Source organism: Ostrea edulis, chromosome 3, assembly GCF_947568905.1.
Source record: "Ostrea edulis chromosome 3, xbOstEdul1.1, whole genome shotgun sequence".
NCBI lineage: Eukaryota > Metazoa > Mollusca > Bivalvia > Ostreida > Ostreidae > Ostrea > Ostrea edulis.
In genome coordinates this window covers 23,845,041-23,989,219 of record NC_079166.1, presented here as the reverse complement: position 1 = coordinate 23,989,219, position 144,179 = coordinate 23,845,041, and the positions used below count along the sequence as shown (strand labels likewise).

The 144,179-nt window shown below is 35.7% G+C and overlaps 5 protein-coding genes across 15 annotated transcripts; 3 read left to right on the top strand and 2 right to left on the bottom strand.

The window, feature by feature from the left end:
* Nucleotides 1–21,990: 21,990 nt before the first annotated feature.
* LOC125676613 (uncharacterized) lies at nucleotides 21,991–26,707 on the top strand (the record flags this gene model as incomplete). The annotated part of the gene is made up of 5 exons (XM_056160822.1): nucleotides 21,991–22,256; nucleotides 23,558–23,664; nucleotides 24,935–25,039; nucleotides 25,272–25,380; nucleotides 26,485–26,707. Coding segments are annotated over 5 exons (810 nt in total), but the record flags the coding sequence as incomplete, so codon positions are not given.
* Nucleotides 26,708–34,577: 7,870 nt separating this feature from the next.
* LOC125676946 (uncharacterized) lies at nucleotides 34,578–42,316 on the top strand. Of its 3 annotated transcripts, none has more exons than XM_048914822.2 (3): nucleotides 34,578–34,748; nucleotides 35,922–36,015; nucleotides 41,049–42,316. In XM_048914822.2, the coding sequence occupies exons 1-3, from the start codon at nucleotides 34,731–34,733 to the stop codon at nucleotides 41,591–41,593; spliced, it is 657 nt and encodes a 218-aa protein (XP_048770779.1). In that variant the 5' UTR covers nucleotides 34,578–34,730; the 3' UTR covers nucleotides 41,594–42,316. The 3 variants fall into 3 exon arrangements, with proteins under 3 accessions (XP_048770779.1, XP_048770778.1, XP_048770780.1); XM_048914821.2 differs by lacking the exon at nucleotides 34,578–34,748 and adding an exon at nucleotides 35,375–35,416; XM_048914823.2 differs by lacking the exons at nucleotides 34,578–34,748; nucleotides 35,922–36,015 and adding an exon at nucleotides 38,300–39,274.
* Nucleotides 42,317–44,916: 2,600 nt separating this feature from the next.
* Nucleotides 44,917–85,039, top strand: LOC125674960 (EF-hand calcium-binding domain-containing protein 6-like). Of its 9 annotated transcripts, none has more exons than XM_048912360.2 (24): nucleotides 44,930–45,332; nucleotides 48,397–48,621; nucleotides 52,103–52,176; nucleotides 54,881–54,978; nucleotides 56,600–56,674; nucleotides 58,727–58,793; nucleotides 63,423–63,583; nucleotides 64,328–64,462; nucleotides 65,543–65,915; nucleotides 69,888–70,036; nucleotides 70,393–70,500; nucleotides 70,633–70,752; nucleotides 71,166–71,342; nucleotides 71,762–71,939; nucleotides 72,209–72,223; nucleotides 73,861–73,914; nucleotides 75,580–75,650; nucleotides 76,425–76,573; nucleotides 77,279–77,556; nucleotides 78,493–78,579; nucleotides 79,172–79,257; nucleotides 79,576–79,675; nucleotides 82,184–82,240; nucleotides 84,205–85,039. In XM_048912360.2, the coding sequence occupies exons 1-24, from the start codon at nucleotides 45,083–45,085 to the stop codon at nucleotides 84,421–84,423; spliced, it is 3,306 nt and encodes a 1,101-aa protein (XP_048768317.2). In that variant the 5' UTR covers nucleotides 44,930–45,082; the 3' UTR covers nucleotides 84,424–85,039. The 9 variants fall into 9 exon arrangements, with proteins under 9 accessions (XP_056013596.1, XP_048768321.2, XP_048768317.2 ...); XM_048912363.2 differs by lacking the exon at nucleotides 82,184–82,240 and adding an exon at nucleotides 81,580–81,661; XM_048912365.2 differs by lacking the exon at nucleotides 82,184–82,240 and adding an exon at nucleotides 80,806–80,819 and having other exon boundaries at nucleotides 84,205–84,341.
* Nucleotides 85,040–86,357: 1,318 nt separating this feature from the next.
* On the bottom strand, nucleotides 86,358–90,924 carry LOC125675720 (complement C1q-like protein 4). The gene is made up of 2 exons (XM_056160821.1): nucleotides 90,756–90,924; nucleotides 86,358–86,828 (listed from the first exon to the last, which is right to left on the bottom strand). Exons 1-2 carry the CDS (start codon nucleotides 90,922–90,924, stop codon nucleotides 86,428–86,430), a joined length of 570 nt encoding a protein of 189 aa, XP_056016796.1. The 3' UTR covers nucleotides 86,358–86,427.
* Nucleotides 90,925–101,952: 11,028 nt separating this feature from the next.
* Nucleotides 101,953–143,927, bottom strand: LOC125675414 (uncharacterized). Its single transcript, XM_048913045.2, has 20 exons — nucleotides 143,852–143,927; nucleotides 141,148–141,261; nucleotides 135,869–136,839; nucleotides 134,821–134,959; nucleotides 133,714–133,832; nucleotides 131,481–131,676; nucleotides 130,937–131,079; nucleotides 128,458–128,611; nucleotides 126,775–126,969; nucleotides 124,529–124,657; nucleotides 124,305–124,402; nucleotides 122,241–122,425; nucleotides 120,958–121,065; nucleotides 119,908–120,153; nucleotides 115,793–115,929; nucleotides 110,995–111,141; nucleotides 109,205–109,369; nucleotides 105,525–105,683; nucleotides 102,962–103,062; nucleotides 101,953–102,533 (listed from the first exon to the last, which is right to left on the bottom strand). Exons 2-20 carry the CDS (start codon nucleotides 141,159–141,161, stop codon nucleotides 102,247–102,249), a joined length of 3,693 nt encoding a protein of 1,230 aa, XP_048769002.2. The 5' UTR covers nucleotides 141,162–141,261; nucleotides 143,852–143,927; the 3' UTR covers nucleotides 101,953–102,246.
* Between the last annotated feature and the right edge of the window lie 252 nt (nucleotides 143,928–144,179).

The window sequence follows — 144,179 nt, the reverse complement described above, 5'->3', positions numbered from 1 at the left end:
AATTTTTTTGAAGTATTATATAATACAAATTGGTCAGAATGTGACTCTAAACAATATGTCATCTTTAAGGTTTGTCTTACATTCCCATTTAAGGAATTCATTGGATGATCCTTAAAACAAGTCCTTTTCAACCGTATCACGTTTTAAGAGCCAGGGGAGCGTTTTACAAAAGAACTTATGACTTACGACCAATTTTACATAATGAACTTTTCAAGTTTATTTTAAGATCATTCACTCCAAATGCAAAATACTTTTGAAAAACAAAATGTTAAAAATTAAGCCTCAGAATAGTTTTACTTCATTCGCTCAAACTAATAACAGTCTAATACAATTTAAGACTTGCGACTTTGTCGTAAGTTGTTTTCTAAAACGGACCTCTGAAATAAAGGTGCGAGAGCTATTAAAAGTATTTTCTAATTTTATCAAAAATTAAAAAGACTTTGTTAAGCGTTATTGAAGAAAAGTTGTTTCTTTTCAAGTGTTTAGAATACTGATGTCAGCAAACTGATCATTGATTACCTATGCGAAATAAGGGAAATAATGTGGAAAATTTAAATTTGATATTTTTTAAAGCCTTATGTAATATTAACTGATCCGAATGTGACCCTAAAGAACATGCCGTCTTTAGATTTTGTCTTATGTTTCCTTTTTAGGGAATTTAGGAGATGTATATCTTGAAAACTAAACACATTTCTTTGTACATTTTGATAATACCTTTTCGAGCATATCAAGTTTCAAGGGCCAGACCCTCGAACAAAGGGCTGAAATGGGTCAAAAGTATTATCTGAATATGTCAAAATCTAAAAAGAATTTATGCGTATATTGAAGCGAAGTTGTTTGGTTTGACGTTTTGCAATCGCTGATGTCAGCAAAATGAGCATTGATTACGTAACAAGGGATTTTAAAAGGAATATACGAAACTTTGATATCTTCTTTCTACATGTATGAGTATCAAACGAAAATATTTTGTAAAGCATTATATAATGTAAAACTTATACGGTACGAATTTTGATGCACCAGATGCGCATTTCGACAAATAATGTCTCTTCAGGGATGCTCAACTGAAATTTTTGAAATCCGAAATAACAGTAAATTTGTAGGCCCTAAGAGCTATATTGGGGGAAAACAGAGTGCCAAAAAGTGGAGTCAAATTCGTCTAAGGATAAGAGCTTTACATGAGGGAGATAATCCTTAATTTTGAAACGATTTTCTAAATTTTATCACGGCAATTAAATATACATCCGTATTTTCAAGCTAGTAACGAAGTACTTAGCTACTGGGCTGTAGAGACCCTCGGGAACTAACAGTCCACCAGCAGAGGTAAAACGTTATAGAACAAAAGTTGTAAATTATGACGAAACCTATTCAACCATTTCGGGTTTTAGGGGCCAGTCACTCGTGTAATTGACCGAGAGGGGTCAATTTTTTCTTCTTCTAAATATCTCAAAAACGAAAAAGAATTTGTTAAGCGTTATTGAAGCAAAGTTGTTTGATATGGTTTTTGCAAATGCTAATGTCAGCAAAATGATCCTTGATTATGTAATGAGGAACTTCAGGGGAATAATGTACGAAACTGTAGTGCCTTCTATCTCTAAAACGAATTTTTTGTCAAGCATTATAATTGTCACAAATTTGACTCGAGATAGGAAAAACTCGTCGTCTTCATACTGAACATTAACATGTGAAAAAGAAACACAAACTAGAAATAACTTTATTCACACAGAAAAGACACAAACAAAACCATTCACACTCTACACGCTCACCTGCACGCACACAAAACTCACACTCAAATTACATAACATATGACAATAAAACAATGTACTTTGCTTTAAGATAGACAGTTTATTTCATAAAAACCCTGACCAGTATACAGGTAATTAGAACATTCAATGGTTCATTGGTTCACAATACGATGTGCACATATGGCAAGGCACATGTTTATGTCACCACTTGGTATCCGTAGTTGTAACACGCATTTCAGAGATTTCTCATTATGCCTCATCCAGATATAATACGCTGGTACATGTAGTAGAGTTTGGCAATGCTAGTAGTACAGGAACACTCACATTCAATACAAGCAGACAGAACCAGTACATGGATTACGTGAATCGCTTCAATGAGTACACATCAGAGGTCACCTACATGTATAATAGAAGTTCATGGTTGGGTTATAGTCGGGACTCCTACATATGCAAATGCATCTTAAATCTATAACAGCATTGAAATAACGAAAAGAATACATGTAATTGTGCATATATTCAGATAGTCTACACATAGTAAAATATCGCAAAAACACACTCATTCCACACATGATTTCACACAGAAAAAATGGCACCATCAACATCCGGAATAGCACCACCACACAGGATAGTTCTATGACCACGCAGGTTTTCACACAGAATAAGCGGCGCCACCAACACGCAGAACGGTACCACCACACAGGACAGTTTTTTTACCACACGGGTCATTTATATGACTACACAGGTCATAACTTGAGCGCTCTCTGTTTGAAGAACACACCTTCTCGACAACTCGTGCTGAACTGACGCACCCTATAGAAAGGGCAGAGAGAGGTCAAACTTATTTCTAAATTATCTGAAAAAATAAAATTAACTTGAAGCAAAGTTGTTTGTTTTGAAGTTTTTAAAATTCTCATGTCAACACACTGTTCATTGATTACGTAATAAGGGCCTTTTAAGGGAATAATGTACGAAACTTTGATGCCTTCTATCTCTTAACATAAAATATTTGTAAAGCATTGCATAATATAAATTGGTGAGAATGTGACTCTAAACAATACGCCATCTTTGAATTTTGTCTTAGGTTCGCTTTTAAGAAATTCAGGAGATGACCCCTAAAAGAGAATATTCTCCAGATCGTCAAAATTAAAAACATTTCGATAAACGTTATAAAAGAAAAGTTAATGACGAGACCTATCTAACCCTGTCACGTTTTATGAGCCAGCCCCCCTCACATAAAGTGCTGATATGGATCAAAAGCATTTTCTAAATAGCTCAAAAACTAAAAATAATTTGTTAAAGACCCCCAAAAATACCGTACGGTTTCTCCACGGATCACTGGTTGTGGGCGGAGCTTATGTATGGGCATTGTTATTTACCTGGACTTTACAAGGACAAGCAAGCAGGGTATTGTTTATAGTTTTGATATACACTGGACATGACTTAGGGGTGTCTGCAGAGTTTTTGTGGTCATAGTGATTGTATAATGTTGTATTCCTAATGGTAGCTGACACACAGTCTACACCCACCCCTTTTCAAAATGTGCCTCTAAACACAATGACATCTTTAAATTTTGTCTTACATTCAGGGTATCGTCCCTAAAACAAAATACACTATATATCTTGAAAATTGAAAACATTTTGTTAAAAGTTTTAGAACAAAATTTGTAGATATGAAATACCTATTTTACTACTTCACTACGTACTTCTGTGTTTAGTAATCCAGAAGTGATAAAAGAAGTAGATAGGTTACATGAGGAATATGCTTTGGTTCCAGCTGACAAAGCTAGTAACAACATTGTCTTTGTTTGTAAGGCTCATTATTACAACTGTATTTTCAACGAACTTGGCATTAATTCCACTTTTGGTAATCGTACTTCTACTCCAACTGCCCTTTCAAAAGATGAAATTCTTCAAAACCATGCTTCAGTTTTAGACACATTTGATATCCCAATCAATGGGTCGAATGAATATGAGTTACCGAACCTATACTGGATTCTTAAACTACATAAAAACCCTTACAAACAAAGATACCATTACTGGATCCAGTAAGTCCTCTACCAAACCCCTATCTCTGCTCCTCACGAAAATATCAACTGCTGTGAAGGAGAAACTTCAAACTTACTGTGCGACTACATATGCCAGAAGTGGTGTTAATCAAATGTGGATTCTAAAAAATTCTAAAGAACTTTTAGTAAATTTGAAATCGCAGAATTTTTCCCAAATCAATAACATTAAAAACCTTTGACTTTTCAACACTATACACGATCGTTCCTCACGATAAATTAAAGACTAGACATTTTGACATCATAGACAGTTGCTTCTTCAACAAAAATGGAAAATGGAAATATTCATATCTAGTGATCAGTCATTCAAAAACTTTCTTTGTTAAACACCACTCTTATTTCACGCACAAGTACTCTGAAGTTGGAATAGAAATATGCTAGAGTTCCTCATAGACAATATCTTCGTGGTCTTTGGTGATCAGGTCTACAAACAGTCTGTTGGAATTCCCATGAAAACGAATTGTGCTCCCTTGTTAGCTGACCTGTTTTATTTTCATATGAAGCAGAAATTATTCAAGAACTTCTACTTGAGAAGAAAAACACCTGTTGTCATGGCCTTCAATTCAACATTTAGATATCGACGACGTTTTATCTATTAACAATGCTAACTTTCATTCCTGTGTCGATTCGATATACCAAATGTGAGCTCAAAATAAAAGACACCAGAGAGTCGTCCACTTCTGCTTCATACTTAGATATTTTATTGAAAGTGGATGTTAACGGCAAACTAAGAACCCAGCTTTATGAAAAACAGGGTGATTTCAGCTTTTTCGTCCTCAACTTCCCATGTTTATTTAGCAATATTTCATTATCACATGCAAATGGTGTTAATATATCTCAATTTATTCGATACACAAGAGCTTGTTCTGCTTATGGTCAGTTATGTCAATCAAAGCAGACATGCTGATGGTGAAACCGTCTCGTTTAAAGTCAGCATTTCGCGAATTCTATGGCCGTTATAACGATCTAATTTGCTAATACAACCTATCATTGGCTGAAATGCTGTCTGACATGTTTAATACCGATTGTTAGGCCGTTCTTTGCGCACTGATTTTGACTTTGGATAACTCCGTTTACCTGATCAAGATATAGCGCTCATGACGGGATTGACTCGTCGACAGGGTATGCTTACTTCCCCCTAGGCACCTGATCTTACCTCTGTTATGTCAAGGGGTCCATAATTGACCAACTCTTTATTTTGTATTCCTTGTGGAAGTTATGAGATTGATAAATGGTCGTTGTCTTCGATTTTCATGATAAATACCAGTCACAACAACATCATAATGTATGATATTTTAATGCAATATATAACATTTGATCGATTGTCATTATATTCCATGCGTATTACTGATATAAATATCCTGTTGTAGGAGACAGGCTGCAGTTCCATAACGAAGCTAAGTTCTCTACGCGGGACCGGAATCTAATACATGTTGTCAAAGTCTACCACGGAGCCTGGTGGCACAAAGATGATTTTAGCGATTCAAGCCTGAACGGAAAGTACGGAAACTTTAAGGGTATGGGACCCTTTGCATACAGCAAACATATCTTCTGGACAATCGATAACCCGTTGATGGGGGCATCGATGATGGTCAGGCCCAAGAAATAACCGACTTTATGTTTGTCATTAAAAGATAAAAACATTGAAACTTGTTTGTATTGTTTATGTTTCAAATGCAAACACTTCAGCGCACTTCACTCGTTACTAATGATTTATTTTAGAGGTACTGGTCTGTCTCTGTCAACTTCCTACGATGATGGTTAGGCAAACAAATGTATTTGCGGTCACTCGATCGACCCCATATTTTCGTCCCGACGCTAGGTTGTTTTTTTTTTATAAAAAATATATAATTTTGCGGAAGTTTCGTCTCCTTCCGGAACCGAATCTGCTCTTACTCCACTTTTATAAAAATGGCGACTTAGTGAAAACGTCAAGTGCTTTTTGTCTGACCTTCGAAGAATATGCTCACCTGAAATAGTTGAAAAGTGTTATTGCACCATTCCAAAATTCCGCGGCATTTATAGATGAAAGGTGAAGATAACGAACGATGATCAATCTCAAAACCCCTATAAGGAATACAAAATAGAGAGTTGGGCAAACACGGACCTCTTGATATACCAGAGGTGGGATCAGGTGTCTAAGAGGAGTAAGCATCCCCTGTCGACCGGCTGCACCCGCCTTGAGTCCTATGTTTAAGCAGGTAAATGGAGTAATCCATGGACAAAATCGGTGGGCCAAATTTTTCAGGGATGGAAGATATTTGCGTAAACTAAGAAAAATTCATTTTGATAACGTCACTTATTACGTACGTTTCCATTTTTCAGAGGGTCACTTTATCGTGGGGTGTTCTACAAATTATGAGAGATATCACATTCAAATTTCCAGCGATTGTAGAGGAGATTTGGTAGATTAGACTTGGAGTATTGTGATTTGTCTGTTACAAAAGGCGCCAAAGCTCGCCTGGAGTAAAAAAAAGCCTGGACTCAAACATGCGAAACGATTTTGGACAATTTTTCATACATTTTCGTTAATATCTTTTTATACAAAAATTATTTGTACAGACATATATAACAAAAGTTGTATCAATCCACAAACTGATATGTGGAATGCATCATTATATTTTATCTTCACAACGTCCATATAGCTCTATGTGATTAGAAATTAATGTTAAGTTGCCTACCGTAAAATTAAAGAAAAGGTGAGGATGCTGCAATTTCTGTAGTGATGCACTTGATTTTTCTGAATACTTTCATTTATCTTTTGCATCTCTTCATCTAAGTTTTTCTTTAAGCTTGCCTGCTGTTTCTCTCTGACATTCTTGAATACTGTGTACAGGGTTATTTTCGTCCATGATATTATCGCATTTCTACACTTGCATACAGTTTCGCCCCGCTATAAATTCGTCCAGACATAGTTATGCTAAAAGAGTGATATGAAAGAAAACAGTTTCGCCCACTCTTATATTTGTCCAATGACGAGGGCGAAAGGGGCGAAAATAAATCGAGGGGCGAACATTTCCCTGTATACAGAATTACACAACGCGGCACCAATTGCCAATATCGTTATTGCATAAAATCCACCCTTCTTTCACATCGACATTCAAAAGCATTTGATTGTTGAAATGCTTTGTAGACAATGTAAAGTAGAAAAATATCCAAATGTAGACTACATGCATAAGTGGATTAAACTATGAGATAGATCACTGTTCGTGTTCTTCATTTTTAGCTCACCTGAACCGAAGGTTCAAGTGAGCTATTCTGATCACATTTTGTCCGGCGTCCGTCTGTTTGTCTGTCCGTCTGTCCGTCTGTCTGTAAACTTTTCACATTTTCGACTTCTTCTCCAGAACCACTGGGCCAATTTCACCCTAACTTGGCCAACAGCATCCTTGGGTAAAGGGCTTTCAAGTTTGTTCAAATGAAGGGCCATGTCCCTTTCAAAGGGGAGATAATCACAAAAATGCAAAAATAGGATGGGGTCATTTAAAAATCTTCTTCTCAAGAACCACTGGGCCAGAAGAGCTGAAATTTACCTGAAAGCTTCCTGACATATTGCAAGTTCAAGTTTGTTCAAATCATGGCCCCCGGTGGTAGGATGGGGCCACAAGGGGGGATCAAAGTTTTACATACAAATATATAGGGAAAAACTTTAAAAATCTTCTTCTCAAGAACCACTGAGAAAGAAAACCTGAGATTTACATGAAAGCTTCCTAACATAATGCAGATTCAAGTTTGTTCAAATCATGGCCCCCGGTGGTAGGATGGGGCCCCAAGGGGGGATCAAAGTTTTGCACACAAATATATAGGGAAAAACTTTAAAAATCTTCTTCTCAAGAACCACTAAGCCAGAAAAGCTGAGATTTACATGAAAGCTTCCTGACATAATGCAGATTCAAGTTTGTTCAAATCATGGGCGCCTGGGGTTGGATGGGGCCACAATAGGGGATCAAAGTTTTACATACAAATATATAGGAAAAATCTTTAAAAATCTTCTTCTCAAGAACCACTGAGCCAGAAAAGCTGATTTTTACATGAAAACTTTCTGACATAGTGCAGATTCAAGTTTGTTCAAATCATGGCCCCCGGAGATAAGATGGGGCCCCAAGGGGGGATCAAAGTTTTACACACAAATATATAGGGAAAATCTTTAAAAATCTTCTTCTCAAGAATAGCAAAGCTGTGATTAATCATATTTATATGGAAGCATCTTCAGGTAGTGTAAATTCAAGTTTGTTCAAGTCATGCCCCCAGGGGGTAGGGAGGGGCCACAATAGGGGTTCAAAGTTTGACATTGAAATATTTAAAAAAAATATATGTTCAAAAATCTTCATCTCAAGAAGAGCATAGTAATGATTAGTCATTTTAATGTAAAAGCATTATCAGGTAGTGCAGATTAAAATTTGTGGAATTCATGGTCCCCTGGCGAAGGTTGGGGCCACATAGAAGATCGATTTTTTTTTTTTGATTTCTTTTTTTTTTTACATGGGAATATATAAGGAGGAGTGTTTAAGAAATTTTACATGGGAATATATAGGAAAAAATGTAGATAAATTTTTAATTTTTTCTGCTCTTGTTAATTTTGCATCCAAATAAATCTAGTGATATAATTTCATTTTTGTCTTCATTTATAAATCAAGAAAAAGAAAACTCGCCGTTGATTCCTTTTGAACAACTTGGTGAATACCATTAATCTTGGCACCAAAAATCTTTGACTGAAGGGCATTCAATTGTTATAATTACACACTTAATGCACATATTTACAACGTGTATGACCCCCTATTGATTTTCTGGTCACACCTGCCATGTTGGGTTTAAAACATAAACACTCTTTTCTCAGGTGAGCGATGAGGCCCATGGGCCTCTTGTTTCCGTTGCTTTTGTAGTATGGACTATATTGAATTAATTTTCATAAGTAAATAAATATTAAACTAATGCAAATGATATTGAATATGGATCGCTGTATATTTTATACCGTTTAAAGAACTAATGATAAACAGATGTACGTTGATATCGCACAACACAAATCATACTAAATGCGATCTACGATAAATACCAATCTCAACAACATTATAATGTATATTATTGTAAAGCAATGTATCAAATTTCATCGGTTGTCATTAATGCTCATGTTTATTATTGATTGAATATCCCGTCGTAGGAGAGTTTTAAGTACCATAACGGAATAAAGTTCTCTGCGCAGGACCGGGATAATGACAATGTCATATATATGATATACAACTGTGCCGTAGGTTTTTACGGAGCCTGGTAGTACGGCAATTGTGTATTTTCAAACCTGAATGGGAAGTATGAAAAATACATGTTCTGGTACTAGTGGAAAGGCTTTAAAGGGTTCAAGGAGACATATATGATGGTCCGACCAAAGGACTAACCGACTTTGTGTTTCATTAAAAGAAAAAACCTGATATAATATATCTGGTATTTGTTGAAATGATCAGCGTACCCCCAAAGACTACACATGTGAATTAAGGACATTCGTAAAAATATTTAGAATGATAAAGCTTACTTTACATCCTGAATTATGTATCGATAATACGTATTTTCTAGTATCACCACATACAATAAAGTATTGGACCTCTACTATCGGATCATTTGACCCGATTCTACAAGAGACAGACTAATAATCATATTGATTGATCGACCCGTTACAATATGATGTATCTAAATGAACAAAAAGTTGTCATGAGACAAAGAATCGAGATTTCACAATACAAATCCCTGCATCTGCTTACACATGAGTATGTTAAAAATAATCTGAAAGACGAAGACGTTGATTTCAAGGCAAGTGTAAGGTTATTGAAAATTCTACCGAAAATGTCATTTTCGCAGAAACCACCTATTTGGGGGCAACAGGCCTGAAATGTGATCAGTCTATGCATACAAAATCTTCAGCTTGGCCTGTTGAAAATGTACTAGGGCAGATGCTTGGACGTGTAGCCACGGAAATGAAGAAAAAAGAGATCTAAATATGGGTTACCTCACCCGGCCTCGATAAGATAAATGACACAATTTCATTATCTTTTTGTTTGCAATGTTTACTAAGGAAAATATAAAGGGTATTGCCCTCAATGTAAGGGATTAAATGCTTATGAAAAAAGAAATACATTATATGAATGGTTTAATGATAACAATGTAGATGTAATTTTTCTACAAGAAACGCATTTTTGCGAGAAAAAATCATTTTAAGTATGATGGTTTGGTACATCGATATACTGCGAGCATACTATATGGAGCAATCCAAGAAATGCTGAAAATGTGAATAAGCTTTTTATATTGCAAAAACGAGCTGCAAGGGTAATTCTTAACATCAGAAATTTTGAAACACCATCTAATGTCATGTTTACAGAACTTAACTGGTTGCCTCTATCAGATTACTTTGTCTATAGAAAAGTCATTTTAGTGTATAAAGTTTTACATGGTTTAATGCCAGATTATTTAAATGTTTTTAAATATGTATCAGAAGTCAGTCAGAGGCAAACTAGAAATTCTTATTCAAATATTTTGTATATACCCAAGGCAAAAACAGAATATTATAGAAGATCTTTTAGCATTTCAGGGAGCACAGTGTGGAATGCCTGGAGTCAAAACATAAGAAACTCAACGAGTGTTGCGTGTTTTAAGAGAAATTATCTTAGAGATTATCACCATACTTTTTAAGCTTCATTTTGTATTCTATTTATCTTATATTCATAATTATTTCTTAAGTTTATATGTATTCTACTTCTTTTAATCTGTGTTTATTTTACTAATATCTGTCTGTATGTATGTTATATGCAGGACCATATTGAAAACTAGCGTTATCGCTAAATATGTAATCCTGGTTAAATAAAGGTCTTATTATTATTATTATTATTATATTATTATTACTGCAATATTTGCACTGAATAGAGAAGTATTTATTCGTTTTCATAAAAATCTTAACTTTGAAATGATAAATATACATAAACCTATTGATGGTTATAAATGTTGGTTAATATTAAAGTTATTGACTTAAGCATTACACTCATAAATGTATATGCACCAATGATCATGAAAAAAGAATAGAATCTTTAGCGAAAATTCAAAACGTGGATTTTTAAGATAGCCATGAATGAAAACAATATTATCCTTGTAGGGGATTTTAATATCATTCTTAATAAACATGTTAAACATCAATCAGAGTCAACATATAACGATGGAAGCTTAAAACATTTAGAATATCTGTTATCATATATAAACTTATTTGATACATGGAAGATGCAACATAAAGGAAGACAAGGATTCACATGGTTTCACGGGAATGGAATTCGTAAAACTAAAACAGATTAATATAATAGAGTATATTCATTTTAGGCCAAACCTCAACATACGCACAGTAATAGACGTTCAGAACATTTATTGATCCGATGAAACCTTTTAATGAACAAAGAAAATTGGGTAAAGGTTATTTGAAACTAAATACCTCGCTATTAACAGATTTAAACTATACTATCGAGTTAAAACAATTGTTAAAAGTTAAGCGTTAAGAATTAACAAATGTAGTTGATAATCAAGTAAGATGGGGAAAAGGTCAAATCTAGTATCAGAGATTTTTTAGTTAATTTTTCTAACCTCCCCCCCCCCTCCCCCCAAACTAAATAGAAATCAAAGAATAACAGTGTTAGAAAAGGAAATAGAAAAAAATTGAGATATCACCTCACCATTTAATAGATGAAAAGTAAAGATAATGAACAGTGATCGATCTCATAACTCCTATAATGTAAAACTTATACGGTACCAATTTTGATGCACCAGATGCGCATTTCGACAAATAATGTCTCTTCAGTGATGCTCAAACGAAATGTTTGAAATCCGAAATAACTATGAAGCTTTAGAGCTAAATATAGCCAAAACAGAGTGCCAAAAAAGTGAAGCCAAATTCGTCCAAGGATAAGAGCTATGCATGAGGGAGATAATCCTTAATTTTGAAATGAATTTCTAAATTTTATAAGCAATACAAAATAGATAGTTGGCAAACACGGACCCCTGGATATACCAGAGGTAGGATCAGGTGCCTAGAAGGAGTAAGCATCCCCTTTTGACCGGTCACACCTGCCGTGAGCCCTATATCTTGATTAGGTAAACGGATATATGAAAAGAGAAAAAACTCTTGAATCAGAATTAGACAAAATTTACTCTAAAACCACTAAAGTTGCATTTGTTCGATCCAAAGCAAATGGAATAGAAAAGGGGAAAGAATCACATCCTACTTCTTACGACTAGAAAGAACAATCAATCTGCCAATATAATACACGAAATTAAAACTGACAATAAAATCATAAATACAACTAAAGATATTAATTCACTCTGTAATGTTTTATGAAAACTTGTGTTCAGCATATCATGTTCCAGTTAAAAATATAAAAGAATATTTTGAGGATTGTGAATGTCCTCAGCTAACCAATCAAGAGATATATATGTGATGAACTCCCGATGGTTTCCAAATGCGCACAAACCATAAAACATATGAAAATAACAAATACCCCGAGTCGGATGGTATACCTATCGAGTTCTATAAAATAGCTTGGAATGACATGAAAATATACTTTTATAAATCACTAATTGCAACATTTGGAAAAAGAGGAAATTTCTTTTTCTGAAAAATCATCAATCTCTGATACATAATAAGATTTAAAGAATTAACTATAAATCCATTTATTTTAGCCAGACTTAAATATATTTTATTTCTGAGGATTTTTTCGGAAACACTAGTCCGGAATCCTACCGGAAATAAGTTGGCAAATACAATAGCATTTCCTTTTATGACGAAGCATTTCGGGAGAACGGTTAGATAAAAGTCGAGACAAAATTTTTAATTTTTATAAGATTCAGAAGCTACGGAAAATAAGTTAAATTGTAGAAAAAACATGCCAAAACAAAAATCAACAAGGGCGAAAAAGAAGGGAGCTGAAGTTATGAGAAAGGGGCGAACAAATAAAAATGTGGAAGAACCAGTTGAATTTCAAGAGCAGACGACAGTGGAGACATCAACAAATAATGGATTTGAGAGAGAATTAGATGTATCACCCGAGATGAACCATCGGGATTCCGCATGGAGAATTCCAGGGAAACTATTCGAGGTACACAGGGCATAGATATACCAAATATGATCAACAGTTACAATAATGTCATTGGACTTAATGTTTCACAAGAAATTAAAAACAAAATAGTCAGTGGTCAGTATGTAGAATTGGCAAACACTGTTGATTAATTCTAATGAGCCACAAAAACAAACAATTGTAATGGTGAATGGGGAATTAGAAACATCCGAGAAAAATTCTTTAAAAAAATCAACAACATTGAACAATGGACGGATGCACTTAAAAATTTTTGCAGTATTTATTTAGAAGCACATCAGGCAAAAACATTAGAAATTTTGAAATACATGAATGATGTTAGGTTAGCAGCATCTAGGTCAGGAAATCTTGGATTTAAAGAGTATGATCAACAATTCGGATTAAAAATGGCAAAGAACCCTACAAAACCATGGGGTGAGGTTGATTCAGAATTATGGTTGATGTTTGTTTTACCTGCTGTTAAAACTCGGTCTGTTGCTCCAACTTACCAGAGTCAGAGTAAAAAATGCTACAATTACAACTACCAAGGTTCATGCTTCAGATCACCCTGTGCATATTTACATGTATGTATCAAGTGTGGGGGGTCAACATCCTAGCAACATTTGTCAATCAAAAAACATCAGCACACAAGGGGAAGGTTTTAGTAATTTTCGTGGACAGGTAAATTACAGATTTTCAAGGGGTCAGTACCAAAACACAAGAGGAAAAGGGGGTCTCAATTCAGAGGTCAAAGGGGAACTTTCTAATGTATGGAAGCTTGTGACCACCCCAAAAGATATAAACAATTTAGAATCATTGTTACACAGTTATCCTAAAAAAAATATAGCTTTAGAACTTTTGCAAGGATTTAGATTTGGATTCAGATTAGGGTACAAAGGGCCAAGAATAGGGAGTGAATCAGATAATCTTACATCAGTCAAAAAACACCCTGAGAGAGCAAAAGAAAAAATAGATAATGAAGTGGAAAAGGGAAGGATAGGGGGATCATATTCAAATAAACCAATATCAGATTTAAAAATATCGCCAATAGGCATTGTACCCCAAAACGAGGGAATGTGGCGATTAATTACACATCTATCTTTTCCAGAAAATAATGGTGTTGATCACTACATAGATCCCCAAGAATGTACAGTAGCTTATACATCTTTAGATTTTAGAAACAGTATCTAGATTGGGAACAGGAACATTGCTGGCTAAGATGGATATCAAATCTGCATTTAGACTAATGATAATCCATCCTGGTGATTTTGATTTGCTAGGTTTCAAATTTCAAGGAAACAATTACATTGACAAATGTTTACCAATGGGTTGTGCAATGTCATGTAAGCTGTTTGAAAAGTTTTCAACATTTTTACACTGACAACTCCAGAAACAGACAGGTATTGGCACGATTTATCATTATCTGGATGATTTCTTATTTATCGGAAGAGTAGGTACTCAAGAATGTTCACATTTTATTGCAAAAGTTTCAGAATTTGTGCAGTTTGGTGGGTGTACCGTTAGCAAATGAAAAAAACAGTAGGGCCATCTACAAGCATTATATTTTTAGGTTTAGAAATAAATACGGTTGATATAGTTGTAAATTTTCCTCTAGAAAAGGTAAAACAGTTGAAATCTATGCTAAATATGGCCCTCATTAAAAAGTCATTACAGTTACAAGAAGTACAAAGCATAGCTGGAAGCTTAATTTTTTTCAGCAAAGGTGTGCCAAATGCAAGAGCATTCAACAGGAGGTTTTATGAGGCTACTTGTGGGGTGACAAAAGCTCATCATCATATCACAATCACAAAGGAGTTTAGGGAAGATGTTAAAACTTGGTTACTTTTTTAGAACAGTTCAATGGTGTTAGACTCTTGCATGAAAGTGAATGGCTGAGTAATGAAAATATGGAATTGTTTACAGATACATGTAGTACAGGCAATCCAGATTTGGGATGTGGTGCATACTGGGAAGGTAGATGTGTTTTCTGGCTTTGGCCAACAAAATGGGAATTACGTATTTTTAAAGAAATGTCATTTTTGGAGCTGGTGCCCAATGTATTAGCTATTTACATATGGGGCGAAATGCACTTTAAGAACAAGAGGATCATAATGTACATTGACAACAATGCACTGGTGTCAATTATTAACAAACAAACATCAAAATAAAAAAGAATCATGTTTTTGATAAGAAAGTTGGTCCTTACACTGTTAAAAAACAACATAGTATTCAAGGCAAAACATATAGCAGGTACACAAAATAGTATCGCAGATGCACTGTCACGTAAACAATTTAAAACATTTCAAGCATAGGCTCCACAAGCAAACAAGATACCAGAAAAAATACCAGTAGAATTTCAGCAGTTGATGTTAGAAATGAAGTAAACATCTTGTAAGCTACTGACAAACAAGTTGATGGTACAGGGATTTCAACAGTCTCGATTGAAGTCAGCATTTCACAAATTCTATGGTCGTTATAACGATCTAGTTCGTCAATACAGCCTCGCATTGGGTCAAATGCTGTCTGACGTGTTTCATACCGATTGTTAAGCCGTTCTTGGCACACTGATTTGACTGTGGATAACTCCGTTTACCTGATCAGGATATGGGGCTCACGGCGGGTGTGACCGGTCAACAGGGGATGCTTACTCCTCCTAGGCACCTGATCCCACCTCTGGTGTGTCCAGGGGTCCGTGTTTGCCCAACTATCTATTTTGTATTGCTTGTAGGAGTTATGAGATTGATCACTGTTCGTTATCTTCACCTTGCATCTAGCAACAGCCCAAAATACTCAAGAAACATACAATCAGGGACTAAGGTGCTTTGAGGGTTTCCAGGATTCCCTAAACCTTAGCAAAATATGGCCCCTACGTTAGAGCAAATAGTTCTATTTATAGGTTATATGTCAGTAAAACATCTCTCAGTGGCAACAGCTAGAACTTACATTTCAGCTATTTCCTACAAACTAAAAATTCAAAACGATAGGGATGAAACTCAAAGCTTTCTGGTTAAGAAACTCTTAGAAGTATTCAGAAGAAAGGTCAAGAAAAATGATGCCAGACTGCCAATTACATCAAATATATTAAATCAAATACTACAAAGTTTGCACTTGGTTTGTACAAACTACTATGAATGCAAACTGTTTCAAGTCGCCTACACTTTAGCATTTTTTGGTTTCTTTAGAGTTGGAGAAATGACAGTAAAAAACCAAAAAGATCTGGGACATGTAATTGATTATGAAGACATAACAATGTTTACAGAAGAAAATAAAATGCAAATAAAACTAAAGCATTCCAAAGTGGATCAAATAGGGGAAGGAGATACAATTATTATTCAGAATAGCCAATTTGGGTCTCAAATACAACCAATTAAGATTATTCAAGAATATCTAGCAATACGACCTTCAGTGCAGGCGAAGTTGTTCTGTCATTTTAGTGGACAACCACTAACTAGATACCAATTTACGATAGTTTAACATAAAGTTTTGTCGATAATAGGGTTAGAAAGTAAAAAATACAAGTCTCATTCATTTAGAATTGGGGCAGCAACCAGTGCGGCAATGTTTAGTATGTCAGAGGAAGAAATCTGTAAAGCAGGAAGATGGAAATCTAAAGCATACAAAATTTATGTTAGGATGTAATCATAATATAAATGTGGGTGTAACCATTAAGACTGTCATATGTTTAAATATATATGAAAATGGTTTCAAGTCATATAATTATATAATCTTATCATGTCTCTATATATACACTTTCAGAACAACAGGTATGGGTAGTGGGGTCATCAATAGTCAAAAGAGCATTTTTAGCAGCTAAAATCAGACCAGATGGAGTTAACGTGGGACTAATGGATAGATTAAATGTGTCTATGTGGTGGCAAGGAAAAGGGGGTATGGGCTAGTATGAAATGTACAACAAGATCAAAACATTACTGAAAGTTGCTGACCTTCCTGATTACATTATTCTACATTGTGGTGGTAATAATATTGGGTACATACCAATCAAACAGCTTATACAAGATATGAAAGGTACAATTGATAAAATTTGGAAACTTTTACCCAATACAAAGCTAGTATGGTCACAAATATTGCCTAGAAAGAACTGGTATTCATCAGATTGCATAGGAAAAATGAATAATTCTGCAAAACGAATCAACAGTTCAGTGGCGGCTTATATAGTAAGGAATGGGGGATGTTATATCAAGTATTTGGATATCAAACATATAAACACAAATCTTTTTAGGCAGATGGGGTCCATATATCAAATACAGGCAATGAAATTTTTCTCAACAATATTAGTGCAGGGTTAGAACAATTTATAACTAATGGATGGCAAGTGTATCCAAAATTATACTAGAATTTGGACGGGGTATTTTGTGGCAAGGTCTTGGCTCCAGGAACTAGCCGCTTCAACACACCCCCCCCCCCTTGGTGGCGGTGGCTTCAATGGTTAATATTGTAACAATTTCCGCCATGTGGAAGAATGCGCGTCTGGTTCCTGTGAATGGACATTGAATGATTTGATTGGACAATATTGTATGTAATGAATTATTTGGTGACAATTTGGTCACATCTGCTAAATTTGTTGCTTGATTTTATGATATAACATTAGGCAATGATGTGTTTTTGGCCTGTACCATTTGGGTGTCAATACACAGGTGTAATTTTCATGGTAAAATTTTAATGTAAAACTTTAAAATTTTACTCATTGCCTAGTTGCCAAGACCAACAACAGCCACAATGGGGAGGGGGTGTTGTTTTAAAATACAATAAGTGCAAAAAATAAAACTTGCTTTTAGGTAAACATATTGTTATGTATTTATTTCCATCCCAGGAAAAGGTCAGCTTACAAGTACAATGTACACCACAAACTGCTGTCATTTTTGCAGTTTTGCAAGGCTGGTCTATAATAAAAAGGGAGAAAAGAATGATCTCCGAAATCACAAGCCAATTAGTCGGACAAATTGTTATTATAAAATTTTAACACAGGTTTTCACTATAATATTAAATATGTTATAGATAGACTAATAAACCAAGCTCAATCTGAATACATTAGATGTAGATAAATCGGTGAAAATGCAAGACTTCTACTTGATATATTTGAATACTGTGAAACTAAACAAAAAGGAGCAATCTTACTTCTTGACTTTCAAGAAACTGTAGATTCTGTAGAATTGATCTTCATGTTCAATACGTTAATGTCTTCAACGTTGGAGTACAATTTATAAAATGGATGAAAATCGTATATACCAATCCTGTATATTGCATATTTAATAATGGATGGATGTTTAGAACCTGTAAAATGACAACTTGAAGGATGTCTAACCCCAGCATGACTTTATTCGTTGTAGAAATAATGTTCAACAAATTTGACGTTAACAACTTTAGCAATGACGTTATGTCCACGGAAATAGACAGACGAATCATCACTCTTTTTACATGATATCAATTCTCTAGAAAACGCTATAAAAATAATTGAACACTTTGGTCAGATATCAGAAATTCAACTCTATAAAAATAGATTTAAAGGAATACTATTAGGTCTTTTGAAAAACGGATAATTATGATAGATTATATGAAAGAAATATCACCAATGCACCTGTCAGATGCTTAGGAATATAAATAGGTCAGAGAAGAGAGAGACTTTGGTGTTTTAAGATACGATTATAAGTATAAGTGAAGAATAATTGAATAACAACAGACTACTTATAGGTGTAGAATAACGCTTCAAATTCGGTGTTTCGTTCCGTTCCGCTAAATACTGATATCCACACGGATATTGGTATTTAACGAAACGGAACGGAACGAGATAATGCTTGCATTTATTTATCTTTAAGTTAGTAACCTCGCAAATTTCTAGTCCCCTTTTTTATGGGGCTTTATTTGCCATTATCATTTATCCATACCATTGTACATTGACCCTGATTTTTTTCTTTATTTATCATATTTAATTTTTCTAGATTAGCAACTCCTCCTTCCTTCAGATTAATCAACTAATAAACGGAAGAAAATGAAAGCTTCAACAGAAACAGGGGAAAACATTGTTGCAATAATCAACAAAATTTACGAAAAGCCACCCTCTCTTCCCAACCAAAGAAGAGAGAGAATTCGATGTCTTAACATACGATTAAATTAAATGAAAATAATTGAATAACAACAGACTACTTGCAGGTGTAGAATAACTCTTCGATTTCGATGTGTTTCGTTCCGTTCCGCCAAATACTAATATCCACACGGATATTGGTATTTAGCGGAACGGAACCAGATAATGCTTACAATTATTTCAACTTATTAGTAGCCTGGCAAATTTCCAGTCCCGTTTTTGTAAGGTTTTTATTCGCCACTATCATTTTTGCAGAAAATTGTACATTGACCCCTTTTTTTCATTGAAAACTCCAAGTACTTTCAGAGTGATCAACTAATAAACCGACGAAAAAGAACGCTTCAACAGAAACGGAAAAACAATGTGACATTAATTTACAAGAGAGTAACCATAACAATATCAAAGAAACACAAGTATTCAAAATATTACCCAACACATGGATTTTTTCTTTTAATTTGCGAGCAAATTTCATAGATATCGTGAGGCAGGGAATGAGATAATTACCAAACATAAGAAAAATTCTATGATATATATGTGAAGAAATCTTGAGAGACTACTTGCATATGTAGTATAACACTTCAATTTGTGTGTTTCGTTCCGTTCCGTTAAATACTAATATCCACATGGATATTGGTATTTTGCGGAACGGAACGGAACCAGCGCAGAAAATGTGCATTTTATATCAGTAATAAATGCATATCAAAAATTAAACATAGATTATACAGTAACTACAGATATCAACACTGAAGAAAAGCCCACATGATTGGATACAATTGTATATAAAAACTAAAACTTTAAAGCCCAGTATTTTATTTTACAACCCTCTACTTTTCATAGGCCCACATGAGTATACACAATTATGTATGTAACTAGAACTTTAAAGTCCGGTATTTCATTTTACAAGCCTCTACTTTTTACAGTCGATTTCCCCTTAAGGTACCCCACAATCGGTTCCGTTACGTTCCGCAAAATACCAATAGCCGACGATTTTGACTCCAGTCTTTGGCACTCTGTTTTTCCTTTTAGTTCTTACATGTTTACTGTTATTTCGGATTTCCAATATTCCGGCTTAAGCATCACTTAAGGAGGGTCGATCCTCGTGTGATTTATCAATATTATTGGTTAAAAGTGCAAAATCTGTATTAATTTCCATTCAGTATAATTGAATTTAATCAATAACCAAAGAAAATATGTATGTTGCCACATCTTTAAGGATGTCAGACATTAAAAAAAAAACGGAAGTATATGTTAACATTAGAAAATCACACATTTTCGTTATACAGAATAATTTTTAAAAAATAGATAAAAACTTGTTGACAAATTTTAAATGTCAACAGTTTAAAAAAAAATGTTAATTCATAAATATGTATAAATTAATTGTGGATATTAGGGAAATCATGTATAATAGACATACAGTAGAAGAAATACCAGCCTAGGAGTTATTGCCCTTGACAACATTTTTTAATTACAAAGAATTCATTATCTATGGAAAATATTAACTTTTTCAAAATCAATAGTTTACCAGATTTTTTATTTTATGCAGTGAATAAAATTCCTCTGAGAGATATATTTCTATCATGCGCAAAGTTTAATTTGATAAGGATTTTTGCAAAAACCTATGACATCACATGAGAATCGATTAACCTTAAGAGACATTATTTTTCGGAATGCGCATCTGGTGCATCAAAATTGGTACCGTGTAAGTTTTACATGCAATCAAAAACATATTATTATTTTAAGAATCAATTACATATGTAATTGAAAGTAGCTACTTTGATTTCAACTAATAAAAGTAAGGCAGTTCCACCCTCGTTTGATGTATCAATACTAATGATTGAAAGTGAAATAACTGTTATAATCACAAATGAAAAAGTGTGTGTTGCCACTTTTTTTAAGATGTCAGACATTCAAAAACTGAAGTATGGGTCAACATCAGAAAATCACACATTTTGGTAAAACAGAATACATGTAATAAGAATAGATAAAAAAATGTTATAATGTCATTTTTTTTTAATGTCAGCAGTTTACAAATGCTGCTTATTTCTAAATATAAATTAATTGTGGATATCGGGGTTATGTAAAACAGACATGCAGTAGAGGAAATACCAGCATAGGAGTTATTCCCCTTGACAACATTTCTTTAAATTATCTATCGAAAATGTCAACATTTTCGCTATCAATAATTTACCAGGTTTTTTTTTGTTTTTGTTTTATCCAGTAAACAAAATTCTTCTGAAAGCTATATTTCTATCATGCGCAAAGTTTAACATAATAAAGATTTGCTACACTGTTGATAGGCGTGATCTGTATATTTGTAATTACGATCATTATATAATTTCTCAAAGGCGAAAATTGTGCGCAGGAACATGAAAAGAGAGTGACAGATGGACTTTTCTGCATTCATAAGGAAATAGCTGAAGACTTGTAATTTACGCTGGTTTGTCTGTAGCGGACACCTGCTGGTCATCTGACGATGTCTCACGGTGCTAAGCAGTCACCTAGTCCTAATTCCCTGATAAAGCGTTTTAGATGTTTAACTCTCGGGTGTTAGCATCATGAAGTACAATATATATTTAATATACCCAAAAGTGCCGTCATGATCATCTGTTTCTTATGGTTTACCTTTACACTGATTGGTGGTATTCGATGTCTCTCAGGGTGAGTACAACAACTACAGAATGAAGCTGATTTTTGACCGGGTTGCGCAACGTGCATCCGTCTGGCAGGCGAACAGGCAGGCGTCCCTATAATAGGGTACCTACTTTGTGTAATCAACTCCTCTAACTTAATTGACATTCCGAAAACTTTGCACAGTTGTTATGGACACATTGAAGATGTGTATGTGTCTTTTTGAAAGTCATCAGAAATTCGAAAAAATTACATGCAGATGAACTTTGTTATTCTTTAAGCATATCTTGAATAGAAGGTGCCTATTTTGTGTAGTTAAATCCTCTTATACCTAGCGTTAACTTTTTTTTTTTGACGCCCTTCTGACACGTGCTTATCTTCAATGTGTCCATAACAACTGTACAAGGTTTAAGGAATATCAAATTTGAGGTGTACGTCGGAAGCGTCCCCCTACCGCGCTACACCCACCAAATTCTAGAAGTCCATAGCTTTTTTTTTTCTTTTCTCAGCCACGTGTGTAAGCGTGAGAGAGCTGAAACGTATATGACGTCATACAACCAGGCCTTTCTGTGTCAGGAGCGGTACACAACCAGCTGTGGTCATCTGGACTGGAGACGGTGCACACGCTATAGGTTAGCTGACTCTTCTTACATTATATCCGTTTGTTTAAATGCACTTTCAGAATATTTCACTAAACACTTTGTAACCTGGAGTTCGTGAGTTCGAGTCCCGTTCATACCATGGCCGCATCAAACCTAAGACGCAAACATAGGTACATGTAGCGGCTGCTCCTTCGCCAAACGCTCTGTATTTAGAAATGAGAATCATGGGTCTTTCGGATATGACTTTAAAAACTTAGTCCCGAGTCGTGATAGACTTTGGCACGTTGACGAACCTTCACTGCTACGACCTTGATCGCTAAGCATAGGTGTAAATCTTTGGTACTTAACCTACAGCTGACATCTGATGATGTCTCAATATAGGGGCATCTGTGGCGGCATGGTTAGAGCATCGCGCTCAAAATCACACGGCCTCTCACCTCTGGTCGGCGCGGATTCGAATCTCGCTGGTAAGTGAGAAAGTTGCCCAGTTTACTTTCGGAAGGTCGGTGGTCTCTTCCCAGGTACATTGTATCCGAGTACTCTCTTCCATCAATAAATCCTAGGCACCACCAGATAACTGAAAAATTGTTCAATGTGGCGAAAAACAGCAAAAACAAAAACAAACGTCTCAATATGGGGGGAAATTCTCGACTGGACGTGAAACAAAGAAACAATCACTGAATATTTGACGGCATACAGATTACATGTACATGTATATAAATTTGCATCAGAAAATTTACACTTGTGTAATTAAACTCGGAATTGGGAGAAGGACAATATGTGTCAAGCCTAGCTGGGACATAGGGGGTCCGTTATTCTTTACATAACCTCTGATCGGCACAGGTTAATGTTGTGAAGTTACTGTGATAAACTTATCGAACTTGCTGCAGACTAACACCACGCTCTACTCAGTCCTAGCGATTCAATGGATCACCGGCAGACGTTAACAGACATCGTGACGCTCCTAAATCGCTATTTCTTTTCCATTAGAAAAATTCTCAAAATGTTATACATATTTGTATTATTTATAGGAGTTATGGGATTGACCACCTTTCGTTATGTTTACCTTTTCATGCAAGTAATTATTTCGATGATCCACCAAACAGCAATTGTAGATAGTCCATGCAGCATAAAGCGAATACGGTAAAATATATATAAGAATTATAAAACAGCCGGCAACAGACAATACGTATAATACTCCCCCCAGGCACCTGGTCCCATCTCTGGTGTTTCCTGGGGTCCGTGTTCTCGATTTCGTATTCTTTTCAGATTGATCACTATCTATTATTTTTACGATTTCGTGTGCATCATGGTGAATGGTCCTCTTCCAGAGTACAGACATGCTACACTCCCAGAGAGAGATACGCCATCAAATATCACGTGGTAGAGACGTGCTGTCCCGGATGGAGTGATGACGGAACTGGCGCATGTGCGATAGGTAGAGTTGACAGAAATTATATCAGTCAGTACACCAGTAGAACGATATGTCGTTAACATTTTAGGTTAGGTCATTTTCCTCGTACCGGTAGTTGTGTTTCTAAACGTTAACTCGTGTATGCACATACTGATTTTGACTATGAATTACTCCGTTTACCTTATCAAGATTATTAGATATACGGTCAAGGAGCTTATGTCCTGCTAACTAGTCTCCCTGCTAACAGGGGATGTTTTCTCATCCTAGGCACCTGACCCCAAATCAGGTATGTCCAGGAGTCCATGTTTGCCATACTCTTGATTTTATGTTCTTTATAAGATTGATAGAATTGATCACTGTTCTTCTCTGTTTCACTAATTATAGTAACAACCTTTAACAGATTTAATTTGCAGTCATTTGTGGGCTTAATATACAAAATGCTATTGTTGGCTTTGTTTTACATTGGACCAATATACTAACGTTAACCATGCCAAATATTGCGCTCCACACACTACCGAAACATACACCACTCCCGATAACATGAAAATATTGGATCCACACACTACCAACAAATACACCACTCCCGATAACATGAAAATATTGGATTCATACACTACCGACAAATACACCACTCCCGATAACATGAAAATATTGGATCCATACACTACCGATAAATGCACCACTCCCGATAACATGAAAATATTGGATCCACACACCACCGACAAATACACCACTCCCGATAACATGAAAGTTCGCGGTGACGTTTCTGACATTTTTTTGTGAACTTTTTTCCCCCTCGATATGAAAAGTTCTTGTATGGTTTAATATTGTAGTATTACCACCAGACTTCTCATAACGGTCTGGATAGCTCAGGGGTGTAAGAGTCTCGGAATCAGTCTACTATTAATCAAATGATTTCCCCCTCCTTTGCTGTTTAATAAAAAGAGCTGACTCTACATTGCTACTTACCACAATCAGGAACTATCAACATATGGTAACTCAATAACAAACCTGGTAATAATCCACAAGTGTTTTAATTGTAGAGGCAAGAATAGGATGCAAGTAAAAATCTAAAACGTCCCCCAAAAATTACGTATCATGGAGAATGGTCGCGTTTGTCCATAACTATAATTGAACAACAAAAATATAGGTCACTGCTACATGTATCTCGAGTTGGTATTTTCCTTTTCTCAATCGGAGATGTGTTTGATGAAAAATACTTAATGAAGTTCTAGAAAACAATTTCTTTATTATGGAAGAGCAAAGCATAAATGTAATTGTTGCTGTGTTTCAGCGAATTGTGGAGGGGCGTGTCAGAACGAGGGCAGGTGCTCAAACGTTGCGGGAACGCCTACTTGTATATGTCAAGACAGTTACTATGGCGACCACTGCCAACATGGTAAGATTGTTATTACATACAATGTATCAATGTATTTCTAATTGTTAAATATTTAAAAAAAAAATGAAAAATAAAATTATCTCTACTGTAATTAAAATTATATGAAACCTAACCATCTTGATACTTTGGTTCTAATTAGAAATGTTCAGTTGTATACGCCTTGAACATTGCATGTAATATGTATACAATGCCTTGGAGGTGATGTGATATTTTGTGTTTTACTGATCGCTAGAGCGGAACCACTGGGAGGCGTGGCAGACAGCAGTGGTGTGTTCTTGTGGAATTCTGGTAATCTTGGTCACCTCTGTCACAGTTTGTGTCTACAGAAGCTATATCAAAAAGTATGTATTGACTATAAATGTAAATGCTGAATGTACTTGTGATTTATCTGAATCATGACTCGTTTGAAATGTAGAAAAACGACTACACCGCCTTTAAAGCTCACCTGGCTTTATTAAAGATCTAGTTTGACAATACAACATATCATTGTGTCAAATGTTGTCTGATGTCTTTCCTACCGATTGTTAAGCCGTTCTTGACTCTGATTTTGACTACAGATTACTCCGCTTACCTGATCAAGATATACATGTAGGGCTCATTGCGTGTGTGACCGGGCGACAGGGGGTGCTTACTCCTCCTAGGCACCTGATCTCACCTCTGGTATTTTCAGGGGTCCGTGTTTGCCCAACTCTCTATTTTGTATTGCTCATTTGAGTTATGACATTGATCACTGTTCGTTATCTTCACCTTCCTTTCAGCCAATCAGAAATCATAAAAGTAATATATCGACTCGGATTTCCAGATGCGAGACAATAACTGTGCGTATCTAGTAAAGAAACATTTGATCAAAGTACGATTGGGGAAGCTTGCATCTTTTCTTATCAAGCCCATTCTGTCTCAGCCCATCAAAAATCTTTGTCGATTTCTCGTATAAGGCGTGAGAATCGGTTAGGGCTCTAGCAACATAACAACCGAGCTGTTTATAATTTCATTCCCTAAAAATTAATGCGTACTATGTATATAATTTTCATAAGGCTATTAAGACAATTACAGAAGTAATGTGTTTACAATTGCTAGAAATATCAAGTTCTAAACAAATTAACCTGACTGAAAATGTTCCAAGAATTCATCATTTCCATGTATCTGAATTTAAAGTGCAGTTCCAATTTTAAATAAAATCTCGGATCAAAACACTGATAATCTATTTGGATTTTCTGTATGAATATGCACGCAATACGATCGCATCCACTGAGCCTCGTCCAGGCAGGTAGAGTGCTTTTAATAATTAGTTAGTTATAGTCGTTATGATTTGTCTATTTCTTTATCTTTTGATTGTTTCTTGTTTTTTGGTACTGTTTCATCTTGTCGACTGCTTAGTGCGATACAGTAATAAGTGTCTATAAGATTGGTATGATTCCAATCTTGAATTTTACTCCTTGTTTCAGAAAAATGAAGAGAATTGCTCCAACTAATGAATTCGTGTATTGGAACCAACCCGGCCGTTTTGTCATTCCGACAGGAATTCCTATACAAACGGGAGGGAACAGCAATATAGACTCCGTGCAGCATCCAAACCACGTCACTCAAACTTCCGGTAATGCGTACGCACATCCATCTGGTAGCCATATTGTTCATCCATCTGCTCCAATGGACTGCTCCGATAGATGATATAATGCGGAGTGTTTGAAGCCAAGAATTCCATTGACCGATCGGTGATTTGGAAAAAAATACTAATTTGAATTTTGAATCAGTAACTTGTCAACTGTAACTTTAAACTGATTCTCACGAAGAGTTTCTTTCGAGAGTGGAATGTTTTTGATGATTTTTGGATTTGAGAACAATGTTTATTGTTTTTAAAACTGATTCAATAACACGCGCCCATGCGCGCACACATAAACACACATTTAACAAATTACAGAGTGAGATTTTATACCAAATAAAACCGATGAAATATAACATTTTACAATACTAAATTCATAGAGTGTTATATTATCCTAAAATAAAATGATGGAATGTAAAATAGTACAGTGTATATTGGAACTAATATTTAGATTTGAGTGACTAGTCAATTAACTGTGTGTATATTGAATTTAATTTTCTAACATTGTCTAATGTAATAATGATGGATTTATAAAGAGCCGAGACCCCTCCCCCCCATCCCCCACTCCCACCTTTGAAATGCCCACGTTATTCTTTTATTTTGAAATACTCGAATTTTTGTCTTCAAAATACGAATCAGAATACTCAATTTGGTTTCCTTAAAATTGAAGTAAATCTCAGGAACCGTCTTAACATGTGTGTAACGGTTTGTTCATTGTTTTGTTTTTCATTCTAGACTCATCGGTTTTAGGTGAGGTATCGCTGTGCATGGCATTTGGTATCAGGGTTCTTTATTCCGTCAATTCTTATTGCGGCAGGAGACCTACGCCTATAGACATATCCGACAGACCCCTGAATTTCAATCCTATTGGTGGAGGAACAGACTCTAATTAGCTATGTTCAAAGTCTGAGGTTTGACCGTGGCACTCAAGAATCGAACCTGGGCGTCGACATTGCGAAGTGACATCTCAAACCATTAAGTTACCACGACCGGTAAATTCCTTTGATAAGGATCAGATATTGATCAGAGTTCACCATTGTACCGGGTACTTGTAAGGTATTTGTTATTCAGAGGAAACCATCCGAACCTCCTAAAACCATAGATTCCACAGTTTAAGCTTCCTTTGCACTAATGCATTTCCCGAGGACAAGCTCTCGCCCTTCCTCACTTGTAGGGATCAACTGTTTCTTGTACGTCATCTAAGGTCAATATTTTCAGACCAAAACTAGCGGAAAAAAGAAACTGTGCATTATTTAATATATGAAAAAATAATTTTAAAAAATAACAATGAACAAATTTTTATTTTTTGTAATACTGTTAACAAATGTATTCGTTACAACATTTCATAATCCATTATTGTTAACGTCGAATAACGTCAATTTCAACACACTCGAAAGACACTGGTATTCGAACTTGAATTAACAAAGTTAATAACGCGTGTGACCACGATTTGCATTCACGCATGCTTGACAATGGCGCCTCATTGATGCCATTAAAGTGCTCAGAAATGCTTGAGGGATGTTGTTACAGATGTTGGTTAAAGCCTGGCCTAAATCAGCCAATGTCACTGGCTGATTTGGTAAACGGCGTAGACGTCGTTCTATTTCATCCCAGACGTTCTCGATCGGTGATAAATCGGGGGAAACTGCTGGCCAAGGCAAGACATCGACATTCTGTTAAACAAAATAGTCCCTGACTACACGTGCAACATGTGGCCTTGCGTTGTCTTGCTGCAGAGTGATGTGATTTTGCTGTCTCTGTATGAAGGGTATCACATGGTGGTGAATAATTTCGTCTCGATAGCGTACGCCGGTGAGATTTCCATTGACAAATTGTAGAGCGGTCTTTCCTCGTGCTGTTATTCCACCCCACACCGCAACGCTACCTCCACCGAATTTTCGACGTTGCATAACACAAGCATCCTGGTACTGCTCCTCAACGCGACGATACACTCTACAACGGCCGTCACTGCTATCCAAATGAAATCTTGATTCACCAGTGAACAAAATATTGGTCCAGTCCTGTATTCTGAATCGCAGATGTCGTCTGCACCACGCTAGTCTGGCGATACGATGACGTTGAAGCAGTATTGGGCGCACCGCTGGACGTCTTGGTCTGATGTTGTGCTCGCGCAGACGATTACGCACAGTTCTTGGACTAATTGGTCGAAGTCCAGGAATGCTACGAGCAGTCAAACTTGCTGTCTGGAAACGATTTCTCAGGTGCGCATGTCTAATGTGGTTGTCCTGTCACACGACGTCACACAAGGACGCCCAGAACGGGGTCGATTTCGATTGTTACCAGATTTTGGAAACGTCTCCATAATGACTGGATGGTGTTTCGATGAACTCCAAAGTGTCTTGCTACGATATTTTGTGCCATTCTAGCTTGAAGCATCCCAACAGCACGATTACGTTGTTTTTCACTGCGTCGTGGCATGACAGAAGGGTAAATTTTGTCAAAACGAAAGTGCTTTCCTTAACGAATAGCGTCCAAACAAACTTTTTACACTTCTTCCTCCAAACAGTATTGGCCAGTAAATTTCATGCGTACAAACACTTTAATAAACAGCATGTGTTCACTAAACATGAAAAATAATTCCGTGCATCTGAGTCGGGTACTGTCCGATATTGTTAAAAAAAACATCATGCACCTTAATCGATTGTTTAGATTTTATAAATATAAACAATAATTATAGAAAATTATACTAAATTCTATAATACAGTTTCTTTTTTTCGCTAGTATGTATTACTCCAAATTCTTTATTGTGCTTCCTGTAAACTCAAAATGTTCCTCCGGAGAAATTCATGCCGTCACACCCGAATCGAGTGTTTTTAGCTCAATCAATCCTTGAATGTGTCCACCCCTTCTTTGGGGGTAATCCTGGATCTGCCACTGTATATATAAGCATTTGGAATTGCAGTTACTGTTTTCAATGTTTATTATTGAAACTGGCAGGCGCGTTTGCAAACGATTTGTTACAGATTATTTACATTAGAAACTATCAAATTGTGTTCAGAATTACTTGTAAATGAAAAATCTGCTTACTAGAATGTTTAACCTATGTAAACAAAAACAAAGCAGGAGCCTTATTTTACACACCAACGAATTGTGAGTGTTGTATCTCACTTGTAGTTCGACAACTGACATTCAAATATTTCCTGACCATTACATATACCATTGTTAAGCATTGCAGATATTAAAAATGGAAAAATAAAATTAGAAATTTTTCAGCTCAAATCGTGTCCATGCCCCTTTAGAAATTTTCATTTTAACAACAGAAGTCATGGTTAGGCATACCAAATTGCGAGCTTTAAGGTAGTTCAAATTTAAGTTTGTTCAATTCAGGGGCCCCGAGATAGGTTGTTACCACAATAGGAGATCAAAGTTTTATATCAAAATATACAAAAAATTGTTTTAAAAGACATACTTTTTAAAAGTAGTGGGGCCACACTAAATCGCATTTTTTTAAACTTTCATAGATATTTTTCTTTGATGAAAAATAAAATTTTGGTGTATCAATCTATCTTATCAATACTAGCTACAAGCAAACTGGTTTTTTTTTTTTTTTTTTTTGTTTTGTTTTTTTTTTGTTTTTTTTGTTGTTTTTTTGTTTAATGATGCAAAAGGAAAACCAATTAAAGGCATGATTTATAATCAGTAAAATGAATACAGTTGACCGTATGGAATGTACTTTACTCCCATGGTTTCTCAATTAAGTCCAAACCCGTGGGAAAATTGTTTAGAGTTATATCGGGGGTTAAAATATTTTCAACTTTTGATCGTTACATGTATAATGATTTAACATATAAATATAACCTGTCATTGGTCGAATGTTATCTGACGTGTTTCATATCAACTGTTAGACCGCTCTTTATATACTAATTTTGATTACAGATTACTTCGTTTACTGAAAGACGAAATAGTTGCCTTGAATAAGGATAACTTACTCTTTTTTTAACATTCCGGAATCTAAAAACAAAGCATCAAAAGACACCGAAAATATCTTTCGTCGAAACTTCCTCAAAAATGTTCTGAAAATGGGCAAAACCCAAGCGAACGGAATACAATTTCATCGAGTACACAGGGTTGTGGGACGTCGCACCCCTAGGAATTCAACGAGTTTCAACATAGACAACCTGTAAAGGGGCTGTCAAAATTCCCTCAAAGAACAATTAGCATCAAATCGACCGCTAAAATTCTAAATATTGTAATTAAAATAAGTTCCAAAGAAACATACGGAAATTGTAATATGAAATACATATGTTTTATTAAAAGTAGGGAACAAAATCAATAAACAATACAATTTGGAGATATATATATATATATATATATATATATATATATATATATATATATATATATATTATGAAAAGAAAACACAGAAATCCTCCGTAAAGCTTTAGCGCTTTCGTTACATCTTCAGAAGCATTATACACACACACACACACACACACACACACACACACACACACACATATATATATATATATATATATATATTGGATGTGTCCGACTAAAATTGTAGCAGAACTTAAAATAAATCTCTCACTTTTAGAATCAGTGGGTGCGCCTCACAAGATCTTTTAAAAACTTACAAACTTATAATTAAGTGCTACAACATGATATGTGTATCGAGGTAGTTCAGATTTTTTTGTTTTAAATACGAACGTCACCCAAGTCGATGTTTGACACAGGGAGCCAACAGCAGTATCAATCATGACAGGACAAAGTTTAAATTTAATTCCAAAATTAGGTTGCAGTGTTCTTGAAAATGTTAGTGGTTTTACACCAGATTCCATTATTAAAATACAGATAAATAATGGATGTTCCGGGTGCGTTGTCCAATGGGCCCCCATTATAGGACAAATTGATACCTAAAATTGACCAACATATCCCTTGTCTCTCATTTCCCCCACGCCTCTCTAAACTGAAAACCAAATTCCGCGCCCATGCTTATAAGACAATTTGCATTAAAGAAGCTAAATTAATTTAACTGCCATTTCGGAGAATACTTGTTTTAAATACTTCGTGTAAATTCGTTATATTTATTAAATAATGAATAAATATCAAACCTAGCGATTACAGAAATCAAGATTTATGTTAATATATTAAAATTGCTTTTATTCAGAACTTAATTACCCACGTTATCGATAGGGAATTTTTCTAAGGAAACAATAAAATATTATTTCTCTTTCTCCCTGCGCACCTTCTAACACTTGGCCCTTCTGTGGCCGATAAAGAGAATAATGTCCTATTGCAGAGAAAAATGTAGACATTTCATTGGACGACGAGCCGGGAATGCGAGGCCATATACCCTGCCAAGAATAAATGGGTACGAAATGGCTCGACAGATCTAAATATTTCACCGCTCCGTAAAATAAACATTATTTGATCGCTCTGCAGTATAGGACATATTCGTTATAAGGATTCTTGGCAGGGTATAGGGACTCGCATTAATTCCCTAGCTGTCAAAGTACTGTATATGTTCTCTTTAACGGCTTGGAAGACTATAAACTTCGATAGTAAATGCGAGTTCATATACCCTGCCAAGAATCCATATACCTCATATCCACCCGATATTATCGCAGAGAGAAAAGATCATGAAGAAGAAAAAACGCGAGGAAGAACACGAAGTCTGAATCGTCATTAAGAAGCTTTATATCGACATTAAAATCTAGTATTACAATACCGCCACGCAACAGGAAATCCGTATACTCTCACCAGATGGCACGTTACGCAAGCTCACGGAACTCTGGGTAGAGAACGGGGGTAAACCTGGAACAGAAATCGGCAAATATATAATAGAATTAAAGGTCCAGTATTTTCTTCATTTATTGATTCGTATGATATATTTCTTTTTCTTTTTTATCAGAATGTTGGCTTGGTGTAAATACTGATATTGATGACAATCTTATTAATGAAAAATATCTTCAAAAATGTCTTCCAAGGGTGGATGTTTTATTCTTATTCACAAAAAGAATTACACGAATGTCTTGTATGTGGATCGAGAATATTGTACACGAGTCAATTTTATGAGTAAAACTACAAAACGGTATTTACATATGCTGAAAATTTCGACCTATATATTGGATTTGTTTACATTCCACGTGACGTATTTTACCGAAAAAATTATATTAGCTTTATTTAGTAAACTTAATGGGATATACTATCAAAAAGGCTGTGTTGTGGTGAGTGGTAATTCATCTTACGAATAGACCATTCTCCAGATTCCATACACTATGATTTGATGGCTACAGAGTTAAATAAGTTTATGTCGCCCGTTATATAAACCAGGCTTCAAGACCATAAAATGAGAATAGATTTAAGTCTAAATTTTGAATCCAAATAACATTTGAAGTAGTTTTCATATCTAGAGAAATAAAATTTTCAGTATATTTTTCATAAACTAGCGATTTCTTTAAACATCTATATACTAGATAATTCTTTAAGATCACAAGTGATAAAAAATATACCTTAGTTAGATGTGAAATATCAATATCTTGTCTGTTCTCAGTTTAAGCCGTCTCGAAGCCTAAGCTGCGATTTACTATTGCCTATAAGGCAGTTATAAGATGTTCTGTGAGTAGTTTTAGTAAGACATTTTTAGAACTTGTTCATGGGTGTGTAATGGTCGCGCACTTAGCCACAGAGATGGTAGATGTACAATTTTTAATTACTTTGTTGTAAGTATTAATGAATTTACAATGGTGAGAGAAGATTATTTACATGCTGAGGATCATTTTCATGTTGAAGATTTTAATGAATGGGCTGACCACGCTCCAATACATTTTTAAATCTGTGTAAATCCGTATACCGTGCTTAGTGATGAGATTGGTATATGCGAATTCGCGTTTTGTTACATTGTAGAATACAATGGGATCACACGATATAACGATGTCAAACCTTAACTGTGTAATCATTTACAAGAATTTCATGAAGCTGTAAAAAACGCATACATAAAAGTAGTAGGGGTAAACATTTGTTCAGGTATACTTACTATTGTAAATTTTGTTCGGTCGTATTGCGGTAAAGATATTGTCATGAATAAAATTTGTAATCAGAAAACAGGGGGAAAGCCTGTAGACCTTGGTTAGACGTGAAATGTACACAACTTTGGAAATTTCATTTTACATCACTTAAAATTGTTTAATAGTGCAAGTACTCATTTTCCCAAAAAATTATTCGTGACCTCTAAGCGAAATTATAAACGTCATGTAAAAAGGTAAATCGTGAATTCTTCCGTTACCAAGGAGATCGGTTAGAATAGCTAAAAAAAAAAAAAAAAAATCCGAAAGAACGTTATCGCGTTCTTCGTAAAAGGAAAAAAATCACGTCCCAATTGACCAAGATATCACGTGCCCTGTACCGTCGGAATGTACCGGACGCGTGCGTCGTGCGTACGGCAGTCGCCCGTCACGTGGCTGGCATCACCTTTAAATTGCTGAGGGTCTTATAGATTGTATTGGCCGACTGTTGATTAAAATTCATCCATGAACTGAACAATGAAATATTTGTGACAACAAACTCACTGGGAAGAATTTGGAGAGAGAGAGAGAGAGAGAGAGAGAGAGAGAGAGAGAGAGAGAGAGGGAGCAATATTATTTGTCAAAATTGTGTCCGACATCTTGAAACTCTTATTCGATAGAAATTTTATTTATATTAGTTACATTAGAAATAACTGAATATCACAATCTTTAAATGTCTATTTGCCTATTTCGCATTATTTACTGAGCGTTAAAGTATGCCGATGATATTTCACAATATGTACATTTTCTCATTATAAATTTTAATTTCTATATGATGAATTTATAGACCCGCGTTACATATCTCGGTGTCGTTCATTCAATACTGATGTCTGATTGGCCGTGGCGGCCAGCTGCACGCGCGCCGCTTTGATGTGTGGATACCAGCAGGTGCTCTCAGGGACTGCATGTTCAGGTGAACTAGATTACCGTGTGGTAACGTCGGGCTTACTGTTACGTCCCCTCAAAACACCTGCTGATCTTTTCGTCCCTCAATTCTACAAAGTTTTATTATTTTTTTTCTTCATTTACCTGAGAAAACCTCAGTCAGCAAATTCTTCACGGAATGACTTTATCTAACCAGGTTAGTAACATCATTACTAAGTTTAAGGAAATATATTTCGTTAAAAAAACATCTCATAAATCGGAAGTGTTTGTTGTGCTATGAAGTAATTTTTATCACGCGTTGTAAACCGAGTTCACACCTCTTTACATTGAATAATTTCTCAGTATTTCTTTTTAATTTCCAAATTATTCTTTTAATTTCCACGTTATTCCTATCTTGGAAGAGAGGACAAATATTGTCACATGTTTCAAAATAGCCAATATGTACTCTTTAATCATTCAACGCAAGAAATGATGGTGTATGAAATATATATATTGGTGTATGAAATATATACATTTATATATATACCACCGTAAGCTGAGTGGGGAATATTAAATTATTTAATATCAAATATTCGATACTTTTAGAATATTTGAAGCAATGCTGTTCTGTTTCGTTGAAGAGACATGAAATTCACCACATGTGTGACCATTCACCCGGGAAGGACCGCTTTTGTTTACAACTTCAAATAATTCAAGTCCTGCACGCGACAGATGTTCCGCGAACGCGCGTCCTGAATCAAGGACCAACTTTCTCATTGGCTCACGCGCATCTAGTTTTCAATTTTTGAACACATTTTAGAACCGCGCATCGCACTTGCACCACGACAGCAGTTAAATATGGATATATATTACGCGGAAAACAGGGTAATATATATATGTATTTCCTATTTTTAACAATTCTATTTGATTTTCATTGATTTTAAAATTGTTTTGAATAGATATTTACTTTTTTCTAAATTTTTTGGTGTACATGATTTCCTTTATTTGACATAGACTATTTCAGTATACATATGCATATAGAATATAAGGCCACGTGTGGATATAGAAGGGGGCATGATTCTTAACACCCATCCTCCAAATAAAATAACATACATTTCATATTTTCCTATTTCATACGTTGTTTGTTGTAAAATGCTTCGAGTGGGAGTACCTAGCATAAAGTATGGACTCCCTGAAAAACATTAGAAAGGGTGATCCCCCACCCCACCCCACCCCCATCAACCAGGAGGAATATTTCTGAATCCGTACGTGCGTGTCCTTCGTTTGGTTCTTCTAACGTGACTACATGCAACATTTTCGTGTTTTCTAAAACATGGACTATTGTATGCGACTTGACCTGGTAATATTAATTTTTTACTTTCCGTTTCAGAATATGCGGTACGTAGACCAGGCACAGATGTCGTACGGCAGTAGCACAGAGGATACGGAAACGACGTACGGCAGTAGCACAGAGGAGACGACGGGTAAGGCTTTCTTTCTAGTTACATTATATGTAAGTAACACCTACATCCCCTCCCCTCCGTCCAATTTCACATTGATGTAAGGGTGATGACTTTGTGGTGACCCACTGTCGGGGTTAGTGGGGGATTGTGGGGATGTCACCTCCTCCTCCTCTATCTGCATGGGAAAGGTTTGACATTTCTATTTCCGTAATACTGCTATACCACCTAGAGAAAGTTATTTGGAGTGATGGCGTGAGGGTTAGAAACAAACTCCCGGGGCATTCTCTGGATGTTAATCGGGGAGGGAGGGGGGAGGGTTAAAAACTCCTGGTTTGCTCTCTGGAGGTTAATAAGAAGGGGGAGGGTTAGAAACAAACTCCTGGTTTGCTCTCTGGAGGTTAATCGGGGGTGGGGGTGAGGGTTAGAAACTCCTGGATGTTCTCTGGAGATTAATCCGGGGGGGGGGGGGGGGGGGTTGAGGGTTAGAAACTCTTGGGGTGTTCTCTGGAGGTTAATCGGGTGGGGATGAGGGTTAGAAACCCCTGAGGTGTCTGGCGGTTACCGACTGACACAATCAATAAACGTCACATTCGTAACTTGTCTGCTTACACGTATTCAGAAAGAGGAATCCGCCCCTACAGTTTCTATTTCAATGTGGAACACCCCCCCCCCTTTTTTTTTCTCTAGATCAAGGGCGTCGTTCGTGGGTATTAGCAACGTTACTTACATGTTTATTTGTTGGTTTTTTTTTGTTGGTTTTTTGTTGTTGTTTGTTTGTTTTACGTCCCATCGATAATTTTTCACTCATATGAGACGTATTTCTTACATGCAATGAAAGACACGAGAACCCTGTGCGCTGTCAAGCGCTGTGAAATTAAGACATGTACGAAAATTCCCTCCAAGGGTAGGAATTGTTAGGGTGATCTAACAACTATGTGAGAATTATTTATCTGTATACTATAGTAAGAAAGTTAGATAACAGAAAATCAGCGTGTAAATCAAGAGGATAAAAATCGAAATGGGTAGGTTTACTAACAGCCCTAGAAAGGACCGATGCTGCCCTGAATAAAATCCAATACGATAGAAAATGAAATACAGTTTTTGATAACGTGTGAAAAATATGATAGCTAAAGAAAAGAAATATTTCAATTTATTCAAAAACATATTAAATTTTGTCTGCCTAATATAATGAACATACACTATTTTGGCTACTCAACTCAGAATATCTAAGAAATTCTTGATCTGTCAAAAATATCATGATATAGTAATATATGATATGTATGGCATATTGTAATAAAATGATGTGTGCTTGAATATGCCTTGTCATCTATTAATCATTGAAATATTTTATCGATTGGTATCTCTTCTCTTAATTAGTGTAATTTTCTCATGTTCGTCTATTTTGGACTCTAAATTAGAAATAAAGTACTCCGCATCATATACGTATACCATTTGTCATGCAGAACGCTAAAATAAATTCCTTTACTAGGAAAATATCTAAAGAAATTCAAATTTGCTACGGTTCCGTGTGTTGTCAAATCCTGTGTTAACGTAACCTTGCCACCGGGTTACATAAATGTTGATAAGCTGTCTGTAAAAATAATCATTAATCAATCAGTGATCGGTCGGACTGCGTTCTGGCAGGGCATGTCACATGTCTGCGAGGCGATAATGTTTTCTTCAATCCAGCGATAAGGAGTCCATTATCACCCAGGACCGGGGAATATGGCTGCTGTCGTCACTTCTCTGGGTAAAGTTGACACCGTGTGACCGAGTCGTCCAAATGTTTGCGGTCACTGCACGTCTACCTCCACCCCAGCTGTTTTCTTGAGTAAACACTTACATCCTTAATGCACAGTGACGTGTGTGTTTTTTCTCAGTGTTAAATCCCCCCAAATATCGTTTCAAAACTCAGAACAGCTGTTACCCAGCAAACAAAGAACACCCCGTCTGCATTGTAAAACATGTAAAATGAAGGTACAAATAAAATGAAGGTATCAACGGCGGATCTAAAGGGGGTATACGACACACACACTTTTTGGTTGAATATTTTTTAACATAAATGTTATTTTTTTTTCTTTGGGGTCTTCAATACCCCCACCCCCTTTTAGACGAAGGAGATATACTTGGGTCACCGCCCCCCCCCCTCCCCCCTCCCCTCTTTGAAAATTCTCTGGACCCGCCTAGCTCTGTATATCACATTATGAGCAAGAAAATGATTTATTACTGATTGGAGGTTCCGTGTTCGATTCCTGCTAGCTGCCACGGTGTGCGGTTCAAGGCCACATTTGTAAGTACATGCGGGTATGGTCTTTACCTTCATTAGTCCTTAATCTGAAGGCCACATCCATATCGACAGTCACGTGATTTTCTTTTTTAATAAAAAATTATAGGCCTAGATGAAACTGCATCCGACATTGATATATAACAATATATTGAATATTGTTGAAAATCGTGATATTCTTGATGAAAATGAAAGTAAAAAGCATATGACTATTCAAGCGAGCACCTGTTTTTTTTTTTTTTTTATTCTCACAAAATATGTTTCAAAGAATATCAATTTCACTCTTCTAATATTGCGAAGAATGATGTTCAATAATTTTCAAGAAAAGACGTCCAGCACATGTTAAAGGAGAAATTGAATTTGACATGTTTGTAATTTTATGAACTCCATATCAGATAAATTATTGTTGACATGTATTCAGTCTAAAATATGAAATACTTCATCAGACGTTCTTTCTACATTCATTTTTATATTCAACCCCGTCAGATTTACGCACAGAGCGAAACTGATGTGTAGTAAACACGAAATTAGCGTGTGAAATTTCACGACCACGTAACAAGCTGCTGACTTCCCGTCTTTGTCCCGAGTACACAAAGGTAGCGCGACAATCTCTACCTGGGGGTGTGTGGCGGTCGTCTATGCCCCATAGGCCGGGACAAACACTCGCACTTAAGCCATTCCAGCTGAGTCTACATTATACCTATGTGCGTTGTTGTTGACCCTGCTCTTTGTTTATCTACACACGTGTGACCGGCTAGTGCGCTAGACCATCACAATTCCTTAGCCCCGCCCACCACATTCCGACACATGTGGCGCGATTCACAGATGGCGACATAATAGAACGAAGGTTTTTATTTGTGGAGAGAGTAGACGTTCAGTAACATCTGTTAGACAGCCGGGGGATAAGACTCGCGCGATCTCACGAGAAATCATTCTGGGTGTTGTTCAGCTTGCAGGGATACACAATGAGGGGAACAAAATGTCTATATTCACCAGGTCTGTATTCGGCTTCGACATCATTGAATAATGTGGAAAAAAAATATTGAAAATGAAATGATCTGTATTATGCCTTCTCGCTTTGTTACAAAAAATATTTGGGTATGAATTGTTGAATAGCCACCCATTCCGGGAGGGGTGTGTGTGTTATCCAGGCTTTTCCGTGTTGGGAGAAACCAGGTTTTATGATATCGGGATACCCAGGGTTTATAATGTTAAGTGTACCCCGGTTTTTTAATGTTGGGGGTACACAAGAGAATAGATCTACGTACACATGTATGTGTACAAATGCTTTACAAGTGGAATTAAGAGAATTCATGATATTGTAAATAATTTTATGTGGTGCACTAATATTTCTTCCGATGTGAAAAAGTTAGGTTTGAAAATTTGCTAATTTGTAAGCGATTAAAGTGCCGATACCCATCACAAGTAACATCACTAACTCCTGCATTATATATAGTTAAATTTTATTCATTTGTCACGTGTAGAAACTTTAAATAACATTATTGGCATCTGTATGAATGTGTGCAATATCACATTTACCTACGCTTTCAACGTTTCTTCATCCCACTGCATCGATCAATGCTTGTAAAATGTATCAGATTGTGTAGAACAATAAAACTGTAAATCAGAGTCCAGTTATTACACTGTACAACAATTAATCGATACTTATAAAATAGATAGACCTGTTGCTCTCTTTCTTTTAGATCCACTCCTCCTTGTATTTCTGTTTTATGGATCCACTTTCCTGTTTAAAGGATCCACTCCTCGAGCTCTGTGACTGTACTTCTGTGTTTATCCACTCCTCTTTTTCTCTGTCTTGTAGATCCACTCCTCTTTTTCTCTGCAATGTCTCCTCTTCCTCTCTATCTTGTAGATCCACTCCTCTTTTTATATGCCATGTAGATCCACTCCTCTCTTATTCTGTCTTGTAGATCCACCCCTCTCTTTCTCGGTATATTCGTTTTTCTGGATCTACTCCTCTTTCTTTGTCTCGTTAATCCACCCCTCCTTCTCCGGCTTGTAGATCCACCCCTCTGTCTTGTTCTTGTACATCCACCCCTCTCTTTCTCTGTCTTTATTGTAGATCCACTCTTCCCTTTCTTTGTATTTTCTTTTTTTCTGGATCCGATCCTCTTTCTATGTACGGAAATCGTATGCATCGTTTTTCCAATTAATTTAACAATGAGAGTCTTCGATCGTTATTTTGATTTTAACATTATGGATTCGTTTTCGTATTATAATGCAATGTTTGTTAGTTAGCATGGCAATATATTGATTTTATATAAAGCGACCCAGCTTCTCGTACTTTGAAATCTCACTGATACAGTGCCAGGTTCGTATTCACTCAGGTAGGTCATTTACACTGGACAGTGGTCCCATGCACATGTAATAGAACTGATTTCAAAGGCACCTAACGTTCCTTCTAAAGGTGAAAAAAGAGAAACTGATGATTTTTTTTTTCTAAAAAAAACAACAACCCCAAAACAAACAAACAAATTCGAAAGGAAATCATTCTAAAAATCTGTATATTTCGTGTATCAGAACCACGTGATTTTCATTCCCGCACATTTGTGTCTTCAGATGCATGTCATTCTCACATACTTTATAAGCGTGAATACGACACAACTGCGGGTAAACACGTGAAACGTATAGATATGTGAAACGTAGCTCGGAACTCTTGACAAGCGATAGTGAAAATACAGTATTGCCTGCGAACTTTTGATAGTTTCTAAAATTCCATCTGATGTGAGGTTTAACTTTCTATCTACAGGTGACGTTTTCCAGACAATTCCTTCTCTAATGCCAGGACACACAGTACAACATCCCGCCATGATTGGGTTATCGCCCATCGAGCAAGCGGAAGTCATTCTAACCGGGTACAGAGACTGCGCGGCAGAAGCTATACGATACCTTGTAGAAGAGGAACGTTTCGCCGTAGATGATCCAATTGTTTTAGGACTTCGGAAACATTTATACGAACAGCAACGTGCATTAAATATACACAGAATTTTGTCTAACTTGGAAAACAATCCAGTCTACCTCGATAGTGTACAGAATGTGGCTTTGGATGATTCGGGTATCGACGACGTAGATTTGTGTTGCAATGAAAATCACATGACTTCTGAGGTACAGGTCCAAAACGAGGCTCCTTCAGAACCTCAACAGAGTGCGATAAGCACGATACCACCGGAAGTTGATCGTGACGCTGTTGTGTCACTTGCGGAGGAAATTCTGTCTCTCATAGAGCTAGAAGACTCTTCAGGCGGTATGGAGGAGATGGAAATGGAGGAGGAAGAGGAACTTCCGATTGTTTAACTCCGAGTGTTAGTTTAATTATTATCTACTAAGCTGTTTGTGTTATGCAGTTCCCAACTTCCCATGTTGTATAATGAATAGAGGAATGACTTTGTAACAAGAATTAGATCTCGGTAATGTGACACACACATGATGATTGTCTCTATGGTCGAGATGACTGTATGATTTATCATTAAACAATCATGTACCATGAAATGTAATAATGATTGCATTATATATTATGTAAACTAAGGTACATTTCAGCACTCCAAATTTGATCCCCTAGTTCATTTCATTTTTCTATTATGTCACGATAATTCGAAAAAGTCTGCGATTAAGGCACAACCAGAATTTCCTCTGTTCCTTGAAGGAAACCTTTGATGTTGTGAGCTGTTTTAGGCACTTTTTACGAACCCATACCTGTGAGAGAGAAATTACAAACGCCATTTTTGTTTTTATTTATTACAGTATTAGATATTGGAGGCTCCGCAATAATACCAATGCCTTTGCTAAATTTTGTCTTGCATACGAATGATATTCAAGAATTTTTCATAGTGAAGTCTCTTATTTTTAATTTACATATTGTGTTTCTAAGTAATTGCTTTATGTGTTCAGGTATTCTTATATACCATGTATATCTATATACCTTAATGTATGTTTATTTTATTTAATATTTAATTTTTTGCCCATGTTTTTTAAAAAAATTCTTCTTGTTTTATAGTTTATCAATAAATTTTTCATAAATCTCGTGTTTTCCATGGTTAAAGAAAAGTCCTACAGCTGACCGAGGGCACCGATTTCTGCTGTCTGATGTGCTTGATATCACATTGTTCAATTACACAATGACTTGGATACGAATTACTCCGTTTATCTGATCCAAGATATAGGGCTTAGGGCGGGTGTGACAGGTCGACAGTGGATGCGTACTCCTCCTAAGCACCTGACCCTACCTCTGGTATACACAGGGGATGCGTACTCCTCCTAGGCATCCGATCCCACCTATGGTAAGTCCGGAGACCCGTTTTGTTTTTTCGCCAAGCGTCCGTCGTTAGAAATGAAAGTTACGGGTCTTTCGGATAGGATCAGTTCTAAACAGAAGTCCCATGTCACGACTGGCGTTGGCACGTTAAAGAACCCTCAGTGTTACGGTCTTTACTGCCATGCAATTGTTAAAGTTTGTGGTATTTAAAGCTGATGAACAATTTCTAGTGGGACGTAAAGTAAGATGCGAAAAACAAATACCCCCCCCCCCCCTAAAAAAAAACCCCGCCCAATACCAAGAATTTAACTTTTATGTCCTTTTACACGAACAACTGAAAGTATAAGCTGTGGAGAAAGTGTTTGTGACCAAACATAGTGCTACCATATAACCTAGTGGTGAGTTTGACGTTGAAAAAGACCTTTAGCATTCATTTGTAAATCAATTACATTTTTAAAAAGGACGTGAGGGTGTGAAACGTGCGCATACTTCACACAGGGGTTTAATCCGTTTTGACCCGAAACTCCTATTAATTATAGATAAAGGTTTTATTAACGGCTACGAGGAGTTTCGGGTCAACCTCTGTGCTACGTCACTAAGCGTACTCAAAGCGTTGCAGTTCATACCCTCATGTATTTTCAAAACTGAAATTTATTTGTTATATTTAAATTTTAAATTCATTTTATCGGAATTCGCGGTCGATAAAATAGTAGACGCTCTATATTTATAAAGATTCATACGCGTATTGTATACGGCTGCAACGCATTCATGGGGAGGTGGCCATTATTACAAACTGTAAAAATACCAAGCAAATACACTGAAAATGTAAATATTTAAGATATAAATTTCAGCTTTGAAAATACATGTGGGCATGGACTGCGACATTTCACATCGGCATATTCATGAAGTACGTTAATCAGCTCTATCTCACATCGGCATATTCATGAAGTACGTTAATCAGCTCTATTTCACAGCGGCATATTCATGAAGTACGTTAATCAGCTCTATTTCAGAGCGGCATATTCATGAAGTACGTTAGTCAGCTTTTGAAAAACATGTCAGCATGCCGTTCATACGTCTGTCTTGATATATTTAAAAAAAAATGATTATCTTTTTATATATACATTTCACATTCGATTTTGTCGGAATTCCCACCGGAAAAGTAGACGTACTCTATTTATTTATCAAGATCCATACACATACATGTATATACAATATGTAGTATGTATTTGCGAATATATGGATGGTACCTTTAGAATACGTACATGTATATATGTAAATATTAATAATTTATTGAATACAAATGTAAATGTTAATAATCTATTGAATACATATGTAAATGTTAATAATCTATTGAATACGTACAGTGGCGGATCCAGGAATTTCATAACGGGGGTGGGGGTGGGGGGTGGGGTAGAAGGCTGGGGTTGCCTTGAAGCTTTGCACTGATGGGGGTGCAGGGGGCAAAGCCCCAGGAAGCTAACGAAATTGTGCCAATAAGAGATTGGGTTCTTTTTCATTTAGATAATGAACATATAACGTCTACATATGTATGTTTTGCTTTTTGTGGGCGTTTGTAATTTTTTTGGTAATGAATAAAACATATAATTGTAGGCTTTAACTATAACACATAGTTATATTATAACTATATCCGGGGGATAAATAAAGGTGTTATCATTTCATGTAGACTAAACTGAAATTGAATGCATATGTAAATGTTAATAATTTATTGAATACATATGTAAATGTTAATAATCTATTGAATACATATGTAAATGTTAATAATCTATTGAATACATATGTATATGTTAATTATCTATTGAATACATATGTAAATGTTAATAATCTATTGAATACATATGTAAATGTTGATATATTAAATACATATGTAAATATTAATTATCTATTGAATACATATGTATATGTTAATTATCTATTGAATACATAAGTAAATGTTAATTATATAACGAATATATAGGTAAATGTGTATTATTTATTGAACATATGTGTATGTATAAATGTTGATTAGGTGTTGCCCCTGGCCTGTGTATGAGGTGTTAGATCAAGATTTACTCCATGTGTGGGGAAACTGACCCGATATCTAAATTAGCGTATAATTGACAAAGTCACTATTTCATCATATTGACTGATTTTTCTGTTTTCCTATCTCCCATTCCTGACCTGTCGGCCTTTCTTCATGTCTAGGATCGAGAATGAATTTTAAATAGCTGTTATTCAGCCCCGAATATTTTAGATTGGGCCGGGGGTTTAAATAGAAAACACCAATATTTATCTAAGGAATACACCTTTTAAAGACACGGTCTGTCCACATTCTATGAACCGTGAAGGACCCGACGGATCAGGTGGTTACCCATGGAGATTATGTACACTAAAATGGCGGACGTCTTATTTCCCGGGATTTAAAACGGTGACATGTAAACACGTCCGGGTGGCGGGTCTATTTGTTTAATCCCGATCATACCTACAGACGTTAGCGATCACAGACCGGATATAACAGTAGTGGACAGGAAATGGCTACTTCAGCGGCCGTTCCCCGTGTCTCCGCGGGGCCAAGACGCTTCCCCAACCTTCCTGTGATCCAGCACCCCATGTCCAGGTTGAACGATCGACAGGACTTAGCAATTCTTGGATCTGCAAGTGGCCTGCGACATGGGGTCGGGAATATGTCCCTCCAGGTCCCACCATCTGGGACAAATGGTTTGTCCCCCAAAAGCGCAAACAGAGCAAGCGCCCCGGAGCGAATTCTCCAATGGCCGCCAGGTAAAGTATTGATATCTTGTTTTCTGTTTGGGTTTTCTATCAGTCCATGCTCTCTTACAAGGGTCGGATGATATCAGATTATAATAAAAAGTTATTTAATTGAGACTTCATCCTTACACAAGGCGACAAGGCGAGAGAGAGAGAGAGAGAGAGAGAGAGAGAGAGAGAGAGAGAGAGAGAGTCTCGTAATTTCTCTGATCTGTGAAATAAACATTGTTTCTTTAAAATAATGCAATATACTTACATGTATAAATATATTTTGAACAGATCATGCAAAAGTCTAGATATATATTTGAATATCCGCAATTAATAGTAAGTTAATACTTTTACTTTAAAGTGAAGCATGTATATGCATATTATGTATATAAAGCACAGAAAAATATTTATGGATACCCAATTCGGCCCCTGCCTGGGGTTGAACTCACGACCTGCGGAATCAAATTTGACCAGCGCGCTATATATACCGTTCGACCATTTAGGCAAGTCAAAAACCTTGCTTTTGATGACGATGGAATTCTCGCCACGCTGTCACATGTTACACGGTAATTGAGAATGGAAATGGGATATATAAATTTAAGAAGAGAGAGAGAGAGAGAGAGAGAGAGAGAGAGAGAGAGGTTTCCTTATCATGAGAAGAAAATAACAGTCTCTGTCCCCCAAATGCTTCACATGCTGCTTGAAACCAAAATAATTTATGAAAACCGACGAGGATACATACACCTTCCATTCTCCTCTATTTCATTACTTTCTATTCCATCTTTTTTCTTCTCCATTCCTTTTTATTAATTTTTCTCTATTCTGCTCTTTTCAATTCTATTCTATTCTTCTAATACACAAAGTATTTTCCAATTGATTTTCTGTTCCTAATAATATATAGCTGGAGAACTCCCTATCGGAATATACAGGACATTGCTCCGAGATAAATAGGGTTCAGTGTATACGAGCAATTTCTCTCTTTGTATCTCATAAATAATGCATGAATTTCATACATAAGGCAATGGTAGAGATTTAATCGACCTGTGTTTGTGTGTATATCAAAAAAAATAATGTATCATTTTATGGTTTCATTTTGGCACATGGAAAAAATTTATTCCAACTCATTGTTAAGCAGTGTCGCTCTAAGGTTAAAAATGCACCCTTGAATATGCTCCGAATTTTTGCAGAATCATTGAAATTCAAAGTCGAGGTATGTATGTCATCAAACAATAGGGGGAGCTGTCATCGGCTGACGCGCATGATAAAGGCGAACTCGATAGTTACCCGGCCCAATACTGATAACCGTCGATAAGATAAAACACATGTACACTGAACGCCACATTGTTAAATATTGCACAGGACAATCGCCAGTTAGATGAATCGATAAGATATAACGTCATACCCAATATGGTAGATGTTACCTGTGGGTTGTGAGAATCAAATACACGCATCCGAAGATTTAAAATTTTGCGGAAGGGTCTGGCCATGGGGTCCTGCCCCGGGGTGCTATAAGTTTAAATGGGGGTGGGGTGGGTAATCCTGGCGTTAAGTAAACTATATACATGCAGTGGGGAAAAAATGGACGACACAAGGAGGGGGGCAGCATGTGTTAAGAATTAAAAAGGAACCCCTTAAAATTATCATGTTACTCAATTATTTTTCATAACAAGTTTATATCCGTAACACTGAGCATAGGGTAGTATTATATTTATATATAGATGTACAATTGTACACAACACGACAACAATACCCCCCCCCCCCACACACACACACAGAGGTGGGCTGACAAAAGAAACATCTAACAAAGAAACCCTAAGATCTAATTTCTATTTAGTATTCGTATCCAATGAATATTAATTACTTGTACATGCAACTCAGAGCTCCAGGGATGTACCTTTAATTATTTCTTTTTTAAATACAGTAATTATCATGCATTACATGTCAAAATTGATCTGAATCCAATTTAGACTCTCAACAGCCAAGAGTTAAATAGTATTATAACCATGATATTACATCTTAGAATATTGCATGAAAAAAATATTAAAGGCGGCATGGACACGATTTGAAAATTTTCAAATTTTATTTTCCTCTTTTTATTGTTTTCCGCTTGATGTTCCGATTGCGGGATATGACTGACAAATTCTCGAGAGGGACGTTAAACAATATACAATCAATCAATCAATCAATCAATCAACCAACCAATCAATCGCTCGGCAACTTCCAAAACTTATTAATGTAACAGTGGCGGATCCAGAGGGATGAATACAAGGGTTCACCCCTTCCCTTTGGTTGAACAATTTTGAGAACAAATTGTCATATTTTTGTCATGTAAAACGTATACGGTACCAATTTTGGTGCACCAGATGCGCATTTCGACTAATGTCTCTTCAGTAATGCTCAAGCCGAAATTTTGGAAATTCGGAATAACAATAAACTTGTAAGAGCTAAGAGTGCCCAAAACTGTTGGGCTCTTCACTCCATCCCCTCCTTTTGGACGGAAAATTTACCTGTGGCTTGGTCTCCACTTTAGTGGGGTTTGGTCAAGATATCAAACGCGATAATCCGAGATTTCCTTGACTGATAACAGAATCAGGTTCCACAAATTCATATACATGTAGCTGGTGCAATTAATCTCGACCTTGATACATGTACTTTTCTAAAGAGAATTCAACTTTTAAAATATTTAATAAGATACCTTTAATACACACTTTGTCAAACTATGGAGATTTCTGAAAAACGTGAGGATATTTCTTTAGACTTATTTCATTAACATAAATTTTAAATGAAAGACAAACAGTAGGTGGACATACAAAAGAAAGAAAATATTTGTGAATTGGTGAAGTTCCACCGGCGTGGTCTGCGTCACTCATCCGTTAGAAGGCCACACAGCATCTGCGTCAGTCATCCGTGAGAAATTGTTGCTCAATATGTACAATCCATAATGTATTGTGTGTCTGGAAGCTTGTACTTATTATCACATTTGTCTCTGCTTCTAATTATGATAATTTAATATTTCTTTGAAATGTACAGCAGAATAGACAGTTAAATGTTTCCTTGTGGGTCTTTATTTGATTCTGTGGTATTTCAGTGACCGAATTCTTTCCCCCGTTTAAGTATCGTCACTCAGCAGCTGAAAAATTTGGACTTGTTCGCAAAAAATCGGTTCACAAGAAAAAGAAACCTGTGATATTGCCGCCAGTGGAGGACAAAACAAAGCCCATACCCCAGGGCTCAAATTGCCAGACACACGTAGAAATCATTAAACTTCCGCCGCTGAACATCGTGCTGGACGCGATTAACGAGGAAGATTCAGGTTTCTTTTGTGTGAAATATACATCTGATCAGCTGATAGTGTGGCGCTGCGATTAACTTACAGAAAATATTTATATATATATATATCTCCTAACCCATTTATACATTATGTAATATCAATAATCCAGCCTTTCATTTTCAGTAACCGTGGTAAACTTGTGAAATAACAGGGGAGGCGGTAGAATTTGAAGTGGATAAACATTATATATACATGTATATCGATTCCAGTTTGTCATAGAGATATGCATTTGTTATTTCTAATCCTTGAGTTTGATGGTGGTGGTTCAATAAGACAAGCATACAATGTTAATTACACTATACCGTATTGCATTGTTATATTATCATGTTGTTTAATTCAATGCATTACAACGGTTTATATTGCAATGTTAAACAGTTTTATTATATACTTTCATGAATCTAAAATACTCAAATCTGATTGGTCTAGAAGCTTAGCATAAAAAAATAAACCACATAATATTTCCCTTTGAGAATAGAAAGCACGCATTCCAGGGTGATGGTATCTAGCAACGGGTAACTTTACTTGACAACGGGTGATATCATAAAAACTATTCCATGCATCAAATTTATGTGCGTACGATTCGCCGTAAATTGTTAGACGACGTCGTTTGTATGGAGCGCCAAATTAACATAAACTCAAGTAATTGAAAATATCTTCAATTATTTGAAGATATCATCAATTCAATTATTGCTCGCTTTAATTGAATTAATGCGTGCATTAAATCATTTATTGCTCTCATCAAATGAATTAAATGCGCGCTTCAATTCAATTATTGCTCTCATCAAATGAATTAATGCGCTCATTAATTCAATTATTGCTCTCTTCAATCCATTTGATGATAGCATCGATTTAGTCGAAATATTGCTCGCAATAATTAATTTAGAGCTCGGTATAAATAATTTGATGATCTCTTTAATTTAATCGAAGATATCTTTAAATCATTTACAATGCTTTTGTATAAGGAATTAATGCGCGCATCAAATCTTTTAAAGAGAGCAACAATTCAATTAAAGATATCATTAATTCAATTGTGGATATGTTGAATTGAAGATATCTTTAATTATATAGTTGCTCTCTCTAAAAGAATTATTGCTCTCTTCAAATGAATTAAAGATATCATTAATTCAATTGAAGAGAGCAATAATTGAATTAATGCGTGCATTAAATCAATTATTGCTCTCATCAAATGAATTAATGCGCGCATCAATTCAATTATTGCTCTCATCAATTGATTTAATGCACACATTATATCAATTATTGCTCTCTTCAATGGAATGGAATGGTAGCGCTCATCAATTCAATTGTTGATATCATAAATTCATTTGAAGATATCATTAATTCAATTAAAGCGCGCATCAATTCGGCTGATTCAGAATTGAAGATATCATTAATTATTTGAAGAGATCTTTAATTCAATTGTTGCGCGCATCAAATGAGTTGATGATATCTTCAAATAATTGAAGATATTTTCAATTATTTGAAATTTATGTTAATTTGAGCGTTTGTAATAAAAACGCGAATAGCGCTGCATGGATATACCAAACAAATCATTATATTGTGATTAATCAAATGTCAATTTAGATGCAAATTTTTCTACTTTGTTGTTTAAATAATATTCAGTATAATAAAACAAATATTACATAATAGTTGAGGGTAACATTGAATATTTTCACCCTTCGACAAACCATTGTCAACCTCGGCTACGCCTCGGTTAACAATGGTTTTCTCGGGGTAAAATTTTTCAATGTTACCTTCAACAGCATGCAAAATTTACATAATATCAACCGTTGTCGAGTAACATTACCCGTTGTCAAGTAATATCACCCGTTGGAAGAGACACTATCACCTGGAACGTAATCTCAGAGGGAAATCTTATGTTTTTTCAAATGCTTTTCGACCAATCAGAATGAAATATAAAAATGATATAAAAATTACTACATGCGTAACATTTATGTCCGCACGGCTCACCGTAGATTGTTAGACGACGTCGTTTGAGCGTTTGTAAGAAATGCGAATTCTTGCATTGGTACATAAAACATCGCATGAAGGTGATTGATCACATTAGTTTTTCTGCTTTGTTGTTTATATAACATTCATTATGATAAAACAAATATTGCATGTAGGCCTAAGTTAATTTTAACATTCAAAATTTTCACCCCGAGAAAAACCATGGTCAATCTCATAATAATATGCCTCGGTCTTCTCGGGGTGAGATTTCAATGTTACAATCGACTGTGCACATGCAATATTTATGCAAGTATTTTGCGGATCTACTTGCTGAATTGCATGTTAATTCCAACTTAAGAAAGTTTATTATTATATACTCACATGTACAAAATGGAAACCCGTATCTGATAATAAAACCAGCAAACTAGCATTCATGTAAGCGCTATCAAGTATCGGCATTTAACGCAGATTTAAGCATTTCTAAGCATTCTGACCATGCTTGTTGTGTAACATGTCAACAAAGAATGAAATAAGGTGACATTTTGTTAGATTATTATCATTATTATGTTTATTCAGGCAAAGCATCAGGTAAATTACAAATCATAATCAAATACATTGTAAAATACAATTTACTAAATTATTATTTAGTTTCAAATTGGAATTGGACAAATCAATGTTAAGTGCATATAGTAAAATGAGCAATTGTTAACTAGTGTAATGCAATCAACATTGACCTATACTTTCCATAGCTTTCATCAAGGCTTAGTTCTGGTAGCATAATTTACTTGCAGTGGCAGCAGTTTATGAAGCATGATAAGGTCAGAATAACTAGTATCCGAAATCAGCAAGCACAGCATGCAAGAAAAGCAGCAGTAGTGCTGAAACTGATTAATAGATCTCTGTACCCCCGGGCAATAAGTCTATAAGACACAATTATCATAGGGCACTATATAAAGTCTAGGACTCTGTTATCATAGGGCAATAAGTCTAGGACTCTGTTAATTATCATAGGGCACTATATAAAGTCTAGGACTCTTATTTATCATAGGGCAATAAGTCTAGGACTCTGTGCACAGTGTTATCATAGGGCAATCATTCAAGGATTATGTACAGTTTTATCATAGGGCAACAATTCTAGGCCTGTTTTGCTATCATGATGGCAATAATTAAGTCTATAGGACTCTGTGCTGTGTTATCACTCTTAAGACAGCTTTGTCATCATAGGGCAATACTTCTAGACCTTACTAGTACTCTGTTGTGCTATAATGAGGGAAATAATGCAAGGACTTGTAAATTGTAGCTTTATTATTCCATTTTTAAATCTACTTGTTAAGTTTATCTTCATGCAGTTCCTATCAAGTAAGAAAACACAGATTTAAATAATATACACTTATCATAACTCATTTTAAATCTATCTCAAAATTTCTTATTGGTAACATGTATATATAGATAGAATTGTGAGATTGAAACATGTTTTTAATTTGCTTGACACGTAATAAGCGGTTTTGATTTTCAGAGTATGTTCAGGGGCCTCACAAATCACGAGTTCGACAGGAGTCAGCATCTGCCGCACCCCACACAACTGAAGAGGTGAGTCGATACTGACCAACCACCCATAAATCATAAATACATACACATCAAATTTATGACCTCTCGACCCTCCCCCCCCCCCCCCCCCCTTCCCCCCCCACACACACAGGGCACAGCTAAAGAGGTGAGTCAACACTGACCAATTAACCCACCCATGGATACACATACATGAAATTTATGACCTCCTCTTCCCCCCCCCTCCCCCCCCCCCCCCTCCCCCCCCCCCCCTCCCCCCCCCCCCCCCCCCCCCCGCTGCCACAACACACACATCATAGCGCACAATCAAAGATGTGAGTCGACACTGACCAACCCACCCATAAATACATACATATCTAATTTATGAACTCCTCAACCCCCAACCCAATATACCAAGCACAACTAAAGAGGTGATATGATAAGTTCACAAACGCATCAAACTGATGATCACTGACACTCAACAATTCTTTTAAGAGATGAGTTGGCTCCTCTCACCATCACTGACACAGCGATGTAGTGAAGAGATAAGTTGACACCTCCCCCCCCCCCCTCACACACACACACACACACCACATATATAAACCGATGTGAAAGTTAACTATTATCGAATAGTATTTAAGTTTCTGTAGCGAAAATATTGCATATGCCAGTCACACTTTTGAAAGTGATATTTTTCTGTGAACTTTTACTTCAACTTGTAAGTTCATCTAAATCTTATGAAATTTCTTTATATGAAAATCAACAGAATGGAACGAATTGTTCCCCGTATTTTCTCTCCTTTAACTGGTAATAACACAAACCCAATATAGATATTTACAATTTCAAAATGTAAACAAAAACGGTAGGAGTCTTTCATTGGGTTTAAATAACTCTCTCGGGTATTGATCCTATTTTGGGCTGCTTATTCCTGACTGGTGTGTGCTTGTAAAGAGTCTAATGCTATAATTCCATTGTTGGGTTATTCAATAAGAATATCAAATTCAAGAAAACATATATATATTAATCAAAAACACCTGTGTGTTAACAGAGAACCTGCACTAATTTTAGAGATTGGGGCCAATTATGACACTGAAAATTTGGAAAAAGTAGGGAAAAATAAAATTGTCAAATTATTAACGAACTTCTGTTGTGAAATAACAGAAGATAAAAAAACCTTAAGTAACAATTATTTATCATGATACACCAGGTCCTTCATTTTGCTTTGAAAATGGTATTAGTACCACAGCTGAATGATGAAAGCAAATAAACTGCAGTGTTTCACATTTTACATCAATACACATTGTAAAGAAGTGTGTATAAAGGCATTAACACACCCCAAAGTAGTGGAAATATCGGGTTAGTCTATCAAATGTAAAGGCGAAATTACAACTCATGATGATTAACCTTTTTATGCCCCCCCCCCCCCCCCCCAAGGGGAGCCTGCAGCCCCCCCCCCCCCATGGCACAAATTCAACCAAAATGGTGGGGATGGGTGGGTACCATATGGGTTCTCGTCTCTCTCCCCCTTCCCCCATTAGATCTGCCACTGTAATGTATGTTGCGTCAAATTTTTTTATACATCCATCTTTAGACGGGACATATGATGGTACAGTGATGTCTGTATGTCCGTCCGTCTGTCCGGGGTTTTCTGTTTCTAATTTCATTTCTCTGTCACATATCAAGCTGAAACTTGCTATGTAGCCTCTTTGTGGATAACTCTAGATCATGTTGCAATTTTGATCCATTTTGACCTCTCTTGCAGGAGTTTTGCCCCTTTATTTGAAAATTATCGGTATATGGAAGGTAGATAATTTGTCCGGTTAACTCCTCCCATAATTTTCAAGTGCGAACCATTTTGTTTTGTATGGGTATTGAAGATGTGCATATGGCAAGGATTTTGATTTTCTTGAATTTTTTAAAAGAAAATTACAGGGTGTTAAACTTAGTTTTTAGGAAATATTGCATAGAGAGTACAGGAGTTGTCTTTTATTTTTCCTTCCACAGTTTTCAAATGAGAACCTTCTTATATTACTTTACAGAGTATTTGTATGGGTATGGAAGATGTGCATGTGGCAAGGATTTTGATTTTCTTCAATTTTTTAAACAATTACAGGTTGTTGAACTTAGTCTGTTTTGAGGAAATATATTAAATTTAGGGCACGGTATGTCCTTTTAACTCCTCTCACAGTTTAGAAGCTAGGGTCTTTGTAAATACAGTCTACTCCGGATATAATGAAATCCAGGGGACCGACCTGAATTGTTCATTATATCCAAAGTTCAATATAACCAATGCTGAACTACACAAATATTGCTACTGGGGGATTTATTTCAACTTCAATATAACAGATATTTCAATATAACCGACTTCAATATAAGTGGAGTGGACTGTAACTTGAAGATGTGTATAGTGTAAGGATTTTGATTCTTAACAATTTTTAATTTTTTTTTATGTTTTAACTATTTACAGGTTGTTGAACTTGGTCAAATATGGGGAAATATTTTACAAACAAAACTCTTGGTTTGTCTATCAATGTCTTGTCACAGTTTAGGCTAAGACCCTTTATTCATACAATGCAAAGAAAGTGAAAAACACCCGATGTAAGCATTGTCATGGGTGTATTATATACTGTTTGCGTTACTCTTGTTTTATCATGATCTCTGGCATGGATTTAATAATGAACATGTACGGTTTTTCATACATATAAATGATATGTTTAAATCTATCATCTAAACTTAATTGACCTTTCAGGTGACAGAGAAGATCAAGGAGAAACTGAACACAGGATTTTATGGACTAAGGCACATGTTCAAGGCCAACGACCCAACAGGGAAAGGGGTCGTATCAAGGTAACATTACCTCCCACCCCCTAAAAGAATAAATTTCCCAACAGAGAAAGGGCTGTATCAATGTAACATTACCTCCCACCCCCTAAAAGGATAAATTTCCCATCAGGGAAAGGGTTGTATCAATGTAACAATACCTCCCATCCCCAAAAAAGGATAAATTTCTCAGCAGGGAAAGGTGTCATTTAAGGTAACATTACCCCCCCCCCCCTCTCAAAAAAAATATATTGATTGATTGTGTAGTGTTTGATATAGACCCTGCTGAGAACAATTTTTTCAGCTCTTTCCAACCAATCTGTGTTGAAATTGTAAAAGTGAAATTCGATTGTTTTGTATACATTATTAGCTAAGGGGAATTCATTGTCAAAACCGTGGTTTAGAATCGGGGTTTGGATAACCAATAAAAAAAATCTTGCATTTGAAGTTAAAATTTAAGCGTACACTCCGGTTTCTTGTACCAGCATCATCTGTGTCCAGAACTATGGTTTTTAGTTCTCTTCCAATTGATCCACGATTTTCACTTTTTTACACAAAGCTGCATGGTAATTGACCCAGTATGAGTGAAGTTCATGACCTTCTGATTGTGATGAATACAAACAGGAAATGTATGATAGTTCTGTCCACATGTATTCCTCACTGGAAATGCCATTTTATAGACCTATAATTCAATCGTTTACTCTTGTAGTCCTGTAATACAATATTTATGCCCCCCCCTCCCCCCTCTTTCAAAGAATAGGGGCATATTGCTTTGAACCTGTCGGTCGGTTGGTTGGTAGACCACATATTGTCTGCTCAATATCTTGAGAACCATTCACTTGATCGGAATGATATTTCATTTGTGGGTTGGTTATAAGTAGAAGAGGACCCCTAGTGTTTTTCAGGTTAAAAGTCAAGAGTCAATCTACTTTGGACATAAGAAGACACTGTCCGCTCAATATCTTGAGAACTCTTTGCTTGACAAACATCAAACTTGGTACACTGGTACATGCCAAAGAGTAAATGACCCCTATTGATTTTGAGGTCACATAGTCAAAAGTCAAGGGTCAAACTAGACATAGAAATATATTGTCTGCTCAATATCTTGAGAACCCTTTGGTTGAGAGATATCAAACTTGGTAGAATGGTACATCTCAAGGCGTAGATGGCCCCTATTGATTTTGAGGTCACATGGGCAAAGGTCAAACTGAACATAGGAATATACTGTCTGCTCAATATCTTGAGAACCCTTTGCTTGAGAGATATCAAACTTGGTAGAATGGTACATCGCAAAGCGTAGATGATCCCTATTGATTTTGAGGTCACATGGTCAAAGGTCAAGGGTCATACTGGATATAGGAACATACTATCTCCTATATATTTTAAGAATTATTTGCTTGATTGACACCAAACTTGGTACATTGGTACAGCATAGAAAGTAGATGATCCCTATTGATTTTCAGGTCACATTGTCAGATCCCACTCTGGACATAGGAAGATATTGTCTGCTCAATATTTTGAATTGGTTTGGCACTACTATCAATTAGAATGATGCATGTTTATAACCCTTTTCAATTTTGCACCATGGGGGCATATGTGTTTTACAAACATTTCTTGTTTATTATGTTTTTCTGATTTTTGGACATAGGGAGGCCTTGCTGAGAATCCTCTACAGTTTGGTGGGCTACCTCACGCAGGAACAGTTCAACAAATTCCTCAAAGGGTAAGTAAATACAAACACCTGTCACAAACAACAAATTCCTCAAAGGGTGATCTCTGTAAATACAAACAACCGTCACAAACAACAAATTCCTCAAAGGGTGATCTCTGTAAATACAAACAACCGTCACAAACAACAAATTCCTCAAAGGGTGATCTCTGTAAATACAAACAACCGTCACAAACAACAAATTCCTCAAAGTGTGAGCTCTGTAAATACAAACAACAAATTCCACAAAGTGTGAGCTCTGTAAATACAAACAACCGTCACAAACAACAAATTCCTCAAAGTGTGAGCTCTGTAGATACAAACAACAAATTCCTCAAAGGGTGAGCTCTGTAAATACAAATAACCGTCACAAACAACAAATTCCTCAAAGGGTGAGCTCTGTAAATACAAACAACCGTCACAAACAACAAATTCCTCAAAGGGTGAGTTCTGTTAATACAAACAACCGTCACAAACAACAAATTCCTCAAAGGGTGTGCTCTGTAAATACAAACATACAAAATTAGATAACTGTCACAAACAACGGATTCCTCAAAGGGTAAACTGTAAATATATACAAAATAATCAGATACAATCAAACAATGAATTCCTTAAAGGTAAACTGTTTTAACAGGAAGGGAGAAAATGTAATGGACCATGCAGACTGGGATTCAAACCCAGGTCCCTTGAATCTCTAGTCAGGTGCTCTATCAACTGAGCTAACTGGCCACTAGGTTCGAATCCTGGTCTGGTCTGTTGCATTTTCTCCCTTCCTGTTACTCTGTAAACATACAAAAATACTGAATCACAGATACAACCAAACAACAGATTCCTCAACATACAGAAATACTGAATCATAGATACAATCGAACAACGAATTCCTCAACATACACAAATACTGAATCACAGATACAATCGAACAACGAATTCCTCAACATACAGAAATACTGAATCATAGATACAATCAAACAATGAATTCCTCAACATACAGAAATACTGAATCATAGATACAATCAAACAACGAATTCCTCAACATACAGAAATACTGAATCACAGATACAATCGAACAATGAATTCCTCAACATACAGAAATACTGAATCACAGATACAATCGAACAATGAATTCCTCAACATACAGAAATACTGAATCACAGATACAATCGAACAACGAATTCCTCAACATACAGAAATACTGAATCACAGATACAATCAAACAATGAATTCCTCAACATACAGAAATACTGAATCACAGATACAATCGAACAACGAATTCCTCAACATACAGAAATACTGAATCACAGATACAATCGAACAACGAATTCTTCAACATACAGAAATACTGAATCACAGATACAATCGAACAATGAATTCCTCAACATACAGAAATACTGAATCACAGATACAATCGAACAACGAATTCTTCAACATACAGAAATACTGAATCACAGATACAATCGAACAATGAATTCCTCAACATACAGAAATACTGAATCACAGATACAATCGAACAACGAATTCCTCAACATACAAAAATACTGAATCACAGATACAACCAAACAATGAATTCCTCAACATAAAAAAGTACTGAATCACAGATACTTCCTCAAAGGGTGAGTAAAATATACGGACACAGTCAAATATTCCACACGTCTCCCTACAATTAATTAATTAAACATAGAATCAATTAAGTAAACATTATATCACAAAAAAGTATATACATGTATGTTATTGGATTAGTAGATCAGTGCATGTTCATTTTATCAGCAGAGTTATTGAATTAGCAGACTAGCGCGGAAAATATCATGTAGTTATAAAGCAAAAAAATAAATAAATAAATAAATAGATTCTCGGGCCAAAAATTCAAATATAAAAAAACAAAACAAATCCATGCGGTACCTTTTCAACAGATGCGACGGGGCCTGAGAAACTATTGATTAATCTGTTTTGGCCTAACTATATATACATGTAACTACATGTATGACAGGGCTAAAGTTTACAGCTTTATTTTAGAGTGCTGTAAAACAGGTTGAGGTGTAATTTTAGTCTGACATGTTTTCCATTAACCAGAAAGAACCTAGAGGGGAGGGAGAGCATTTCCTTTGACAGTTTTGTTGCCTGTTTTAAGGACAATGAGGTAAGCACATTGGTACATAGACACAGCTCATTATTTATCTGAATATCTATAACAAGCTTAGTATTCAGCATCGTACTCTCATCTTATTGTGAGTTGGACATTTAGCTCTTAGAGATCTTATTATTATTACCTGCCATGAAACTGAATAGAACACCATTGTGAAGTAGACTAATTCCCAGAATTCCCTGTTCTGTTGGTATTCTATTGAATGTCTAATCGCCTGTCCTGGATATAGGTACATTATGTATTCAGCTTATATGTACTCCTGGCTATAGTGTTTAGAGTGACCCAAAGCTAATGTATATTAGTAAGGCTAGATTCTAAAACAAATGCTTCGTTATAAATCTGCATTTTAATTGGCTAATGCACTGGGTTTTGAGTCACTTAAGCTATTGTAGATGACTCTCAAAGATTTCGATTGTGATGTCATAGTACGACTGTAAGTATGACGTACCTTTACAGAAATGATAAGATTATAGACCATGCAGAGTAAGTGTTGGGGCAGTAGAGATTTAGGATTAAGGAATATTGACTACATTTAATTTACTAGTTCTGCTCTTGATTATGAATTTGCTGAAATGATCAACCCTAAAAATACCACAAGAATCGTGAGTTAATTGTGACATCATAATGTAAACTTGCAAGCATCGTTCTACACATGATGTCACAGGAGGCTCGTTAGATTGACAATTATGCTCAAATGGATTGACTACCGGGCTCTACTCTTGATGAGAAATGAATCTCAGGCCAAATGTTTTATAGGCCTGCATGGACTCATACTGAGTTCATGGCAAATAAATTCAAACTGATGTATCAAAAAGAATCATACACTTTTATAGTGTAGTTCTAAAAGACTTTTCTAAATTTTAGTTAATTATACCATTGGTGGTTGCTCTTGACTTCTCATGTATTATATTTGTGACAGCTGGGTTAGACATAAGAAAATGTATGTTTTCATGTCTGATCTGTTTTATGTTTTCTTGCACTCATAGAAAAGTCTTACAAAATGGTATGTAAACAATTGAAAAGTGCACACCAATCTTTGTCATGAGCATGCATTGTACGTTACTGTGAGGCAAATAGTGAACATTTAAAACAAATCCACAAGAATTCCATGAATGAAAGCTTGAATGCACCATTCTTTAGCATTTATAACACTCTCTGCATGTATTAGGTGAGAACAAGAGGACGGTTACCTCGCCTGGTAAGTGTGGAACCCTGGGAAGTTTTGTGTTACCTAGGTGATGGAGTCTCACTTTGATGTTGTTGCATGATGTCACTTCCTTAATAGAATTAGAAATTAATGGAATCTAGTATACAATTCAATATGCCAATGCACAACTCCAACATCCCTGTTTTATGTGAGCAATGTTGTCTCTAATGAACATTTTACCCTACAGTGGTCAAACTTCCTGGTGAATCATACTATATTATCTACAGTTTATTTAGTTTTGAAGGTGAGGCATGGAAAGAAACTTTCATAGAATTTACCAGGTTCAAGCAAATAATTTATTTTCAAAGTTTCAAAGGGGTTGCCTCGACTGCAAAGTCATAAACAAAGGTTAGCATCCTCTTAATCAAATCAAGCAACATTGTACATACAGCAAAACATGAGACTTAGATATTAAAAGAGAGATCATGTAAGTTTTATAATCCAACAACCTCAGGACTTCAGCTGGTGTAAGTTTTATAATCCAACAACCTCAGGACTTCAGCTGGTATGAAGTTTATAATCCAACAACCTCAGGACTTCAGCTGGTGTAAGTTTTATAATCCAACAACCTCAGGACTTCAGCTGGTGTAAGTTTTATAATCCAACAACCTCAGGACTTCAGCTGGTATGAAGTTTATAATCCAACAACCCCAGGACTTCAGCTGGTGTAAGTTTTATAATCCAACAACCTCAGGACTTCAACTTGTATAAGTTTTATAATCCAACAACCTCAGGACTTCAGTTGGTGTGAGTTTTATAATCCAACAACCTCAGGACTTCAGCTGGTGTAAGTTTTATGATCCAAGAACCTCAGAACTTCAGCTTGTGTAAGTTTTATAATCCAACAACCTCAGGACTTCAACTGGTGTGAGTTTTATAATCCAACAACCTCAGGACTTCAGCTGGTGTAAGTTTTATAATCCAACAACCTCAGGACTTCAGCTTGTGTATAAGTTTTATAATCCAAGAACCTCAGGACTTCAGCTAGTGTAAGTTTTATAATCCAAGAATCACATGACTTCAGCTGGTGTACGTTTTATGATCCAAGAACCTCAGGACTTCAGCTTGTGTATAAGTTTTATGATCCAAGAACCTCAGGACTTCAGCTTGTGTAAGTTTTGTAATCTTGCAACCTCAGGACTTAACTTCAGCTTACAAGTGTAAGTTTTAATTGTGACCTTACAACCTCAGAACTTAAATTCAGTTTGTGTAAGTTTTGTGACCTTACAATTACATCAGGACTTTTAAAAATTCAGTTGGTGTAAGTTTTGTGACCTTACAACCTCAGAACTTAACTTCAGCCATCATCGCAAACCACGTCTATTGTCTCCATTTACACTACATCAAATGAGGTAAGGCAGGTACTACTGGACTCGCATAACCATGGCTATATAGCAACGATGAACTTCAGCATGTGAAAGTTTTGTTACCTAGCTTACATAACTTCAGCTTGTGTAAATTTTGTAATCCTAGAACCTCCAGAATGTTTCTGCTTCTGTTATAATTAGCATACTGTGTGTGTATGTGACATTCGAATTCTCCCTTTCTTTTTGATGTTGTTTTATCTGGTCCTCCTAGCTTGGTACTCAGTTCTGTACTGACTTGTAATGAGCTGTTTGTGATTATCTTAACTTCACAGTATCCTGAATGTTTGATGTTGTGTAGTAGACTAGTCAAACAACTAAAACTATAGGACCAGTTTATACCCTGCTTAATGTGTTCCCAGCTATGTGTACCCTGCTTTGTATCAAGTAGATATCGATCATGAACGACTTTGTAAATTATGATCAGGGTCTTTTTCATTTTATTTCAATATTTTTTTTGCTCAATTTTCATGTGGAGTTTCATAAAGATACGATTCAGAATAGTTGTCCAGGGTTTTAAAATTGATATCATTACATTAATACAAGAAAAAAAGCAAGAATACCTCAATAAAGTTATAGCTGTAATTCATAATCATAGACTAATAAGATTGTAATGTACAGGTGTGGTTGCTTGCCTTAATGGTTATAGCTAATGGTCAGCTTGGTCAGCTAGGAGAGCAGAGATTTTATTGCAGCTGCTGTGAATTAGATTGATACTCAATGTCTGCTGCTGCTGTTGATTAATTGAGCTGGTGTGTGTGAGAACATGATACCAGAGAATCAGGATAATGCAGAAGGTGTAAAATCATCTGAGCCTATAATTAAGCTGCTGTCTATCACAGTCACATGACATACATTGTAATGTCAGGTCCCGCCCATTTTTTTCTACGGTTTTTTTTTTTTTGCTTGTAATAAGGTTAGCTGGATTACCGGATATTTACATTTACGATGTTTTTTTCCCCTTTGATGTCTTTACATGATTTTAATGATCCAATATAATACGAACGAGCTGCAGATGTAAACATTTATAAGCATGTATGAATCTAGATGAACTTAGTACATCTATTTCATTAAAACCTGAGAATTCTGACAAAATTGAAAGTCGTATTTATATATATAAATTAATATACAAAATAAAGTTTACAAAAATGATATTAATTTATTAGATGGGCAAGTAAATGATGTCCATAGTGATTTTTTAGCATCAAAGTTTATTTCCTCTCAACAGTATTATAAATCCAGTTTAATCCCTGAGGAAAAGTTCTGGTATCAAGCATGTCTAGTTTAAAAATATCAATGTATGATCGTGATTTTCAGAGCACATTATCTATCATAACCACCAAAAAAATTATACAAAATACATGCACATGCAATTACAAAATTAATGCTGTTTATGTCTATCGATCAGCATCAATAATCTGCGTAATTAAATGCTTTCAAACTCACAATGTTTTCTTACCACCACAAATATAAGGTACTCTTAAAAGTAGTCATGATGTTGTTAAATTTGATAGAATCAATTGTTTCACCACAGCTAGGTGATAATTATATTTAATTAGTTAATAATTGAATGTTGATGAACAGTAGTCTTGTTGTTCAGATCTAATGGATTGTTTTATTACAAATGAAAATAGTATTGTTACCTAGGGATGGACTCTTTTATAACATACAGAATTTGTGTTGTTGTATAATTAAGAAATGATTTTTGATTTTTGAAATACACGAGGGCATGAACTGTGACACTGCACGTCGGTGATACGTACGTCATGAAACGCGTTTGAGTGCTTCACAAAAAATTTACGGTGTGAAGTGTCGCAGTTCATACCCTCATGTACTTCAAAATTGAAATTTATTTTTTATAATTACATTCTATTATTTCTGTTTGAATTCCCAGTCATTGAAATAGGCATGCTATATTGATTTTGTTAAGATTTATACATGCATTGTTCACAACTGCAGTACATTCGTGAAGAAATGGGTATCAATACAATTAGTAAAGATAACAAAAACATTAAAAATGTAAATATATGCGGGGATAAAATGTATTTTCAGACAGTACAAAAGGAATGGGTCAGCCCATTACAAAAACTGGAAATGGAGAAAATGAGGCATAATCCCGAAGCCAATCTCAAACGGACAGACACCATAGTCACCAACCCTTTCCTGTCTGCACCCTACTCAGACACACTGTTCAAGGACAAAATACGCAATATGTGAGTAACGTTGTAAAAATATGTCAATCATGTTCATTCATTCATACTCTGTACTGCTTTATATATATATGTGTCAAAATATTAGAGCAATATTAATTATCGTTAAAATATTACAGTCAATCAAAGATGACAACCAACTCGTGATTGGTAATCGTGACCTTTTTCTTTACAAGTATGCAAGAAAAATTACGTCACATTTTTTCATTATGATATTTTTTGAAAAACATTGTTGGATAAGATATGGGTCATTTTTGCTAGGAATGGCTCAATTTTAATTGCATATCTATGCAAATAGAATCTTTGCAAATCAAAAGAGTTATACAGTAATTATTGATGTGCACAAATGAATAAAATTCTAAAATGAACACGTCTAGTAAATAACTCCTTCATACATAATATTTTTAAAAATTGAAATCATATTTTTTTTTTCTGTCCAGTCCCATTTTCAGAACCCATGGGTTTTATAAACATATGTTACACTTCGTTCAGCCCAGTTTAATGTAGTGTAATGGAGAGAAAACTTGTGGGTTCTGGTGATGATCCATACATAAATTGAAAACCTATGAAGATGACATTTAAGGAATGAATTTAGACACAACTGTAAGAAATTATCTTGATATAGTGAATCATTCAAGAAAGTTTGAAGAGCTTTAGGTTTGTGAGTTTTTTTGTATAATAATACGCTATACATGTAGTTCTAGAGTGGTTATATACTACCACTGTATACGTAGTTGTCTGTTACAGAGAAGATGCTAAGCAGGTTTTCCCCGCAGCGTGTTTCCAGGCCAACGGGAGAATTGTACCTCCACAGCTTAGAGAGGCACATGCTCAGTTAGGGATCTTCATGAAGGATGGGGACTTTATGTCACTATGGCAACGGTAGGTAGTCTATCTGTCAATACAGCTGATGAAGTCACAGTACAAGATTCGTATGATCTTGCTGTATTGAGATAATTGCTCCCCTTTACATTAAGGACATGTCGGATCGGATGATGATCATATGATGGCTGCAAATTCATTATAAACTTGAAACCAGATGTAGTGTAGTTAAGGTTTAATTCCCAAGTAAAATCACAATCTGTAAAAAGAAAGAAAGGATGTCACGATGTAAAAAAAAAATTAATCATTTAACAAGAATTTGACCAATAGATTTTACACATAACACTTGGTAGCGATAGTTAATTATTAACCACAAAATATGATGACATTTTCCCTGCGATATGTAGACCTTTTAGGTTTGTATGTTGTATCGCGGGGAAATTGTCATCATATTTTGATGTAATTTACATGTGTACTATCGCAACCAAGTGTTATGTGTAAAATCTGTTGGTCAAATTTATGTCAAATGATAATTTTTCTTTGATATCATACGTCTCCATTTTTTAGAATTATACATCACATTTAATATAGTATGCGCCATAGTAATTTTGATATTATATACATTGTATATGTATATTGTGATCTTGAAATCGCTGCTACATGCAACTCCCCCAACCAGGTTCCATTTAATATGTATCAATTAGTCAAAATCTTTCGTATAAACTTATAAGTCAAAACTTTAGTGAGGAGTTTGGAAATAAAAATGCACTTGTATAATCTCTCAGCTAAACTAATAATAGCTATGGAGAATCCCATCATGAAACAGGCAGCACAGTGTAACTGTTAGTGACAAAATTCTTCTGAGTTGTACCAAATAGTTAAAGAAATCTTAATCTCTCGGAAAATACCTGAGGGGATGAACTGCAACTCTTCATGCTGGCAAATTTTTCGTAAAGCGCGCAGTTATGCGTTCATGAAGCATGCTGGCATCACAGTTCATGCCCTTATTATGTATTTCAAAAATGAAATTTATTTCATAAATGATTGTTAAGAAATGTGTAACAATGGAGATTCTTTGTAAATGTGTATCAAGGAAGATAACTTGTATAACGTCTCCAGGTATATGGATTTTGTTGACAGATATGACAAGGAAGGTCTGGGAGCCATAAGAACAAGTCTGTTCCTTAAGAGAGCGGGCATCGAAACTCGACCGAAAACCTTCACACACCGCAGCAAAACCACGGTGGACCTCAAGGTCAGACCTAAATCAGAGGTCATTGTCACAAGTGAAAAACAAGGCAAAGAAATCAAGCATGAGGAGATGACTCACACAGCACGCAACGAGGAGAAAGACAGAACAGGAGCGATAACGGAGGGGGGAGAACACGCAGAAAAAACAAAACCCGCGGAGGCTGACGGCGGGAAGGAGGCGGCAGAGGTCAAAGTGGGAGTCGCTCGCAAAAAGAAGGTCCAGCCTAAACTAGAGAACATCATAGACTGTCTGCATTACAGGGTGAGTCAAAAGTGTGTACTGTAGGTTGAGTGTGTGTGAGGAGTCCGTTCTATAGTATGTGTGTGTATTATGAATCCGTTCTGTAAGTTTTGTGTGACATTCTCTTCTAATACTGGGTACTTGGCAAAGGAAGAAAACAATTAATATTTTAACAGCATTTCATCCACGGCTTGTGAGGTCTCTATCATTTCAATTTTTGGAGATTTTGAAGAAAGTTTCTCTGAACGGGGTTGGTAGGAAACAATCTTCAAGAAAAAGAATGTTTGATATTCTACAGAATGAGCATTGGGATACAAGAAGTAGGCATGAAAGACTTCTTTTTTGTTTTCTGTGTGTTTTTTCTACAAAGTTTTTCTCTTTCTTTTGACATCTAGACTGTGTGTGCCTGTTTAGCGGAATTGATCCCGGTCCAACTTTGAAATAATTAGAAATCCTGAAAATGCATTCCTGAAACTCCTATACTTGTCATGTATTTAAGAATCTTTAGAATTAGACAGGCTAAAGGCAGAACTTTGTAATATTAACAACTGACAGAGTGCAGCGTCTCATGTGATGCATTTCAAATGTGTCATATGATATTCTCCCCTGGGGCCCGGTACAAGGGGGTCATAATCTCTAGTGTGGCCTAATATGCATTTTTACTCCCAGGCTGTGGAAAGCATTTATGGATGAACAATTCTCAAATGAGACGTATATAACTACCAACAAACAAAAACAAACTACATGTTTTGTTTATGATGTGTGTTAAGCTAATTTCTTAAAAAACAAATTTTTTTAGTATCTTATATAGTGACTCCAATTAGTATTGGTACCTATATATATGGAGGCATGTAGAGTAATTCTTGACTTGAGCCTTGTGAAAAGCTGATGACAGGGGAAATAACTTCTGTTTTCAGTATATACACATGTACATGTAGCACTATTTGTCAATGACAAAAAATATATTAAGACTCCATTGCAATCTTTCTAACATCTGAATGAAGAAAAGTATTCTTGTATGTGTTTGGTTTTCATTTTGCTTAATGTCCTGAAATTTTAATAATTCTGGGTATATATAATAAAGACATGATGTAAACTGTTGTTGAATGTATTTTGCATAATACAAAATGTAATTTTTGAAATGGATGAAAAATCTATTTTCAAAGCCTATTATGATAATTTTCCTACAATTTGTAAGCATATATAAATAAAATGAAACTTGATACTAGTTAAATGACTTGAAGAAAGATATTTAAATTCTTTTACTCTTTTGACTTGGGGAAAATTTAAATGGTAGTACAAGTTTTAAAACCTATATGATTTCTCTAGAAGAAATTAGGACATTGCAACATTCCTGAGAAATAGTGTCAATCCATATTGCTCTAGACTAGTTGTTATTTTAAAAAAATCAATTTATCTGCTAGTGACATCAAAGAGGGGTTTTCCCTATAATCATAGCAACAGGTGTAAATATAAAGTCAGCTGTCAAATTAAGATCGAGACTCAGGTAAAGGAAATTAGGCACCATCGAGTCAAATGTTCCGGGCCATTTAAAACCCGCTGTGTGGCCTTTAAAAGTGAAGAGTGTTTTCAGAAGATATGACATTAAATGCCAGGTTATGGAATTTTGAATCGATCTCAAGCGAGAAATCAATGTTTGGTTAGGCATAGTAACTCGGTGTTTGTGTGTTGGGGTAGGAGTGGATGTGTCGTGTTGGTATTATCATTATCAAGGCCAGAGCTATACTATTCTGTGATAAATCATGATGATCACATGAACCATTTCATGGATGTATGTTCTAAGAATGTGTAGTTGGCTGGAATACACCTTTGGAATTGAAATATCTGGAGATTTGTGTTATCATACACTATATAGGTGGGATCGTGACAGATTTCAATAGATTTATTAGGATTACGTTTATCAAAGTTTGATAATCTGTACGTGCTACATCAAAGATTTCAACCAAATTGCCAAGATGATGGAGATTGTGGGATTTTCTAAAGCCATGCATCAGCGCACGCATACGACCAGCACAGATTTTCGCTGTCACACTTCAATGGATTTACGGGAAGACAGGGGGCGGCCCCGGTCTGCCCACGTCCGGAGTAAGACCTCCCTGTCCATCACGCGGTCAGTCACTGACCACTATGAGGTACATATAAGAGGAGTTTTCAGGAACATTAAATTGAATCTGGATGTCCCGGTAGCACTGAATCAAAGGTTTCTTGTTGGATTATGTTAGTTAACAGGAACTGGTGATTTTGTATGTAATAATGATTAGTAGGTGTATATGTCATACCACCCCTTGAAAAACGCACACAAAATTTCTGATTCCTGTGGTTGGTTGAAGTTATTTGTAATGTATTTCATCTCATGAATAGAGTTTGCCAGTCCGATGAGTTTTTTGCATCAGAAAGATAATTCTACAAATTAATTATAGATACTTGCAATTAAAAACCTATAGTCCTTTTCATTGGATTTTAAAATGGAATCTCATGCAGGGAATCTCAGGGTGTTTAGTTTTACAGCAAAAATTATACGTGTACTTTTTAGCAATCAATTCTTACATCAATAGTTTTATGCTGAGATAAACAACTGGGGGGCAGTATTTAGTGACTGTCCCTGTCTGACCATTTATTGAATATTGATATTGACCGTGCATCTACAGGAATGTGTTAGATACTGCAAGCACAGCATTTAAATCGCACACAAGTATGGACTCCATTCCTTTCAAAATTAACTCATTTTTTGGGGTATTTTCTCCCCATTCTATTTTATATTTTCTCTGTTTGAATTGCTTTGAGCAATTACGTTGGTTTTGGTCTTTCTGTCTTTGTCGAAAACTTTAATTAACTTTACTCAAAAGTCTTGAACTATGCAAGACAGAGGGTTATGCTTAGTAAAGTGAAAGGTCAAGGTACTATTGCTAATTGCTACTTAAGGTCAAGGTCATTGCTCAACTAAAGGTTAAAGTGGATGGGGTATTGTGTTGTCAAATACATTTTGTTTCTCATTGCATAAAACATATAAGCGAGGTTAAACTGGATGCCACGGAGAAAAGTCAACTTGTGCATGCACACGTGTACGCTTTCACCGGAGCCAATTGGAACATTACTCAACCTTTTCTGTCGAGTTGAGAAAGAATTCGAATTTACGGTAAAGGCAGAGCGATGTTCCAATTGCACTGCAGGAGCTTGATGTTGCAACCTCTATTTATAAATAGGACCTAACAGGGTAGTATACCATATATAATTATGAATGAATTGAGTGAATTAAGTTATATTCTTGGTATATCGTACTGTATAATTATGGAGGAATTGGTATAAACTCCTCCTGGTATAAACTCCTCCTGGGTTTAGACTCCTCCTGGTTATAAACTCCTCCTGGTATAGATTTACCCTGGTATAAACTCCTCCTATGTATAAACTCCTCCTGGGTATAAACTCCCCCTGGGTATAAATTCCCCCTGGGTATAAACTCCTCTTGGGTTTAGACTCCTCCTGGTTATAAACGCCTCCTGGGTATAAACTCTCCTTGGGTATAAACTCCCCTGGTATAGATTTCCCCTGGGTATAAAATCCTCCTGGGTATAAACTTCTCCTGGGTATAAACTCTCCTTGGGTATAAACTCCCCTGGTATAGATTTTCCCATGGTATAAAATCCTCCTGGGTTTAGACTCCTCCTGGTTATAAACTCCTCCTGGGTATAAACTCCCCTTGGGTAAAAACTCTTCCTGGGTATAAACTCCTCCTGGGTATAAACTCCTCCTGGTTATAAACTCCCCTTGGGTATAAACTCCTCCTGGGTACATTGTATAAGGACTCTCCTGATGCACTGAATGTTTTGGGCAGATTATGGTTAAGGTTAACTTGTAGTCACTTTTCCCTGTGATGGGATTCTAACGTATCTTGGAATCATATGATGTGTTTTGTACATTTCTTGACCTATAGCTCAGGATTTATTTTTCTTTTATGTTGTTTTTTTTTTTCAGTTTGAAGAGTCTTACAATGCCATGGCAACAGCTTTTGACCTCTTTGATTACCTTAGCGATGGTTACATTTCACGGGTTGACTTCCGCCGAGTTCTCCAGGAGTTTGGTCTGAATGTATCGGTCACTGATCTAGACAACTTCTTGGCACGGTGAGTGAAACAAACATTCTCAGAATATCTATAAGCCCTTACCAAAATGCAAAGTTTGCTGCAAATGTGCCGCATAATGTGTACCAAAAGTGTGCAGCAAGTGTGTGATGCAACTTTACCGCAAACTTTGTGCCAGAGGAAATTTTGCATAAAAAAGTATGCTTGCAGCAAATGCGCTGCAACTACTTGTAGCAAATACTCTGAAAATTTGCAGCATCTGTGTGCAACTAGTGCACCATGTGACTGATATACCTTAAACATAGATGCCCCCTAAAGGAAATTGGAACCAGGATTCTTTGAATTATACTTGTTATATGTCTTTATATCATTTTCATATTGATGTCATGTTTCTACAGAAATGGGGTTCGAACAATTCGAGGTCAGGTGAACTACAAAGAATTTCTGAACAAATTCCAGAGTAAATCAGAAAACAGCGTCACAAACAAATTGGTAACCAGTCCACAGTAAGTTTAGAGAACCAGGCAATAATGTTAAATTAGTGAATTTAGTCAGAGATGTCATAACAGAAGCATTCAGTATTGTTATAGAACCAGTCAAAATGAACCAGTCAAAAGTGCAATTCCTGTTTTTTGCAGGTTCCAGGATAAGTTCCCATCATGGCCTCTTCCACAACACACTTTGACCTCAGAGGAACTTGACATCCGATTGGTTGATTTACTCCATGGGGATTTTCTCAAACTTATAGGATATTTCAGGTGAGGAGAAGAAGGATTTCTTCTAACTTACAAACTACTTCAGTCAAAATGAATGTGTTAATTTGCTGTAGAATCTAAAATAGATTTAGAATCTATGTAATCTCATCAACATAGCTCCTTTCTTTCAGGTCCTGTGTAATCTCATCGACATAGTTCCTTTCTTTCATTGGTCCTGTGTAATCTCATCAACATAGCTCCTTTCTTTCATTGGTCCTGTGTAATCTCATCAACATAGCTTCTTTCTTTCATTGGTCCTGTGTAATCTCATCAACATAGCTTCTTTCTTTCATTGGTCCTGTGTAATCTCATCAACATAGCTTCTTTCTTTCATTGGTCCTGTGTAATCTCATCAACATAGCTTCTTTCTTTCATTGGTCCTGTGTAATCTCATCAACATAGCTTCTTTCTTTCAGGTCCTGTGATAAGTACGGTCTTGGTGTAATCACGCCTCATGAATTCCGTAGTGGCATCGAGAAACGTCTTGGATACCCAATGTCTGATAAACAGTGGGAACAACTGAAGTCTGATGTGGGCCAGGACAGCGATGGCCTGATTCCTTACAACAGATTTCTACAGATGTTTGATGTTTCGTAAGTCTCCCTATGCCTTATCATTTCCCCTATAAAGGTCTTGGTGATCTTGTCTTCATATTGTTTGATAATACAATGGTACATGTAGATTGTAGGCCTGGGTCGTGGAACAGTAAATATTTGATAATACAATGCTAGCTGTTGATTGTAGGCCCGGGTCATAGAACAGTAAATATTTAATACAATGCTAGCTGTTGATTGTAGGCCCGGATCGTGGAACAGTAAATATTTAATAATACAATGCTAGCTGTTGATTGTAGGCCCGGGTTGTGGGACAGTAAATATTTAATACAATGCTAGCTGTTGATTGTAGGCCCGGGTCGTGGAACAGTAAATATTTAATACAATGCTAGCTGTTGATTGTAGGCCCGGGTCGTGGAACAGTAAATATTTAATACAATGCTAGCTGTTGATTGTAGGCCCGGGTCGTGGAACAGGAAACAAGAGGGAGGACTGGATGTTTCCCAGGTGATACCGTCCACTATGGTCCACTCTTCCGCGGTTGACCGACTGCGAGAGAAAGCAAAGACGTTTATGCATCCCCAGGCGGAAATGGAAGATCTGCAACCCCAGGACAACGTCAGAACCATAGCAGATGTAAGACAGTGTTCCGCAGGGTGAAATTAAACTGACATGTACACCACTTAGATCAGTTGTAAAAATTACAGCTTTAGTGATTTCTGATTCTAGAGATTGGGCCAATGCTCTTCTATTTATGGCATCTCATTTTAGTCTTTAAAACTTAATTAGATAATCAAAACAATTTGATTATACAATAGTTTGTTCTTCGTATTTTACACATCTTAGGCTGTTGACATTCATTCATATACACCATGATATGTTTACAATAGATATTTGGATTTCAGCATTCTTCAGAAAAGGTATACAATTGAAAAACTGCACGTTTGATTGAGAATTCACTCATTTTCTAAAATTTTCTCTGGCGTACTTCCCCAAAATATTTCTACTTATACACTGTGTGTTACAATATCAGCACATTCAATATTAATATATACGTTTATATTCATGTAAAGGATCACAGTTTGACATGGCACAAAATTCAGTACATATATGTAATATCGCTTAATTTCATGGGGTGAAGTTTTCCTAGCCAATATATATGCCTGAAAACCACTGCTTCATCTGAAAACTAGGTGCAATAATGTAACCCTCTCTGATTTTTTTTTTTTTTTTTTTTTTTTAGGGAGATCCCGAAAACGTCAGAATAAAAAAAAAATTGGATAGGGCTACATTATTGCAGCTAGCTGAAAACCTTAAATCAACAAAACAAATGAATCATTGTTTAGAGAAACAATTTGCGTGTCTTTACTTCTGGTACAGGGTCTGTGTATATTTTAGTGAGTTCTTGGAGAATTCAAATTCATGGTGTGTTTTAAATTTGAAACATGACTGATTTACATAAACAGCTGCATTGATTATTGATTGGTCAGTACACCATCACACACATTAATATAGTACATGTACACATATATATTATAATACCTGTTACATTTGTATCGATTTCAAATATTTAGAATTCATTCACCACCATTGCATTTTTTAAAAATTTTATTGTAGATTATGATGTGGACATGTTTGTAAACTACCTGCATGGGTGCATGAATTTTTGAACTTTTGAATCAAGGTCTTTGTGCAAGGGCTTTTTATGTAAACTAGGGTGAATTTCATAACTTGAGTACCAAATAATTTATGTGAGCACTGTTTTTGTGTGAATAAAAAGATAATAGTAAGAAATCCCTATTATGCATATTTTAGTCATTATATCGGCAGCAATTTTTATTTTCATCCTAGGGGTCAATGAGGGTTGAAAAACAACAGCTTTATACAAACACCTGGTAGAGTCCAAGAACTCATTCCATATTTTACACAGTTGCCAAATTATCTTTTGGAATATGATTGGTGGTGTCCTGTTGATTTCAGAATTTTTTCATCCTGGGGATCAATTAAGGGACAGAAAGATATATGTATATTTACGTAAATTATAAGGTAACTATAGTGACTTCTTTGCTAGATACTCAGGCACAAAGAAGAGTACATTTAGAGGCAAAGATGTGGGCAGTTCTGTCTTAAGAGAAGTCTTAAGACAGTGTTAAGTTTTACCTTGTTCTTGTAGTTGCTATTAAGTTTTAAGTTATTGTTTTAGGTGATGAAGAGTCTATGTGAAATTTGATGATGTTTTCTGTTGTTGTATATGTGATGAAGATATTGTTAAATTCTATGCCGTTTTCCATTGTGGAAGGTGATGAAGAGTCTTATGTTAAGTTTTACGCTGTTTTCCGTTGTTGTGGGTGAAGAGTTCAGTTTTACACTGTTTTCTGTTGTTGTGGGTGAAGAGTTCAGTTTTACACTGTTTTCCGTTGTTGTGGATGAAGAGTTAAGTTTTACGCTGTTTTCCGTTGTTGTGGGTGAAGAGTTCAGTTTTACGCTGTTTTCTGTTGTGGTGGGTGAAGAGTAAGAGTTATGCTATACTTTACGCTGTTTTCTGTTGTTATTGTAGGTGATGAAGATTTTGGAGGAGCTATTCCGTAACAGATTCCATACGTTTGACAAGGTAGGAGTTATACATCAATTTTGAAACTCACAATATAAACAAGAAATCGGCAGGGTCAGGGTTTTTGTCTGATTAGTCCTTAGATATGTATAACAAATGTCTGCCCTGAAATGAACCTTATTGAAGCAAGAACATCATAGTGTGTTTTGTAATGTGTATGTTTTGTCATCAATGGTAGTGTGTTTTGTAATACAGACCCTGAAACGTGCTACTACACCAGTTGCACGGTACGGTTCGGTACGCTTTATGAACGGTACGGTTCGTTTTCTGAACGGTACGGTTTGTTTCTTGAACGGTACGGTTCGTTTCTTGCACGGTACGGTACGCTTCTTGAACGGTACGGTTCGCTTCTTGCACGGTACGGTTTGCTAAAAATAGCTGCATGCTTTGTGAATGGTTTGCACGTTTTATTAATGAGGTGGGCGTGGCCTGAACGCTTTGACTTCGTATAAATTGTACGTTTCGATAGTTTGTTTTCACTCGATCGGTCTTATTCGGCTCTTTGATTATCGGCTGCAGGATTTGTGGTTGTGTTAGAATGTGCACATGGGGAAATGAGACGTTATTTTTGATTGCTTCGATGGAATAATTCCATATTGATAACATACATAAAAGTTATGAATAAAAGTTTTTAGAATTTGCTTAAGTCTAAGCCTTAATGGTTGTTATTACGTTTCAATTTGTTTTTCATTTCTCATCAGACATTTATTAATTTACGATTTTATAAAAAGTTGTTACATGAACTGCTCCCCGACATGGGCGTGCGTAAGTGTAAAAACAAAGCGTATTAAGTTTCCGGATATAAATTACAGTTTGAAATCGTACTTCGTTTTAAGCATCTCGGTGATTTTCACAGTTGATAACCCAGCTTCGTGATGTTTGAGGATAATGCTTCGAATAGCCAGCGATAGTCTACGACCTCCTTTCCCATCGGGCGCCATTGTGAAAATAATATACTGTGGCTGAAAAAGTGGGTCACGTGACATAAATTGCACGCTTTCTGCACGGTACGGTACGCTTTCGGGCTTTTGGGGGTGGGGTTTGCATAATATTATCCTGCACGCTTTCTGCACGGTACGGTACGCTTTTTGAACGATACGGTTCGTTTCTTGAACGAGACGGTACGTTTCTTGAACGGTACGGTTCGTTTTTTGCACGGTACGGTACGTTTCTTGAACGGTACGGTTCGTTTCTTGCACGGAACGGTTCGGTTCGTTTTTAAGGTGTAGTAGCACGTTTCAGGGTCTGTATGTATGTTTTTGTCATCATATCTAGTGTGCTTTGTAATGTGTATGTTTTGTCATCAATTCTAGTGTGCTTTGTAATGTGTACATTATGTATGTTTTGTCATCAATAGTTGTGTGCTTTGTAATGTGCATGTTTTGTCATCAATAGTTGTGTGTTTTGTAATGTGCATGTTTTGTCATCAATAGTTGTGTGTTTTGTAATGTGTATGTTTTGTCATCAATTGTGGTGTGTTTTGTAATATGTATGTTTTTGTCATCAATTCCAGTGTGCTTTGTAATGTGTATGTTTTGTCATCAATTCTAGTGTGCTTTGTAATGTGTATGTTTTGTCATCAATTCTAGTGTGTTTTGTAATGTGCATGTTTTGTCATCAATAGTTGTGTGTTTTGTAATGATTATGTTTTGCCATTATTTCCAGCACTTTCAGGACATGGATCGTCGTAAGACGGGGAGAATGAGCAAATGGCAGTTTGGGGCTCTGTTGAGATTGTGAGTTTGTTTTCTGTACACTTGACAATTAGACTTTAGCAGTTTTTGTTAGGTTAGTATTTGTGTATTAATGTGCATAGAGATGTTATAACTGTAAGTGTGGCAATTTAACTTTGTATGTTCCCAAATAATTTAACATAGTGAATTGATAGTGTAAACAGAATTTTTTTATATGGAACTTTGCTCATCATGTAGTTCACACAACAAAACAGAAACATCTTTTGAACCATGACACCCCCAGCCACCCACTCCCCCAACCCCCCTGAATTTCAATGATTCCATCCCACATAACTGTTTGTTCCCGCCCTATGTAATTGTTTATCCCCCACCCCATGTAACTGTTTTTCCCTGCCCCATGTAACTGTCTGTCCCCGCCCCATGTAACTGTTTATTACCCGCCCCATGTAACTGTTTGTCCCCCACCCTATGTAACTGTTTGTCCCCCACCCCATGTAACTGTTTGTCCCCACCCCATGTAACTGTTTGTCGCCTGCCCCATGTAACTGTTTGTCCCCGCCCCATGTAACTGTTTGTCCCCGCCCCATGTAACTGTTTGTCCCCCGCCCCATGTAACTGTTTGTCCCCGCCCCATGTAACTGTTTGTCCCCCGCCCCATGTAACTGTTTATCCCCCTCCCCATGTAACTGTTTGTCCCCGCCCCATGTAACTGTTTGTCCCCGCCCCATGTAACTGTTTGTCCCCGCCCCATGTAACTGTTTGTCCCCGCCCCGTGTAACTGTCCCCGCCCCATGTAACTGTTTGTGATTTTTGCAGGTCAGGGGTCAGCCTGACAAACTCGGAGCTGGACAGGGTGTGGGCAAGACTGAATGTCTCCTCAGACGGAATGTACAGCTACAAATCACTGATCATGGCGTTCGCTCAGAACCGTTTAGGACAGGAAGTCAGACGTGAGCAAAACAGTGGTAAGGATATAAATCGTTGAAATGATGACATGATTTATCGGCTAAAACCCAAGCTTTGTTTGATTTTAGATTTAAATTTTGGACTTCCAGATCTGTGGTTAATCAAACATGTAAAACTAGTGGCAGATCCAGAAATTCAGATATTTCAGGGTGGCAATAAATGATTGGATGTTTATGGTCTAGCTATCTTGAGGACTCACAGTGGGTCTAAGGTGAAGGCATGTTGGGGCCCAGGGGGCAAAGGAACTACTGCATTCTGACAAAATAAGACAAATAATATATTTGATCATTTTCAGACATATTTCTATAAAAGATAATGAATTGTATTTGTCATAGGGGGGGGGGGGGGGGGGGGGGGGGGGGGGGGGGGGGGGAGAGGAGCATGTACTCTGCGCACACCAGCCTTGGAGCTATCACTGAAAACAACATGATCATTTCAGATTTATTGGATTATTTGACTTATTTGAGAAGAATCTTTATTTTTACAAAAATGCATATTGTGACGCCATTCCTAGAATGTCATATAGTGGGACTATAAATGGTAACTTTGTAAAATTAATTTATTCACTCATAGAAAGATTTCGCCAGCTGTTGATGATTTTCCACAATTGTTTTTACCTACAATATGCATGACTTTCAAAGCAGTATGGATTATTATAAGGAAAAATAGTCTGATAAGAGAAAAATTGTATTTTGATGTCTTAGGTGACACAAAAGAATTGATAGAGGCAGCCAAGCGAGTACAAAGGGAGAGGCGAGAAAAAACGATGTCATCACTACAGCAGAATACCACCACCACCACCATGGTCACCACCAACACCGGAGAACAGGCCACCACCAAAACTACCAACATAGTTTCCGTGGAAGAAAACACCACAAAAACCACCAAAGTGGATGCCATAGAAACAGAGAAACTGCCACAAACGGCACTCTCCAACAAAAGTCAGAGGATTCGCAGCCTACTCAACAAGATCAAGCCTAAGGTTAGATAATCTGTCTACTCAACAAGATCAAGCCTAGGGTTAGATAATCTGACAAGATCAAGTCTAAGGTTAGATAATCTGTCTACTCAACAAGATCAAGTCTAAGGTTAGATAATCTGTCTACTCAACAAGATCAAGCCTAAGGTTAGATAATCTGTCTACTCAACAAGATCAAGCCTAAAGTTAGATAATCTGTCTACTCAACAAGATCAAGCCTAAGGTCAGATAATCTGTCTACTCGACAAGATCAAGCCTAAAGTTAGATAATCTGTCTACTCGACAAGATCAAGCCTAAGGTTAGATAATCTGTCTACTCGACAAGATCAAGCCTAAGGTTAGATAATCTGTCTACTTGACAAGATCAAGCCTAAGGTTAGATAATCTGTCTATTCGACAAGATCAAGCCTAAGGTTAGATAATCTGTCTACTCGACAAGATCAAGCCTAAGGTTAGATAATCTGTCTACTCGACAAGATCAAGCCTAAGGTTAGATAATCTGTCTACTCGACAAGATCAAACCTAAGGTTAGATAATCTGTCTACTCAACAAGATCAAGCCTAGGGTTAGATAATCTGACAACAAGATCAAGCCTAAGGTTAGATAATCTGACAACAAGATCAAGCCTAAGGTTAGATAATCTGACAACAAGATCAAGCCTAAGGTTAGATAATCTGACAAGATAAAGCCTAAGGTTAGATAATCTGACAAAAAAACTTACATTGTATGTTAGACAACACAACAATTAAAAACTTACACTGTTACTATTAGACAACGTTAATTTTCAAATGAGGGTGGGGTGGGGTTGAGAGGGAATCAATGATTTTTATTGTTGTAAGCCCCTCAAACTTTTTGTGTTTATCTCAAACCATGGCAATTATTTCACTTTAGAAAATTTAACAAATAAACGAAATGTTATGTTTTTTGTTTTTATTTCAGATGCTTGGTAACTGGGAAGGATTAAAGACAGTCTTCAAATTCATTGATAAAAATGGCAGCTCTACAATCTCCATATCCGACATGAAGGTTTGTTTAAATCGTGTATGGAAAATAAAAAAAATCACTCTCTTTACAAAACTGTTTTTCAGTCTTCATATTTGTTGAAACAGAACCCTGATAATAGTGTAATTATTCACAGGAATTCAGTGAATAGTTAACAATTATATTTACAGGAATTCAGTGAATAGTGTACATTATTTACAAGAATTCAATGAATGGTTTACAATATTTACAGCAATTCAGTGAATAGTTTACAATATTTACAGGAATTCAGTGAATAGTTTACATTATTTACAGGAATTCAGTGAATAGTTTACAATATTTACAGGAACTCAGTGAATAGTTTACATTATTTACAGGAATTCAGTGAATAATTTACAATATTTACAGGAATTCAGTGAATATAGTTTACATTATTTACAGGAATTCAATGAATGTAATTTGATTTGATTTGAACATATTTTATTGTCAGGATGTTATAACAAACGGATTGAGCACAAGTTCTTAAAACTTAGAATGCCTTCTCCTGAATGAATACAGTTTACAATATTTACAGGAATTCACTGAATACAGTTTACAATATTTACAGGAAGTTTTGAATAGTTTACAATATTTACAGGAAGTTTTGAATACTATGAAGTTTCCTCTGTCTGAGGAAGAGAAGCGAGAACTCTGCCAAAGATTCGATCTACAACGAAATGGAAGGTAATTATCACACTGCGTATGTTTCATGATAATTAGCTCACCTGAGCTCAGAATTCTAATAGTTATGTACTCTTTTTATTTAAGATTGACTTCCATTTTTTTTAGGTCTTTTACTTACATCATTTTCTATGCAACAGGAGAAGGGTCAGAGAATGATCGAATCAAAAAATACTCTCAATGATTGCATGACTTGGCCAACACATTATGATATACACTGTATATATAATTTTGTAGGAACAGTTTATTATATTTGATATATAAATACCTTTGTAGAGGTGTAAAATCACTTTTATTATTTCAAGAGTACCTTTATTGTAGATTCCATTACCTCGAATTTATGAAGTGCTACTCTCAAAGCCCTCCCACTGTGACCAAATCCCAGGTGTACAGCAAACACACACATAAACTGGAAAGAAAGGTAAACTAGGTCAACTCTTAAAGCTAGGTCAACTCTTAAAACTAGGTCAAATATTAAAACTAGGTCAAATCTTAAAACTGGATCAACTCTTAAAACTAGATCATACCTTGAAAACTAAGAAATGTCCTAAATCATCATAGTCTGGATGAAATCTGACTAGATTTTAAAAATAAATTTGGACTTGAGTCTTGAAATTTTACTCAAATATAAATGCCCAAATAAAAAAAACAAACAAAGAAACTCAAGCTTAAGTTTGAGATTTTATTGAGAAATCCCAGCTTAAATTTAAACTTAAATTTAAGTAAACATTTCTGATCAAAGTGTGTACATCTTCTGTTTGTTAACTTTTAACATATTTTATTTTTAAGCAAATTTGTAATACAATCGGATTAAAATAAGATCTTTTGATCCGCTCCGCTCCGTTATTGTTATGTCGCTACACAAAGATGAAGCGGTAGTGGATTCAAAACAGCTAATTTTAATTAGATTGATTTGTAATATATACTTGTTCTAGTGGCTAATATAGTGATGCAGATTTGTAAACACTATTACGGCCATGTTTCAGTGACAGATCTAGTTGCAAGATAAACACTGAAGGTTTCAAGTTATGGAATTTAATTGGGAGTTCTGTACAGCTGTTATAGTGTAGAGTTTATAGTTTGGAGTAAGGAAAGGTCCACAGGTTATCTCTTTAGTTTTACATCAATAGGGAAAGATAGCAATATTTTCTCACGAACAAGAGGGCAAAAGTTTGTCAAATTTGAAAAAAAAATTTACCAGCATCATCTTGTAGTAATGCAGTCACATAGTTTTAGATTGTTGTCTAGTAAAATCTAGACCTCAGGAACAAGATGGAGTCGAAATAGAGATCCAAAGTTTTACTTGAGAGTGCATAAAAAATATGTAAAAACATGTAGGGAAGAGCAAGACTGTGTTGAAATAAATGCTTTGCAAAGATACTAGCTTGCTCTTGATGATTTAAGTCATGGTTAGAGGCAGACTGCAAAAAGAGCTAGGTTTGTTGTTAACCTGAATCAAATCTCAAAAAAGCAATGTACCCAGGTGAGCGTTGTGACCCAGGGACCTGTTGATGATGTATAGTGTACTGATTTGTGACATTATATTAAAAGGCAAACTGATGGCAGTAAGTAATGTGTGACTGATTGCCGTAAATTTCACAAACACACTCCGAATATTGCATGCCTTGTAAGCAGCGATATACGCAGTATAACGTGTGTATTACTACGCAGTATATCATGAGTATTGCTATGCACACAACACACGCCTCGTCTACAACCAATACTGCTGGCTAATGCTTAGATTGTTGTAGCAGCAAGATTGCTCAAACTTCAAAGTTTTCCTCAAATTTTGCTGTGGCATTTTTTTTTTTTTTTTTGTCGAATTTGAAAATGTCTCCTATTCCAGAGGCCAAAATCTACTAAAAGATCCAGAAGATCCAGATAACCTTTCAAGGTCGTAGGTCATTTTCCACAGGTACAATTCTGTTTCCCCCCGGAAAATTAACAAGCACACATTCGAATCACTTCATTTAGAATCTCCTCACATTCAAGTTTGATTTCAAAGAAATTTTTTCTTGTGTTTAAGAAAAATCTCACCTTTTGAAAAGCAGCAATTCTTAAGAAAGTTCACACACACACACACACAGTTTATGAACTCCGGTAGACGTTGCACATCAGTAGCACAGGTTGTTATCATTCCTTTCTGATTTTAGTGTGTACACAATATTGAACTATTTTTATAATTTTGAGTAATGATTTTCAGTTAACCTTGATTGACGAGTTGGCAAAAGCAAAGCATGATTTTTCCGTATTTTCGCAATGATTTCAATTATTCAAGTTCAGCTATGTCATGTTCTTCAGCCAATACAAATTTTGTGTTTCCAGTTACCAAGGCGACCCTGTGTGTCTCCCACACCTTCCTTTATGTCATGGAATCTCCCTGACAACCAATTCCGTAGTAACAGAAGTATAAACAAATAACCCAGTGTGCTTATTTCAGAATTAAATGTTTAGTCTGAGGTTTTCAAACTGATTAACAGAGTGTGAGAATTAATACAAGTGTTTGGATAAACTAGCATTGACGAATTGAGTGTGCGTTAACACAATTTGCTAATGAGACCATTTGTTATGGACAAGTTTAAGTGCATGGTGATTATCATATTAAAACTAATGAGTATATTTAACGAGAGTATTTTTTAAAGACATGATTATTTCATACTTTCATAATTATCATTGATCTCATGGTACACATATTTCATGGTTACTTTATACTCACAATACCCAACAGTCGATTACTATCAGAAACTATAGTATAACCAATATGTCAACATAGAACCCCATGGTTTTTCTCTTAAATCAACCTATTAACTAAATATAGGACAGTATTGATTGTGTGTACAATGTTCACATAACTGCATTTGATTGGAGAATTATTTGGATTGAATTTGATGTGAAACTAACAGGGAGAGTTGTTTTATTTTTTACACAGCAGCGTGATATTCGATCAGCGACGGTAGGATTGGTAATCAATAACGTATATCAAAAGGTGAATCACTGATACCATTTACACAGGCCAATTTCTCACCATTCAGAGCTCTCTCTTCTCTCCCCCCCCTCCCCCCCCCCCCCCCCCCTCTCTCTCTCTCTCTCTCTCTCTCTCTCTCTCTCAATCCAATCCCAGCAGGCAAACACAATTTTCCTGTGACATTTACATTTTTTGTATGATTTTGGATTTCGAATGCCACTTGACTGCCAGGTAGCTAGTTACAGGTTCAAATCACATGTTTAGTAAACGCATTACATGTATTACTACTACATGTAAGTCAATAGACTTTGTTTTCGGTGTCAATATACTAGGTACGTATGTCAAGACTATGAGTTAGTATTAGGCTCAGTTACAAGTTCAGGGGGTGGGATGGCATGGGGCGGAACTCCCCTGAGATTGGTAAAACAAATTGTACATTTGCCTATTTTATGCACATTCATTTTTTTTTAAATATTGAGTGTATCTTTAACATAGGTTCGACCCCCCCCCCCCCCTCCCCTTTAAAAGTACCACATCCCCGTGTGAAAAAAAATCCTGGATCCGCATGGGTATTCAATGTACATAATACTACTGGCAATATTTCGTCATCCCTCTATTGGGATTCTCATGTTCCCCGCCCCTTCCTTCACCTTACAGTCTACACCTACATACACAAGAAAACAAGATGCCTAGTTAAAAGGTTATAGGTTAAGATCGCTGTCAGTAAACATTATACGTAGTAAGGGGACAGTGTCCTTTTTCGAAAATTGTAACAGAAGGCAGCTAGGGGAACACTTAAGTAAGAGGTTTAAAAAAAAAACGTGATCCAGGAATGTAGAAACAGATACAGAAAGAGAAGAAGAATGGAGGATCTAGAAAAAGAGGAGGGAGGGACGATAGAGATGTTGACCCCTTCCCCGTCCACCCCCCCCCCTCCTCCACCACCCCAGTAATAAAGTTCTATTAGAAAATATGTTTGCTTGGTTTGGATTTTCACGTCCTCTGTCTATCTGTCAAGTTTCACTGCATGCATGACTACTGTAATTAGAAATTTCAGGCATGACATTGTTTTAGACATTATGTACTCTATCTAGAATATCTTCAAAGTAAACTCTTTTCTTTCCACACACTGAACAATAGATCTATACTATTTGCAGGAATGTTTTTAGCCCAGTTTTGAATTTAATCGGTTGCCTACTTTTGCTGGGCAACAAAGCGCAAATAGCACCATGGGCATGTATTTAATTTCAGCGTGCTATCAAAAGAAAAAAGCTCAACATTCCAGTTTGTACAGTATCCACTATATTCGTCACATTAGATAATCTTATGTACAGTGTTTTGTTCCTATGTTTTTGTTCATGTTTAGAACCGTTGATTTTATCATTTGCACATTAGGATTTCTCTTTCACAGTGTGACACATGTAAGGTATTGTAGCAGTGATCAGTGGGTAGTTCTATTTTTATCTCTACGTTAATTTTGTGAAACTTCTACCTATTGTTTGATTTTTTAAAAATATATATTTCAGGGCGCGTTCAAGATCGTAGCGGCTAGCCTAGGGTCTGGATATGGTGGGCGATTTGTGCCATTGTTATCTTTTAAGGTGATAAGACAACAACTGGATAATTAGCGACTCTCCGTCCCGAAATGACAAGAATACGACAACATGATATTATAAGCTACATATTTTGCCTCAAAATAACGAAAACGCCACAAATTGTAAAATTGCACAAATCAGCCACCATATCTAACCGCTACGATCTGGAACGCAGCCCTGATCAATGATCCTTCACGTCGTATTGCCGACACGCGCAGCGTCGCCAACCTAGCCAATGCTTCATATTGCCAGTCGGCACGTGTCTTCCATTATCGGTGATGGCGGGTCAACGGAAAGTGCTCGGATGTTAATATATCGTTACTTTGTGTTGAATTCAATGCATTTATTTCTTTGTTATGTAATGTTACAGTATTGTATTATGTATTTCAGTTGATGGCCGAACACAAAAACTTACGTCGAGCGTTTCGTAGATTGGACGTTCAGCGCCGGGGTTTCCTGGGAATCACCGACTTCCGGCGTGCCTTGACGGGTTGCAACATCCATGTATCTAACGAAGACTTCTACCACATCCTCAGCGAATTTGACCAAGATATGAGGGGGCGTGTAGCTTACAGCGACTTCCTGTCGACATTTGTGGATACTTTTTGACAGTAGATTCTGTAATTAACCCAGTCAAGACAAGACACAGACTAACCGTCCGTTAATATCGTTCTAAATAAAAGATTTTAACCGTATCAAATTTGAGATGATGGTAGACATTTAGAGGTTATAAATAGAAATGTCTGTGATATTTCTAGAATTGGAAATAGATGGAAGGTATAATTGTATGAGAGTGTAATAGAACAGATTCACTCTGGTTAATAGTTTAATGGTAGAGTTGTTTTCTTTTCTATTTAAAACATTTATTTATTCAAACAATGATTTATTTTTATTCAAAGCGTTTCTGTGATATGTTTTCATGTTGCTTATGTAAGCGGATAGTTTTTGTTTAAGTTTACAATTATAATGTACTGACGGTGCAATGTCGGACGTGTTTAGTCGGCACCTTTACTATAACATGCCTTTATTTCAGTTAATCAAATTCTTCGCATAATACAGATAGATGGATAAGAGAGTTGTCTAATATTTACATTTATTTTTATAATATATATATAGCGTTTCTAGTATCTTAACAAATTTGTGCTCCCTAAGTAAATCTAGCTTTGTCTTTATAACCGTCCAGAACCAGGAATTAACAGAAAATAAAAAGATAAAGGAAAATATAGTCTCTCTTCTTATTGCTTCAGTGATGTTTTGTGGGTCAGGTATTGTCCGTCCGACCTCCTTTTTGTCCATTGGATACTACCAATTGATATGCCAGCGAATATACATTGACAATCTAACTTAGCAGTTTGCGTAGATGGTATTGAGAAACCCCTTGTTACACCCCCGGCACTATTCCCGTAAAGATGGCCCCAGTTACATACTAGAATCACGTGACAACAGATCATACCCATCTAAAGTCAATTATACGTATGAACATAGTTCACAGGAAGGCCACAGATTAAGCAAATTTCCGAATTTCCCTATTTTGGTCAAAAGTGACTCTGAAGCATGTTTTGCTATAGATAATGATAAAGAACACACATTTCCCTGTCAGACTTGTATATTTCGTACAACTGTATCAGCTGCAACTTTGGCGTAAAAATGGCGCAAAAGCGAACATGTACCCCATGTTTCCTAAAACAAATAGTATGTAATTCTTAAAAAAATATATACGCTATTTGCTTCTCAAACGTTAGACTTGCTAACATTTGTGATAGTCTTGTGGCTTTAGTCACGAGCATGCATGATTATATATTTATCTATCTTCAAACAAGATTTTTATTTCCCACGGTTTTAAGTCAATTTTGAAAGGGGATTGAAAATAGAGGTGACGTAGAGCCCTTCTCCTATGAAAATGTGAAGGTAACAGTGATCAATCTCATAATTCCTATAAGGAATACAAAATAGAGTTAGGCAAACAAGAACCCCTGAATAAACCACAGGTGGGATCAGGTGCCTAGGAGGATTAAGCACCCCCTGTCGACCGGTCACACCCGCCGTGAGGGCGATAAGATAAGTCAAACAGTGATATATTGTCACTGAGTCAAATGCTACATCTGAATTGTTTCATGCCGATTTTCAGGTTTTTTTTTTTTTTTTTTTTACAGTTTTGACTACTGATTACTCCGTTTACATGATCAAGATATAGGGCTCACGACTGGTGTGACCGGTCGACAGGGGATGCTTCCTTTTTGGCACCTGATCCTGCCACCTCTGATGTGTCCAGGTGTCCGTGTTTGCCCAACTATCTATTTTGTATTGCTTATAGGAGTTATTAGATTGATCACTGTTCGTTATCTTCACCTTTTATAGTGGATACAAGGTCAAATAAAAACCAAACATAAAGCACTAATATGACCAACAACATGAAAAATTATATTGTTCAGATACCGTAATATTATTTTGCTAAATTACACGACCTTGTGGTTTTATATCGTGTTGATAAATGTACAATGCATGTGGACCATTGTGGAAATACATAACAATGAAATCGGAAATACTTTAGATAAACCTTTATTATAGGATTTTAATATTTCTAATGATTCAAAGAATCCATTTTCCTGTTGTTTAACTAAGTTGTGCACCACCAAAGGCTGACCACGATCCTCTCACGTCTGATGTCCTCCCGTAAGCATCCATGATGTCCACTACATCTCCCTTCTCTAGCGCCAGGACGAGGCTGCTACCAGCTGTATACCACTTCTCTCCAGGGTCTTTGTTGTTTGCTGCCTGTCTCCCTTTTATTTTCCCATTTACGTATAACCCTGCATGCGATGTTTTGCCAGGGTTACTGAGAGTGTACCAGTTGAACAGATAGACTCCTTTCCTTGGAGTGGTGAACTGCCCCGTCTTTGGATTGTACGCGTTCCCTACGTTGGTGACAACATTGTCAAAGACCCAGACTGAACCGCCTTTGTAAGTTCTGTCAGAACTAATTTCAGCGTGGAATGCTGCAGGCGTCTTCGTCTCTATAATAAACAAGTGAAAATAATGAAGATTGATCAATCTCACAAGTCTTATAAAGGATACAGTTCTAAGGGTTACAAAACGGCCATGGATATTGCAGAATTCTGACTTCAAACGAGACTGTTGAAACCCCTGAAACACCTATTTGTCAATAGCCTGCCTTGATTTCAAAATTGATCATATACAGAACATGCTCCCATTTACATGATCAATATAATATTATAATATGTACGTGATCAATAAATTTTAACTTATGTATTTGTTTGAAACATACTTTCATTGCTTAATCACACAAATCCATGTACATAAGTAACAAATACTTTTATAGTCAATGCTGAGAATCAAACCTGGGGTACCTGGCGCAACAGTCCAGTACAACACTGATCGAGGTAAAGGTTTAACCCACTAAACACCAGTCTTGAGTACCTTATGGAAAGGTTATGTTAAGAATGTACAATCTTTATTTTGTTAAAATCGGACATAACAAACATGAACATTAGCTATTTACCGACTTGGGGTCATTTGTGGGAGGAAACCAAAAGGAAACCCAAGTGTCCAAACGGGCGACCAGCATACCCTTTCGCATACAACCACTGTCGAACACGGAGATTGAACTCGGGTCGCAGCGTTGAGAACGAGTAAGTTAACTAAGTACGCTACCCGGACACCATATATATCTTATATATATATATACTCAAGTATATATATATATATATAGAGAGAGTGTCTACATGGGCTAGGCCTGTTGCCCAATCCTATTGAGTTTCTCAATAAATATGTTTAAATATATATATACTTGATCAAAAGAAAGCCTACGATAACAAGTACAGTGGAGCCTCGGTAATCCGGACGCCATTAATCCGGACACTTCACCTTCCGGACGATTTTTCTAGGGAACAGAATTTTTATACATTATTTTGCATCATTAATCCGGAAATTCGCGTTCCGGATCCGGACGGTCACTTTTTACTACGAAACGTTATAATGCAATGAAAATTGTACCGTTAATCCGGACGGTAATTCTGTTTAGGGAAAGTCTGTGTCGAACAATTTTAGCAAGGCGTAAATTATAAAGAAAACAAGCCAAACGTCTAATTGAAGCAGGGCCGTAACTGCCGATGAGGCAGACGAGGCAACTGCCTCGTCTGATTTTTTGGCAAAAAAGAAAATAAAATTATATAAATGTTATATTATAGGATATATGTTTAAAATGAAGACAAGCACCTTTGTCTTTGACACCATATTACGATTCTTTACATAGTACAAATGAAACACAAACATGATAAATTGGGATTTAAAAAGTGTCATTTTCAGTCGTAAAGTCAATCGGCGGCCCCCAATCCCCTGCCTCCCCTGATTTAGAACCCTACTTACGGCCCTGTGAAGCGATTACCTGTACCATGTCAACACCTCCCTCCAATTAGGTGGTGTGTGATGATAAGTCCGTTAGATAGCACGTGCCGATCGAGATATTGTATTGCCAATTTTTGCACATGAGATCTTTATTACGTGTAGTGTTGAATTTTGTAAATAAATCTATAGCATATTATTTTATAGTCTTGATCAATACCCTAATAGTATTGATAAATTAACCATCATGCCGTAATGATATTTTTGTTAACTGCTACACATATCGGTTGTACTGATTCGTAAATTGATATCCAGGGCCGTAAATTAACCTTCAATTTGGAGGAGGCAGGAAATTAGGCGGGGGTCTGGGGGTCGCCCAGGCCCCCAGACGCTGAGCACATTTTGTGCACACTGAACACGTTTCGTGCAAAATCCTTGATTCTAGGGCCTTCTAAGATGTTACTTGACTAACTCATTCTAAAAGAAAGATTTGGAATGCTTTTTAAGGGAGGTATCATGTTCTTAGTTATTGGAAACAACATAAATTCTAATGAACTTTAAATTTTAATTTTTTTTTTGGCTCAAAAGTTGGAGGAGGCAGCTGCCTCCTCCGCCTCCATGTAATTTACGGCCCTGGATATCGGTTTATTCAAATCTAAAGAGTGTAGATTATACTTCTAGTTTCTGGATTTTATACTGTTGATTGGCGTGAAATATACATGTACATGTATGTTCATGCACATGTATATGTAGTAAGTTTTTAATGTTTAGAATGACACGCATGTAGAATGTACCTGTGTACGATTGATTCTTGTTACGATGTTGTAGAGCTTTATTGCTTTCGATTTTTTAAACTCTGGGTAGAAGTGAGAAAATTACCATTTTAAGGAAAATGACAATTAAATTCTGTATGTACCTGTAATGTTAGTTTCACCCAAGTTTTGTTCCGTTATTATCGCATCATGAAAATAATAGGTGCGCGTGACTAGATCAAAGCAGTAGTAGGTCTTGATATTACGAGCTTAAATGATTTTGTTCTCCCGATATTGTCTTGGATATTTATAGAATAAGAAATATAAACTCTGGCAGATTGAATTTTGGTTAAAGAATGTTGTCATCACGAAATTCTTATATCAACTTTGGACGATGTTCAAAGATTGTTTGAACAGACCGCCGAACCCGTGAATCGTGACAGATGGAAATTTCCGGCCTCTTTAAGAAGTAAAAATGTGATGAAATGTTTGAAGTGTAAATGATTATGTTAGTTATTAATGATTTATTTACTTATAGTTACATAAAGTGCTTCATTGTTTGTTTTAGTGCATACGGTACACAGTTTTGTATATTTATTTGTAGGGATCATACGTATGTACAATGTAGGCACAGGCAAATACACTGAACACGTACATTAAATTTTGGTGCTTTGAAATACATGTAAATGTTAACATTATCATAATTTATTTACTAATGCAAATGGATAAATCCAATGATAGAATGTGTTTAGTTCATTATGCATCAATAAAGTAGGCACATATCGGTTACTTATGCAAAGCTAGAAAATATGCGATTCAATTATCCGAACGCTTCATTTATCCGGACGATTTTGCTGGGAACCAAAGTGTCCGGATTAACGAGGCTCCATTGTATTTCTTTTAAATTGCAAATACCGTATAGCGGGTTTTTCCGCGGGTCTAAAATCTGGCGATTTGCTGGCACAATTCAGCGGAATAAATTTTGGCGGAGAAGGAAGAGTTATCTCTCTTGTAAGTACTGAAGTCGCCATTGGGTGCATATTTGGCGAGTGGAATTTTGCATGGCGGAAAGCTTTCGAACAGCCAAATTTAGCAACCGCGGAAAAAACCTGCTATACGGCAATGGCAAAGAATGAAATTAACCGGCATGAAAATATAGACGGAAATTTACTACCGGTATATAGTAGGTTTTCCCTAGGGGTAATCTGGCTACATATGGAAAATCCTACTATTTAACCAGCGTTCCGTGTGGAGTAAGAACTAGTTTGTAAAACTGCTATATAGCTAGTGTTACTTGGAGTTAGATTACTAGGGGCAAGTGTTACTTTATAACACCAGGGTGTGGTGGCCAAGTGCGTAGGGTATTTGTTTCGCAAACGGGAAGTCCCAGATTCGATTCCAGACCCAGAAGCGGCGTCCGATTTGAGACGCCTCGCCCGATCTGAGACGCCTCGCCCGATCTGAGACGGGTTTTCTTTTCACACGATGTATTTTTCCGTATCAGGTCACTAGCTAACTGTGTAACTAATTTATCATGTCGTAGATCTCTAACTGTATATGTGGGGGTCTATATCATATAACTTATTGCTTCGCTAATTTTGTCATGGCTGGACGAACCAGACAATAATGCCGGCGACGTTTCTATATGAGTGAACATTTTCAAATATAGGGCGTGAAAGATAAACAAATTTAGCATACATTCATTTGCTGAATAAATTAGGTTATTTCAAATTTGATTGAATCGGATAAAGCTCATTCCAACATCAGATATAAATTGATATATAAACAATGGATCGTTACAAGACAAAGTACAATTAGATAACATACTTGAGCAGGAGCTCTCATCTACCATCTTGTTAACACATTTTTCCAAAGTTCCAAGTTGCTCCTTTATCAACTTTTTTGTATCACAATCGCCATTAACAGCTGCACAGATGTAAAACATCGAACAGAGAAATCCCGTGATATCTGTACGTTTCTGAAACAGACAATTCATCGATGTGAAATAATACACCAAGAAGTCCCTCGCTGTGTGTACTAATAAATTATTACACCGGTAGGAAACCAATCTCTAAAGCTAGCAAAAAGCGAGAAACGATTATATGAATCGAAAGAGGGATGAGATAGACAGGGAATTCACACATTTCAGAGAAATTATTGCCACCAAAAAAGGAGGGGGTGGGGGTGGGGTTAGTAATATCCATACCTCAGGTGCCTGTGGTTGTGTTTGGAAGGCTCTGAGAGACGGAGTTAATGTTTTCAATTTTGGCATTTCTGATGACCATACGATATTTTTATTAACTGAAAAGTACCGTATAAATAGAAATTTTAGCGAGACACAAATTTAGCGCTTTTCCTAAAAGAAGGAGTATATTTATCTAACGAAAGCTAATTTTAGCAAATTCATGATTACAAGAAAGATAACTACCTACGATATGGAATAAACTGTTGGTGATATTCATTTTCATCCTCACCCCTTTTCGCGTCACAAGAGTTGATTATGAACGTTTTGATTTTGATTTTAAGTTAAACAAAATATTGGTCACGGGTAAGATTCTCTTTTGCGTGGAAAGGACTGTAACTGGTCCTAACTTACTTAGGCAGAAAAATGAATAATAATTTTGCAGGAATATTGACATGCTTTTCACGAAAATGCACTGCCTAAACATGCAATCCTCCCACTCACCGAAACATTAGTATTCTTACCATTTCAAAGATTTTTGAAATTTCTGCTGAGTTGAGTTTTTGGTGTGATGATTTACCTGAAATAAAATTGAGCTGTTGGTTAGTTATTCTGAGACTACTGTAGATAGACACCGATGTTGTTTTTCCAATCACAATATTCAATATTAATTCAGTAACGTAACAAAGAAAAGATTACATTTACTTATACTTATTTTGTTCTAGAGCAGAACTTGCAATAACTTTATCGAAAATCTGTGATGTATTGACTAACTCCGAGGATTAGAATGATAAAATATAATTTCCTTCACATGCTTAATGGACTAACTATAGACATGAATTGGGGGGAAAAAATCTTAATTAAAAAAAAATCTTAATTCAATCCAAAGAGCTTTTAACAGATTAAGCGAATGAGAGGGGGAATCTTTGCACACACTTTATTTTTCAGATATGATTATTTACTAAAAATTTCACTGACAACAAAACCTTTTAATAAACCATCTGTTCGAATCAATCGGAATACCTTAATTGTAATTGTGATATAATAACCCTTTAGACTGTCAATACACAATGTATCTCTACAAATATACCGTATAGTAAATGTTGCAAACTTAACCTTACTGAACACAAACCTACCCCAGATGACGTTCAGATGATACGACTAATAATTGAAATTTGACGGTCATTTATATACAGTTCTTCTTCTATTCATATTTTATTTTCATAGATTTTATGAGATAACATACCCTTGTCTCCTTGTAAAGCAATATCGAATTGGTGAAGAGTTGAAATTGACTTTACAACAGCTGAGAATGTCAGTGCTGATTCATGTAATTCTTACTCACTTAATTGTTACTTTGAATTCCCCCAAATTTACTTTAGTTTATGCAATAGATTGTATCCCATATCTATTTTATCGTAATTAGTCACCTTGAGTAATCATTGGCTAAAATATACTCTAAAATCGTGAGTAATTATTTTTCTAAATACAACAGGAAGACCTCCAATAATCATTGAATATCCTGTGATTCTGAGTAATCATTTGTCTAATACATGAGTACAATCTCAAGATCTCGAATAATCATTACACATCTTGAATATCTCGAATAATCCTTGGACACCCTGAATATTTCGAATAATCTATGGAAAACCAGAATATCTCGAATAATCAATGAACATCGCGAATATCTCGAGCAATCATTGGACACCCTGGCGAATTTGAGTAATGTTTCATACACCCTGACGATTCCGATTAAGCATGGGTCTGAATACACTTTGAAGATCTCGGGTAATCATCTTTCTAAATACTTCATGGATATCTTGAGTGAGTAATGATATAAAATACATCTTGAAGGTCTCGAATAATCATTGGTCTAATATACCATGAAATCTCGAGTAGTCATTGTCTAACTATATCCTGAAGATATCGAGTAACTATTGACATATATACACCCCTGCGATCTCTAGTGGTCTAAATACATCTCAAATATTTCGTGTTAAAGATCTCTAGCGATCATTGGAACCATGAAGATTTCGAATAATCATTGGTTGTATTACACCTTCACGATCTCCATTAATAATTAGTTTATATACATGTACACCTTGATGATCTCGAGTAGTAATTGGTCAAAATACACCGTGAATATCTGGGAAAATCATTAATTGAATTCACCCTGAAAATCTCCAGCAATCATTGGCGGATATGCGACTTGAAAATTTCGAATAATCATTGATCTATATACAGGATGTATATTTAATTGCTGTGATAAGATTTAGAAATTTATTTCAAAATTAAGGATTATCTCCCCCATGCATAGCTCTAATCCTTAGACGAATTTGACCCCACTTTTTGGCTCTCTGTTTTCCCCTAGAATAGCTCTTACAAGTTTATTGTTATTTCGGATTTTAAACATTTCGGTTGAGCATCACTGATGAGACATTATTTGTCGAAATGCGCATCTGGTGCATCAAAATTGGTACCATACAAGTTTTACATTATGACCCCTGGGTCGAGACCTCTGCTGGTGGACTGTTAGTCCCCGAGGATCTCTACAGCCCAGTAGTTAAGTACTTCGTTACTAGCTTGAAAATACGGATGTATATTTAATTGCTGTGATAAAAATTAGAAATTGTAATAATTGGTTTAGATACACCAAGAAGATCCCGAGTAACAGTTGGTTTAATTACACCTAGATGATTCCAAGTAATAATTGGTCACAGAATATTCAATTTAAGTACAATTTACTCTATGTTGTACTCAATCTTTAACCCTCTGTAACATTTCATTATCTTATATCAGACTTGCTGCAGAACTGTAGCTCTCTGAGAAAATACTGGGACAGATCAGAGAGCTACAGATCCATCCCTTATTAAAAAAGTCCTTCGATTTATGGCGCCAAATACTCTGCGCATGGTTGAATCTTAATATCGTTGTATTCTTGCACATGTATCACCGTCTCAAAAATTTACTATGAAAAATTCCTTATGTATTTTTCCAACATGCCTTCAAAACTTCATTGAAACCCCAGGTGCTTTAGTCACAAGGTATGGTATGACTGAATTGGTGCTGTAAATTTAAACTTCCCTCCAAGCGAGGGGTTTCAAAGCACTCAATCTGCATGTGTGATCCACACCATATGCAAACCGTTAATTTATGGCGCAGAACAATCTGCTCACGTTGCGGACTTCTATCCTTGTATTCTTGTATCACCCTCTCAAAACAGCTGTTCTTAATTACATATCCACTTAGTATGAAGATATTAATCAAACATTTAAAAGAAATTCATTAAGCACTTGATGTATGCGTACTTATCTTAAGGCAATTTTAACGGTATAAAAAGAGCATGGTTTGATTACAAAAATATACAGGAATATTTACCACACAGTACATGAGAGTCAATTTCGCAAGAAATGTGTTTTACGAATATAATGACACAGACATCAAAGACGGCTTTTCCTCTAGCATATCAAAGTGAAAATATCGAACGATGACCAATCAAATGTGAAAGTATCGAATGATGATCAATCAAATGTGAAAATATCGAATGATGATCAATCAAATGTGAAAATATCGAACAACGATCAATGAAAAGTGAAAATATCAAACAATGAAAAGTGAAAATACCGAACAACGATCAATCTAATAACTCCTAAGAATTGTGCCCCTTTGTTAGCAGACCTGTTTTTATATTCTTATGAAACAAAGTTTATTCACACACTTCTACATTAGAAAAAAAAATTATCTTACTGTGGCTTCAATTCGACATTAGATATATGGACGACGTTTAATCTATTAACAACAATGATTTTCATTCCTATGTCGATTCGGTACATCACTGTGAACTCGAAATAAAAGACACCACAAAATCCTCCACACCTGCGTCGTACTATTTCAGCTTCTCCATCTTCAACTTCCCATGTTTATGTACCAATATTCCATTATCACCTGCACATGGTGTTTATATCTCTCAACTGATTCGATACGCAAGAGCTTGTTCTGCGTATGATCATTTTTAAATCGAGGCAGGCTACTGACAAACAAGTTGATGTTACAGGGGTGTCAACAATCTTGTTTAAGGTAGTGATTCCAAGGCATCACGTGGTTTATTCATGTAGGATCTAAAAAGAGACTATTTTCGTTTATTATGACAGACGATGAAAACAAAGACTTGTCGGATATAACCAGACACAGGGTAAAGTGAAAATATGTTTGAAATTTTTCAGAAATATACAAGTAAAAATAAAATACAAATGAAAAATCCCCTACGTTTTTGTTATCTTTATAATAGTGGTCATAGTTTAAGCCTCCATATAACCCCCTCCCCTGTTAATTGTCAGTCTTACAAAACGTAAACCTAATTCTTAAACCACTAGGCCTATTAAGATCATAATATATAATATTACAAATTTCATAACACGTATATAGTGTTGGTGTACACAATCTAAAATGCTGGATACATACCTGTAATATCCTAGGAAAGCCCCAGGCCGAGAAAACAGGGGTTGCATAAACGCGTCATTTTGAGAAAAAAATATTCAATAGTTCTGAGCACTTGCTGTCAGTATCTTTTCGCAATTAGTTCAGTTTATTCTTCTAATATTAAAAATAAAAAAAAGTTTTGTTCTTGCTGATAATAGTTTGGTTTGAAAGGGAGAAACCATCACAGGTAATACGACGTCACAATGCACAGTTTACATGGGCTGCGTTATATTTCCCGCGTTTTTAACATACATTACAGAACATGAATATACAAGTAATTTCAAACAGTAAGTACTAAATACATCTCCAAAGCAACAGTACGATCATTCTATGTGGAATAAATTCAATAGTAAACATCAAAACATTTTTATAGTTTTAATATGAGTTAAATCAATCACATGTTAGATGCATATTTATCTACATGTATATTATCACCTGCAGCATTTATATAAGGAGGGGGGAGGGGGGTAACTATAGTGCTCATAGTCAACCTGAAAACCAATATTTATACTTTCAGGAAACATTCCTACTAACATATGTTAGAACATATGTAAAAATAAAAAGAATTCGTTGGTCATTTATTTCTCAGGGGGTGCAAATATGCCAGCTGTGGTAAATATTTACCTTCTGAAAATAGCAAAACTGCTCATAAGCAGTCGTGCTTCTACTTCATATGAAAATAAATGGGCATCTTAATGCACATCATATATTAATTAAAGATTCACCTTCAATTTGATATAAAATTTGTACCACTTACTCTCTTTGTATCAATTTCAAACGCCATCTGAAACACCTGTACCATTTATTACAGAAAGTCTACAAGGGGGGTTACTATGACAACCGAAGCATCACAATTCTCCTTAAAATCATATCTAATATTTTCATAATGAGTTACAAATACTGTCAAATACAAAATATGTATAAATAAAAAAAACCACACACCCAAAAACCAAGAGTACCGCAAACGGTACATAATAGGCCCATGAAATGCTTACATAGGGTGTTTTTCTTGTGCTATAATTTGTATAACTTTGCTTCAGGTCGTATCAGCCATCATGAGGCTGTGACAAACTTTCATATGAACAAAGGGTCTTAACTTAAAAATCGAGATTTCCTCAAAATGGACCAAGTTCAACAACTTGTAATTTTTTTCAAAATTGGAAGAAAATCAAAATCCTTCCTCAGATGCACATCTTCAATACCCATACAAGCACCCCACAAAATAAGAAGATCCTCACTTGAAAACTGTGGGAAGAGTAGGGCGGACAAATTATGTACCCTCCATAGAATATTAATTTTCAAATAGACTAAGTTCAACAACCTGTAATTTTCTCAAAAATTGTAGAAAATCAAAATCCATCCCACATGCACATCTTCAATACCCATACAAACACTCCACAAAATAAGAAGGCTTTCACTTGAAAACTGTGGGAGGAGTAGGGCGGACAAATTATGTACCCTCCATATATAATTATTTCCAAATAAATGGGCAAAACTCCTGGAAAAAAGGTCGAAATGGATCATAATTGCAGTATGATCTAAAGTGACCCATAAAGAAGCTACACAGCAAGTATCAGCATGATATGTGGAAGGGAAATGAAATTATAAAGAGAAAACCCCGAACAGACGGACGGATGGACAGACGGACGGACGGACGGACGTACAGACATCGCTGTACCATAATACGTCCTGTCTAAAGACGGGCGTATAAAAATTCATAGATTCACCCATGCTATCACTACCTTAAAGTCAGCATTTCGGAAATTCTGTTGCCATTATAATGGTCTAGTTTGCCAATACAACCTATCATTGGGTCAAATGCTGTCTGACGTTTTGATTACGGATTACTCGATCCGTCATAGGGCTCACGGCAGATGTGACCAGTCTAGATGGAATGCTTACTCCTCCTCGGACCTGACCTTACCTCTGGTACCTTGTGAAAATGTCTTGCATAAAAAATTAATGTATGTACACCAAATAAGACATTCACCTATTTGTGAACCAAGAAGTTTAGCACTTTTAACAGTATTTAAGATATTATCACCTATTTTAATACACAAGTATCTTTCTATATTTTGAGAGTTTTTGTGCAGTACCAATCAACATATATTGCGTATGTTTATTACTTTCCATCTATTTCATAGAGTTTAAAGTTCTTCACGCAACCTTTGTTCAATAATATCAATATATTTACGAGAAACATCCTGTGATGTATCACCTGCATATATAGAAACATTCGACAGCGTTAGACATTTAGGAGAGTCATTAACAAATAAAATAAAGAATGTGGACCCAATATAGACACCCCGAGGCACTCCTATTGTAACATCTTTTTCATGAGACAAAACATCTTTCCATCTAACACATTGCAATTTTCCATCACGACACGACTGAAACCACTTGAAGGAATGTTGATCAATGCAAGGTGAAGATAACGAACAGTGATCAATCTCATAACTCCTATAAGCAATACAAAATAGATAATTGGGCAAACACGGACCCCTGAACACACCAGAGGTGGGATCAGGTGCCTAGGAGGAGTAAGCATCCCCTGTTGACCGGTCACACCCGCCGTGAGCCCTATATCCTGATCAGGTAAACGGAGTTATCCGCAGTCAAAATCAGTGTGCCAAGAACGGCTTAACAATCGGTATGAAACACGCCATACAGCATTTGACCCAATGCGAGGTTGTACTGACGAACTAGATAGTTATAACGACCATAGAATTTGCGAAATGCTGACTTCAATCGAGACTGTTGAAATCCCTGTACTATCAACTTGTTTGTCAGTAGTTTACCTCGATTTAAAAACTGACTATACGCAAAACAAGCTCTTGCATATCGAATCAGTTGAGATATATAAACACCATATGCAGGTGATAATGGAATATTGCTGCATAAATATGGGAAGTTGACGATGGAGAAGCTGAAATCATCCCGTTTGTCATACAGTTGAGTTGTCAGTTTGCCGTTAATTTCTACTTTCAATAAAATACCTAAGTATGAAGCAGAAGTGGACGACTCTGTGGTGTCCTTTATTTCGAACTCACAGGGATATATCAAATCGACATCGATATGAATGAAAGCTATCAGTGTTAATAGACAAAACGTCATCAATATATCTAAAAGTCGAATTGAAGGCCACAGCGAGAGATTTTTTCTTCTCACGTAGACGTTTTTGAATAAATTCTGCTTCATATGAATATAAAAACAGGTCAGCTAACAAAGGAGCACAATTCGTGCCCATGGGAATTCCAACAGACTGTTGGAAGACCTGACCACCAAAGACCACGAAGATATTGTCAATGAGGAACTCTAGCATATTTCTTATTTTAACTTCAGAGTACTTGTGCGTGGAATAAGAGTGGTGTTTAACAAAGTATGTTTTTGAATGACTGATCACTACATATGAGTATTTCCGTTTTCCGTTTTTGTTGAAGAAGCAACTGTCTATGATGTCAAAAAGTTTAGTCTTTAATTTATCGTGAGGAATGGTCGTGTATAGTGTTGAAAAGTCATAGGTTTTAATGTTATTGATTTGGGAAAAATTCTACGATTTCAAGTTTACTGAAAGTTCTTTAGAATTTCTTAGAATTCACATTTGATTAACATCACTTATGGTATATGTAGTCGCACAGTAAGTTTGAAGTTTCTCCTTCACAGCTGTTAACATTTTCGTGAGGAGCAAAGATAGGGGATTGGTAGAGCACTTACTGGATCCAGCAATGTATCTTTGTTTGTAAGGGTTTTTATGTAGTTTAGGAATCCAGTATAGGTACGGTAACTCATATTCATTCGACCCATTGACTGGGATATTAAATGTGTCTAAAACTGAATTTGGTTGTGAAGAATTTCATCTTTTGAAAGGACAGTTGGAGAATAAGTATGATATCAATATCAAACGATAAAAGCTTGTGTAACAATACTTGGTGATTTGCAGTGTCAAAGGCTGCACAAAGATTAATAAAATTTAATTTCACAATTTGCAGATGCAGTCATTTCAAATAAGTATGAATTATTCATAATTGAGAAAATAATGCAAAATATTGCTTTAGTTAGTCTTCTTCATTTTTCTAATCAATGATACCATTTTTTTTAAAATGCTGAATAAACGCATATTATTTTTTAAGTACACACCCTTAAAAACATGTCAAATGACATAGAAATCCCTTCATGTTTATGCCTTCAAGGTTTTCCCTTATCCACTTGTTATTACGTCTATGGCAATCAGTTATAAGGGTGACCAACTTCAGTTCCCCATCTTTCAAAGACCAAACACCCCACTTAAATCCCCCATGCTCAAACAACAAACTATTTGAAACTTCATTCCTCTGGGCAAAACATACAACAAATGTAATATTCGGATGCATAATACAATTATTGATGGATTTTTACATTGCATTTGCATCATGAATTAATAAAGTTAAAGCTCTTTTTAAAGGATTAAACAATTTAACACCAAGTTGCCCCCGGATAGAGCAAAGTAAACTATGGTACCCAGAGAAAGGTCTTATCACAAGGAATACACATGTGAAATATGTGCGTGTGGGCGTTACCCTCGTATGGCAGCATCTAGTAATCATCACTATTTTTAGTTGGTTGATGGATTGTTTGTGTTACATCCCGTCGAGAAATTTTCACTCATATTGAGATGTCACCATCTGTAAGTGAAGCTAAACTTATACTTAGCCCTCAAAGCTGTAGTAGTGACCCTTCTTTAACGTGCTAACGCCTGCAGCAACACGAGGCCTCCTTGTTTATCCGAAAAACTCGCGACTGCCCATTGTTTGTGAATCACTACTTCTAAAGTCAGCAATTTTCCAAATTCTATCGTCGTTATACTGATTTATTTGCCATTACAACCTATCAATGGGTCGAGTGTTGCCTGGCGTGTTTCACACCGATTGTTACGTCATTCTTGGCACACTGATTTTGATTACGTATTATTCCATTTACCTCATCAAAATATAGGGCTCATGGCGGATGTGACCTGTCAACAGGAAATGATTCCTCCTCTTATGGGCACATGATACGACCTCTGGTATGTTCAGGGGTCAGTGTTTTGCCCAACTCTCTATTTCACATATCTTATAAGAGTTATGAGGCTGATCACTGTCCGTTATCTTCACTTTTTCATATCATCATTTATCACAGTTCATAAATGTAAACAGTCTATTCGTTATCATCATTTATCAGAATTCATAGTGTAAACATTCATTATAATCATTTATCACAGCTCGTAAGTGTAAACACTTCATTATCCTCATTTATCATACAGAAGTTCTTAGTGTAAGCATTCATTATCATAATTAATCACAGTTCTTAAGTGTAAACATTCGTTATGGCTATTTATCACAGTTCTTAAGTGTAAACATTCGTTATGATTATTTATCACTGCTCTTGAGTGTAAACATTCGTTATGATTATTTATCACTGCTCTTAAGTATAAACATTCATTATGATTATTTATCACAGCTCGTAAGTGTAAACATTCATTATGATTATTTATCACAGTTCGTGAGTGTACACATTATTATCATCATTCATCACAGATTGTGAGTGTACACATTATTATCACCATTCATCACAGAGTGTGAGTGTAAACATTATCATCATCATTCATCACAGTTTGTAAGTGTAAACATTATCATCATCATTCATCAGTTCCTAAATGTACACATTATTAGCATCATTCATCACAGTTCGTGAGTGTAAACATTCACTATGATTATTTACCACAGTTTGTAAGTCTACACATTATTATAATCATTCATCACAGATTGTAAGTGTACACATTATTATCATCACACTGATTTTGACTGCGGATAACTCCGTTTACCTGATCAGGATATGGGGCTCACGGCGGGTGTGACCGGTCAACAGGGGATGCTTACTCCTCCTAGGCACCTGATCCCACCTCTGGTGTGTCCAGGGGTCCGTGTTTGCCCAACTATCTATTTTATATTGCTTGTAGGAGTTATGAGATTGATCACTGTTCGTTATCTTCACCTTGCATTCATCAGAGTTTGTAAGTGTAAACATTATCAACATCATTTATCAGAGTTTGCAGGTGTAAACATTCATTACCATCATTTATCACAGCTCGTGAATGTAAACACTTTATTCAGTATCATCATTATTTATCACAGTTTGTAAATGTAAATGCTCCATTTCTTATCATCATTATTTATCATGGTCCCAAAGTGTAAACACTTCATGCCAATACATATTCCCAGTATTATATATACGTATATACACTCCAAACAATACACCATTATTTAAGACAGGGCTCGAAATTAACATATGCCCTTCAGTCTGTGACAGGTTAAAAGTATGGCGGACTGACCGACATTTGTTTTAGTCAGTCTGATGGGACGGGTTAATTTTCTAAAGCATCATTTTGGAAAATATACTTATGAAATCTTATACACACATTTGGCATGCTTCTCTAGATATCAGACGAACCTGATTAGTAAACATAAATCTCACATAAGTGTTACAATATTGTCAGAGACATATTGAGTTAAATTTCATTTTCATAACATAAATGAAATGTTTTATTGTTTCTGGAAAACTGTTGGACTGGTAAATTTTCTGTGGACTGGTTGAAATTATACCCCATCAGTCCGGCTGGACTGGTGACATAAAAAGTTAGCTTCAAGCCGTGTAAGACAGCTCACAATATGCAACATCACCCAAGTATACACAGATAATGCCATCGTGACCATCACGCATGTACACATGCCAGCCTTTGCGTCCAAGCTGACTGTTGCTGGTACTTAAATCTGATTTTCCAGGGAGATAAACGGGGAACATGGACCTTGGTCCTGGTCCCAGGGACAGGACAACGCCCAGGAGCTGGCCCCCGTGGTTATAATGGAAGAGAATTTCTCTGTACAGTCTGTGCTTGTTATTAAAAATAGAGGCTGACACAAGGTAACCAGCTGGAAAAAAAAATATGTTTTATAGTAAAGTTGCTTTAGAGGTCTATACATTTCTATAGTAAACTGGTTCTAGATATAAGGTCAATATTTTCCTTTCGTAGACTGGTTTTAGAGGTCAAAATATTGCTATAGTAAATTTTCTCTAGATACAGGTTCAATATATTCTTATAGTAAACTGGTTCTATAGGTCAATATATTCCTAAGATAAACTGGTTTTGGATATACATTTGAGGGGTTAATATTTTAAACTGAATTTTAGTTTCACACTGTTTAAAATATTAGTGTCATATGAGGTGTATACATTTATATGTACTGTAAGGAGGGTTATCAATCTAGCAACCGAAGCTAACACCGATACTTAGACATCTAGCTCAGGATTCATTGGCATCCACTAACACTAACATCCCACCAACAGTATCTATACACACCCGATTCACTGAGGAAACAGACGTCCTTGGCCTGGCCAGACAAGGTTACTGATGAGGTCACTCTGACAGGTGCTATGTCTTCTATGTTTAAACCATATGTACTGTAAACAAAATCACCAAGCATTACTATACATTAACAATGATTAACGTAAAAAACAATCAAAGGTAAGTAAACACTACAAAGTATGTCTCTGTAGATATTGGAAATCTTGGTGTTAAAATTAACAATAATTAACGTAAAAATCAATTAAAGGCAAGGTGAAAATAACGAGCAGTGATCAATCTCATAAGACCTATAAAGGTAAGTAAACACTACAAAGTATGTCTCTGTAGATATTGGAAATCTTGGTACTGAATTTATGTCTCTGCAGACATTGGCCATGGTTATGGTACGTAAATATATCGTAAACTAACAGGATTTGAAGGAATCCTGATCGGCAAGAAATATACACGTGAACAAATGCTAATTATAGATTATCTAGATTAGATTTTTGTTTACACCTGTTAAATAAATATAGTACTTAGGACTTTTAAGCGACAATCCTAAATTACAAATAAAATGAAATATAATTGATCACTGTTTGCTATCTTCATCTTTTATAATCTATATGATAAATATACATGTAATCTTGTTCTGCGTTTAGTCAGGTTTTAAATCGAGGCAAGCTACTGACAAACAAGTTGATGGTACAGGGGTTTCAACAGTCTCGATTTAAGTCAGCATTTCGGAATTTCTATTGTCGTTATAACGATCTAGTTCGTTAATACAACCTATCATTGGGTCAAATGCTGTCTGACGTGTTTCATACCGATTGTAAATCCGTTCTTGGCACACTGGTTTTGACTGCGGATAACTCCGTTTACCTGATCAAGATATGGGGCTCACGGCGGGTGAGACCGGTCGAGATGGGATGCTTATACTCCTCCTAGGCACCTGATCCCACCTCTGGTGTGTCCAGGGATCCGTGTTTGCCTAATTATCTATTTTGTATTGCTTATAGGAGTTATGAGATTGATCACTGTTCATTATCTTCACTTTTCATGTAATCCAAATAATCAAAATTCTTATACATTTAGTTAATGAATGTCAATTATACACACTATAATTAACAAACACAAGTTCACGCCATCAACAAGTTAATGCTATATTTGTTCTGAAATTGACAATTTCATTAACTAATTTTGTTATAGTAGTATATCGAATGTATATTTAATTGCTGTTATAAAATTTAGAAATTCATTTCAAAATTAAGGATTATCTCCCTCGTGCATAGCTCTTATCCTTGGACGAATTTGGCTCCACTTTTTTTGGCACGCTGTTTTTGGCTATATTTAGCTTCAAAACTTCATAGTTATTTTGGATTTCAAACATTTCGGTTGAGCATCACTGAAGAGACATTATTTGTCGAAATGCGCATCATACATGTAGTTTTACATCATACATGTAGTAGTATCTCATATGTCTGCCGTGTATCACACATTGCATAAAATTAGTTTAAGTCATTCTTATTGCTTTTAACACTCTCCCCATTTCAATCATCCAGTTTAACATTAACATTATCTTTGCCAGGCTTGCCGTTGGGATCCGGATAAGAATAGATCCTCAGTACCCCTTGCTTGTCGTAAGAGGCTAATAGATGGTGGGGGTGGGGGGTTCCTTCGGATGAGACCGCAAAAACCGAGGTCCTGTGTCACAGCAGGTGTGGCACGATAAAGATCCATTCCTATTAAAATACATGTAGCTTAAGTGTCGAGTTTCTTTTTTTCTTAGAAAATAAAAAAAAACCCACCTGGACTGAGTTTTGATAAGGATAAACTAAACAAATTAACTTGCACTGTTTGCCATGTTAAACAAACTCACCTGGGCTGAGTTTTGATAAGTATAAAGAGCCGTTAGATATAAAGACGCTTACTTGGGCTAGGTTTTATTAAATATAAAGAAGCTTACTTAGTTTGTGATTTGTTAAATATAAAGACACTTACTTGGTTTGATAATTATAAAGGAGCTTACGTGGTTTGATGAATATATTTGTTGTGCTCTGTTAGATGAACAGTGAAGATAACGAACAGTGATCATTCTAATAACTCCTATAAGCAATACAATATAGAGAGTTGGACAAACATGGACCCATGGATATACCAGATGTGGGATAAGGTGCATAGTAGGAGTTAGCATCCCCTGTCGACCGGCCACATCCACCGTGAACCCTATATCTTGATCAGGTAAACGGTGTTATCCGTAGTCAACATTAGTGGACCAAGACCGGCCTAACAATAGGTATGAAACTAGTCAGACAGCATTTGACCCAATTGTATTCGCTTAGATATAAGGACGCATACTTGGTTTGATAAATATAAAGAAGCTTAATTGGTTTGTGTTTTCGTACATATAAAAAAGTATACTTGGTTTGAGTTTTGCTAGATATAAAGACAATTATTTGAACTTTGATTTGTTAGATATAAAGAAGATTACTTGGTTTGTGTTTTGGTAAATATAAAGAAGCTTACTTACTTTGATAAATATAAAACTCTTACTTGGTTTGGTAGATATAAAGATACTTACTTTGGCTGAGTTTTAATGATGATAAGTTTACTGTCCAGAGCAATGGCTGCCCTCACATACTCTTGATTGCTGTCGTCACGGAATGACTTCTCTCCAAGAATTTTGAGATAATTGCAGATTTCAAAGATGAACAAATTGTCCAGTATCAAAGAAAATGCCCTGCAATCAAAGAGTACATTTGCTATTTGATTCCACTGTAAATATTTTCAAAATAATAGCACAAACTGAGGTCATCTGACAAAGTATCCTTTTGTTGGATGTTAAAAACATATCTACAAGTTTTCTTGGTTTTCGGGATACACATGTGCTCCATGTAAATACATGATAAAATCGATTTTCTCACTGACGTCACAATAACTATATCTAAATACATTATTTTGGAAAACAACAGAAGGCCCACAGGCCTTATCAGTCACTTGAGTATCAGTTAACGGTATCACAAACCCCAAGGGCTATGAAATATATAATAATGTTTTACCATGTTGACCCCATCCCTGATTTGGAACCACTTCTCCTGGGATTGCAAAATTCACAATATTGGTAAATCCCTTTCTGCTTTTCCTAGACATACATTAATCTAATTTTTTGCATATTATCAGCAAAATTAAAGAAGTCTTTAATTCAAATCAAATAAAGAAGACATATAATTATTATGACCATTTGGTCCCTCCCTGGTACTAAAAACCTTACCCTGGGATCATAAAATTTACAATTTTGGTAACGAGCTACATGCTCCTTCAGTTTCAATTTAGTATCAATAGCATTACAAAGATGTTATCTAAGTGTTTTCCTTATCAACACTAAATACCAAGTTTGGTCCCGCCCTGAGTCACTACCTTTAGCCCATGAATCATCAAATTTACAATTTTGGAAGAGGCCGTCCAGCTATACATGACTATTTATTTAGTTTTTTCTCCCAGATGCATGGCTGTACAGATGTTTGAAAATTTGTCAGGATTTGGCAGTTTTCCCCTATGGTCCCAGGGATGCAGGGATCCTGAGTTTATGCCCCTCTTGTTCCAAATATGCTTCATTCTAAAATTAGCTGTTATCAAGAAGTTAAAAATATTCAATTATTAACGGGCGATGGACGACGATAGATGCAGACCAACTGCAAAAAAGAGAATAGAATCTTATTCCTGAACTACACATCAAATTAGTGAAATAAGCAATATATTACAACATGTATTGTGAAACCAGATGAAAGGGGAAACCACTGGTGAATGAGATACCATTCTTATTTCGGAGTCTGCTTGAGGGTTTGCTTCTGAAGTCGTTAGAGGTCTTCCTCGTCCTTTGCGAAATCTGAATGTTTATATTTGGTGATTTTAAGTGAAAAGATAAGTCATGTAAGGCCCTGACACTATCTCTCAATGTCACTGTCTAGTTTTGCTTGACCCTTTGGATCCTAAAATCATTAGAGGTCATCTTCATCCCAAGGTAAGTATCTTTATGAAATATGACGACTTCAGGCGGAAAAGGCCCTTAAGACCCCAACATAATTTTATATTTGCCTTTTTAATCCTAAAACCTATATGGATCATTCATATCCTATGATACATTATGTAAATCTCTGTGCATATGGTAATAGCAGGTGTAGAGGAAAATCATTTAAAGGGACATGGATAGGATTTGAGTTGAAATTTTCAATTTAATTTTTTTAAAAAGTTTTAATGTTTAGGTTGCTTAACTAAGGTATCATTATTGATCAGCAAAACTTTGAATGTCAGTAGTCAAGGTCCATGGGAGATACAGAGGTCACAAGTCCTTATCATGTAAACAAGGATCATGACATGTTTTTGTTTACAATGGTTAAATAAAATAGTGCAAATTTCGTTTAACAAGTATTATTTCCATTTATAAGTGAATTCGTAACATAATTCAATATTTCATAGTGTTTGGTGCATTTCATTTAGTTTTAAACAGGTTATTTTCTATTAAACAGTCTAATGAAAAGTGAAGATAACGAAGAGTGGTCAATCTCATAACTCCTATAAGCAATAGAAAATAGATAGTTGGGCAAACACGGACCCCTGGACAGACCAGAGGTGGGATCAGGTGCCTAGGACGAGTAAGCATCCCCTGTCGACTGATCAAACCCGTCATGAACCCTATATCCTGATCAGGTAAACGGAATTATCCGTAGTCAAAATCAGTGTGCCAAGAACAATCTAACAATCGGTATGTGACCGGTCGACAGGGTATGCTTAGCCCTCCTAGGCACCTGATTCCACCTCAAGTGTGTCCAGGGGTCCGTGTTTGCCCAACTATATATTTTGTATTGCTTATAAGGGCTATGACATTGATTACTCTTCGTTATCTTCACTTTTCATGAAACATGCCATACAGCATTTGTCCCAATGATAGGTTGTATTGACGAAATAGATCGTTATAACGACCATAGAATTTGCGACATGCTGACTTTAATCGAGACAGTTGAAACCCCGGCATCATCCACTTGTTTGTCAGTAGCTTGTCTCGATTTAGAAATTGACCATTCACAGAACAAGCTCTTGCATATCGAATCAGTTGGGAGGCATAAACACCATATGCAGGTGATAATGGAATATTGCTACATAGATATGGGAAGTTGACGATGGAAAAGCTTAAGTCTTCCTGTTTGTCGCACAGTTGAGTTGTCAGTTTGCCGTTAATATCTACGTTCAATAAAATATCTTAGTATGAAGCAGATGTGGACGACTCTGACGTGTTTTATTTCGAGCTCACAGGGATATATCGGATCGACATGTGAATGAAAATTATTATTGTTAATAGACAAGACATCGTCGATAAATCTAAATTTCGAATTGAAGGCCACAGTAAGAGATTTTTTCTTCTCACATAGAAGTTTCGGAATAAATTCTGCTTCATATGAATATAAAAACAGTTCAGCTAACAAAGGAGCACAATTCGTGCCCATGGGAATTTGAACAGACTGTTGGAAGACCTGATTACAAAAGACCACGGGGATATTGTCAATGAGGAAGTCTAGCATATGTTTACTTCAACTTCCGAGTACATGTTCGTGGAATCAGTGGTGTTTAAAACAATAATTTTTAGGATGACTGATCACTAGGTATGATTTCCCATTTTTGTTGAAGAAGCAACTGTCTATGATATCAAAAAGTCTAGTCTTTAATTTGTCGTGAGGAATGGTCATGTAAAATATCAAAACGTCATAGTAATGTAAACAAAAACATGGTACGAGCCTTGTTTACATAAGAAAAATTTGAGAATGCTGTATCTCACTTGTAACTCAAAAATTGATATTCAAATTTTGGTTGACCATTAGAAATACTTTAGTTAAGCATTGTAAACAATGAAAATGAAAAAAAAAAAATGAAAATGTTCAGGTCAGATCGTGTCCTTGCCCCAAGAAATTGTTTTCTTTTATACCATATTTAAAATTGTGCTCTGTTTACCTGATCAAGATAGAGGACTCACGGAAAATGTGGCCGGTTGACAGGGGGTGTTTACTCCTTCTAGGCACCTGATTCCACCTCTGGTGTATTCAGGGTCTGTGTTTGCCCAACTCTCTATTTGTATTGTTTATTGGAGTTATGAGATTGATCACTGTTCGTTATCTTCACCTTTCATGCTTACCGTGTATGAAAGATTACACCTCTACCACAGTTTAACATACAAAATATAGAACAACGCTTGTTTAAAACTATGCTTACCGAGGATGAACGATTACACTGATTGGCAGAAGTGATAGACTTTCAAAAAACAGTAGATATCCAGTGACGGTAACCATTACTAACATATCCCCCAGGAAGGTCAGGCGATGAATCGGATCCAGATGTTCCGCAGTACACCCATTCTGATTACTTACACAGTACAGACTAAAAGAAAATTAGTGCACAATTATAAAGGACAGTGATTCACATCTGTACGTCTGTTTACTTCAGGTCTGTGCGTCAAACTGCGTCAGATCTGCTTAAAGATCAACTTGTTTCATGTCTGTATGTTAGTCAAACTGTTTCATGTCTATATAAAGATAAACCTGTTTCATGTCTCTATGTAGGTCAAACTGTTTCAAGTCTGTATGTAGGTCAAACTGTTTCAAGTCTGTATGTAGGTCAAACTGTTTCAAGTCTGTATGTAGATCAAACTGTTTCATGTCTGTATGTAGGTCAAACTGTTTCATGTCTGTATGTAGGTCAAACTGTTTCATGTCTGTATGTAGGTCAAACTGTTTCATGTCTGTATGTAGATCAAACTGTTTCAAGTCTGTATCAAGATCAAACTGTTTCATGTCTGTATGTAGATCAAACTGTTTCAAGTCTGTATGTTGATCAAACTGTTTCAAGTCTGTATCAAGATCAAACTGTTTCATGTCTGTACCATGTCCCTACATGTATGTAGATCAAACTATTTTTGTCTGTGCATAAGTCAAATTATCTCATGTTTGCGTGTTAAACTACTTCACATCTATATATAAAACATTTCATACATGGATATAATACTTACTAATAGTTGGGCATACAATGCTACTTTATACAAGTGTTGATATAAAGTTTTTGTTTTGAGTTTGTAAGCATCCCCGTTTCATGAATTTTTTTCGGACCAAAATCCCACCTGTTCTTATAGTGATTAACAAGATGTGTTTGTGAAACACAAATCCCCCGATAATGGCCAATTCCGAAGATGGCCAAGGTAAAAAGGACAAATATCTTGGTACCAGTAGAAAGATCTTGTCACAAGAAATGCTCATGTACAATATGAAAGGTCTAATATCTACCATTTAGAAGTTATGACCTATGTAAAAAAAAAAAGTAGGTCAAATGTCAAGGTCAAAAGGTTTAGTACCAACGGAAAGGTCTTGTCACAATGTATATTCATGTGAAATAACAAAGCTCTATTACTTACTGTTAAAAAGTTATAAGCAAGGTTAAAATCTTCAAAACGTAGATTAAACTCCAAGGTCAAGGTCACAGTGTCAAAAATGTTGGTACCCACGGAAAGGTCTTGTCACAAGGAATACTCATGTGAAATATCAAAGCTCTATCACTTACTGTTCAAAAGTTACAAATGTATTAGCAAGGTCAAAGTTTCAGACAGAATGACAGAATTACATGTACATAATGACAGACAGGACAAAAACAATACGCCCCCGATCTTCGATCTCGGGGACATAAAAACACGTGTAATGACAGGGAACAATAAAAACCTCGAAAAGGTTAAATATCAGAGATTAGGATGCAAAATGGAAAATAAGAGCATATTGTATCCATGATCAATTCTGTCCCCGTTTTAATTTTATCCATTTTATCTTCATCCTATATGATATTCAAATTTAAGAATTAGCAAATATAAATTCCTTCATTACTTTAAATAGCACAAAACAACTTACATGATAGAAATCAAATCTGGGCAAAATCCTTTTTCTAATGTGTATGGAAAAAATAATTCGGGGTGTTTGTGTAAATTCCCCTATATATCGTAACAAGAAAACAGTAACCCATACCAATGTGAGGCATTGATGGCAAACACGGACCTCCTGATGACGATTGGGATATGGATGTCGCTCTCGATTGGTTGCAGTATGGCAGTATCAATTACATCCACCTGATGTAGGTTTCTGTCAAACACCATGATATTCCGATATCTGTTACTGGAAAATTTCTAATACTGAGTATTGCAATACAGGATAACAAACAATAACTCCACAGAGTTCTATTTTCTTCTTAGAATTTAGAGTTGAAAGGCTATGTTACCATAAATTCTGTACATGTTGATCAACATGCGCTTTTAACACGCTAATAAGTATATGACAAATACGTGGCAATGATTGATTGATTTGATATTGTTTAACGTCCCTCTCGAGAATACAGTACACGACACGGGTTTTATACACCCCACCGTGGAAAGACCACGGAGGAAAATCCATGGAGATACACCGTGTCCTCCGTGTTCCACGGTGTGTGTTATTTGCGAATACACACAGCTGCTAAGAGCTTTGTTCTGGCCACGGGCGCCTTGCGGGAGATGTGAAAATGTGCCGCAGGCCAAATAATCAAGATAAGGGTGGAATTTTAAGAAAAAGAAAAAATGTCAATATTTTCCCCCCTGATACTTATATTGTTTTTCAGCATATTGAGCCGATTCCAACGATACCAAACACTATATATTATGTTTTTAAGAAAACCTGGTTTTGACTTTTTTTTTCTTTTAGTCTTCTTTCTTCATTAAAATATTCTTAAACTCTATGTTTAAATAATGCGTACTTGCAGGCAATTCCTGTTTTGAATGCGAATTAGTATATTCAGTAAATGAAAAACATACATGTACAACATGTGATAGGGATATTTAATAATTACCGAGTGCTCTCTCTCTCTCTCTCTCTCTCTCTCTCTGTGACAAATGCGCTGTTTAACATAATTACCTCCATCATAGTGTTGATATGCATCTTGACAAATATAACTTTATCCAATATAGAAATTAGAGCATTGTCGATGATTAACAAATTGGAATTAATTTATTACGTAATTAATAGAAGCAAAAATACCAACCATCGAATGATTTATTTTTAAAATCCCGAGTTAATTACATTTGACCGAGACTTATGTTCGATGTACTTTGATAGAGGTTTTCATAAAAAAATGTTCATCGGGAGTGTCTGGATAATGTAATGATTTTTGTATAATAAGTACATACCATGCAAATTCCTAGGGTCTTTCTCACAGAAGAACTAAATTACGGTTAGCTAGTTTGTGTTTTGACTTCTCATGAAAAGTGTGAAATATATTGGGTCGGCGCGATATCAGATCTAGTCTAAGATCACGGGTATCTTACGCCGACCCAATATATTTCACACTTTCCGCAAGAAGCACTTCTGTTGATTTCAAATACACGGATTAGCTGACTCCCATTGTTCTACTGAGGCGAAAACCCCTTGGAATTTGCATGGAATGTACTAGTTATACACAGGTCATTGTTATAGTCATACATCATAGTACCGCTAACCCGACAAACATTTTTTTATATTTTGAATAAGTTAATATTGAATGACGAAGTATGACCAAACAGCAGATTGAACTTTATAGAGCCCCTTGCTAACATTACTTATATTTTTCAATGTATCAGAAGGGGTATGTTGCCGGTTAAGTTGTGTAAATTTCTTGACAAGCAATAAAATAACAACAAAAATGGTGCTTAAATTGTCCGATTACGAAAACCTTTCAAGTTTTCAAAGTACACCCTCTCCGATTCTACGTGCTTGTAATCAATATTTAAGGATGTAAATCCTCGGTGTCAAATGCAACTAGTTCATGAAAAAAAACTAATATAAATATAAACAGAAATGACTTAACGATTATTTGCTTTTATTCATATACGCTATCGATTATTAAAATCTTTAATTTAATCTTTAGATGCATTAGATAATGAAAGCAAGAGAGAGAGAGAGAGAGAGAGAGAGAGAGAGAGAGAGAGAGAGAGAGAGAGCATTGGTAATCATAAAAAAATAGTTGTTTTTTTTTCATCTTCGTTAGCCGAGATTATTCGTGCACGAAGGCACAGTTGACTCAAAACCCATTGCTGGCGGAGATTAGATGAATTTTACCCCCGTATTATGTTATAACTGACCAAAACCTAGTACGTTTGTTTTACAACTTTCATTCAGAAGACGCGCAAGTTATTGAGTTACTGAATAAACGAGAAAACGTCTGCATTTTTATTTCAATCGTTGTCAACTCTTTACTTTGTGATATTTCAAGACTACATGTTCTCAATTCAATTTATTGGATCTCATCACCATTATGCAATGGTATATAAAAATATAAAGACAAGAAGCTGTTATATATACATTTAGTAAATAATACATGCGTGTAATAAAGTATTTATCAAGTTAGAAAAAAAACCTAAAAAAAAACGTGTTATTATTAATGTAAAGTATGGGCATTCTAATGAAATTTTCCTAATGAAAGTACGGAGTTTTCTAAAGGTTTGTTTAAAAGTAAAGATAGTTTTAATATTTATTTGTTTAAGTGATAAAAATTTGATTCTTTGCTCACATTGCTTCACAGTTGAGTACATAATGAAATTCATATCCAATGTAAACATGTACATGTATATAGCTGACCTTAATCACATATTCCTAATTACAATGAAAACCTTACGTAAAAATAAACTATTGCTTATGGTACACATTTCTTTGAACTGCTGTTTATCAAATTGAAATTACTGGCATGTGATTGTCGTTGTTCATGACCCTTCTTTTATTTGGTGAAATTGTGCTGCACGTGCCGTGAAACAATGTACCGACGAGTGGTAGGAATAACAAAGGTGTTTATATACAGGATGTCGAGAATTTGGGCGTTTCATAAAAAGGTGTGAACGTCTGCAGGGAAGTCTACATACGGATATGAACCGAAAACACCAACGTATCATTAAACAACAATTACAAGAATTGAATGATTTATAGTTAAATTCTAAATAAGTAATGGGGTGAGGGCATGTATGCTGGCCAAGCGAAAAGGTTTTTTGGGTGAATCATTTCGGAAATTATTTCTTTGTTTTATCACACGGTGGCATCGACGGAGATACAGGTGACATCCACGGAGATGCGCGGTGGCATCCGCGGAGATCCTCCGTGGACTTCAATGTCTAGCTCGCGTGGAAAAATAGGACTTCAAAGGTGCCGACAATTTTAAAGGTCCACCGTGTTTGGGGCAAATTTGTTCCACCGCGTTGCGTGGAACACGCATAAAACTCGTGTCGTGTACTGTAGTTGACTCATATGGAGACTGCCGGTGAAGGGCTGCAACATTTAGACCTATGCTCGGCGCTTATGGCCTTTGAGCAGGGAGGGATCTTTATCGTGCCACACCTACTGTGACACGGGACCTTTGTTTTTGCAGTCCCATCCGAAGAACCACCCCATTTAGTCGCCTTCTACGACAAGCAAGGTGTACTGAGGATCTTCTAACTCGGATCACCATGGGACTAAGTGGCAATGGGTTTCAATGCACTTTAAGAAAGCTAGACTACTGATATGATTGATTTTTGACAATAAGGATATTTCATCCAGAATATTGAATATTCAATCTTCATGTACATTTTCTAACAATTTATGGTTAGTCGATGGTTTTGATAAGTTTATGGTTGTATGATACATTGCGTTCAATCACTTTATGGTTCTATGTTAAGTTGGTTTTGATTAGTTTATGGTTCTATGTGTTAAGTTGGTTTTGATTAGTATATGGTTCTATGTTAAGTTGGTTTTGATTAGTTTATGGTTCTATGTTAAGTTGGGTTTTTTAGTATATGGTTCTATGTTAAGTTGGTTTTGAATAGTATATGGTTCTATGTTAAGTTTGATTAATTTATTCCATAGTAAGTTGCTTTTGATCAGTTCATGGTTCAATAGCCAGCTGGTTATCTTCTGTTAAGGTTCTAAGTATGCTATACTTTTTTTGATCAGTTGATATAGTTTTCATGTCACTTAAGTTGGTTTTCATAAGTTACAGTTTAAGAGGTTTCTGGATCTATCTGTTAAAGCATACTAGATGTCATTTTGGTGTTAACACTTTTTGTTGCAAAATTGTTATTTACTATTTGAATGAAAAAAAAAGGTTTATAAACTTTTGTCATCAATATTTGTGTAAGAAAACTTATCCAAAGTCTCTGAATGAAACGCCATTCTTGTCTCCCCGTACAAACGTTGATTTCTATATAATGCTATATATTCAGTAGAATCGAAATCTTTATCTTGATAAAATCTTATCATATGACTTTAGTTACAGTTACATACAAAACTATGATAATAGCACATTTTTACAACAAATAAGATTTTCAGATTAAGAGCTAATATAACTTTACGTTAGCTTGGATAAGAAGTTGGTGTTGATTAGATTTATATGGCTCTATGTTGATTTGATTAGTTTATAGTTCCATAGTTCGGTTCAGTTTATGGTTTTAATCGTACATTGCTTTTGATGGTTCTATAGTAAAGATACTCGATACAAACAAAAATACATACCTGTGTTGATATTTATTTTTGACTTAGTTTGGTTGTAATAAGTAAACTTATTAAATTCTTAAAAAACAACGGACCGTATAAATTTTTCTATGATGTCCAAAAGTCGAAATATATTTCAACTCCCTATATAACTCAACTCAAATGTCCAACTGTTTCGGACTAGCTTGCTTGTTTCCTTGGTCTGAATTTTCGACACCACAAAACGTGAATGAAATTTCACTCCCTTCTATAAATTGTAGTTAAAATATCACGTCATCCACAGTAAAGCTAGACGTGTACTTACCCTCTATCTGCATGACTTAGATAGAAACGCTCTGCAGACCTTGATATCCCGTCTGGAAAGTGCGGAGTGATACCATTCATGCATTTCATCAGTATTGTTGGATGTTTGAAATCTTTCCTGTTTTGGGTGTGAATCACCTGTGTGTGACAGAAACAGTTCACATACATGAAAGGTGACGATAACTAACAGTAATCAATCTCATAACTTTTACAAGTAATACAAAATAAACAGTTGGGCAAACACGGACCCCTGGACACATCAGAGGTGGAATCAGGTGCCTAGGAGGAGTAAGCATCCCCTGTCGACCGGTCACACCCGCCGTGAACCCTATATCCTATGTATTTTTATTACATAACGTTTTATTAATTAATTCACTACTTACAACTTAAAGTAAGTAAGGAATTATACTTTATATTCAGACATTTATTCAAACCTATTCAGGTCATCAGTAAAAATGATGATCTACAGACTTAAAAAAAAGATTTCACTTTACACAAACGTTAATGGTTTTTAAAAATATATGTATGTAGTATTCCAATCTAATTAAAATCAGATCCTTGATCCGCTCCTTTTTTATCATCGCTACCTCGTGTAGCGATACTAAAAAAGGGGAGTGGATCGTGGAAGTGATTTTACTCGATATTCATTTAAGCCTGAAGTGACATTACAGTAATGTTTTGACTGCATGCAAGTTTGAAGATTATTTCACCTAAAGTCTAACAAAACAAAGAAAACAAATATATTTTTATGCAATTAAAATGTTTTCATGCACACAAAAACCAAGGAGAATTAGCCTGTAGCTTTCGGATAGTACAATATTAGTTAGCAAGTGTGCTTTTATTAAAATCAAATGCATTAGAAAACAGTATGGATAAAGCCCAATAACCTCATCTCAGTATGGGCAAAGCCCTACCTCATCTCCATATGAGGGTAATTGATAAACGGGGCTTATAATAAATTTTTAGTTACCTACTTCTTAATACATAAGGAACATTTGACTAATCTTATCATATCAGTTACTAAAATGATATTAATACACATTATTATACATGTACATATTGTATGATACAAATGAATGTAATGATTATGATGCAATGAATTAATGAATGACAGAAATATTTCTCCTTTCTCACTCATTGAAAATTGAAAACATCCACTGCACATTTCTGCATGTAGGCTCATTATATTGGTTTACCGGTACTTTATTATCACTGTCACGTGCCCTAATATATGAACTAATGCAGTACGTCACTATGACATTGTTTAGTCAACTGTTTGCAATTTAAAAGTCATATACGGTATCAACAGTCAGCATTTCGCAAATTCTATGGTCGTTACAATGATCTGGCTTGCCAATATAACCTATCATTGGGTCAAACGCTGTCTGATTTGTTTCATACCGATTGTTAGGTGATTTTGACTTCGGATTACACCGTTTACCTCATCAAGACATAAAGCTCACGGCCGGTGTAACCGGTCGACAGGGGATGCTTATGGGGAAAATTAAGGTAATGTTTGCAACAACAGGGACATAACTCTTGATATACCTCAGTGCACTTCGCGCTTTATGACATCATAATGAAAAAAGATGCGTCACCAATCGGACCTCCTCGAATGTCTCGCGCACTCGACATAGATCTCGGATGTAATACGATGGCATCCATGAGCGAATTTGATGCGTTGCTGTGACGTCACAATTGACAATGCATCAAATTCGCTCATGGATGCCATCGTATTACATCCGAGATCTATGTCGAGTGCGCGAGACATTCGAGGAGTTCCGATTGGATGCGTCACGCCATAGTTGTATTGTGGGAAATTGTCATAATATTTACTTGCTATCTACTAACGCTGTCAAGCGGCGTATGAGTAAATCTCTATGACAAAATAATAATAATGTTTCTCAAATGATCAATTATAAATTATTTTCTTTGATATTATAAAAGTCCATAATTTTTATATTTATACATATGTAGTATGCGCTACGGTTAATTTCCATTATATTATCGTTGTGACCTTGAAATCGCCTCTAATGGGCATCGGTATTTGGAATACATGGAGAAAGTTGTTTATAAACAACGGCATGGCTCTGGTAAAAGATGATGATCGGTACCGGTTGCTGATATTTTGTGTGAAACCATGAGCTAATCACATGAAATCTCTGAGAATCTTGCTAGGGAAACTCCGAAAGTAGGATTTATTTTGATGCCGTTATAATCGATCATTGTTTGTGAATAGTATCCTCAAAGACAAGATTCGACATTAACGAAGCTAGGAATTTTTATGACATTCGCAAGTATTTAAAAAAATAATAAACTTGACAATGCTTTACCTCTCTAATTACATGCACTTTATATTTCAATGCTATGACATCTACTTGCGCTGATAGAGCGATTTATCGCATGAACTTTGAAATGTAGAAAACGCGACTGATATGATCACGTAATAATAAAAGTGGGGTCTTCTCTAGTATATCTTAAAATAGTCTTAATTTTGTCAGAGGAACATTTGCATAACGGGATGGATCTTGTCAACATAAAAAAAGATTTATTAGTGTCATTTTTACTAACTTTACGTTAACCCCCCCCCCCCCCCCCCTCTAGATCCACCATTGACCGCGCTTTATATTGTCGCAAAGGTTACAGTTGTATGTTCAACTATAATGTAAACACACATCAAGCAATGGAACAAGAAGAAGGAATTTATTTCAAAGATGTAGTATATAAGACAGGTTCGAGCTAATAAAACACAGAATTTATGACGAAGTGGGATCTTGGAACACCCGTCGGGAAATTAAAGATATTGTATTGTATTTAATTTAGAAAACAAACAAACAAAAATCCAACATCTTTAAAATTTCTAATAAATGTGATACTACAATGCTTGATTTATAAATGTAAATATCATTTATCATTTTGGGGCTGGAATTGTATTTTGTTCATGAAAATGCTCAATGCACTCTTCAAAAGTTGTACAATTATAAAACAAAGTGACAAATCGCATATAATTCTTTTTAATCTGTTACCATGGAAACAAAGCCCGGTGGGTAGTAATCTTATATGCTTTCTCATATGTTTATGGTCCAAACATTATGTTTAAAGTGAAATTTTTCTGACGTAGACCTTGTAAAGCTGATTTTTTGTTGCCATGGCAACTAATTTAAATTTTATTCAAGATATAAAAAGCGCTATTTTTGTGTTTTATAATAAAAAAATTTCTACCAATTAGTATAATCTTATAGATGATACTCTTTAAAAATTCTACCAGCTTTTTACCCCATAAGTTTGCCTCGTGTAGTTTTTATACCATTAATATTCCCTTTTGTACGAAGATCCCGAAAATGTGAAACATCACAAAATAAGCCCATCGGGTCAAAAAACGACACGGGCAATATTTTTAAAAAATCAATTTTTAAAATATAAATTCCTACTGAACATATTGATATGCAACATGACTTTGTTTGTTACATGTCAAAATGACGCAAACCTTACCTTAAGAACATCAAAAATATCGGATGAATATCGTAATTAAAAAAATTATCGAAGTGTCAGTTCGTTGGTTTCGGGAGGGGATGCTCTTCATTGATTGAGATGTATATAAGTAATATAATCATAAGTCTTTGTAAAATGATAAATATGGGTCTAGTTAAAACTATATTAGTGTAACTAACACTGAATACCTACACATTCGTATGCTGATCATGTTGTAAACCAATCGCAACTTCTCGGCTTGCCGGAAAGGCCCGAGAATGTACGAGGGAGATGATCCTTAATTTTGAAATGACTTTCTAAATTTTATCCCAGCAATTATTCTACGATATTTACTAATCAAGTAAGATTCTATTGTAGCTTGCAAACTTCCCCTCGCATATGAAACAATATTAAAGGTGCAAGTAGTAACTCTGGAGCAAGCGTTTCGGAGGTTATTGGCAAAATGTGTTAATTAATAAGTATAGATGTACAGTTGTATATGATAGCTAGGAGTTTGAGAAATGAACAACTGACACCATACTTTGAGAGATCAGAGTTTGAGTTGTCAAAGAGCAAAACTGAAATAATATTGTAATGCCAATAACTACCTTACATATGTTGTACGTTACATTTGCCATTTCTTACCACTAAATGTTCGTAGTAGTGTGAATGATCCACATTAAACCGGAACAAAATGTCCTCGCCGAATACTAGTGGACGTTCAAACAGCCTAAGAGACGCTGACTCTTTAAACTTTTCCTGCATAATTCTCATAGCACTAGGCGGGCTGGGTGGAGCAGTCTTGTTCTGCTTGCTTTCTTTCCTCTGAGTGTGGTAGTTCTTATAGGCAGCTCGCACGTATTCGAATAGATAACTTTTGTCCATGGGGTTCTAGATGAATAAGAGATCCATGCGTCAAATGAGTCACCTTGTTCATACATAAATGAGAACCAATACATTGACACTGCAATACAGGATTAAAAATATCTTAAGGCTTGCTACTGGGCAACTATACAGTCAAACCTTTTAGTATAAGTACCGATATAGCGAAATAACAGATATAACGACTTAGGGGGGGGGGTGTCCTGGCCTGCAGTTTTCTTAACAATTCATTGTAAAATGTTATGGTTAAATGAATTCCGGAGAGGTCTAAATAGGCTATGCCTCCTGCGCGATCCCATTTACTTATTTGTCAATAAGATATTATTTGAATTAAAAGAAATTAAAATCAATTCAGATATAACGAGTTTACGGATATCCCTAATCGATTTTGTGTCATATGGAGGTAACAACTACATGGAATGATGTCTACTAGTTTAATAGCGAATATTTTTAAAATCAAACTTACGGTATAAAAAATGATGTCGCTCATGATATTGTGATAAGAAATTCGTCGATTTTTGACAATTTTTGTCCGGCCCCTATGATCCCAAGAGTGCATGAGTCATGAAATTTACAATTGATGTCCTCTTTGTCCCAAAGATTCTTTATATTCGATTTGAAAATCGTTGGAATATGGTAGTCATCAAGAAGAAGTTTAAAATGTTCAATTGCTCACGGACGACAGACAACGAACAACGCCGGACGGCAAACAATTACTATCGGTCAACTGAATTTAGTCTGGTGACCTAAACAGTCTGATATATAGGATTGATACCAGTAAATAGAATGTTTTAATGTATATATCATGATTACCACCAGAGGAATCTTGTAACCGTCGCTGTAACACAGCCTGAAGACTTCCAGCATACAAGCTTTTACTTCGTCATCAGTACTTAATGACTTGACCAAGTCCATCGCTCTCTGAAATCAATAACACATTTATGAACTAGATAATGGAACTATGTAAAAAGAATCTACATTTCTTAGATCTACTTATAGGAGTTATGGGATTGATCACTGTTCGTTATCTTCACCTTTCATGAAAATTATTACTTTTTATTAATAGTTTTTAAATCTACAACTAATTTTTGTTAAAGAAACATGGCATTTCGGATATATATATATATATATATATATATATATATATATATATATATATATATCAGTAATTTTATGCACTTTTCAATACGAAAATAGTTTCCTCTCTGAAAGTACAACATTTCATGTCTATCCGATAAGCCATATAGAAGGAGACGCGTTGAGAAGATTTTGTGACAGACGGACGGACAAACGAACAGAAAGTACAGAAACAATGTCTCCATCTGGAAAAGGGGAGACATAATAAATTGGAAATTCCCCAATTGATGAAATGTGAATATAACGAACAGTGACCAATCTCATAACTCCTATAAGCAATACAAAACAGACAGTTGGGCAAACACGGATCCCTGGACAAACCAGGGGTGGGATCAAGTGCCTAGTAGGAGTAAGCATCACCTGATATGATTGCCTATTCCCGGTCTTGTACTTCAGCAATACCTGTAAACAAATACTCACCCAGGTATCGCTTTACAGACTCCAGTAGTCAGTTTATATGTTTTAAATTATTCAGTTCCCCAATAAAACGAGCATTAACATTTTCTCGGTCAATACAATGCTTAAGTTTTAATTACCATCGAAGTACGATATTCACCTTGCCCTCTCAGGTAGCTAGAGATAGTATTGATCTCAAAATGTCAATAATTCTATCGGATAAATGCCGTACCCTTTCTTTAAAAAATATAATTGTGGCACATTTCTTTGAGGGATATAGCACATTTACTTTGTAGAATATGACATATTTTTGGTATGATATAGCACGTTTACTTTATAGAATGTAGCACATTTACTTTGTAGGATGGTTATGCATGAAAAGAAACTAATAGCTATTGACTGAAGTACCATCGTGCATAGCATATTTACCCACAATACTACATACCAGCTCCAGTAAATATCGGTATCTGCCCTGAGTCAGTACATAGATTTACCCACAATACTACAGACGAGCTCCAGTAAATATCGGTATCTGCCCTGAAACAGTACACTACAATACCTACCTGATAGGTGTGGTCTCTGAGTTGGGAGGCCAGGTTGATCCCTGCCGTCTCTCCATTTGTTCCCTCCCAGAACAGTTTGATGATAATTTCAGCGGGCATGTCCTTGGAGTAACCAGAAAAGATCAGCTGGACAGTGCCATTCTGACCACGATAAACTTCCATTGGTGTTGGGAGTGGTTGGGGAACTGGTAAAAATCAGATAAATAAGATTCCACTTCTGGTATATCCAGGGGTCCGTGTTTGCCAAACTTTCTATTTTGTATTGCTTATAGGAGTTATGAGATTGATCACTGTTCGTTATCTTCATCTTTTTACAATTATACGGAAGGCAAGTTCTCATCATATCCACAATCATATATTCACCTACAAAAAGGTTGAATGACTTAAATGTACGCCAACCAACAACAGTAGCAGATGTCTAACTTACCTGGGCTACAGTGCTTCTAACTTAATTTAAAGAATATAGGTGGGGAAAAACTTGAATCTCACTTTAATTTACCCTGATGGCACAGGTTCCATCATTTTTCAAAATGTATGTGTCAAATTTGCACTGTACCTCATGTATCGTGTGATTTGAGTGTAGTATATGATCTTAAAACTGAAATGTTCCCTCCTTCACTTGCCCAGATTATACTGCATATCACCTTGAAATAGTCTCATCTTAATTGACCAAAACGACACCGAAATTATCAACAAGCATTCTCGGAATGACTAGAAAGGATAATGTCTAACAACATTATACAAGCATTTGTTTCATTCTATTAATCCATGTTAATAATAAATGCAGATTCCTTATAAAAAACCTCTTCGGAAATCTGAGATGATCATTAGCATATGAAAGGTGAATATAACAAACAGTGATCAATCTCATAACTCCTATAAGCAATACAAAATAGATAGTTGGGCAAACACGGACCACTGGACACACCAGAGGTGGGATCAGGTGCCTAGGAGGAGTAAGCATGCCCTTTCGACCGGTCACACCCGCCGTGAGCCCTATATCCTGATCAGGTAAACGGAGTATGTAAATAATATTGTGTATTATAATGACGTCCATGTTGTTTTCTCCAGAATAAACGCAATCGTTGTGAAACATTTGCGTTGCTACTATAGCATGAAATGTGAAGACAACGAACAGTGATCAATCTCATAAATCCTATTAGGGATACAAAATAAAGAGTTGCCTTTTACATGACTGATTTTTAAATACTTTTCAAGTTTTGGGTCTTGGAATGATTTCTCATTATTTTCCCCAATCGGTTTTATGTAAACTTTATACCCCAAGTCTTTAAACGGCTAATACTCAATATCATATATACATTGTTTTCAATTTCACTAGATATCTATAAATTTAATATTGATAAACGACTTGTTTTAAATGTTTGTTTGTTATATTTTCCTCCTTCCCTCGTAAGGTTTGAATTTTAGCCCTGACATTAAACACAAAGAATTTTCAACGCGACCATATATAACAGCATTTAAGTTTTGACTTTTATAGTTCAGTGGTTCTCTAGCGGATGTTTCAAACACTCTACCAAATATTTTCATTATTTCTTAATATCATTTTTAACAATCAATACTGAAAGACTCTGCCCCAAAGCATAGCTAAGTTCAAATGTAGTACATTTGACTGTTACAGCCGAGTTTGACCTCTCTGACCTTGACTGTTTAGTTCATCAAGTGTGAAGCCCTAATCTTGTACAGGTATGATTCAAAAGGTTAAAGTAGCAGATAAAGAGACAAACCAAAGACAATGTGACTGTAATATACACGGAGGCAAAATAAGGAGGTTTAATTTTGAGTAATATCACATAGCAAGGCTGAAGACTCACTTAATGGTGTGAAGAATTTGCAATTAACAGTTTATTAATTCACACGCACACATGCACGTAATCACAAATGGCCACAAACCCCTAAACTACTCTAGATCCCGGATATAGAAAGAACGATCGCTCTTTTAACTTTACTAGATAATAAATGATAGAAACAGTAACGTCCCTTACTTTAACCTTAACATAGCAATACACTACAAGATGCCACACATCTTGGAACAGAACTACTTACAGCAACATTTGCCATATAAAAAATAAGAAACGTAGGTTGGGACTGAATGAAAGTTTCTCAGGATCTTCACTGTTTCTGCTGCAGGTAAACATATCGACCTAACAAAAGAGAAAAAAAAAATATGCAGACAACGAAGTGAAACAGCAAGAAAAGAAAGTCTATCATGAAATGTTAACTGGAATGATATTCTAACTTCATTAAATGAAATTTACAACATGGCTTACCCAGTGTAGGGATCAAGGAGAACTGATTGTAGAGGAGGAAGGGAAATCTGCAAATCTCCTGTCAGGTGACCTTCAGGTGTTAAATGTAGGTTAAGGTCATGACCACTGATATCTGCTTCAGTAGGTTCACTGAAATCACAAATGCGTTATAAGCATAGATTGATACAAGGAACATTCTACTGTTGTGTGGAAACAAATATTATGTCAAAAGGGACAAGGGAACTGATTGCATTTATTCAATTAATTATTCCGAGATGCACAATAACATTAATTTCATTTCATATTAGGATTCCTTTTTCTTTTAACAACAAACAAAGATTGTGTATTGTACAAATTAAAACTTTCATACTTTATATGGTGACTTTGGTGTTGTAAATACTTTTCATACTTCACTCCAAAAAAGAAAAAAGAAATTTGAACTACTCTTGCTTTTGGCACATATACACAATTGCTTGACCTCATCTAGGGGCTCCGTCATATTGTCATCATGTGACTGTGTGTCATTACAGTGCTGACACTGCAGTATACTGATCAATTCCAGCACACTGCCACGCCCACAATTTACGATCTTTGTAAACCATTTCCCTTAACGATTTTCTGTATGAAGACTACGTACATAAAGAAAAGATGTAAGATAATAGTATAATTTGTTGAATGCATTCTAAAAGGGCGTTATTTTGGGGATTTCATAAACTCACGTCAGCCTCTTAAAATCATGAATTCAAATATTATTTACAATTTCTATAAAAGATGTACTCATGGCAGAAAGTAACTCCAGTCCACTATAATCTTACCAAAATACTTACGTTCACAAATTATTAGCTTTTACTATTGAAATTGATAAAGAATTAATAATGTACAAATTTTTATGTCATACAAGTAAGTGTTTTGTGCAAAATTGGGAGGCTGGTGGCTTTATGCAGTCAAAACAAGAACATCAGTGAAACTGGATGCTCCCTAAAATGCTTCTAAACAATGAACTACTTTATCTGACGAACGGCTCACACAAAGATCAATAATTGTTGAAATGAAGGTTTCGTTTTCATACATGTATATAAGGTATATGGTGAGGGAAGTTGACCCTTATAAAATGACCTTTGTCTGGGAGCCATTTCCCTATTACTTATTTTTGTACTATATTATCAGTACCTAATCAAAACTGTTAAAATAAGGCACTTTGTCCTTAAGAGGGAAATGTTATGTGTGACCTTAACCTTTCCAAAATGATCTTGAGAGACATTGGTCCAAGATATCAATTACAGTTGAAATATGTTCTGAGTGACCTTGACTTTTACAAAAATGACCTTGATTGAACTTTGTTTGAAAGCCATTTGTCTATTAATCATTTATGTGATATATGATCAATTCATGCTCAGAAAACTGTTGAAATAAAATGTGAAGATAACGAACAGTGATCAATCCCATAACTCCTAATATGTTTTACGGTATGACCGTTGAGTCGAGCGAACACTCTTTATATCAACAACAAAAGGTACGAAGGTATGAAAAACTTGTCTGGAAATTGAAAAGGGATGTAGTACTTTCAAAACTATTCATTTATTTCATTTAAGGGGTTATCAATAAAGTATACCGTAGTGACCTTTGCAAAATGATCTTAAAAGAACTTGGTCCAAACGACCTTGTCTCAAGGAACATTTGTGATCAATCATATCAATTTCTAATGAAGGGTTTAGGAGATATCAGCTCGGACAGACAGACAAGACTTAATTGAACAATCAACATTTATTTTGATTTAAATCATTCGAAATTGCTCAATCACCCAGGTTAGATTTTTATAAAGTAGGTCAGTCCCAGGTCAAGGTCACTAGGTCAAAAGCCTGGTCATAACAAATTTATATGTGGAATATCAAAGCCATATCCCTCTTGTTTCAAAACATATTACCAAGGTTAAATAATTTAGTTTTTGGAAAGTCGGTCAAAATATATGGTCTTGTAAAGTAAGTCAAAGTTCATGTCAAAATCTTTGGTCTTGTAAAGTAAGTCAAATTTAATGATCAAAATTATTGTTACTAAATACAGTAAATGCTGAATTTATATATGAAAAATCAAATTCTATCTGTGAAATATCAACGCTTATTCCCCCTTGGTTCAAAAGATTTAGCCAAGGTTAAAGTTTTTTCCTTAAAATGTGACGCCGAGTCGCTGACAAGAAATCTTTAGATATCCGTCCTGGTGAGCTAAAAATGTTCATTTTCGTACGATCGATTTCTACTTAGATTACTAACCAGTCTTCTGGAAAGTCCACTGCCATTGACCTACTATTCGTGTCAAATATTTTGACGTTGAACTTAGGAGGATTCAACTGGGTTCTCCAGAGGACTTTGAGGGGTCTGAAAGATGGCGATTGCTTCACAGCCTCCATCAGAGCTGTCCATGGATGCGATATGCTGCCAGTAATTAGGGTTAGGGTAACCCTAGTCCTACACAAAGAGTCAGTGGTGTTATAGAAACAATGAGGCCTCATTAATCCAGACACTTCATCTGGATCTGACTAATTCGTCTGGGTAGACTAATGATATGAATAAAACATTGATACTATAAGCACCAACATTGCCCTAAATATGAATTTCTAGTCAGATGTTTTGCAACCGCATTCTGGATAGATGAGGCCCCTTTTCATTACAATGGTAATACATTTATGTACTGGTTTATAACATGCTATTCTAGACCTCATATACATCATATGCATATATGGGTAACAATTCTTGTGATATTCAACAGAGTAGTGTAGTGGTAAATTAAAGCACTAACTTTTCACCACCCGAGTTCAATTACTGCATGATTAATTTCACCTGAATTTTTACACTTTTGTCTATTGGGAGATCATGTTCTATTAGAATATTTTCAAAATAAATCATATTTTCATACAAATCTCTTTGATAAAAAAAGTTACATAAACCTTTTCTTCATGAAAATATGACATAAAATCAATCATGTACCGCATATTAAACATTAGAATATGTCATATTTTCCCCAAGGGCGGAAACCTCTTTCAAAAAATCTCAAGTGCAAAACATAAGCTTATAATAATTTACCAGTCATCTGAATTTTTTCCACACTTTCATCATTATTTAACAACAAACATTCAATTTGATTCAAATCATTCAAACTTGTTCAATCTCGTATCGTATACCTTAACCCGGACAAACTCAAACTCGATTGATTTTACTAAACACAGGTAATCCAAATCATATTCACACTGCACCTCTCAAGAGATTAACTGGGTGATTAATCCACTATAAATTGAAGTGGGTTATATTAATTAATCCATGACTAGAAGTGGGTTAAATTAATTAATCCATGCCTAGAAGTGGGTTAAATTGACCAATTATGGAAGAATGCACTATTACTTAACCTACATTTATCATGAAAAATCTCCAAAAATTTCAAATCCATATGAGATACGATTTTGAGAGGCCTGTTGAAATACTAGATTCAGCTTTGATATACTGCTCTGTATAGATAAGAAAAGGCACAACAGTTATGCTGCTAGGGCACATGGTGGGAGGCTATTCCGAATCTTGCGTTCTGTTGGAACTATTTAAAAGTCATTAGTTTTGAATTTATAAAATCCCTATCTGTTTTTTATTTGATCAAAAGGAAACATGCCCTCCCTCATGTATTTTGGACAGAATTGGTCTGAGAATTTCGTTGGCCTAACCCACTGTACAAGGTCTGTACTACTTTAACCCTGAGAGTCTAACAACCAAATAAAACCATAGTCTAGAAGCTAGGTAAGTAAAGTCCAACTCTATTGTACCGTGTTTAATTGTTACTTTGGTTAACCATTATATCACTATCTATAATTATCATCACACCCCAATTGTATCACATACTGTAAAAGTGTTCTAACACGCATGTTGTACTGGTGTGACATATAAAAGGTTGAATGATCGTGAGGAACTCACTCATGCTTTTGGAAATCTAGGAAGGTGCTTTGTGATCGCCTTTCATTTTTCTGCAGGGCGTACAACATGGACAGGAAAATATACAGATCTGGATAAACTCCACATAGAGGCTCCAGCCTCTCTTTGGTATAATTCAGCCAATCCACTCCCATCTCTGGTATGGAAACATACATTTTTTATCAATGCATTGTTACAAACATCTGCAAATGAACATTTAGGTGAAAAGAATATTCATGAACTGTTTCAACAGTGAAATATTAGGCGGAAAACTCACCACTGTTTGAATGGTAACAAGCATTTAGGTAACTCCCTACCATTATGTTTCTGAATAATAACAAACTGTTAAGAAAATGCCAATCACCAAATGTCTGTAATTGTTGGTTATAAGGGGAATATTTATTTTCGCTAGCTTACTAGACTCGTCTGATATACCGAAACGATCTATCTCTGGCTGACATAATGGTTCATAAGAAAGTAGATAGGAATAAAATAAGAGTGTCACAGGCCTTATTGGTCACTGGATCATTAGTATCCAAGGGCTATGAAATCCAGAAAAAATTCCTGTTCTGCATATATAAGATAGATTCTAAATATTTAGTAACAATATCAATCAAGATCTGCTCTTAAAACTCAAATGCCCTCGAACGTGCCTATGCTAATTAAAGGCATTAGATAATAAATGTAACATTAACACTGTACGACTAATTTGGACCTGACCTAAAGTCAAAACCGTATGGTTGCAAAATTCATACTGTTGTTATATCTTTTCCTGCTTTTCTTAAACAGACATTTAGTGTTTATACTCCTTCAAAATATCTAATTAGTTTGAATTTAGTATCAACAACATTAAAGAAGATATTATCTAAATGTTTATACATATACACTATATAATACAAAGTTTTGGTCCCACCCTAGGGATCATGAAATTTAATGTTTGCAGAGAACTTCTTGCTGTACACCACTATGTATAGAGATTTTCTTGCATATGTGCGAATAGAGAAGATTTTTGAAAATTGGTAAATTTTTGGCAGTTTTTGTCCCTCCCCTGTGGATCCAGGGGTGCAGGAATCCTTAAGTTTACAATTTAAGTCCCCTTATCGACAGGATATATCATAACCAAATTGAAAAGAATTGGAATGGTCCTTATCAAGTAGAAGTTAAAATGTTCAGTTGCTAAACCACATACCTCTAGGGTCCGTGTTCGCCCAAGTCTTTACTTTGTATTGCTTATAGGAGTCATGAGATAACTGTGCGTTATCTTCACCTTTCATTTAATAACTTACCATTTCGGCTACCCCTTGATACCACCCCCTCCTCCCCCTAGGATCATCAAATGTACAATTGGTCAAGGACCACATGCACTTTCTAGATATCCATTTAGTTTCAATTTCGTATCAATAGCATTACAGAAGATTTTGTCGAGTGTTTTACACAGAAACACTATACACCAAGTTTGATCCCGCTCTGCGTTCAGAATTTTTACCATGGGGATAGTGAAATTTATAATTCTGATAGAGGCAAACACGGACCCCTAGATACCAAAGACGGTATCATGTGTCAAGGAAGAGTAAGCATCCCCTGTCGACAGGTCACACCGGTCATGAGCCCTATGTCTTGATCAGGTAAACGGAGGAATCCATAGCCAAAATCAGTGTGCAAAAAATGGCCTAAAATCGGTATCAAACAGGTCAGACAGCATTTGACCCAATGTATACATATTGTAATGGGAAACTAGACCATTATAACGACCACATAGTGAGTAGCCTACCTCGATTTAAAGACTGATCATATGCTAAACAAGCTCTTGTGTATCAAATCGGTTGAAAGATATACTCTTTCTAAATATCTATTTCAGTTCTCAAGATGATTTTATTTAAGTGTTTTACACATAAACACTATGCATCAAGTTTGGTCCCGCATTAGGGTCAGAACCTCTAACCCAGGGATCATGGAATTTACAATTTTGGTAGAGGCCTTATTGCTCTACACCATTATGCATTTAGTTTTTCTTACACATGGGAAGTTCTATAGAAGATAAGTTTTTGAAATTTGTCAATTTTTGGCAGTTTTTGTCCCGCGCCTAAGACCCCAGGAGTCCTGAAATTTACAATTTGTGTTCACTTGTCTAAAAGATGTCTCACACCTTGAAAATAATGGAAATGATAGTTATCAAAAAGAATTTAAACTGTTAAATTGTTAATGCACGACGGACGACAATCAATTGCAATATGGGGAATGAAAGATTTCTTTGATATATAAGATGCACGTTTTCAGAAACAAACGGGCTCTAGATCTCAGACTGGTACACTTTATCATTTTAGATATTTTACATGATTAATATATTACATACACATTACAGGTATTTAAAACAAAAGATATCTAAATAGCAACAACCTCCCCACCATTTCATGTTTGATATGTATGAAGTAAGAATTAAAACCAATTCATAATCTTACAATTGAATAACTGAATAGCCTACCAAAACGTGTGCTGGCATGGTAGCACAGCAATGAGTCCATGAAATAGAAGTGCTCCCAACTATCTGTACCCCAGGCAGGGAGGGCATGGACAGAGTAGGTCCACAGGTCTGCTGCTTGTATAGCTTTCTCAATGGTCAGCACACTGCAACCCAAAGCTGAACATAAAAATATTTGTAAGGGAAGATATCAGATGTTTTTATTTATACTTGCATGATTAGATCAGTTAGTAAAGTACTGCATACCCGTAATAAAGTGTAATCAAGAGTTTGATTTTTTAAACATACTGTATGTAAACTGTTTTAGCAAGAATTTATATTTTAACACCTTTCGTGATGAAGTAAGTGCGCTGAGTCATGGTGGCACTAAATTAAGAAAACATTTATTCATTTCTTATCTAATATAGCAGAAGAGCTATACCACTTTAACGCCGAATAGAACAGAAGCTCATATTCTCTCAATATTTCCACTAAATAAGTACACATACATTTAACATTTAATCACCACAAGACAGTGCAATACGTGTAAATATCTAATGAAACTGACCCTTGGTCATACAAATTGGCCTTCAGTAGAAATGATTGTTTGGATATTTGCTGTGCCACTTCAGCTTGGCAATGATAGGCTTTGGACACAAAGATCTCCGAGATTTCTGATATGCTCGCTAAGTTCACTTGTGTAGGGTCTTCAAAGAATCGCAGCATTCTCCCCATCTCATACACATACATGGCTTTATATCTGGCTGTGATAGGTTGTATATCAAAGTTAGTTACAATAAACATATATAATGGGGAGAGGTGTTACTACCCATTATCCACCCCCAACCTACACCTAGAATTTGACCAATAGCGATTTTATCTCAATATATAAATGCAAACATTCTATTGCTTCCTGGACTCTGCCCCAAATTTCTAACCTCTATTTCAATAAGCCATAATTACATATTTTCCAAGGCTTTACCAAATAGATATAATGTGGCATAACATAATCATTGACATTTTGAGGTCTTAACATAATGCTTTAGCTACCCAATAAGTACAATATTTCTCGAATCCAAAGGATGATGTGAATATGGTGCTTTAAGGCATTGTGTCCTACATGTTGTACTAATATCAGAATTGTCAATAATTTTCTTACTGTATGAATGAAACCAGCTACAATTAGAGCTTATTAAACAATATCAGGTTGGCCATTTTTATTTTTAAGCAGAGTGCAAGACTTAGTCAAATATTTATTATAGACACAAGTTTTCATTGGACGATCAAAAAATGATTACTAAGTATATCAAATTGCATCGTCGTAAACCATTCATTCCATTACAATAGTCCATGATTTGCGACGATGAGCAATTTGTGAATGAATGTTCATTTGGAAGAAAACGTCACGTAGTTGAGTTCAATTTTGATATAAATAGGAAAATGAAATAAACACACACACACAAAATAAATCAGAGTCATATGCATACAAAGGGATAAGGAGTGTCACATCTCTTTCTTTATGTAAAGGTATATTAAAGCGGCTATTGAGGGGAAAAGTCGAGACCGGGTCTACTTAGACATCTTAGTGCTTTCTGTAGAATGTGCAATATATTGAGATTTTACACTTAGGTTTGACTGAGATGATAAGACATCCTTTTAAGATTACATCAAACGAATGAGAATACTTTTGGAATCATTGTAACATTCAATTGCATGATATATTATGAGGCATATGTAAGAATGTATCAAGTGATTTAGACTTGTTTTGAAATTTTTGAGAACATTCTTGAAATTGTCAAGAAATGCAATTAGAATGTTGCTTTATATAACATTTTTTTCCTTTTGGCGGTTACTTTTATTTCACTTATTGGTTTTTGATATTCCTTTAAACAGATATATGTTCTGAATAATATGTGTGACAATATTGAGGATAAACCAAGCATTACTCTTCTTAAATGTTATTTTATAAAAAGGTGTGTTTTCACACATCAAAATGAGTTTTAATTTATTCCACCAAAATGTTTTCAGCATAATATATATATCACTGCAATATGCGACCATTTCATTAACTTAACTCATCATGAGACATTCCACCAATAAAGGATCACACTAGATCAAACAATGACATGAATCAATCTTTGCATTATTCCATTTCATAAAAAATGTCATTTCAAAAGGAAATCCCTATCTGAAAATACTAGTATAAAATGCATTCATAATTGTTAAGAAACGCGTTCCAATGTTTCACTCTTTCCATTTAGTTACAGAAATTGCAACAAATGATTGAAAAGTTTGCTTTGAAATACTAGTAGTACTATTATAACTTGTATATCCACAAAGCATCGTTACAAACCAAGCCTTGAGCTTCTCAGTACTTTGATTATTGAACTGAATATTATCATATTCTAACTTCAGATAGGATTATGAATTTAGTAATATCTGTACCATGTGGATTTTGCATATCCTAGAATTTAGTGTTTATATTTACTGTTTACAGAGCTGTGTCAGCCATATATCAATATGATTTTCGATACACAACAGTCTACAATGTGTATATAATGTAATGCTTTATTCAGCGTTAAAACACCTTACTGCAACAGGTCTACTGATTGAATTGTACAGAAACGTGTCTGCTGGTTTGATTGTAAGGGAACGGGTCTACTGGTTTAATTGAACAGAAAATAGGTCTTCACACACACTGAGACATCAACCTCATGTGCATTGATACTAATCGGACGGAGGTATACAAATTTGATAGGATCTCTCATTTATCATAAATACACCACAAATGCATGACTTACGTTTTATGTTGGTGCTGATCAGATAAAGAAAACCTTCCTTTGCTCTTTTGACATCACCTCTTGCCCAGAAAACATACGGCAGGACTTTGTCATACAGCATCTTCATAGTTTCAGGATAACTTTTAAATAAACTCCTTGGTTATTCACATAGTCGTATACATTATTTCACATCCATTAGCATACTCAACAGGATCAAAATAGTTTTCACAATTTTAATAAGAGTACGAAAATTACAAAATACGCCCGCGGGTGGTCAAAGACAAACTTTCAGTGCAATATCTGCGTCTATAATGAGAAGTCCAGGAAACTATTTGACATACTTTTATCCTTAAAGTAGGTGATGTTGCACCAACTACATGTCAGCTGAAATGCGAACTGTATTTCTCTGAGAGGAAGATTGTAACTACATTTCAGGGCAATACCTATATCGATAACAAAAATACTTATAAAAGTAAAAAAAAAAAAAAAAAAACAATTACCACGGACAGACGGACAACGTCATAACATAATACGGGGCGTATTATGTTATGGCGTTGTCCGTCTGTCCGTGGTAATGTTGTCTGACAGACGGACGCACGGACAACGCCATAACATAATACGTCCCGTCTGACTACAGGGGTATAAAAAACAAGGTCGTGTATCATGGAAGGCAAAGTTACAACTACAGATTTCAACGCTTTGACCTCGAGTGCCACACAGAGGTAAAAATTTGTGCTTGCATGAGGCATTTCACCTACAGCAGATGATGACCCTACAGGAGTAATAGAATAGGACGTAAAACATACAAACTACATTGTATTGTGTCAAAGATTAGATATAATAAAATAGGTCTAATATGTCTGCCAAAAATAATACAAATATTAACAATCTAAGATATTTTTCATCTTTTAATGATAGGTGTATGCAGTACACCTTATTTCAGAAAATATTTGGTCATCCTAATGCAGAGTAAACAAAGACAAAAACCCAGAAAATCTGGTTTGTGCTTGCTTTGTTTGACTGAGCCCAAGACTGTACCATTTTTAGAATGAAGAAATGACCATAATTATTAATCAATAATTAGGGTCACTTCTTAATCAACAATTGGGCTTTTAAACAATACATTACCTCTGTCGCAGCGGCACAGTAACATTTTCCACAGCTCTGTCATAAGAAGTGGATAATTTCCTGTTCTTTCGGTTGTATGTGAGCTTGCCCGTATATGGATCAGGGTAGGGCAATGTTAAATGCAATAAGCTGCTAAGAACTAAAAATAGATTCCCAAAGAAAACATGAACATTAGATTACTTCCAATAAATGTTTCTAGACATTAGTTTAGTCTTTGTTTCTTAATAATGAATGCTTACAATTAAATGCGTTGCTGAAATATTTTGTTCCTCAGATTTATCAGAAGACTTTGCTTCCATCATTTTTATGAAACACAGTAAGGCCCATGGGCTACATCTCTCACCTGAGTCACCTTGGTCCTGCTGTTGTTCAACTATTGTGATTTTTAAAAGATTATTCACGTACACCTTACCCACAGAGGTCACCATCTGTACAAACTCGAATGTAAGGAAACCTTCATGTATATTTTAAATTTTCTAGCCCAGTGGTTATTGAGAAGGTTTATAAATGACCTTACCTTAGTTTAGCCTTCTCTTGATTGTGCCCCCTTTGCATGGAGGGAGGATGGCCTTTCATTTGAAGAAACCCCAATCACTGTTACCCAAGGATGAGTGGTGGATTGATTGAAATTGATCCAGAAGTTCATGAGAAGATTTTTAAGAGATGTCATAAAAGTTTTACTAGTCCGTAAAAAGAAAGAAATCATCTCCGTTTCAAAACCAACATGGCACTTCATTTGAACAGACTGAAAATCTCTTTACTTAAGCATATTTTGTGGTAAATTTGGCTTACATTAGCTCAGTGGTTCTGGATAAAAATTTAAAAATATTAAAATTCAATTTGAAGGACGGACGGATGGATGCCGGATAAAAAATTCTGATGTGAGATAAAGACTTATAGATTATGTTAACATAGTGTTTTAACTGGGACATTGACACATTCACATTTTGCCTTTGAACGACCATTCTGTCTATAACATTACATCACTAGGGATTTCTGAAACCTGTAACAGTATCTGGATGATAAAACACATGTACTAATTACTTACCACACATCACGTGATTAATGACGTAAATCCTGCGATGACATTCTTTGAAGGCACAGAGGTTAATTACAGGCAGACAGCTGATTTCTATGTCCCCTTTAGGGAAGATGTCTCCTCTCCCCCTCCTTCTATAGACTTCAGGGGGGCGTGGCTTATAATTCCATACAGTTCTGGTGGGAACATTCAGATTGCTGTACTTGGATTGCATCTCTTCAAATTTGGCTAAATATGTATTAAGCCAGCTTACTTTTTCATTGTAAAATAAAGTCTCTTTGTCAATGTCTCGTTTTATACTGCATGGAATGATGGAACATTTATGCAGTTTTCTTATATTTTTCGTCAACGCTTTCACACAGAGAGTATATAAGGAGGGGATACCTTTGTTTACATCAACACTTCCTGGGTCTTCCAATACACCCATATCAAAGAAAGGGAGCTCTCGGAAGAGACAAACCGAATTACTGGCATTTAACTGTCTCCACTTCCTTTTCTGTTTTTTTCTTGGAGCTCTTTTATGGATTCCATGTGTACTTTTATCTACCACGATATGCAAAGTGTCTTTATTTTCATATTTATGTATAACTTTCATGGCTGTTTCTAAATCCCCTTCATTAGATGAATATGAAGATGATGATGGTAAAAAATTACAGTTTAATTTCGTATTTTCATTAGGAACAGGATTTTCCTCAGCAGAAAAATATTTGCTATCATCTGTACTGTCATTTTCATCATCTAAAACACATCCCTCCTGATTAAAGTTCGTTGTTTCACTGGTAGATGGATGAAAGGAATCAGACAGATCTGTTGATTTGCCGGAGTGACGCTGGGCTTTTCTCTTTCCTCTTCTTTCTACTGCTACTCTTTCTTTGCTAAATTCTTGCGAAATTACCCTCGTGTACGATGGGCGATGCCTTCGATGTGATATTAATGTTTTAAGTCCTGTGGTGTCTTCTTCCATTTTGGTCAAAGTAAATCTGAAAGAACATCAAATGCTAAGCAAGATAAGTGATGGACATAATGGATGCAGAACTGTATATATCATCCCCCCCCCCCCCCCCCGAAATACATAACCTGGTAGGCTGATTAAAATCAAACTTTCACGAGCTCTTTTTTTATTTTGATTGTCACATCGCAATAGGCAAGAGGCCAATACGTCTTATCGGTCACCTTGACATTGATTTAAACAATGACTAGCTTCATCAGGGATATGAAATCTAGAAAAAAAGTCCTGCTCTGGAATTCTGATATTCAGCAACAGTATGATACAGGCTGTTTTGAGAACTTAAAGGGGAAGGCAACTTAAAAACGTTTTACATGATAAATGATAGGATTAATTATGTGATAAAATCTGTCCAATCTAATTAAAATCAAATCCTAGAATACGCTCACAATCGCTACAATAGGATCTGACATAATCCCATAGGGGGTCATGTCCGCATGACCTTTCGCTTGGAATATTCATGAGAACTATCAGCCAGTCAGATTGCGCCATACAGACAATGGTGGCTATTTAGGTGGTTCCTGGCAATTCGTAAACAAATTGCTGTAATCTCTCTCCCACGAAGTTTATTCCAAACTGTAAAATTGTATATTCTCGCATAACGAATTTTAAACTTTCGCAATAATGCCTAATCTATTCCGTTCATACACACAACAAAACGTACGATATGAAATACACCCAAATTAAATTAATTGTGAATTCTGATTTATGTATGAATAGGGATGGGTACGATTTGAATAGTTTTCAAGATGGTTTACTTAAATAACGCGAGGAATATAACGCCAGTCAACGTAAACGGTGACGTCCCATCTAGCTGCGATATGTTTTCTTTCAAACCAAACAATCGCATCCATTTTCCTTGAATTGTGAACACCGACGATTTCAAAGCCGACGCCCTGATTGGCTGACATAAAGTTCATCTGAACATGACCCCTAATCGGGTTATGTCAGATCTACTTACGCAGAGTATACGGCGCGGATCTAGGAAGTCTGATTTTAATTAGATTGAAAATCTGTCCTACTATTCTGTTGATATACGGTCTAGATAAGCTTCAGTACTAATTTGAAAAAGTTAAAAACTGAAATTGCAGCCATCTATAGAGGCTGTCATGATGTGGAATTCTTTTGTATTCAAGACCACACAAAATCAATAATTGACGTCACACCCTCTGTTCCAGTTTTGATTAAACTCTAAGATGTGCATATGGTAGATTTTACAAATAAACAGGTTGATGCCTTCCTGTTGAGCTGATATTTGCAGTAATGCGAATGGGAGATGTGAAAAAAGTTATTTTTGCGAGATTCCTTACCCAACCAAGTCATCTAAAAAGAAAAAACTATGTAATCTGTGGATCCATCATTTCTGCAATGACAAGTTGAGGTTCGAGACATTTGTATGAAGAAACGTATACCGTATGTCTGGTCTGCGACTCGACTTAACGTCTTCTTTTCTCAATTTCACTTGCGAAAGAACGGGCTTATATCTATACGGCTCCAAACTTAATTGTTGTGATTTGTCATGTTTACAGTGATGCGGATGAAATAAACCGGAACCGACTGTGTGACGTCATAGATTAAGCTTCAATAGCCGCTCTCTTGGTGGCGAGTAATTTATATGATAAGTTGATATAGATTCAATCGTTAAGCAAGGATTTTTGTTGTCATTTACGATATCGGTAAAGCAACAATGTGATTAGGCTTGCCTTTCCCTTTAGATGCCCCTGAAAGTGCTTATAATGATGAAGGACTTTGCATAATATAACGTCATATATTACATTAACGCCATATGCTGTCTGACTTGTTTCGTACCGATTGTTAGGCCGTTCTTGACACACTAATTTGGACTACGGATAACTCCGTTTTCCTGATGAAGATATAGGGCTCACGGCGGGTGTGGCCGGTCAACAAGAGATGCTTACTTCTCCTAGGCACCTGATCCCACCTCTGGTATATCCAGGGGTCCATGTTTACCCAACTCTATTTTGTATTGCATCTAGGAGTTATGAGAATTATTTTTGTTCGTTATCTACACCTTGGACCTGTTCAAGAATCGAAACCTTGGGGTTGCAAACTTCACAATTTTGGTACACCTTCTGCTTTTCATAAATATACAGTTAGTTTTGATACTGTGTCAGCAAATTTAAAGATTCATTCAAAAAAGACAAAAATCATAGTAGTAATTTTGGTCCCACTCTGGAACCGAAATCCTTACCCATGGGATCATACAATTACAATTTTCGTAAAGGACTACTTGCTCATTCTAAATATTCAGCTTAACTTTCAATTCAGTATCAAAGCATAAGAGATGCTTCTAAATGCTTTACACATAAACATTATAAACCAAGTTTAGCCACACCCCGGAGTCGGAATCGCTACCCTGGGATCATGAAATTTACCATTTTGGTAGAGGCCTTCCTGTTCTACATCACTATGCATTTAGTTTTTCTCACATATGTGTGGTTGTAGAAAAGAATATTTTTGAACATTGATTAATTGTTGGCAGTTTTTGCCCAAACCCTAAGGCCCAATGGGTGCATGAATCATGAAATTTACAACGTATATCGCCCTAATATCCCAAAGATGTTTCATACAAAATTTGAAACGAATTGGAACAGTATTTATCAAGAAGTTAAAAAATCTTCAATTGTTAACACACAGACGTCGGATGTCGATCAATTGCAATATTGGTTGATTGTATATTGTTTAACGTCCCTCTCAAGAATTTTTCACTCATATATAGACATCACCATTGCTGGCGAAGGGCTGCAAAATTTAGGCCTATGTTGTGACACACTTCTTGTGACATGGGGTTCCTGTTTTCACAGTCTCGTCTGAAGGACAGCTCCATTTAGTCGCCTCCTACGACAATCAAGGGGTACTGATGACCTATTCTAACCCGGATCTCCACGGAATTGTGACCGAAAAAGATCTATAGAAGTTTTGATTTTAATCAGGCTGATTACCTGATTATATGATATGATTGTGTGTAGTTAGTAACAGGGACAAATGTGATTTTTTTGTGCTCAGACACATGTGCAATTTGTTGTTTTTAATTTTACAAATTATTATCTCTTTCAAAAGCATTTTTCTTATTCATATATTAACCTTAATATTTTAAGTAATTTGATGAATTATCTTTTAATGAAAAAACCCTTATTATGAGACTTTCAAAACATCATGTCTTTTATTCAAGAAATTGAAAAGACGCCTTGGAAAATTGACACATGTTAAAACTTTCAAACTGGGAAAATTTAGAAAATATTACTTTGTGCTTCATTAGCAATGAAAGTGAGAAAAAATGTTTTGATACATTTTAATGACCACTATAAGCAAACAAGAGACCTATGGGCCACATCGCTCACCTGCGGAACAGTTCTTACAAGCTTGAGCAAAAATATCATTATACAAGTAACTTGTTTCAAAAATAACTTTTCAATGGTAACAACTAAAAATTCATTAATTATCAAACTTAATTATTAAACTTGACTTCAAATTCATCAATTATCATATGCCCTTGCAGACAGATATGGCTTTTCATATCAACAAATTTCATCTAGGGATGCTTTGTTCCAAGTTTGGTTCCCTATACATTTGCATGTAAAAATTTGATTCCCTATTGAGCTTCATAACACCATGGATCATGATTCTACAAACTTGAATCTCAACTATGTCAGGAAGTTTTCATGTAAATTTTAGCTTTTCTGGCCTAGTGGTTCTTGAGAAGAAGAATTTCAAATAACTCCACCTTATTTTTGCATTATCATGATTATTTCCCCTTTGATGGGGACATGGCCCTTCATTTGAACAAAATTGAATCCCTTTCACCCAAGGTTGCTTTTTGCCAACTTTGGTTGAAATTTGTCGAGTGGTTTTGGAGAAGAAGATGAAAATATAAGTTCACGACGACAACGCCGACAGACAACGGGCAAATTTTGATCAGAAAAGCTCACTTGAGCTTTTTGTTCAGGTGAGCTAAAATGGCATAAATTCATAGCAAAATCTCTGTAAAAGATTTCTCCCTTTCTCTGATTAAACAAATTCTATTAGTTGTATGTATCACATTCACATTCTAAACATGTTGAACACAGAAACCAGTTTTATAAGATTATATTTATCAGGTAATTTTATTTACATAAATATTGGCATTTCATTTATTTAATACTAGTGGGTTTTTTTTTTCTAATTGATATAAGTTAAAACTAGTTCTGTTCATTTAAAATACAATTTAGTTTATATATTCAGATGTACTTGCCTGTGTTGAATCTTTTACAAACATAAGTACCGAGAAACTGACATTTCTAGGGATGATTTTTCTTGCCACGCAGAGTCTGCTTTAACAGCACCGCCACTCGTCGAGGAAATTCGAATGGATTCATCCTCACATAAAAACTGCTTCCTGAAACAAAATTACTCATATTTGTCGACTTTTGAACTATCCCTTTTCAATATGTTTTATGCAATATCTTAAATTGTGTTACATTATTACACTTAAACGTACTAACCACGTGAACAATCTACATGCTGTGACCACAGGTACCTGAATTTTAATATATTACTCCGATTATCTGATCAAGATACAGGGCTCACGGTGGGTGTGACCGGTCGACAGGGGATGCTTACTCCTCTTAGACACCTGATTTCTGGTATATCCAGGGGTCCGTGTTTATATCATATCGATATAGATAAATTAAAAAAAACAAAACTCTATATATTTGAATACACCAGGTGGCCATGGTAAAAGTTTTTTTTTTCTTTCAAGAAAAAATCACTATGTTGTTTTACTTGCCATTAAGGAAGTATGCTACACCAGAGAAATTTGATGTAGATGAAAAGTGGATATGTACAACAATATTTTGAAGTTGAAAAATTTCAAATTTACTTTATTTTGTCAAAAAATACAGTTTTAGTAGAAGGTAATCTGATTTTTTTTTAAATCCCTGCTGGACTCGAACCTGCGATCTACTCTTCAGCAGTTGGTATGCTAACCTACCGAGCTACTCGGCTAGGTATTTAAATTGAAAAGGAAAAGTCAACTATTGCTGATATTGATTTTTTCATCCATGTTTTAAAGGAAGTCAGCCATTATGACGATGTAGAGTACCTCCTTAAGTAGCCTTTTATAAGAACGGTAAAGATAACCGTGATCATTCTCATAACTCCTGTAAGGGTTGGGCAAACACGGGACCCTGGATTTACAATTCATTTCAGTTCAATACCTTTTCATCTAAAAAAGTTACAACGTTATCAATGTAGGTACACCAGTTCTATTTTAAGAAGAAAAATCGCAAAACGTCCTATATTTGTAAATTACTTGATGATACAATCTATAAATTAACTCATAAGTAAGGATAGCCACTGATTTTGAATTTGTTTCGATTACGTCACAGTCATACACAATGTTATAAAAGTCTGGGAACCCCTTTACCACACTGATAACTCTTCAAGGCCCCTCCTCCTCTTTAAATTTGTGCAATACTCATTGCCCTACAAACAACGGATTTTCCCCATGACACTGCCTTCTGCTCACTGGGAACATCTGCTGATTTACTAATTAAGGTGTTCTTTGAGTTTTCTATTGGTAGGTTTTACTTTTCCCCACTTATTTGGTACAGTTTGTGGTCATCAACTCTTTGTTTCAAAACTTTTTGTCTAAATCTTACTTGTGAAATAATAACTTTTTTCTCAAAATCCAAATCATCAAAAGTTAGATTAAAATACCCTAAGATTTGCCACAAACCACAATATGTCATTTCTGTATTGTTATTTTCTTTTTAACGCAAATGCGGGCTGCGTCGAGAATTTGAGGCTTAAATAACCAGCAGTGTCGTGGGCTTTTCGGTGCTTATATCATGATTTCTTGTTCGTTCCTTTAAAACAAATGTGTACGTGATAAACCATTTGTTGGAGTATAAAGGGCATTGTTAATTTTTTTCCCACACAAATCTCTACGTTAAAATTGTGCTATTTTAAACTTACCAAATCGAGAGACAAAAAAATCCATCGATGTTTTTTTTTTTTTCTATAAAAAGATCATTCGGAGGAGGAGTGGTGTCGTCATGTACGTAGATTGAAAACCGCCGTAGTTGTGAACCAGAGTCGTTTTCGACCGCCATTGAAGTTCCGATAAAAGTCATCAAAGTTACGTCTCCCTCGCTTTATTATGACACCCCGATCCCCTTGGAGAGGACTGTTCGAAATATCGCTAAAGTTTGTTCGTTGTCAGATTGTTGCGAGGGACTTTAGACTTCTGAAGCGACGGATGAGAATGACAATTATTTCTGAGCTTAACCGTGCCGGAGAATAGTTTTCTTTCGGCAAATTTAATAATAAAATCGGACCCCAATCAAGGACGGGGTAAAAATTAATGTCGTCCTAATATACCGCGAGTCTACGATACCGAGATATATCGGTTTTACAATACGTCATAAATGAACTCGTCTCAACTGAAAAAGTGAAAATGATCAGAATATTTGTAAGTGCGGTCAACGAGTGAAAATTCAATATATTTTTATTACTTCACTTAATTTTTGTGCTTCTACATTTATATAAATTTGTTTAATTGTATCAGGAGTGTTGAATTTTATTTATTTCTATGTTAATTATACCCCCCTTTACATTTCAAGATTAACATTCCTTTTTCCCAAATTGTAGCACTACTAGGCCGCCATACGCTGTATTGCTATGGCACATGTAAACAGGCAGTATTATCTGTTTATTTATTTATATGAATGAAAGAAAAAATAACCTAAGGTATTTACAAAACATTAACGTTTGACTGAAATCAGGCCGACAGGTCTTAAAACAAATCGAAATCGTTAATTACCGCAGTCTGTCATAGGACCACGGTCGTTGGGTTTTGTATTTTTATCTATTTAGATATAATATTGATTAAAATTCAGATACCTGCAGAGCTACAAATACACAGCGATCATTAGTCTAGTATATTACATTATATTGTTCATATAAGAACCAGCCGATATACTTACCAGACACTGTGTGCACGTGTGCGGTGCAACTATATCTTGACAAACTGTTATTGACAATTTTTGGGATATTTCACAACGCTTGCACTATATATATCTACTTGGGTGTTGCTAAAACGCGGAACCGAAAACGGAATGGAATGGAGAAACAAAACTATTCATATTTAGCAATTTGAAAATATGTGCATCGTGTGTGAACAAAGTATCAGTATAACGATATTTCAGAAAATTCGCAGTATATCAAAATATATAAAGATGTTTATGAAAATTATTAGAAAATATAACTAATTATTAATGTTTATTTATAAATTTATTCAATTCGTTCTACCAC

What these genes read in the sequence shown, in the direction of transcription:
- LOC125676946 (XM_048914821.2), top strand. Translation starts at nt 35,390, where the DNA reads ATGGATATATATTACGCGGAAAACAGG. An exon ending in TATATTACGCGGAAAACAGG is followed by an intron (nt 35,417 to 35,921) that starts GTAATATATATA and finishes TTTCCGTTTCAG; the next exon opens with AATATGCGGTACGTAGACCA. An exon ending in TAGCACAGAGGAGACGACGG is followed by an intron (nt 36,016 to 41,048) that starts GTAAGGCTTTCT and finishes TTCTATCTACAG; the next exon opens with GTGACGTTTTCCAGACAATT.
- LOC125674960 (XM_048912360.2), top strand. Translation starts at nt 45,083, where the DNA reads ATGGCTACTTCAGCGGCCGTTCCCCGTGTCTCCGCGGGGCCAAGACGC. An exon ending in CTAGACAACTTCTTGGCACG is followed by an intron (nt 70,037 to 70,392) that starts GTGAGTGAAACA and finishes ATGTTTCTACAG; the next exon opens with AAATGGGGTTCGAACAATTC. An exon ending in AAATTGGTAACCAGTCCACA is followed by an intron (nt 70,501 to 70,632) that starts GTAAGTTTAGAG and finishes TGTTTTTTGCAG; the next exon opens with GTTCCAGGATAAGTTCCCAT.
- LOC125675720 (XM_056160821.1), bottom strand. Translation starts at nt 90,924, where the DNA reads ATGAATTGTCTGTTTCAGAAACGTACAGATATCACGGGATTTCTCTGT. An exon ending in AGATGAGAGCTCCTGCTCAA is followed by an intron (nt 86,829 to 90,755) that starts GTATGTTATCTA and finishes TGTTTATTATAG; the next exon opens with AGACGAAGACGCCTGCAGCA.
- LOC125675414 (XM_048913045.2), bottom strand. An exon ending in CTAGATTTCCAAAAGCATGA is followed by an intron (nt 126,970 to 128,457) that starts GTGAGTTCCTCA and finishes CTCTTTGTGTAG; the next exon opens with GACTAGGGTTACCCTAACCC. An exon ending in ACTACTACGAACATTTAGTG is followed by an intron (nt 115,930 to 119,907) that starts GTAAGAAATGGC and finishes TGTCACACACAG; the next exon opens with GTGATTCACACCCAAAACAG.